This window comes from Cibotium barometz, chromosome 48, assembly GCF_041138505.1.
Source record: "Cibotium barometz isolate CiBa-2024 chromosome 48, ASM4113850v1, whole genome shotgun sequence".
NCBI classification, from domain to species: domain Eukaryota; kingdom Viridiplantae; phylum Streptophyta; class Polypodiopsida; order Cyatheales; family Cibotiaceae; genus Cibotium; species Cibotium barometz.
Window position 1 is genome coordinate 6,231,789 of NC_141093.1, and position 144,179 is coordinate 6,375,967.

General features: G+C 44.1%; 3 protein-coding genes across 4 annotated transcripts; 2 read left to right on the forward strand and 1 right to left on the reverse strand.

The window, feature by feature from the left end:
* The first annotated feature begins 2,839 nt into the window (after positions 1-2,839).
* LOC147610750 (starch synthase 3, chloroplastic/amyloplastic-like) lies at positions 2,840-121,039 on the forward strand. Its single transcript, XM_086785224.1, has 16 exons — positions 2,840-3,430; positions 4,174-4,222; positions 5,140-6,822; positions 21,764-21,978; positions 22,169-22,439; positions 22,572-22,753; positions 47,795-47,902; positions 47,994-48,103; positions 77,428-77,533; positions 77,720-77,890; positions 78,060-78,188; positions 78,310-78,492; positions 92,788-92,919; positions 93,058-93,169; positions 120,174-120,297; positions 120,591-121,039. The coding sequence occupies exons 1-16, from the start codon at positions 3,350-3,352 to the stop codon at positions 120,718-120,720; spliced, it is 3,786 nt and encodes a 1,261-aa protein (XP_086641350.1). The 5' UTR covers positions 2,840-3,349; the 3' UTR covers positions 120,721-121,039.
* LOC147610751 (uncharacterized) lies at positions 15,121-18,589 on the reverse strand. 2 transcript variants are annotated; one of them, XM_086785457.1, is made up of 4 exons: positions 16,898-18,589; positions 16,422-16,767; positions 16,105-16,266; positions 15,121-15,980 (listed from the first exon to the last, which is right to left on the reverse strand). In XM_086785457.1, exons 1-4 carry the CDS (start codon positions 18,370-18,372, stop codon positions 15,558-15,560), a joined length of 2,406 nt encoding a protein of 801 aa, XP_086641583.1. In that variant the 5' UTR covers positions 18,373-18,589; the 3' UTR covers positions 15,121-15,557. The 2 variants fall into 2 exon arrangements, with proteins under 2 accessions (XP_086641583.1, XP_086641585.1); XM_086785459.1 differs by having other exon boundaries at positions 15,822-15,976.
* A 12,827-nt stretch (positions 121,040-133,866) lies between the features above and the next one.
* LOC147610752 (uncharacterized) lies at positions 133,867-134,852 on the forward strand. Its single transcript, XM_086785109.1, has one exon. The coding sequence runs from the start codon at positions 133,890-133,892 to the stop codon at positions 134,448-134,450; it is 561 nt and encodes a 186-aa protein (XP_086641235.1). The 5' UTR covers positions 133,867-133,889; the 3' UTR covers positions 134,451-134,852.
* The last annotated feature ends 9,327 nt before the right edge of the window (positions 134,853-144,179 follow it).

The window sequence follows — 144,179 nt, forward strand, 5'->3', positions numbered from 1 at the left end:
CACAAGTCGGATGCTCCAACCCAAGGTGTCTTGGCCGTGCGTTTCTTCTCAATATTATCGTTGAAGATCTGCGCACTTTTAATGGCCTCTTCTAAAGTTTTAGGATATTGAGTTTTAACCTTAGTCTTATATTCATTATTTAGACCACACAGAAAACCTCATACTTTCTGAAAATCATCCAAACCTTCGAGCTTGAGAATGATATCGTGATACTTAGAAATATATTGGTTCAACGTAAGACCTTCCAAGAATACCTCAAAAGCAACCCATATCGTGTTGCCGAGACTCATCCACCACTTGTAGGCCTTGCCCTCAAGCATGAGACTTGCCTCAAGCGCGCGAACAACATCAGGAGAGTGCTTCAAAAGGTGCAAGTCCGTCCACTTTTGTAAAAAAGTGTTCACCGCATCTTTATTACGCTCCTTCTCTTCCTTGTGGAACATAAGAGGCGTCATGCTCTTGAGCATAGCTGCCACTTCCTGATTCTCGGGCGTTTCGGTGTCTTGAGTTGACCCCCCAGGAGGAGAATGGAGAGGTGGTAGAAGCGAGGTAGGCGCCTCCGATGTCGAGCAATAATGGCTCTTATTTGGCGATGGTGAGGAGGATGCCGTGATCGGATCGTGGTGGGTGTGGCCAACGAGCACGACATAAGATAATTGCTTTATCAGTGGTGAATCCCTAGGAGCATGGTCGGTGCCTTGATGGCCCAATGGAGGAGGTATCAGGAGGTGTGTGGGCTGGGTTGCTGGTGCTGGTGCTGACAAATCTGTCAGGGTCCTCTGTCTAGGTACATCATGGCTCGGTCTCCTATCTGCCAAGAGGGTCTCTCTGTGTCTCCTAAGCTCAAGTAGGAACAATCCCAGGCATCTCTGATCCTCAAACTCTCTGCCTCCTGGTAGCATAGCTGACAAATGCGGTCATCCAAGATCTGATGCACATATCGCCCTGTCTCAATCCACAGTTGGTGTGATGAGGTCCGGATCTTTCCAATGGCACAACACATCCCATGTGATAGGTGTAAATCCATGTACACTGGGTGGGTGATAAAATCATGTGGTAGGAGGTGTAGAAAATGGCTCTTGTAATGAGCCATATTCGTGCCTAAGAGCTCAAGGGGGCTAGTCCATGTTCTCTCTGTGTCCACTCTGATGATATCCATCCTGATCAAACGGTTTTGCTCTGAGCGGGTCAGATCCAAAAATGGACAATCCAGACTGTACTGAAAGGGTGGTAGTGCCTCTATCCGCAAACCGTGTAGGTCAAACCATGATCACATCTAAGCGTACGAGGGAGTATCTCCATCCTTTGCCAACTGTATGGATGAGGTAAATGTGCCAATAGGGAGTATCTCTGTTGAGGAAGCTCCCATAGCTGCTGTAAAAAGGTAACTGCCTGGAATAGGGCCTCGGTTACTACTGGTGTGCGGCACCTAGCTCAGCCCGAACAATCTCATGTGGTACTAATGATTTGCTCCGAATCATGCGGGCAATCATCATAATCAGTGGTCTCTCCATTTGCCTCCATCCCTCATCTGTCCCCCTTTGAGGTCTGTGATGTATGCTGGGTCCCCAAATTGGAGCTCCGTATAGGAGGGTCGGTGTGACAAGCGTATCAAATAGCCACAATTTGGTGCGCGACTCTTGAAACTGTGTGTGCACACTACCTCTCAAGTGCCCCCAAGGCTGCATGCCCTCGAGCTAATCTAGCTGCTGCTGCTTCCTTCAGGGAAGGAGATACGCGGTTCTATGAAAGTAACTCCCAAGTAGACATATGACCTGACGTACTCAACCGACTCCCCTTGGAAAGTGAACTGAGGCTCTGATCTCGTCACCCATGCCTGTGTGGTGTTAAACACCATAACCTTGGTTTTCCCAAGGTTCACTGTCAGATCTCTATCCGCACAGAAAGCCTATAATGTATCCAGGTGTTAATCCCTCTGGAGAGTCTGAGATTAGAGCAATATCATTAGCATATAACAAGATGGGTATCAACACCCCTCCAATCTGTCTACATAATCAGAGACCGCATTAATGTACAGTCCAAAGAGGGTGGGCGATATCATTAGCATATAACAAGATGGGTATCAACACCCCTCCAATCTGTCTACATAATCAGAGACCGCATTAATGTACAGTCCAAAGAGGGTGGGCGATAGCGGGCATCCTTGCTTCACCCCTAGCGTGCGTCACCATATCGGATAGTCCCGGACTTTGCCTACCCTCATGACAACAATTAGAGAGGCAACAAAGGCCCTAACCAAATTCCTTAATGAGCATGGCCAAGTGGACGACTGTTGGATTGGCACGATGTTGACAATCAAAATGTTGATTGCATAAGGAAACCACATAGTCAATCAAGCTAGCTCTATTTCCCATTGTCGTTCAATGTTTATACAACATTCCTTTGCCATTGCCCCTTTTCTGGAGGGCCAGGTCAACCAAGTAGTTTGCCTGATGATGAGACTTGAAATGGATCTAACCATGCTAAAATGGAAGATGAGACTTGAAATGGATCTAGCCATTGCCCCTTTTCTGGAGGGCCAGGTCAACCAAGTAGTTTGCCTGATGATGAGACTTGAAATGGATCTAACCATGCTAAAATGGAAGATGAGACTTGAAATGGATCTAACCATGCTAAAATGGAAGATGAGACAAACATGATTCTATCCATGCTAAAGTTGAGGATAAGGAACCCACTAGATATAACCAATTTTTTTTTTCCAATGTTGAAGAATCATGTGGCTCACACTTATGAGCATGTGCATTGTGGTTTGGACACCACACGTGTGGGCGTGACGGGGCACTAGACTCGAGAGCTGGGGGTTGGTCGGTTCACGTGCAGGCAAGCCCAGCCTCCCCTTTTTTGCAAATTGCCTTGCCCCTGGGCCCCCTCCTCTCGCTCATGCGCGCGCGCACACAGACAAGCGAGCTGCTGCTGCTGCTGCTGCTGCTGCTCCTCAACATCATTAATCTTCTTTTTACTATCTTGTGGCTCGCGTCTGTCTCGCTTCCTCTTTACCTGCTTCATCACCTTGCCGTTCTCCCCCTGCAACTTCCTCGTAGACTCCTCTTCCAGTCCCCTCGCAGAACGTCATCTACTCAGCTATTGTCCAGTTAGATCGTGCCATAATCACTCGCTCGTCCACTTGCTGATCGATCTTTAACCACATATTAATCTCTTCTTATACACTCACTTCCGGTGCCTGGCTTAGCGGAACGCGGCAAGTACTTCGAGAGAATCCGGCTTTTGATCGCACCTGGTTGGATTAAGCGCTGGATTAAGGCGAGTCACCATTGGATTAAGTGCTGGATTAAGAGCAGAGTTCGAGCAAATCTCTACAGGGTTTTCAATGGCCGCGTCTTCGTCGCTGTCGTTTTTCCCGCCGCATGCCGCCTCCGCCACTCCTCGCTACAACAGCGCCAATTACACGGTGAGTGATCCAAAACTCTTACAGTTCTTATGACAAATGCGCCTGCAAATCTGTGGAAGCGTGCTCACGGCTAGGAAACCATGACTTTGCTAATGGTTCCCATGAACGGGTTTAAACAATGCAAACTCTAAACTACACGGTCTTTTTCAACTTTTACGGTCTTAATTACCTTCAAGAGCTCCATTAACGCACCTGAGAATTCTGGTATCAAAAGCTATCATATGGTATAGAGGTCTGGCTCACTTGAATCAAGCCCTTTGTGCCCGTTACATGATAACCAATGCTTATTTTTTCCATTCAATTCTGGCTTCCGATCTGGATTCTTTCATCTTCACCTTGTCGTCACCTAACTGTACGCCCATACCCCTTATTCTTTTTCCGGCTGTATGTATGCCATACTCCTCATTCATTTCCTAGCAGTCGTGCATAAAAGTGCACGCAAGAGTGTGTGCGCATGTTTGTCACGCAACACACACTTTTTTTGTGAAACCACTGCTTCATTAAGGATTGTATGGTACATTCATAGCTGTCCAAGTTGGGACAGCTACTACTACCCATGTTTGTCCCACCACACACACACTGCCCCCCATGGACATGCATATGCTCAGTTTGGTTTTGAAGTTATAGGTTCTTAACATCGAAAACTAAAACAAAAAGAAAGTCAAATGCAGTGTGGAAAGCGTTTTTCATAAATGGATGCTCTCAGACAGACCATGACTAAGGTTAACGGGCTTTTCATGCAGCTATCTGGGAGAAAATGTGAGATGCCCTGCCACAACCCATGCAGACCAGGTGCCTTCCATGTCCAATTTTTTAATTGGCTTTTTGTAGGCATATTCACTATATGTTTTCAGAATCAACAGGATAATACATTTTGTGTCTTCCTTGTCATCAAAGGCAACCAAGCCAGCAAGGATGAATCTCTGAACTTTGGCATTTTGCATCAAGTATGCAAGTTTATTGTGTGGGTGTATCCCGATTTAATCCAATTTGGAAGCCTATATGAGTAATGAGTTATGAGTTAGAAGTCTTGAGGCTGATTGATGTGAAAGGGATGACCAAATTTTGTGTTCTAATAAAAATAGTTAAGTGGAAGTAAGGCTTGTAGACATTTTTGGGTTTTGCAGACATTTTTAGTATTAGGTCTTAATGAATGGATATGATTTAGACTGGTAGTGATGATTAGAAAGTGAGCAAGTGCAGAGAAATCGTGGTGTGGGCCATTATCAGGGCCAAGACTAGGGGGATGGCGATAGAGGTAATCAGGTGAGAAAGAAGCTAACAGCAGTAGGCTGAGGAAGGCTGGCCAAGCAGTGTGCCTTTTTTCGATTGCAATCAAATTTACCAAACCCTTTTAGTTGTATTATTTCACATGGGGACATGCTGCCATTATTCTCGATCATAGTCCTAACGTGTAATATCTGGATCGTAGTCCCAACATTCGTAGTCCCAACATTTAAAGGCACAGCTGGCATCCAGGATTGGCATAGGGTGGAGGAATTAACGAGGTAGGGCTAACCCTCAAATGGAATAGGGGACCAAGGTCTATTGCTCTATGGTGGAGAGATAGGATGAAGGGGTGAGATGATGAAAAATTATCTCTCTCCTTCACAAATGTGTATGACATTAGTGCACTGTGTTTAGGATATTAGGTTGTTTATTGCAATGATTCTGTACTAAAACAATATTTATATGTATATGTTTTGCAGTGGCGGATCTGCATGCAAGAGGGCGAAGGAAGCCTAGTGAAAAAAGGCAGAAGTTGGCTGGCTCAAAAAGCTCTGGAAAGTCGTGGCCAACAGAGGGTATAACTGCAGATACCCGTGAGCACAGCAAGGATCTGGTGCCTAAAGAAGCTGTCTCTACTAGTATAGTGGGCCAGGAACCTTCGGATCATCGTCTTGCTAGTGCCTTGCTCGAGAAAACATCTTCTGAAGATAATCATCATCCAAAGGATGAAAAGGGTGCAGCCAATTCAGACTGGAAGAAAACCTCCTCAGATGCACGACATTTTGGCCATGGAGTTAATGAGATTGCAAAAAATGAATATACAGAACTTCAAGCTTCACACAGTACAGTTGCCAACAAGGAGGAAGTCAAGGATGTCGATAAAGAACCTTTGGTATTTCAGGATTTGATTCCTCCTGAAGATAGCAGCATAGAATCTTCTCAAATCGTTGCAGATGTTCCTGCCACAACCTTTGATGATAAACCTCAGGGGGAGGTGATAAGTACGAGGCTTCATGGAGCACAGCCAGGAACTTCTGCTGCAAAGGTAAGTCCCCTTGTGCAGGCTGTTAGAGAATATACAGAACTTCAAGCTTCACACAGTACAGTTGCCAAGGAGGAAGTCAAGGATGTCGATAAAGAACCTTTGGTATTTCAGGATTTGATTCCTCCTGAAGATAGCAGCATAGAAGCTTCTCAAATCGTTGCAGATGTTCCTGCCACAACCTTTGATGATAAACCTCAGGGGGAGGTGATAAGTACGGGGATTCATGGAGCACAGCCAGGAACTTCTGCTGCAAAGGTAAGTCCCCTTGTGCAGACTGTTAGAGAAGATACAGGGGTTGACCTACTTCCAGGAAATGACAGTGATCCCCAGTTTGAGGCGGAGAAGCGTAGGTTGCAAATTAAGAACTCGGCTGAGAAAACAGGAATTCATGGTGGCAAGATTTTTTACTGCCCAGAAACTCCAAAGGCAGGAAGTGAGGTAGAAGTATTTTTGAACCGTTCAACAAGCACTTTGGCCCAACGTCCAAGTGTGAAAATGAAGGGAGCGTACAATGACTGGAGATGGAAGCCTTTCGAGGCAGAGTTAACCAAAACAACCTTAGCAGGGGACTGGTGGTCTTGCAAGCTACAAGTACCTAAGGAGGCTTTTAAAATAGATTTTGTGTTCCATGATGGCAGTGATGTTTATGAGAACAACTCGAACAAAGATTTTTCTGTGCCAGTGGAGGATGGCCTGCAAAAGGATGCCTTTGAAGACTTTTTGATGGATGAAGAGAGAAGAGAAATAGAAAGGATTGCTGCTGAAAAGGCCTTGGAGGAGAAGCGGATTGCAGAGGAACGCAGGTTGGTGGAAAAGAAAGCTGCAGAGGAGGCTGACAGGCATGAAGCAAGAGAACGTGTGAATGATCGGCGTGAGAGGACAAGTCGCATTTTGCAGAAAGCAGTCAAGCATGTAGATGGTTTGTGGTATTTCCTGCCTTCAGAGTTTCAAGGAGGAGACTCTGTGAAGCTGTTTTACAACCGTGCGAATCGCACCCTAGCCTCCAGTAAAGAAGTGTGGTTGCATGGGGGTTACAATAATTGGCAAGACATGGTATCAGTCGTGGGACAACTTACTTTCTACAGTGCTGAAGGTGGTGATTGGTGGACTATCGATGGTATGATCCTGCTCAAAACCTCTTTTTTTAATTGAGTAAACTCTGCTGACTGTAGGCTTTTAAACATTTGTATGGATTTGATGACCTGTTTTGTTCTCTTTTCCTTCTTAACTTGACTCGTATGGATTCCCTCAGTAGGTTCTCAGGTAGCTAGATTTACCTAATAGCAGTAGAATAGGGTTATCAGTGAAAACATTTGGAAGCGATGTATACATAGAAAGTATATTCAGTGAAAACATTTGGAAGCTCTGTATGCATAGGAAGTATATTCAGTCTGACATTTGGAATCTCTGTATACATAGGAAGTATATTCAGTGAAAACAATTGGAAGCTCTGTATACATAGAAAGTATACATAGAATAGGATTTACCTAATAGCAGTGAAAACATTTGGAAGCTCTGTATACATAGGAAGTATATTCTGCCTGACACTTTCCTCTACAAGGAGCCTACACAAAATAATACTTGCTAAGGATGGATTCATACCTATGCCACAGTGTAAGCCTCTACAGGGACCACTTGTTTACTTTTAGAAAGGATGGGCCGATACATGAGCCATAACACTTTGGCGTTCTTCATATCATGTGCCACATATATCTACTAGGAGTGGTGCTAGCAAGTGAACACTGCCACTTATATTGAGGACAAAACATGTGTGGCTCTTCACTTGCAAGAGATACATTGACTTTTGTAACACACTAGCAAACAGGAAGACACTATTGAGATGATTTCCTTTCTCAGATGTCAACTGGTGTAGCTTAAGTGAGAAAAATGGCGATTAACAACGGGAGATCAGAACGAGGCTCACACATGGGAGATCAGTTTGAGACATTTGGGGAGTTGCAGCATTCCGGAGATCAACGAATCACAAAGCAACATTTATCATCTTGAGGAGGTTATAGAGCTTCAAGGACACCCTTGGTCTAAGGCCACTTGCCATTCCCCAGTGCAGTGTGGGGCTCAAAAATCTGTTTGGCACATATGGAGGGCTCATTTTCTAGATCCTCGAGCCACAAAAATGGCCTTCTCTTCTTCAGCCTGAATGTGGCTTCTAGTCTTCATCAAGTTGGTTTTAATGTCTTAGCTTCTCTTTCAAGATTGTAAGCTTGCTTCAATCATTGGTGTTGGCCCTCTTGGATGCTAGAGTTGGGGTATGGATAGAAATGAAGCAAACACACACTCACAGGAAGCAACACGACTGGGAGTAAGAGTGGGAGAAGTACTTGCACGTATATTAAGTGATAAGAAAATGAAGTCCAAGTACAAGATATAAAGTGTAGTGTACTTTCACACTAGATGTTAGGGGGAAAAACCCAATTGGAAAAAGTGCCCTTGTGTAAGCCCATGCTCACACATAGCACTACTAATCTGTAAGATTTGTAAGATGCCTTCAAATCTCCCTCTTAGTGATGTGAACCTGTACAAAGTAGCAGATCACTCCCTGTAGAAGAGTAAGCCTAAAGCTTTGCAAACTTCTCTTGAGGCAATGCCTTGGACCTTGGTAAAGAGATTTGCAACATTGTCCTGTGTGGGGAGTAGGTCAAAGTGATCTCCCCTGCATGAAGCCTCTCCTTGACATAGTGATAATGTATCTCTATATGCTTGGTACGAGCATGGAAATCTCGAGTCCATGCCACGACCATAGCACTCTGACTGTCAGTGAGTATGGTGGTGGGTGTGTGCTAACACTCACGAAGATCTGCAAGTAACCTTCTTAGCCATACACAATCTACCGTAGTAGTGAAGGTTGCCTTGTACTTTGCTTCACAGGTAGATGTGGTAGCAGTGGGTTGCTTTTTACTTAACCATGATATGCATGAACTGCCCATAAAAATACAATTCCCACTGGTAGATTGTTGAGTGTCATAATCACCAGCCCAGTCTGAATCACTGTATGCATGTAGCTGCGAACTGCCCTCCCTGGGATAGAACAATCCAAGATCCAGGGTGCCCTCAAGTTAGCGAAAAATGCGTTTCACAGCTTGTCAATGCTTTGTCCCTGGGCTGTCATGAATTTGCTTGACTGGGACACACCAAACTGAATATTTGGGCGTGTATTGCACAAGTATATGAGGCAGCCCACTGCCTGGCTATACAGGCTTATGTCATAAGGCTCTCGTGCGAAATTGAGCATCATACATGCTCAATTTGAGCCTGGGTTCTACAGGTGTAGAAATAGGCTTACAATCCTGGAAGCCAACTTATGGAGGAGTTTCTGTATGTATTTGGATTGAAGCATAAAAATGCCCAAGTTCAAAATGCTTGATCTAAAATGCTGGTCATGTCGGCAATAGTTCCAATAACCTATTGCTTACTACACCCTATTACCTCATTTTCTAAATACTTTAAAGCATAAATCAATTCTCCCACCATTGTAATCACTTAGATAGGTGTGATCGCTTATAGGGTACCATTTATAAATAAATGAACACTCAAAACACGATGAAAATGAACCATAGAACACCAAACCTTATACTTATTACAATTCCATAGGATATGTTCTGGTATAGCATGCCTAACAAATACGAAGAACCGTTGAGTTATATGAATAAAATACATATTGTCTCCTACAACTTCAGGCTGCACAAATTGTATGCCCAAGTAATAGTGCAATAAACCCAATTATGACATTTCAAATGAGGTCTTTAATGTAGCTTTGAAAGTTGAAATTGCATCCTCATTATTTTTAGTCAAAAGCATGTCATCCACGTAGAGTATGAGCATAATCAAAATACCATGATCCTCTTTGACATAGAGGGTGCTCTTAGTTGGACTATTGTTGAATCCCTGGTTGGTCAAGTATGCATGAATTTTCTCATACCAAGCGCTTGGAGCTTGTTTGAGACCATAAAGTGCTTTGCGGAGCTTGCACACTTTGCCTTCTTGACCATGCATCACAAATCCAATAGGCTGACTTACATAAACTTCTTCCTGCAAGTCCCCATTAAGAAAAGCTGTTTATCCAATTGATGCACTTTTCATCCATGATGGGCAGCCAATGAAACAACACATCTAATAGTCGTAAGCCGAGAAGTAGGTGCAAAAGTCTCATTATAATCTATGCCTTTTTGTTGGGCATAAAATTTGGCCACAAGATGGGCCTTGTACCTGTTAATAGAACCATCAGATTTCTGTTTGACTTTGAACACCCATTTTGTGCCAATGGGTTTCTTGCCTGGAGGCAAGTCAACCAAATCCCAAGTGTTGTTCTTTTGGATAGCATCCATCTCTGATTGCATGGCTTCCATCCAATGCTCATTTTCTTGAGCCTCTTCAAATAAATATGGCTCATCTTCATCACAAATAGTACTCTTGCATAATACATTTGCCTGTTCTTGAGCACTTCTAGAGCAGTCTGTGTCCTAGGTAGAGGAGTTGAAATTTTACTCTCTTGCAAAGTAGGAACCAACCAACGAGGCGCTGTTCTAGCTTCTTGCATGGCTGTCCGCTCCTCGTGAACAGCTTCTTGTACAACATGAGGAGTAATAGGCTTATTTGGGGGCTGGTTTTCAGTACCCATAGGCTGTCCAATATGCATTTCGTGTGGTTGGTCTGAAGTTCCATCTATGCCCAATGGGATCAGCCCCTCAAACATATCCTGTGGACCATTTTCAAAGTGTTTGCTAAACTCTGCAAGTGGCTGTGCTGAATTTTCAGCAAATACAACATCTCTACTTTCAAAAATCTTTTGATTGCATGGATTGTAGAGACGGTATCCCTTGCTACCACTGCTGTAGCCCACAAATATGCATTTGACTGCCTTGCCATCTAACTTGCCTCTAAGTTGTGAAGGCTTATGAGCATATGCAAAGCAACCAAAAATTTTGAGAGAGTCAACCGTAGGTTTCCTATCATACCAGGCCTCAAAAGGAGTAATGGTCTTCAAAGCCTTCGTAGGGCACCTGTTCAAAACATGTGTAGCACACATAATTGCCTCCATCTAGAATTTGTGAGGCAGATTCTTGTCTTTAACCATACATCTTGCCATCTCCATCAATGACCTGTTCTTCCTTTGTGCTACACCATTTTGCTGTGATGTGTAAGGCAAAGTACATTGATGCTTTATGCCTCTTTCTACCAAATATGCCTTAAATGCATCTGGCACGTATTCCCTTCCTTGATTTGAGCGGAGGGTTTGTACTTTGCAACCTATCTTATTTTCAGCTTTAGCAACAAAATGCTAAAAACACATGAAGACTTCAAACTTTGTCCTCAAAGGGTAAACTGTGACATGGAGGGGATTGACCGTCTTAAACAACCTTAGGCGAGTACTTAACTTCACTTAAGGATTCTTAAGAGATAGACAATGGTGTCAATGCTATGCAATGCAACTATATTAAATGCAATGGTTACAATTGAGATCTATGAATAGATCTATGCTGAATATCCTTCTGAGAGTGAGAGAGATATGCTGAATGCTGATGGTGAATGACTGTTCCTTTCTCCACTGTTAAAGTCCACCCTTGGATGCCGGTTTTCCTGTATGTTGGAGGTAGGAAGATGAACTAAATGCTGAATATGCTGAGTATGTTGACTATACTGTTGATCTGTTGTCTCCCTTGTTCCCTAGATAGGAAACGCTGAGAAGAGATGAGACGATCAATGTTGAAATGATGTGCTGCTTATATATGCTGTTCTACTGCAGGTCGGCCAGATATGTTGCTATCGGCCAGATGTGTAGACCTTCACGATTGCCATAAATGCTCATTTAATGCTGTCGGCTGGTCCTGACAGGCCCCGACCTGATGCTATTAAATGCCCTGAATGTGAAATGAGGGGGATTGATCGTAGTAATCACAACCTTGAGCTTATACTAAACTTCACTTAATGATGCTTAAGGGATAGACAATGGTCTCAATGCAATGTGATGCAACTATATTGAATGCAATGGTTACATTTGAGATCTATGAATAGATCTATGCTGAATATCCTTTTCCGAATGAGAGAGATATGCTGAATGCTGATGTGAATGACTGATTCCTTCTCCAATGCTGAGGTCCACCCTTGGATGTTGGCTTTCCTCTATGTAGGAGGTAGGGAAGATGACTGAATGCTGTCTATGATGCAGTCTACATGTTGAATATACTGCTGATATACTGACTCCCAATGCTCCCAAGGAAGGAAAACGCTGAGAAGAGATGATTTTTCATGCTGATTATGATGCCCTGCTTGTCAGAATGCACAGCGGAAATGAAGACAACTGCTGTAGAGAGCAATACATAGATGCAAGAGAGAGAGAAGCTAGTGTAACTCTGCTATATACACCAAAGAAATCCTGGAGAATACAATGAACAGTGTGGGGGGCAAGGGGCCATTTTATATGGCCCCAGGTTGCTGGTCGGCCAGCACAAAACAGGCCGACAGTAGCCCACGACTTGCTCTAGCCAGTCGGCCAGCAAATGGGCTGTCGGCCATTGTATCTACAGTTGGCCAGGTCAGCACATCACGTCGGGTTAGAAGTGTCGAGTCAGCCAGCATCTGAAACAGCTGATAGGCACAAAACAGCCTCCCACACCAAGCAAAAATGGGAAAAATACATGGAAGTGAGGAAAAAATGGGGACACACCAAAACTGGGCGGGCACACCCACAATAGAGGCCTTGACATAGTGTACAGACATGAGATGACTGCTAACACCCCCTCTTAGCTCTTGGATGTGGAACCAACCCCAGTGAGCTGGAGCGCTGCCGGAGCATAGCCTGAGGTAGAGACTTCGTGAAGAGGTCCGCCACATTGTCCTCCATCGAACAATAAAGAAGCAAGATGTCACCAGCCAAGATCTTCTCACGAACAAAGTGATATTGTATCTCTATGTGCTTGGTCCGGGCGTGGAAGACTGGGTTCCGAGCAATAGCGATCCAGCTCTGGTTATCGCACTCGATGACCGTGGGCTCCTTCCGTGGAAACCCAATCTCGCCAAGCAACCTCCACAGCCACACAACCTCGCAAGCAGCCCGGTACCTCTGTTGAGGACAAGGCAATAGTCGACTGCCTCTTGCTGCTCCATGAAACCGCTCCTGAGCCGAGGGAAAAACTGTAGGTTGATGTGGATCTCCTCCCCAATCTGAGTCACTCCAACTTTGGAGTCGAACTCGTTTCTTCGTGTCACCTCTAGCGGGGTAGAAGAGACCAAGATCCTTCGTACCCTACAGATACCGCAAGATCCGCAATCCTGCGTCCCAATGAGACTTCAACGGCGTCTGCATGAATGAGGTCAACAGCCCACAGGAAAGCTCAAGTCCAATTTGGTGTTTAGCAACCAGATCAATGAACCAACCAGCTTTCGGTACAGAGAGGCATCGACTGGCTCACAAGGATCATTCACTGTAAGCTTCGTGTTCGGGTCCATCGGCAACGTGATAGGCTTGGAGTTCTCCATCCCAAAGGCCTCAAGCAACTCATGAACATACCGCTGCTGAGAGACCAAAAACCTCCTCTGGGTTTGCCAGATCTCCAATTCCAAGAAGAAGTGGAGTAAGCCTAAATTGGTCATCTCAAACAGCCTTCGTCATTGCAATGTGCTCCATATGACCGCCGGTGAGAATGAGGTCATCCACAGAAAGGATGATCGATGTGACCATGTTGCGTTCCCGAAAGCGATATAGGTTGGGATCTGCAACCGATCTCTGAAATCTAGTCCGTAGAAAGAAGGAATCAATCTTCTGATTCCAAGCCCTGGGAGCTTGCTTAAGACCATACAAGGCCTTCCGCAAGTGTAAACCATCCCCTTTGATCCTGAAACCTCAAAGCCTGGAGGTTGCTCAACATACACCTCCTCCTATAGGTCACCATTAAGGAACGCAGATTTAACATCCATCTGATATACGGGCCACCGCTCAGAAGAAGCAAGGGCAAGAACGGTCCGAATCGTGGTCATCCTCGCTGTCGGTGCAAAGGTATCCTCATAGTCGATGCTAGGCCGCTGAGCATAACTCTTAGCCACAAGTCTGGCTTTGTGTTTGTCCACCGATCCATTTGACGTATACTTGGTCTTAAAGACCCACTTGACACCAATGACCGTTTCGATGGCCTCGGTACCAACTCCCAAGTGTTATTCTTCTCAATGGCATCCAGTTCCACCTGCATGGCTTTCCTCCAAGTATCCTGTGCAAGGGCTTCCTTGATCGAAGCGGGCTCTTTGTCTGGCATGATACGAGACATCAAAGCATAGTTTACCTGTAAAAGCTCCGCTGAATGACTTTTATCATGGACTCTGTGCGATCTTCGAGGTCTGTCCTCTGTGGTCCATTCGGAGGGAAGCTCTGTGACACTTGACTCCCGAAGGGTGTCCACCAACCACCTGGGTACTTGAACAGAACGTGGAGCCTCCTGCTGTTGTGGGGCCTCATCTCCAGCTGCGGGCTCAACCTCCTCAACTGACTGAGGCTGTCCAGCTCCAACAATAGACTGGGAACCATCATCAGAATCTTCTGGGTCTCCAAGAAGTGGCGGCTCATCAACAGTGGAAACTGGAACATGCTCATTAAAGACCACATCTCTGCTGACAACAACCTCGTTCCTCTCTGGATTATACAACCTGTATTCCTTGGAAAGAGAGTTATAACCCACAAAGATAAGCTTTTGGGACATTTATGGATAAGATAAGCCGGTCGGCTGGCCGACCAGCAATTGGCCAGCACTCTAATGCTCCAAAAGGCCTATAAAGGGCGCATATGCTCATTGATTGGATCATTCAACTCCTTTTGAGTTGGGTCCTTAGAGGTAGGACAGTTTTTGGTGTATTCCACCTTTTATATGAGGCAGCCTAGGGCTGTAGACTGGGTACCTTTTTGTACCATATGAATATATTGAATTTCTAGCTCTCTCTCTCTCTCTCTCTCTCTCTCTCTCTCTCTCTCTCTCTCTCTACTCTCCCTTCTGTCTGCGTTTTTGCATCAGCATTTCTCAGTGGTGTTTAGGGCTGAAAGAAGACTCCTAGAGCTTCTGTGTGTTACACAAAATATGCCTCAAAGGGAGTCATGTTCGGTACTGAAGTCGTCGGAGAACGGTTGAGGATATGGACAGCCGTAGCTGTAGCCACAGCCTCTCCCCCAAGCGGACGAGGAAGATCACGATGCTCTAGCATCGTCCTCGCCATCTCCACTACAGTCCTGTTTTTACGTTCAACTACTCCATTCTCTGACGGCGAACTTGTATTGGCCAGCTCCCGCTTGATGCCATGTTCCGCACAAAATCTCACGAAAGCATTGGAAGAAAATTGAAAATTCTCCTCCTTTGTCAGCCCGAAGTCTTCATTTGCAAGCTAGACTCTTTCTCCACCATCACATGTCACTCCTTGCAAGGTTGATGTGTACGTACTGTACGTTGTGTATATGTACGTACTGTACGGTGTTCCGTACAGTAAAATTTTTTATGTACGTAAAAATACGTACCATTGGCAAACAATAGGACATTCAACACCTTTCTACATTTAAGGTACATAAAAGTTTGAAACATTCAAGAATCAAAATAAACCAATTTGCATGTAGTATGTACTAATTTCAAAACACACATCATATACTTGACACAATGGCTGTCAAGACAAAATAGACGTAGAAAGGCTCATACTAGAGCATACAAATAACAAATGTCTGATGTCAACCTAAAAGGCTCATACTAGAGCATACAAATAACAAATCATAAATGTCTGATGTCAAGAGTCAAGACTCAAAAGTAAAAAACACTAAGCAATAACAAAGAGTCTCGACTCGACTCTCGAGACTCTACTCTCTGAATCTCAAAACTCCTCATCGGATGAGGATGATGACACTCCTGAAGAGAGCAAGTCCCCGTCTGTCAGGACGTTGCCCTCTTCATCATACTCTGGCTCTGCCATCATACTCTGCTGTCCTGGATCATCATCCTCCGTAGGCTGAATGAGAGGAACAGCCTCATTTGCCCGTCTCCGAGGAGTACGGACAGGAAACTTTCCTCGCCGAATGGTCTCTCGTCGTGAAACTTCTGGACCTGCATCTCGCCCGACTAACGGGAGACTGAGAACTCGCGCACGTGACCTCGTCACACGTCGATCCACACTCTCCAGCTCTCTGTGCAGCATGCGAATAATCTCCTCCTGATCGTTTCTCACAAGCTGCTGCTGCTGCTGCTCAGTCTCCTCTGCACTCCCCTCCGAGACCAACTTCAATTTCGATGGATCTGTCTGTTAAAAAACAAAATGCAATTCAGTGTTCACATTATTAACAGCGTAGAAAGTAGTAATTAGTAATTACAAATATTCGCTTGTAATATGTATAAACGCTAGCCCAAAGTTTCAACTTTCTAACCTGCTTGGGTGTCCCCAAAGCGTGGTAATCTCGCACAAGCTTCATATTTGCTCGGCAGTAGACCAATCTCTCTAGCTGTGCAGTGCTGAGTCGATTACGGATCTTCGTGTGAATTAGCGAATAAGCGCTCCAATTGCGCTGGCATCCACCAGCAGAGCAATCCTACATGTCACATGTGCATTGTGACGTGTCAATGGTGACAAATTACAATGGACATTGGACATGGTCATAGACAATAGACATTGATGATTGGACAATGAACCATGGTCCCAGGTCCAAAACACATGTATGAAAAATGTAAAGATAGAAAACTTTACCTGTGAGAGGACACGTAAAGCGATACGAGTGAGCTTTGGAAGACCTTGTCTTCCATAACTCTGCCACCATGTAAGAGAGAACTTCGTTGCCTCCGGCCTCAACGCCACAGCTCTAGTAAAGGATGACCCTAAATTATTTTCATAGCTTGCGAGCTCTGCATCAATGTCCAACTGCTCATCCTCCTCGCAAATCAAGCCAATGTACGCATCCTTGCCCTGTAGTAGACTCCTGTCATTAAAAAGAGTTGGCTTCTTGTAGAAAGGATGAAGCAATGCAGCCATCGCATGAATGGGCCGACTCATAAATGTCCATCTCTTGTCTACAACAGCCAAGATCTCTTCCCGACTGTAAAAGCATTGACGCAACATTAGTTAACAGGCTGAATTTTGATTATAGTATTTACTATTATACATTATAGTATTATACTAAATAGTTAATAGACTCGAGAGTAATCATTGCAGAAGCAAGTACATACCGATCAAGCGCCAGTGATCTGCAGCCTCTGATGTGTGTCTTCATCTCTGAGAAGAGATGATAGACTAGGCCCATGGTGGAGCCCTCCATGTCTGTGACACGCAGCAACACATAAATTGGCTGCAATGCTACTATCATAGCCTGCACCTCCGACCAAAAGGACTCATCAAGCACCCGCCGCTGTATGTATCTAGTGGACTCCTCCTGTGCGTGATGCATCTCTCTCCACTTCGGGTCCACTACTGTCTGTAGAAGTGGATCCCTCACTGCATAGAGTCGCTGCAACACAAGATACATATATGCAAATCTGGTCTTCAAGGGCCGCACCATGTCAAGTGTACTGTGACTCCTAAAGATAGCCAATGCCTTGTGCTTTTTGCGGAAAAAAGTAGTCATTTTTGTGGCATCGGAAACAATAGGCAACACCCATGTTAACTTCCCAATGTCCTCCATCAACAAGTCAAGACAGTGAGCTGCACATGGAGTCCAGACAATGTTCTTAAACTCTGCCTCAATCATCTCACCCATAGCCTTGCAATTGGAGGCGTTGTCAGTAATAACCTGCACCACATTCTCTGGGCCAACCTCAAGTATAGCCTGCCGGATGTGCTCATAGATAAACTCACCTGTAATCCGCTCTCCAGCCTTTCCTGCATCAACAGCACGCAAGAAGTACGTGCCAAGGCAAGACGACACAAGAATATTAATGATGTGTCGCCTACGAATGTCACTCCAGCCATCTGAAATGATGGTGCACCCAAACTGCCCCCAACCTGCCTTCACTGGTACCAATGCCTTATCTATCAATGCTTTCTGCTCCTCAAGCGTAGTGGTCCGCATCTTATTGTATTCCAACCCCGACCAATCCTCTGTGTGTCCAACCTGGGCTATGGCTCTGACCATCCTCTGCCACTGCTCAGTCCTCAAGACATGAAAGGAGATGTTGCACTCAATGAGAGTGCGAGCAATCTCCATCTCAGCCACTTTCTGGCGCTCCTTCACCCAAGAAAGAGAGGCAACTCGAGAAGGCAAGGTAGTCTGCCTTGGTGCATGCATCTCTCCATCATCCTCCACATAGTCCTGCTGCTCATGCATGGTACGAGCCCTCTTCCTACTACCAGTGGGCTGCTCCTCCTGAACCTGTGAAGAACCACCCAAGTCTCCCAAGAGTGCATCATGGAGAGCATCCTGTGTCTGTTGACTACCTTTCACCTTTTTCCCTGCACCCATTGCTGGAAAATTCTTAGCAATCAACTTATCCCTAATGTCCTTTGGTACTGCCTTGCACCCTGCACAGTTATTGGTTGTGCCAATGCCTGTCAAGTGCATAACGACGCGAGAAATGGTACTGGTGAGCTGAAAGTTGCAATACTTGCATTGCCATCGTCGCGTGCCAGATCCAGCTTGCCCTGGCGTGTTGACAATGCGGATCACATTGGTGTGCTCTTGCCAATACGGGTTAGTTGGCTTAGGCATGATGGCTCTTGAGACTTTTGTCTGCACCTGCCAAGTGCGCAGCACATATGCAAGAGAAAGAGATAAGACTCAAGACTCAAGAGGGAGAGAAAGAGAGAGAGAGGAAGATGCTCAGTTTACCTACACGCACGCCTGGCGGCAAATTTCCAACGCTGTGGTCGCCTGGGCTTTTTCGAAATCTTCCTGCTCTCGCCTCTCTGTAACGCACGCTCTCTGGAGTCTAATAATTAAACTTGAAAGGCCTAGTATGTACCCAAAGGCAGCCGCCAGGCGGGCGCTCATTCATACACGCTCGGCGATTTTCAGCATTAAAAAACCCACACGTACGGATCGATCCGTACGTGTACGGATCCGTACAGTACGACCGTACGGTACGGATCAGATCCGTACGTACGTATATATCAACCATGACTCCTTGAATCGAGCAAAAGCTTGGTCCTTCTGTGAAAGGAAATAAACCCATGTGAATCTGGAACAATTATCAACAAGCAGCATAAAGTACAAAGAACCTCCCAAGGATGTAGTCTGCATAGGTCCACACACGTCAGTGTGTACCAACTCCAAAGATTTCGAAGCCCGCTTGGAAGCTTGCTTCGGAAAAGATTCCGTGTGCTGCTTACCACGAATACAAGAACTACAGCGTCCTTGGTTGCCAATATCTGGCAAGCCAGCCATCATCTGGTCCCGGAAAGCTCGCCGCAGCGCATCCACATTCAAGTGGCCAAACCGAAAGTGCCACAAATCACCAATCTGAGAACCTGTCAAAGAGGAGAGTGCAGAGAGTTTGTATATACCATTCTCCACGCCGCCTTCCCAAACAACCTGGCGAGTCTCGCGGCCCGTAGAGCAACAGAATGCTCCTCAAACACCACCCGGAAGCCAGTCTTGCACACCTCATGCACTGACAATAGATGAAAACCAAGTGTTGGGACGTAAAGAACACGAGAGGAATGCTCCCCCCCTTTGCCATCGGGAATGATCTCCATCCGGCCCTCACTGTGTATCGGTATGGTGGAATTGTCGCCAATAAAAATGCGACCTGACTGGCGTTTTAGATACAGAAAGAAGTCACGGGAAGGAGTCGTGTGCCTTGAAGCACCACTATCAAGAATCCATTCCCGAGTATCCTTTGCGGTGAAGCCAACTGCCTGTTAGAAGTCATCTCCTATCTATTTTTATACACCAGGGCCTTTGTTGTGGGTGTGCCCGCCCTTATGAGGTGTCTTCTCATTTTTCCCCACTCTCCCTATTTTTTTCCCATTTTTTCCTTATTTTTCTGTGGCATGGGAGGCAGTCTAGTAGTGGCAGGAGGACCATGAACCTGGCCGACTGCATCTCTGGAGATTCTGGAAGTGGCCGACTGCACTGCATGAGTCGTGGGACTTTTCTGATGCTGGCCGACCCACTTTGCTGTTAGCCGACTGTGATTATTCAGTCGTGGAGGTTTCTTGTGTCAAGTCGGCTGCCCTACAGCAGGCCGACTGCTGATGGGGGGGCATATAAATAGGCCCCCAGCCCCCATACCATTTTGTATCATACTCCGAGATCTTCTTGTGTATATAGAGCAGAGTTACACGCCTATATCTCTCTCTCTCTCTCTTGTGCTGTATTTTTTTGCATGCGTTTTGCTCTTGTGTTCCTAGATTTGGTCATCATCTCCGTTGCGTATTCTGACATGGTATCAGAGCCTAGGCTCTAGATAGTTCTTGGGATTTGTGTGAGCAAGAGGGGGACTGTTGTGTTGCTGATTGGTGGACCGTACAGGACTGTTCGGGAAGAGGAGAAGCAAGAGGACGGCGGGCTGATTTGCTGGACAGAAACTTGCAGGTGTTAGTTCTTCTTTGTTCCCACCCACCCACCCTTTTTAGAGTACATCCCCGCAATGGCAGATCTGTTTGAGATGGTCGAGAGGCATGTGAAGATCCCGACACTCCCCACGTTCCCGGTGGACCGTCAGTTGGACGGAAGCCACTACGGCATATGGAAGGTTATGATGGAATCTGTTCTGGAGTCTTACACAGATTTTGTCGTTGTTGGGGTTCCACGGCCGGAAGTAGAGGAAGGGGAGTTACCGTCGATCCGAAAGGACCGGGAGGCTCAGACACAGATGTGGGATCGTGTCAACGCCTGGGTCCGTTCGTTTATCTTTCTCAACTGCACACCGTAGGTAATCAATCATGTAAGGCATATGACGCTGGCCAGAGGTATATGGCAGCATTTGGCCTCTCTTTACAACAGGGTATCGCCCATGAAGAGGATTTCCTTGGAAGTACAGATGCGGGTTATGAACCCTGCAAAGTCGTCGACGATGCGGGAGCATATTAACAAGCTGTAGGCTCTTCAGTAGGAAGTTCTTCAGGCTGGGAAGGAGATATCGTCAGAGGACATGGCCATAACGTTGCTGTCACACTTGCCCTCTCAGTACTCAGCATTTTACTCGTCTTTGATTACCAGTGGCTGGCTCAGCACCATCACGTGGGAGGAGCTTGTGCCCATTGAGATTGTGGAAGTGGCCGACTGCACTGCATGAGTTGTGGGACTTTTCTGATGCTGGCCGACCCACTTTGCTGCTGGCCGACTGTGATTATTCAGTCGTGGAGGTTTCTTGTGTCCAGTCGGCTGCCCTACAGCAGGCCGACTGCTGATGGGGGGGCATATAAATAGGCCCCCAGCCCCCATACCATTTTGTATCATACTCGCAAAACGCATGCAGAAAAATACAGCACAAGAGAGAGAGAGAGATATAGGCGTGTAACTTTGCTCTATATACACAAGAAGATCCCGTCTTGTGTTCCCAGATCTGGTCATCATCTCCGCTGCGTATTCTGACACTGCCTCCTCGCTCGAAGAAGATGAAGCATCCGTGTCCAACATCTCCAAGTGCACAAATGTAAGAGAACGATTGACGCAGATAACTCTTCAAAGATGCCCAACCAAGTCCGAGTATCCAGAGCATTGAAGCTTGAAGAGTCCGACTAATGCAGTGAGTCGTGGATGAGGTGGGAAAGTATTGGGCAAACCGTAGGAAGCGCTTGATGTATGGGTGTAGCGAGCATTATGCCCACCCGCATGATACATGCATAAGAGCAGCACAAAACAAACACAACCACAACCACAAACCGCGCCCCCCTCCCCCTCCCCCCCCCCCCTCCCCCCTCCCCCCCCCGCTCACCATCACCCCTTTTCATTCCTTAATAAGACATATCTGAAGGGCCCATGGACCAACAAAGGAAATCTGCGTTGTCTTATATGTATCTTAGATCTGCTTGTTTTCGCGGTTGTTACTCTGCGTATTTCTTCTGGTATCAAAACATGTGGATGGATGATGTTTAAAAGTTTCCAGAAGCTTGCCATTGCATACTAATATAGTGTGTTATTGCTTGTGCCCTAGTTGACGTACCCAAGCAGGCATATGTTCTCAACTGGGTGCTGGCTGATGGACCACTAGAGCGTGCAGCATTATATGACAATAATGCATACCAGGACTTTCATGCTCTGGTGCCTAAAGGTGTTCCCAATGATTTATATTGGACAGAGTTGGAAGAGCAGATATATGCACTACTTCAAGAAGAAAGAGAAAGGAAGGAAGAAGCTGCCCGTAAGAAGGCAAGTTGACTAGTTGTTGAGATCTGTTTTTGTTTCGTGGTAAAGAGGAAACCTAGGTGAGCATGTACATGGCACATTCACAAAGCACATGCATGTGCACCTGTGCATGTGTGGCTGTGCACTTTGGCAAGTGTATGTGGATGATTTTGATTAATTTTCTTTTTTTGAAATTCCAAATGTTATCATGCAGGTTCAACACACTGCAGAGGTGAAGGCAGAATTTAAGGCTAAAACCAAGAGTATTTTACTTAAGTCCCGAGCGCACATATTTTACACAGATCCAGTCGACGTACAGGCTGGCCAAAAGGTGACAGTCTTTTACAATCCATCCAACACAGTATTGAACGGAAAAGCCGAATTGTGGTTACGGGCGTCTTTCAATCGTTGGAGGCACAGGCTGGGCTGTCTTTCTCCAGTTAAAATGCTGCCTTCAGAAAACAGTATTTTTCTCAAGGGCACCAGTAAGCTTTCATGCACACAAGCTTTTATTATGGGAGCTAGCTTCTTGCCTTCTTGGTCCATCAAGATGTACAAGTAAAGAGCTCAAGTAATTTTTGGGGAAACATGAGTAAATCAAATGGTGTTTTTTGCAGTCAAGGTTCCACTTGATGCTTATATGATGGATTTTGTGTTTTCGGAGAGAGGGGATGAGGATGGAGGTGCCTTTGACAACAATCATGGTATGGATTATCATGTTCCTGTGGCTGGTGGGACTGCAAAAGAGCCTCCCATGAAGGTAGTGCATATCTCTGTAGAGATGGCGCCAATTGCTAAGGTATTCTTTCATTTCCATCAGGTGCTTTGTTTGTCACATGCGTAGTTGTTTTTACATCATTTGTGCATTCTTGTGAAGCTTTTTTGGGCTTTGAAACTCGGAAAAGAATTATCTCAAAACCTTGAAGCAAGCAAGCAGAACCTTTAGACAGGAGGTCTTTTCTTTTGTTTTTCGTGCTTGCAACCTGGTTTTTGTTTCAACAACATCTAGTCTTCACCAAACAATGAATGAGCTCTCTCTTGCCACAGATAGGTTGTGAAACGAAGCACTTGTCACTTAAGTCTCAGACAATTAAGGCCGTGAGAGAGGTAAGAAGCATGGTTTCCAAGGTTTAGATGGACGGCAGTACACACATGGAGTATCCTTAGTTGTTAGCTTTCTTTTGAATCCACAACCCCACTAGACCACACATCACAAGGATCACCACTCACTGATACTCGCACACCTTGGCATGCCTGCTATAAACCCAGCTTTATGCTTATATGAAATAGGAATATAAGCATATGGAACCCCATTAAAAGGCGGCCTATGACCCCATGTGAACTCCCATTAGAGTGACCAATGTATCTATGTGAAACGAGGCCCTATGTGAACTCCCTCTAAGACCCTAGAGGCTTGTATATTCATTCAAACATGCTGTAAAATTCCTTAAAGGGCTCATGTGAATGCATTGTGAAGTGATGGGTTTGAACAATGTGGCATATCTCAGACCTCTATAAAAAATTGAGCATACACTCCTTATGCAAAAGACTGAGGCCTTGTGTGAATACTCCTAGGATTCCCCATGGAACGATACTTTCAATGATTATGCAAATACCTCTTAATGAAGTAAACCCTAATAGAATCCTAACATATTCATTACCCTCAAGATTTCACATGTGTTTGACAACCCATAGGAACAACCTTTCGTGCAAGCCCTTATTGCCCACGTGAATACCTCTTGAAACCTTTTGAGGGGTCCTATTTGAAAACCCCCTGCAGACCATGTGTAAACTTCTCTTAGACAATAGCTGCGTGCAAATGCTCTTGAAAGAATCAACATGCGGGCTTGAGAACCCTGTGTGGCTATTCCCTTTGCAAATCCTAAGTGAATATGCTAAAAACCCTACTCTAAGGGCCCTATGTGTGCAAATAGGGACTCTAGGTGGTATTGGTTCATGTGTGATTTCACCAGTAGGAGACACTATGGTGATGGATATAGAGTTTATATTGAATTTGATGTCTCTAATTTGGTGGGGCCGGATAGAGATTGCTTGGAATGGGCAATGAATACAATGCTTTGTAAGATGGGAGATCCGTGTTTGTGCATGTACAAAGAGATCTTGACTATGGTCAAGTCATGCTTGATAGTAGGTCATGTGTGAGAGCTTGAATCAGTTTCTATGCATGGGCATTGCATGGATTTAATTGCATGTGACATCAATTATAAGCTGAAACATAGGGACCAGCCATCTTGAGCGCCTGCACTCGTAAATAATAATGTGTGACAAGCTAATAAGCATCAATACTATGAGATAAATAAGAAAGATTTAATAATAAGCTTTTTTCTTTTCATGCTTTTTGTCCTTTCTTGCAGATATAAAAGAGAGAAACTCTTATAATAAATCACACACACTAGCTCCACAGGAAAAGCATCCGATCAGCTCCTCTTCACCATCGATGCACCCTTCTCCCATCTGTACGTCCAGTACAGTCAGCACAGCAGTATGGACAGGTCTTGTACGGCCCGTACAGACAGCCCCCTATCTGCACAACAGCAATTCTACAACCAGCCTTGTGCGGTCAGCAGTATGGAAATGAACATCTGTCTGGCAAGGGACAGCACATTTGTATAGCCACTTATACAGCCTGCTGACATTATCATAGTACAGCCAGGATAGCTTCGTACAAGCCTACAGCAGTTTTAGATCTGTACGGACTGTACGTGCGGCAAAGGTGCTATGAAAATGCAAACCATGAAAAATAAGAGTTGAAGACTTGTACAAGCAGAGTCATATACAAGTAATCTACTCTAACTTGTACAAGCACAGTCATATACAAGTAATCTACTCTAACTTGGATTAACTCTGAGATCCCAAGCTCAGTTATACAGCACAAGGATGTAGTGTAGAAGTTACAAAGAATCAACACTCAAATGCAAAGCCCAAATTTTTGGCCTTCGTAAACTATGGGCAAGACTGCATGTTTGTATTATCGCTTTCAAAATAGTGTCCTAGTTTGTCGACTGGTATTTTGTCATGTTCATTGGGGTTTTGGTCGTCAACTATGTGGAATGCGTGGGTGGGGTGCTGCTCGTTGAGGCACGGATTTCATGGGTGTTCCACCAATTGCGCAGGTTGTCCATGATGCGTGTAAACATCCTTCTATAGTTACTATAAAAATCTGGTTTTGGGAGGGTGGGGACTCGATGTGGCATTGAATCGGTTCCACGGCCTAGCTAATATGTCGAGTGGGTGAAGTGCTTGTTGAGGCACGGATTTCATGGGTGTTCCACCAATTGCGCAGGTTGTCCATGATGCGCATGGATATCATTTTATAGTTGTTACTATAAAAATCTGATTAGAGTTCTAGCTATGCTCACGACTTGTTTTTTTTTTGTTTTCGTGAGTCAGTTCACTTATATTTGTGAGCTTTATGGGGTTAGGGACTGATTTGATCCAGTTGGATGCTCGTGCACCAATTGCGCAGGTTGTCCATGATGCGCATGGATATCCTTTTATAGTTGTTACTATAAAAATCTGATTAGAGGTCTAGCTATGCTCACGACTTGTTTTTTTTTTGTTTTCGTGAGTCAGTTCACTTATATTTGTGAGCTTTATGGGGTTAGGGACTGATTTGATCCAGTTGGATGCTCGTGCACCCTTAGGTTGAGGCCGAAAAGTGTAAATTAGCCTCAAAGATTTTTTAAAGGGTGGAAAAAATATAGCGATGCTTTATGATTTTAAAGGATCCTTTGACTTAGGTTTCTTGTAGGTCAAGAATGTAGATTTTCCTTTCATGCCTTGCAAGGGTCCTGATTTATTTTTTTCTAAGGTCCAAAAAATCAAGTGCAAGGTTCCAAGGCTTGGGGGGGGGGGGGGGGTGTTTGTGTTTAATATCCAAGATGTGAGTGTGAGGGGTTTGCACAAGGGTTAAACCTTTGGTTGCATTTCATGGGTTCACATTCATGAGTGTGTCTCACACCCATGATTGTAGTGTGTGAGTGGGTTTCTTGATTTTTCAAAGGTCTGCAACACCTAAAGAAAATGAGGGAGGACCTTTGATTTTTTCAATCACGTGCAATGAAAGAGGAAAGAAGGCCTTTAAGGATTTGATTAAATTTAAATTTGCATGTTGGACAATTGAGGGAGGAGAAGGCGCTCTTGGGAGATGTGACTAGGAGTAGCCTTGGGATTTCTGCCCCAAAGGCTGTGAGTGAGGGTGATCCAAATGAAGCTAGCCTTCAAAAACTTGACGGGCGGTGAAACAAACACTCGCACACAAAACACTTCAACACCTTTGAGGACCTGGAAAAGGAAAACAAACAGGGGGAGCTAGAGTGCTCCTGTAAACAGTACATGGACATCGATTGGCCCCAAAACGCAGTGGCGCCCCTTGCGGTATTTCTTTACTTGATCAAATTTGAGTACAAAGTACAACTTGTAGAATCCTCCACCAATAGGATCCCTTGTAGTTTCACCCAGGACTTCCAAATGAGAACTATTGTTATTACAGCACAGCACTGTACAACACCTCCTTGCTTTCCAAAGGTCTTCTCCATCTCTACCATGGATCCTTCAAACCTTTTCCCAAACAGCAGGAGGGCTGTACCATATCACATGTCCTTCCCTATAGCCACAGCTTGCATGTAACCTCCAGAAAACTATAACCTGTACACATGAGTCCAAAGACACGTTTTCCACATGAAACCAAAGACCTGTATCCGATAAACCAAAGACCTGTATCCCATAAACCATAGGCGTGTTTCCTCGAAACCAAAGTCCTGTTTTCTCTCGAAAATCAATGTCCAGTTTCCATGAGAAACCCACAGATACACCATCCAATCACAGTGCCAGAACCCAGAGAGAGAAAGATAAGAGGACGTGTCAAGCAACCCCTGAATACACGAGTTCAGGACGAAGAGGAACAACACATCTCTTCCATGAACATCCTCCCGTGCATCTTAGCTTGATCTTCTGTAGCCAAATCTCTTCAACAGGGCTTGCAATCCATGATGAGAGAGAGAAAGAGAAAAGCCTATCTCTAGTCTCCTGCACCAGGAAGGTTTGGGGAATAAGGCCACCGCCACCGGCCCCCCGTGGTTTGAAACAGCAGCACTGTCGTACAACAGTAGCAGGAGCATCAACAGCAGCCTTGTGCGGCTGTACAGTCCACACAGAGCTGTCACAACAGCAGCCGAGAGCAGCACGGAGGCATGCACAACAGCAGCCCAACAGAGGCACCATACAGCAGCGCAAACGCCCACATACAAGCGACAGCGCGAGCAAGGGGGAGGAGAAGCATGTCCTTGATGTCTCCAAAGAGCATAACCCAAGAAGACCTTTGAAGTTCTCCGCAGTCACAGCCCACGAGTACTCTTCTGCCGTGCAACTCTGTTTCCCACCTGTGCGCTTCTTGTCCTGCAGATCTGCGCAAACCTGCTCAGCCCACGAGTGCAGGATGCGATTCCTACAGCCAGCCCGCCTACAGCGTTTCTTGCCACAGCCCTGGTAGTCGCCTATGCTCTCCGGCGACCAGACACCCAAGGAGAGAAGCGCCGCGCGCACACAATGAATTCCGCCACCCTTCCCTTTTTAACAAGGATGCGATTCAGTTCGCTTTTCTCCAAAAACTAAAAGCAATAGCAAAAGCACATTCTCTAAATAACAATTATTATTTTTTAAACAAAGGTTTTAAAACCTTATAAACTTTAATTCTTTTGTCCCCTTCACACTTGGGGCAGTCCACCATGGGTTTTCCTTCTTCAAATCCAAACGGATGCCATTCACACTGTCCATCCTGTGCCCGTGCACCACCTACATATTGTCCAGAGAAAAACACAGGGTCGTAACACAAAGGTGATTTATGTTTTTCTTATTTTCTTGATGCAAGGGGGAGGGCTGATGTGAGTGTGAGGTTTGACCGTGAGCTTCGAAGGTTGACAATGACCGTGAGTGTAAGGTTATATACTCATGCATGTGTGTGAAGATATAGGATTTTAAGTAAAAAGAGACTACGTGACAAGGTGGTCAGGCTCTTTAGGTACTGTGCATTTGGTACTTGTGTCAAATGAGCACGCAATGTATGCATCAAGATAAGTGCATAAATTTCATCTACTTTTTTTTCTCTCCAAAATATATGATTTTAAAAGAATTTTTTTTGTGGAGCAATTGGAAAAAAACTAACTCGAGTGGCTAACGAGAGAGTGGCTAACGAGAGAGGGAGTCTTGTCTTTTGTCTTTCTGTTTGTACCTCGTTTGAGGGATGTACATGTTGCTCTACATGAGAGCTGTTTTGTAGTTTGCTTTTGCAGATGTTTTCTTTTAATATTAATGAAGAATATTTTCTTAAAATCTCACCCGTAACTGCACTCAACTTGCCATTTGAATCTAATGGCATAGAAATTGGCTTACAACTAGCCATGCCATATTTGGACATCATGTCTAATGCATATTGCCTTTGTGAGACAACCATATGTCCTTGGCTGTCCTAATAACCTCAATGCCAAGAAAGTACCTTAGCTCACCCAAATCCTTCATGTTAAATTTCTGCTTAAACACGTAACTGACTAAATTACGTGAAATGGATAAATCGATCTGGTTAGGGCATTCTTTAGAACTTACTTCAGGAAGAATCATCCAGGGCTGCGGTTGCGGTTTCTTCTTTCTCGTATCCATAACCTTTTTCCTTCCGAAAGCTGGCAAATCGGAGTCTTTTTCGGGTGACCATGTCCTATTTAAGGTGTTGCCAGATAGACGCGGGTATGCTCATTGCCTGCTATAGGCACATCATGGTTAGGCCCGAGTGCCACTTCTCCCTCCTTTCGTTTATAGAGAGCGGATTACCTATCTATTGGGGACGGAAGACTGAACGACATCCTGGCAAAAAACGTGGGATCTTGAGAAGACATTTCACACTCAACTTCCTCTCTACTTTCACGCCCAATAATCAAGTCATCCACATAGATTGTAATGACCACAAGACCCTTATCACTCTTCCGCACATAGAGTGAATGATCAGCATATGCCATATGAAAGCGAATGGTGATAAGATATTGTGCTATCTTATCATGCCATACTCCCGGTACTTGTTTCAAGCTATATAAAGCTTTACGCAACTTGCATACAAAATCAGGGTGACCCACATCTTTATAACCTGGTGGTTGATCCATATACAATTTTTCTTGCAAATCACCATGCAAGAACACATTCTTAACATCCATTTGTTGTAAAACCCATCCTTTTGATGCAGCCTTCGCAATAACAGCTCTCATGGTTGCCATTGTGAGACTCCCGTCCCCTCCGCGATGTCCCCTCCGAGGGCGCTGGCGGCGGAAGCAGCGTCAGTCTCTCGCGCGGAGCAGCGATCCACACTCGGGGCCTCACCCATGCATATCCGGACAAGAGACTAACCCGGCGGTTCCTTCGAAACCGAACCCGGATAAACTTCCATCGCCCGGAAGGCACGGGTGATTCCACCAGGAAAATCATCTAATCGGAGAATTGATCTAACGAGTTAAAGTCTTAACTAACCAAACTGATCCGACCGGACCCGAAAGTCACATGGTCAGATCAAGGAAGAGACTTGCAGTTGGTCCATAGAATCATCGCTTTTTTCCCCTTTAGTGAGACACAGCCGCCGCTGATTCCCTCCCACAGAACAAGGGTCTTTCTAGGACTTAATCTAACTAACGTAACTTAATCGTAACTATTTGTATCGCAAGAATCTCCCGATCCAGCCTAACCCCAATCGACCCATGGGTTAGCCAACCGCCCAACCACTGTATTGGTGGGATTCCTTTATAAAAATTTGGTTATGTTGTGCACGGGTACCGAGGAAAAGAGTTCTCTAGTCCTCTAGCCAGCGCTTTAAGCAAAATTCAAGGTAGTCATACCACTTACACACCCAATATGAAATTGCCATTTTAACAGATTCGGTTGTCTTTAAAACAATCTTTCAATGAAATCATAGTATTACTGATTATAATCCTTTCAAATATTGAGTCCATTGTTTTACAAAATATATCATCCGGACTCTCCGTTGAAGATCAGCTGGTCAATCAACGAGATCCAATATCAAAATTCAGTTCACAAAAGTAATTCTTTTCAGTTCATCCGTATCTTCCTCGACGTACGCATGGGTGTCCTAGCAACCGCAAGTCCGCGCATCACCTGGTCAGAACTCTCTAGGATCCTACTTAGGTGTCCTAGCACTTTACTCTGGGACTGCTTCGTCGGTCCTCGTCCATCGTACCGGAAGTGCACCATTTTTAACCATACCGAGGCCGGTCAAGACCTCGGCAGACTTTGTCACGAGCGACGTCTCTCGACGACTTGCCACCAGCTATTGCAACGAGTCTCTCCTTAGTTAATCACATACCAAATGCTTCCTCCAGCATTCTGGCGTAAAACAGTCCTTTAAAAGAAAACAGAGGTTTTATGCAAGTAGAATTCCCGGTTCGAGATTGGTTCCACAAAACCTTTTTTACGTAATCCAGATTTTCTTAATGAGAATCATTGATCTCTCATCAGGGTAATCTACCCATCATTTTACTGAATTTTCAACTACGTTTTTGGTGATGTCGGTTAAGGGAAAACTACGCTAATTCAACGGTAGACTATTCTCTATGTCAAGAATTGGAATTGGTCTCGAGGTTTTTGCTTGATTCAGATTCGAGAGATGGGCAAGTAGTTTACTGGTCGTCCTTCTCACAGTCGTGGTCTAACTAAAAGTATTCGGTTTACTTCTAACTTTGATTCCTAAGGATTTTCTTTAGATAAAAATCTACTGAACTTTTAAACGTAAGGAAAATTTGAACTTTATGAATTTCATTCCTTCCTAACCACAATAGATTAAGAAATCGTTCTATACAAGTATCGGGATTTTATAAAAATACTCTTCTTTCATTAATCCAATTTTGGGTATATATCAATTTTGTAATTTATCCACATAAAAATATTTGAGAATATTCTTTCCATCAATTTAATTATCAACATTAAAATACCATAATTTTCTAGGTGAAATTATGATAAAAATTTCTCTTTTGTCTCATCAAAGTTAATTTAAACCTTTTGCTACTTAAAATACTATAAAAATTCATCTTTTTCAATACCAATATCTATTTTTTTGAATATGTCAAAAATTTTGCTTTTTGCATTTAAATGATTGAATTCTAAATGTCCTGGAAATTTCTCTTTTATCATTTAAAAATTATTATGCATAAAATAAATTTTTTAAAAATTCATCTTTTAATTTAAATAAAAATATCAATTATTTTGAATATTTTAAAAATTTCTCTTTTTGCATTTAAATGATGAAATTCCAAATGTCATGGAAATTTTTCTTTTATTATTTAGAAATTCTTACACATAAATTTATCGTAATTTTTAAATTAAATAATTATGCATAAATACACAAAAATATTCTTTCCTAAATATGATCAAAATCATTCTTTTTGCTTTACATTTCTAAACCTACAATATGATAGGAGGTCCTCTTTTAGTATTATACATAAAAATAAGATATGTATTTTTTTTCAAAAAAATTTGCCATAGCTTCGTTGCTATTATTGATAATTTTTAATTTTTTTAAAAGAATAAAAGCTTTAAATGAAAATATGATAAAAGTTATACTTTTAAGCTTAAATTAAAATTATGAATTTAAATAATAATTTTAATCATAATTATAAATATTATTATGATTATCTCACTAGATTAAGCTACTTCAATATTTCTCTTTTTCCAATTTGTTAGGATGATCCATTTTCATTTAAAATGAGTTTCAGTAGTTTTTTAACTACTCATAAACAATCTGAAAGAATTAATCATTATTCATATAGCACAAAACCATGAAAATATCATTCTCTTAATCTCTAGCTCATCAAGCCTAGAGTTTAGTTTTAAAATAAGAGATTATCTTTGAGAGACATTCATTTGATAAATAATTAACCATAAAGATGACTACTCTTTTTTGAGAGAGAGATTTGCTTAAAGAAAGCATTACAAATAAGCATAAAGATTAACTTTTTTTTAATTAAACATTAAGACTCTAAGGGAAAGCTTGATTTGAATTAAAACAATCATTTAGAAATCTTCTCAAGCTTGAGAGAGATTGAGAAGAAAAAAGTCATTTAAGAAATAAAAAAAATCATAAAATCCATTCTTACCTCTAGGATTGGCTTGATTCTTTCTCTAGTAGTAGTAAAGCTCCTAATCAATCAATTGGTTAGCAAGAGGAGAAGAGAACTCCAAGAATTGTTGAAGAGAGAGAGACGTTCCAAGCTCCCCAAAAGTAGAGGAAAATTAAGGGATTATAAAAAATATGATTATTTGAATGTAATACTAGCATGGTATGGCTTACAGATGAGAATACAAAGGAGTGAGGGTCTATTTATAGGTAAGGGAGGTCTCTAAGCAAGTCCAACTGGGTTCTAGAGCTTTTCAGCTTCAGTTTGACTCAATGTGGACGAGATTTGGACTAGTTTGGCTTCCTTTTTTATCCTGATTGATCTAGGAGAGAGGAGAGAGAAAATATCTCATTTTTTTGGATTAAAAAACTCAAGGAATCATGAGAAAAAAGGCGTCTCCTTGAGATGACATTCTTTCCTTACTGAGGTGTCAAAAATGCATCATTTCCTTTAAATATCTCACTTTTTTACTAATCTCTTAATTTTTAACTAATAAACCTTGCACTCAGTCATCTTATCCCAAGACTTGGATTAATCCTATTGGTCCATAAGAACCTTAATTAAACCATAATTCAATTTTTTTTTGAAAATTTGGACCTTTAGGCTAAGGTCTTTAATACACATTTTTAATTGATTCCTAATGCACATTAGAGAATTTATTTTGAATTTTTGTTTCAGGGAATTATATTTTAGACATTAGGAGGATTTTTATATTAAAAAATATCTCAATATTGAATTACCTCTCGCTAGAATTTTTCTTCTCTCTAGGCAAAAACAAGAAAATAAATATTTTCTTGCATTTTGAAATAGGGAATGATTACAAGGGATTGAGGTAAAAGATTATTCATTATTCAGGATAAGGAGGAATCTTACATCCTCTCCCACTTGAAAAAGGTGAGATGTTCTCATCTTACAAAGTGGGAGTAATCTTTTACCAACTCTTCTTTTTTCTCCGAGGTGGCGTCTTCTAGAGGGAAGAACTTCCACTTGACTCAAAACTCTCTGAGGACTGTGCTCTAAGAACCTTCTCTCGAATGTCAAGGATTTCTTCAGGTTGGAGTACCATCTGGCCTTGAGTTGGAGAAATCAATTGTTCATCATCAAGCACGTGACTTGGGCTGGGTACATATTTCTTAAGCAAACTGACATGAAATACATCATGTACCTTGAGATGGGGAGGCAAAAGAAGTTTATAAGGTAGATCGCCTACTTTCTTTATAATCGCATACGGTCCACAGTATCTGGGAGAGAGCTTGTTGTACTTCCCTAAAGATAAGGACCTTCTTTTAGGTCGTACTCGAATGAAGACTATATTTGATTCTTCAAACACTCTCTCTGACCTCTTTTTATCTGTATACTGTTTTTGCCTATCTAATATCTTTACGGATTGATTGCATTTATTGGTTCATGTCATCGAGTATCTGTCTGGACATTTCGACTCTGATCAATGGGTCGGACTAAGTCAATGGTGTAAGGCAATCTTGTCCAGTCAAAGCTTTGAAAGGGCTCATCCCAATGCTTCGATGATAAGAAGCATTGTAAGTAAATTCAACCAGGTACAAATGGCTTAACCACTTCTTGGTTTCCCGGCCACAGCATGACCAAAGGATATCTTATATTACCTGATTCACTCTTTCAGTCTGGCCATCTGTTTCGGGGTGACAGGCTGTACTGAGATCCAAAAAAGTTCCTAATGCTTTGAAGAATGCAGTCCAGAATTTCGATGTGAACTTGGAATTTTTGTCACTTACTATCCTCCTGGGTAAAGCTATGCAATTTGAAGATCTCTTTGAGGAAAACTCTGGCAACAGCCACTGCAGTGTAGCTTTCTTTTACTGGAATCAGATAGGCAACTTTGGTTAGTCTGTCAACTACCACAAAAATGGAGTCGTAACCTGATTGTACTGAAGGTAGTCCAGTGACAAAATCCATACTGATACATTTTCACTTCATCTGTGGAATGTCTAGGGGCTGCAGTTTTCCAGGCATCCTGACTCTCTCTGCCTTGACTCTCTGACACATTAAGCATTGTTGCACATGATCACGTACATCCTTTTTGAGTCTTGGCCAGAAGAAGCTTTTTTTCACAGACATATACATTTTTATAAACCTTGGATATCCAGCTATCAGGCTATCATGGGCTTCTCTCAGAATCTTATTCTTTATTCCCACATCATTGGGAATGCATAACCGATTATTATAATACATGCATCCTTCATCCAATTTCTATCCAAGAACTCGACTCATTTCCTGAGGAGTCTTGCTTTCCTGCATCAGAAGGGTAGCAATAGGGGCAAAGAATTTATCCTGCATGATTCTCTCCCTTGCTTCACTGATCAATGGATTTGTCACCACTGTAATTGCAAGCAAGGAGGCTTTTCTGTTGAGTGCATCTGCCACCACATTTTCTTTCCTTGGCCGATACTTGATTTCAAAATCGAATTCCTGCAGGGTCTGTATCATTCTTCTTTGACGCATGTTGAGATCCCTTTGGGTAAAAATCCACTTCAAACTTTGATGATCTTTCATCAAGGTGAATCTTTGTCCCAAAAGATAATGTCTCCACAACTTTAGAGATTAAACTACTGAGAGTAACTCCAAGTCATGGACGGCATAATTTCTCTCATGTGTTCTGAGCTTTCTGGATTCATAGGCCACTACCATGACCTTCCTGCATAAGAGCACTGCCTAAGGCGAAACTACTGGCATCAGTAACTACCTCAAAAGGTTTGGTAAAATCTGATAATTTAAGGACATGGTTGGTTACTAAGGCTACCTTCAGCTTATCAAAGGCACTTTGACACATAGCAGTCCACTGAAATAGGGTACTCTTCTTGAGAAGGTTAGTTAAAGGGGATACTATCTGAGCATACCTGGGTATAAAGATTCTATACCATCCGGTTAATCCTAGGAATCCGTTGACTTCTATTACCGTCTTGGGTTCCGGCCACTCTACGACTGCTTGGATCTTTGCGAGGTCAGGAGAAATCCCATCTGTAGATACTATGAACCCCAAGTATTCCACCTGGTCAACAGAGAAAGGACACTTGCTCTTTTTTGAAAAGAGTTGGTGCTTCCTTAGGATTTCTAGAACCTTACGTACATGATCTTCATGATCTGCAGTATTCTTTGTGTATACCAAGATGTCATCAAAGAAGACAAGAACAAAATCATCCAAGTATTCTCTGAGAATATCCTGCATAAGAAGATTAAACATCGCCGGGGCATTAGTCAATTCAAACGGCATGACTCATAATGCCCATAACGAGTATTGAATGCCGTCTTCGGGATGTCGTGTTCCTTGATTCTGATCTGGTAGTACCCGGATTTGAGATCTATCTTTGTGAACATTTGGGTTCCACTTAACCGATCCAGAAGTTCATCGATCCTAGGGATAGGATACTTATTTTTAATTGTTAATTGATTCAATCCTCTGTAGTCAATATAGAGTCTTAACGTTCCATCTTTCTTCTTCTGAAAGAGAACGGGCGCACTCCAAGGTGAGACACTGGGTCTAACGAATCCCTGTTCTAACAGTTGTCTTAACTGCTTAAGTTCTATGGCTTTAGGGACTAGCATTTTGTATGCACGCTGGGCTACTGGCTGAGCTCTGGGGGTTAACTCGATCTCATGATCTACTTCGCGAGTTGGAGGCATCTCAGTCAGCTCTTTAGGGAACACATCTGTATACTCAACCACTTTGGTTCTTTAGCCTTGCATTTTATGTCTACCGGATTCATCTTAACGACATAAACAACTTGCCTCTTTCTGAGCCCTTTTAACAATTTAGAAGCCTTGACTAACTATAGCACTGGGAATCCGGAAATTCCAGTTCCTTGAACTTTATTCCCGTAGAGATGGTTCCATTGTGACAATGAATGTCAGCTTGATTCTTATAGAGCCAATGCATTCTAAGGATCCCATCATAGATTCCCAAGGGAAGGACTTTGAACTGGCAATCTGTTACGTTTCCATTTAGACTAAACTGAATAAGGTCTGTCTCTAAGGTGTATGAAAAGAATCTTTCCACTAGCCAATTCCACTTGCATAGGTTTTCTTGATTTTTGATTTAGGACTAACTTACGCAGACATCTTGGGGAAATAAAAGAATGAGTACTGCTTGAATCAATCAAAAGCTTGAATTGCTTACCCTGGTACTCTGTTGGAGTCTGGAGGACTGAAAATTGACGATTCTATCCCTGATGCTCAATTGCGGCATAGATCTGTCCTTTTTCTTCCTTCACTTCCTCAGCTATAGTGACGGCTCTAGCTGCTGCAGTCTGAGGTGGAACTCTCTCTCTTTGGTTTTCCCAGTTCTGGGAGGGAGTTTGGAGACTACTTTGCATGGAGGCTGCAGGCTGAGGCGACACTCTTTTGGGATTGCCTTGATTTTGGCGCGGGGGACCTTGATTGGACTAATACGAAGGAGTCTGTCTCTGAACTCTGGGACCCTGGCTTCCTTGGTCCACAGAAGGAGATGGACAATCCTTGAGTTGGTGCCTAAACCCCTGACAACCAAAACACGTGTTCTCACTTCAAAGCTCTTCCCTCTGCATTCTTGAAAGAGCCATAGTTCCTGAGAAAGAGCTTCGAGGAAAAGGTTTTCCTTCATTGTTGAAACTTCCTGTCTCTAGATTCTGGTTGGGACCTTGGTGTCTTTTTGGAGACGGAAGGTTAGAAGAACTTTCCGGTGTTTGGAATCTCTTGAAGGATGATGGAGCTGGCTTTGGCGGGACTTTAACGATGAAGGCTTTGGCGAAGTCCTTTGCTATCCTTACAGCTTCAACCATTGGAAACTGGCTTGGCATTCTTGACTAGAGTGTCTAAAGATTTGTTCATTCCCCGAATGAACCTGGCCATGAGTTGCTCTTCGTCTAGCGGTGGTGAGTACTTGAGGAGAAGAGCAAATGCCTGGTGATATTCTTCAATAGTTTTTCTCCCTTGGTTTAGCTCTAAGAATTCATTCATCTTGGTTTCTAAAAATCCGGGGGAATAAAATCCCTTCTGTAGATAAGCTTTGAGATCATTCTAGGACTGGGTGTTCCTACCCAGCTAGTTGGTGTCGCAATGGTTTCTCCATTCCATCCTAGCTGTTTCTACAATCTTCAGCCTTGCGAGAGCCATTTTGCTCCTCTCGTTGTATCCGATGACATTAAAATATTTTTCGATGGTCTCGACCCACTTCTCCACAGCCTTGCCCAAGTTCTCCCCTTCATCCTTGAAGGGACCTGGTTGAGTTCTGTGAAGAGCCTTGCGAACATCGGGATCAAGGTCTTCCTCATTTGTGAGAAGATCTGGCTGTCGGCCACACGGTTCGCTCGTCTCATGATTCTGTCAAAAATGATAGATTATTAAATTTTTATTTTGATTTCGTCAACGAGATGCTAAGACTTAAGAGGTTCGGAAAAATAATTGCTTAAACAAGATAAACGATCTTATTGGAGATCTATGACATATGTCTGAGTAACAGATCACTTATATAACAGGGGATTTTCCACAAAACATTTCTTTATTTATATAAAGGTTGCAATATGTACATAGAGCATCTCGGCTCTAGAAAGTCAAAACCTCCACGGGAAATGCATAAGACGGCGATACTGGGCTACAGACATGCCCCGATACAAATGTTCCCTCACTGCCAAAGGAGCTACTATCTTACTACTTGGGATAAAACATCTAAGAAGTCTATAGATATTGCAGGAAAGTCTGAAATCTCGAGGCGTGGGGTGACACAGAATAACACCATGAATCACTTTTAACCTCAACAAGACCATGGCCAACGAGATATTCTTCCTCAGCATCATGCGCTGATTGCAGGAGGCGTGGACATATTACCCTGCGTGCCACTTGTGCTTGCGAGTCTGGCTTGGTCCGTTCAAGTCGTAGCGGAAGATACGATATGCTCGAAAGCGAAGGCAGTAAAATCCTGTGACTGGGTGAGATCGGGAATACCGGATAAGCGTGGTACTTCCATCTATAAAACCAAATTCTTTGATTAAAAATCTTCATTAATGAAGCTTAAGGAATGAAAATACAATATGCATATGCTCTTTCTGAGTTTTTATTATAAATTTTCTGATAAGAATTCGTTTTTTCCTTATTGGCTTTACACAAAGCTCTGATACTAGCTGCGAGACTCCCGTCCCCTTTGCAATGCTCCCTCCGAGGGCGCTGGCGGCGGAAGCAGCGTCAGCCTTCGCGCAGGGCGGGGATCCACACTCAGGGCCTCGCCCACGGATATCCGGACAAGAGACCAATCCGGCGATTCCTCCGAAGCCGAACTTGGAAAAACTTCCCTCGTCCGGAGGGCACGGACGTTTCCACCAGGAAAATCATCTAATAGGAGAATTGATCTAACGAGTCAAAGTCTTAACTAACCAAACTGATCCGACTGAACCCGAAAGTCACATGGTTAGATCAAGGAAGAGACTTGCACTTGGTCCATAGAATCACTGCTTTTTTTTCCCTTTGGGGAGACACAGCTGCTGATTGCCTTCCATAGAACAAGGGTCTTTCTAAGACTTAATCTAACTAACGTAACTTAATTGTAACTATTTGTATCGTAGGAATCCCCCGATCTAGCCTAACCCTAACCGATCCATGGGATAGCCAACCGCCCAACTACTGTATTGGTGGAATTCCTTTATAAAAATTTGATTATGTTTTGCCCGGATACCGAGGAAAAGAGTTCCCAGGCTTCCTAGTCGGCGCTTTAAGCAAAATTTAATTAAGGTAGTCATACCACTTACACATCCAATATGAAATTGCCAGTTTAACAGATTCAGCTGTCTTTAAAACAATCTTTCAATGAAATCATAGTACTACCGATCATAATTCTCCAAAATATTGAGTCTATTGTTTTATAAAATATATCATCCGGACTCTCCGTTGAAGACCAGCTGGTCAACCAACGAGATCCAATATCAAAATTCAATTCACAAAAGTAATTCTTTTCAATTCATCCGTATCTTCCTCGACGTACGCATGGGTGTCCTAGCAACCGCAAGTCCGTGCATCACCTGGTTAGAACTCTCTAGGATCCTACTTCGGTGTCCTAGCACTTTACTCTGGAACCGCTTTGTCGGTCCTCGTCGATCGTACCGGAAGTGCACCATTTTTAACCATATCGAGGCCGGTCAAGACCTCGGCAGACTTTGTCGCGAGCGATGTCTCTCGACGACTTGCCACCAGCTGTTGCAACGAGTCTCTCCTTAGTTAATCACATACCAAATGCTTCCTCCAGTATTCTGGCGTAAAACAGTCCTTTAAAAGAAAACAGAGGTTTTATGTAAGTAGAATTCCTGGTTCGAGATTGGTTCCACAAAACCTTTTTTTCGTAATCCAGATTTTCTTAATGAGAATCATTGATCTCTCATCAGGGTAATCTACCGATCATTTGACTAAATTTTCAACTAGATTCTTGGTGATGTCGGTTAAGGGAAAACTACGCTAATTCAACGGTAGACTATTCTCTATGTCAAGAATTGGAATTGGTCTCGAGGTTTTTGCTTGATTCAAATTCGAGAGATGGGCAAGTGGTTTACTGGCCGTCCTCCTCACAGTCGTGGTCTAACTAAAATTATTCGGTTTACTTCTAACTTTGATTCTAAAGGATTTTCTTGAGATAAAAATCTACTGAACTTCTAAACGTAAGGAAAGTTTCAACTTTATGAATTTCATTTCTTCCTAACTACAATAGATTAAGAAATAGTTTTATACGAGAATATCGAGATTTTATAAAAATACTTTTCTTTCATTAATCCAATTTTGGGTATATATCAATTTGGTAATTTATCCACATAAAAATATCAAAGAATATTCTTTTCACCAATTTAATTATTAACATTAAAATACTATAATTTTCTAGGTGGAATTATGGTGAAAATTCCTCTTTTGTCATCAAAGTTAATTTAAACCTTTTTGTACTTAAAATACTATAAAAATTCATCTTTTTAAATTACCAATATCTATTTTTTGAATATGTCAAAATTATTTCTCTTTGCATTTAAATGATTGAAGTCCAAATTTCATGGGAGTTTTTCTTTTATCATTTAAAAATTCTTATGCGTAAAATAAATTTATCAAAAATTTATCTTTTAAATTAAATAAAAATATCCATTATTTTGAATATGTCAAAAATCTCTCTTTTTGCATTTAAATGATTGAATTCCGAATGTCATGGAAATTTCTCTTTTATCATTTGAAAATTCTTATGCATATATTTATCACTAATTTTTCTTTTTCTTAATTAAATAATTATGCATAAATACAAAAAAGTATTCTTTCCTAAATATGGTCAAAATCATTCTTTTTGCTTTACATTTCTAACCTACAATATGATAGGAGTTGCTCTTTTAGTATTATACATAAAAATAAGATATGTATTTTTTTTCAGAAAAATTTATCATAGCTTCACTGTTATTATTGATAATTTTTAAATTTTTCTAAAAGAATAAAAGCTTGTAATGAAAATATGATAGAAGTTCTACTTTTAAGCTTAAATTTAAACTATGAATTTAAATCATAATTATAAACATTATTATAATTATCTCACTAGATTAAGTTAATTTCAATATTCCTCTTTTCTCAATTTCTTAAGATGATCCATTTCTCATTTAGAATGGGTTTTAGTAGTTTTTGAACTACTCATAAACAATCTAAAAGAATTAATCATTATTTTAATATCATAAAACCATGAAAATATCATTCTCTTAATCTCTAGCTCATCAAGCCTAGAGTTTAGTTTTAAAATAAGAGATTATCTTTAAGAAACATTCATTTGATAAGGAGTTAGCCATAGAGATGACTATTCTTTTTTGAGAGAGAGATTTGCTTAAAGAAAGCATTACAAATAAGTATAAAGATTTTCTTTCTTTTAATTAAACATTAAGATTCTTAGAGAAAGCTTGATTTGAATTAAACTAATCATTTAGAAATCTTCTCAAGCTTGAGAGGGGTTGAGAAGAAAGTCATTTAAGAAATTAAAAAAAATCATAAAATCCATTCTTACCTCTAGGATTGGCTTGATTCTTTCTCTAGTAGTGAAGCTTCCAACCAATCAATTGGTTAGCAAGAGGAGAAGAGAACTCCAACAATTGTTAAAGAGAGAGAGAAGCTCTAAGCTCTCCAAAAGTAGAGGAAAATTAAGAGATAATAAAAAATATGATTATTTCAATGTAATAGTGGCATGGTATAGCTCATAGATGAGAATACAAAGGAATGAGGGCATTCTTTTCTTACTGAGGTGTCAAAAATGCACCATTTTCTCTAAATATCTCATTTTTTAACTAATATCTCTTAGTTTTTAACTAGTAAACCTTGTACTCAGTCAACTCTTCATCTTATGTAAGCATTTACTCATTTTTGGGTATTTTTTTAATTCTTTGGATTCATCTCATCCCTACACTTAGATTAATCATATTGGTCCATAGAAACCTTAATTGGATCTTAATCTAAATTTTTTTAAAAATTTGGACCTTAAGGTTAAGGTCTTTAATACACATTTTTAATTGTTTCTTAATGCACATTAGAGAATTTATTTTGAATTTTTGTTTTAAGGAATTATATTTTAGACATTAGGAAAATTGTTATATCAAAAAATATCTCAATATTGAATTATCTCTCTCTAGATTTTTTTTCTCTCTAGGCAAAAACTAGAAAAAAAAATATTTTCTTGCATTCTGAAATAGGAAATGATTACAGGAGATTGAAGTAAAAGCTTATTCATTATTCAAGCTGAGGAGGAATCTTAGAGCCATCTTGGCAACGGGGTTGAACCTCTCCTCATAATCAATGGCATAAATTTGAGCATAACCGTTGGCAATCAATCTTGCTTTATATCTTGCTAATACTTCTCTTTGAGTTGTGCTTTATTTTGTACACCTACTTGCATCCGATAGCCTTCTTGTTCTCGGGCAATGACACCAATTCCCAAGTCTCATTTGCATCTAATGCAGCTATTTCTTCATCCATGGCTTTCTCCCAATCTAAATTCCCAATAGCTATGTCTCATTCTTTGCACAAGTAAAACTTGAGAACAATAAGGTGAAGAACTTGGCCTTATCAACCCCTTCTCAAGCAAATCATTCACTTGAGTCATGATTTCCTCCAGTTGGGCGGCACTCACCCTGTAAGGAGGTTGGTTAGGAGGAGAGCTTCCAGGGATTATGTCAATACAATGATCCTCTGGCCTCTCTGGGGGGTAACTGTCCTGGTAGGGAGTCAGCAAAACAATCAGCATAATCACTTAAGAAATCAATCTTATCTTGATCTAAGGGATTTACAACATCATGCTCAACATTATCACATGCAAAGACCAAGTAAGAACAAGCTGATTTCTTTATTGCCTTGGAAATAGAAATGTGGCTTACAACGGGTATGGTACTCCCAGTAGTACCCGCATCAATACAAACTTTCCTTCCTCTATGAGTAAACATAACTTTCTTTTCTTTGTGCAAAATCTTGGGATCCAAACGATAATGCCCAGGCATCCTAAGTATCACATCACATCCCATAAGTGGTGCCACGAGGAACCCTTCATGATCCAAATATCCATGTATTTGTATGCGAAGCTTTCCAATGATGGGAGTGAGCTTGACTTCCTTGCTCTCAAAGGCAGCAACTGCATGAAAGTCCATGCCCAATTCCTCGGGCTTTAACCCAAGAGCAGCAGCCATGTGAATGAATATAAAGTTATTTGTTGAGGCATTATCAAAAAGGAATAAAGCTGTTTGGTCCTTTGACTTCTCCCAAGCTTTGCATAAAATTATGCTCTTTGGTTCATGTGTAGTGTTACCCTGAACATCGGGTATAACATTCACACTTGGTTTTGCTTCCTGCACATTATTATTTTTGGGATTTTGGGGGCATTGAGATTTTATGTGATCCTTGCTTCCACATGTGAAGCACTTCCCCTCTTTCATGCAATAAAAAATATGCTGTCTGGACAGCTTAGGGTCATCCTTTTTATCCCTCAGCTTCTTTTCGGAGTCCCCTTTGCATCCTTGGACTCGCTGGGCAAAAACTTAGGTGGTTGTCCACCCTTTTTATTGCTCATTTTCAGCTCTGAATTTTCCCTTGTATGAGCTGAATTCTTGTCTTCGTGGGTGAGCTGTGATACCTCTTGGGTATAGAGGTGAAAAGATTTTTCTTTCCAAGTAAAACAGGTCATACAAACACTCGCTAAAGTGCCAAAAGATACAAGTGCGACCAACAGCACTCAAAGACAAGTTTTATTTCAAAAAACAAAACCTATATAAAATCTCAGGGAGGGAGATAAGAGATGCGGGACATAAACCACTGTGGAGAAATGTACTTCCACCGTGGAGTACCGCGCTGCAAGTGGAAGAAAATGTGGTGATGACTCCAAGTCTCCAAGAAATGTTCTTTGGGCAACTCACTAGACTGAGAGGAGAGAGTCATCAAATAGGCCCATTCACCACCAAGTGTGTGAATGGTGTTCGACCAAATATATGCCAAAATCTGATGAGTGGAAGGAAATTCCCCTCCAAGAGTGTGGCGACATCGAGTCCTCCAAATGCACCAACAAGTAATAGCACCTGTGATACTAAAGGTCTCTAAGCTATTTGATGATTCTTGAGAATGTAGAACATGACGAGAGATATTAAAAAAACGCATATGAGAACATGGAAAACTAAATCATCCGGAGCAGCCTTGTATCCAAGATGCCAGCCTACCAAATTTGGCTACAGCCAGCAAATTGCACCCCAAGTAACATAACTGAGTTCCAAAGAAATCCGTCAGAGAAGCTGAGAAACACCTCTCCACACCATCTAAGAGAAGTGGCAGGACCAAAGACTAATGAGAAGTCTCCAAAATCCCATCTGAGCAAATTGCGCATGTGCTAGGAATGCCCATATCAACTAGCCAATTGCCCACCGATAGACTAGCATGTGATACCATCCACATAAAGGAAGTCGTCCTGTGTTGTGGTCTCCACAAATCTCAAAGCTACCTCCAAAATCTCTCCAAGAAAGCCGGAGAAATCCCCTGTGCATGCTAATGAGGGGCTCTAGAAGGGGGTGTGTGGATTGTCTAAGCAATGTGTGACGCCCAATCGTGGCAGTGTACTGAAAGAAGGGAACCGGCTCTTGTCCTTGCCGTAATGGAGGCCAAAACCACTCACCTCGATCCCAATCTAAGTTTGCCAAAGGTCGGTTCTCCCACATTCATAGTTTGTACTCACAGAAACTGGAATCAATCAACACAAGGTCAATAAACCTCCCCTTGCCATGAGAGGCAACCACCCTAATGTGTTGCCATCTAAGAGTATCAATCTCTAGGAATGAAGGAGGATCAATCCTGTGTAACTGGCCTGTGTCACCCACTCGGAAGTAAGAGGTGCCATAACCAGCAATTCCTCTGGTAACCATGAGAGGAACTCTTGTCGCGGTGAGAACTGGCTTGCCAAAAGGGCTCAGAATCTCCCTCAAAGTGATGATCCAATCTGAACAGCCTCTGTAAATGAATAGCCTCACCATTCTCGCTTCGTCGAGCATGCATGGAAGTGAGACCTCCTCCAATGCGCTGGGCAATAGTAGGGTCGGATATGTCACTGAATGCAGACCTCCAAGTCCGCATAGAGTGAGCAAGACCTGCATTCTAGCTAGCCCAAGAGATGTAAGATCGCTCACCAATCATGTGTCCAGAAGTGTCTTTGATGTGGGGATTCCAATTTCCTAAGGATAGGTTGTCACCCAATCTCCTCTGTAAGACTAGGCTCTGGGCGAATGAGGCATCGTTGGAGAGGATGTCAAACACGCAGTAAACTACGAAGAAGGGCCGAACGAGGCGGTTGATAGCTGACATCAGTGAAAATCCATCTGATAGAAGGCCTCTAATTTCCACCAAGGCAAGGGTGACAATGACACACACCATCCCGAAGTAAGATCTTCCAAGTGTGATCGCCTGGAGTGAGTCCTCGAACCATGAGTAAAGCCTTGCTTTGTGTCTCAGGGTCTATGATGTCCAAATTCCCATCGTGTGTCGGTAGAATAACTGTATCCCAAGCCACTCTAGCTGTCGTATCCGATGTGCGTGAAAGGCACCTAGAGGTGATAAGATTACATGATGGGATTTGGCAATTATAGAGGAAGTATGCTTTGGACATGCCGTCCAAAGCATGGAATGATAGGTTGTAAGCCATCTCAGTGTCACTTGAACATAACATAAAATTGACTTTAGATACATGTGATCTTTTTGAGGACCCTACTTTGTATAGGTGCATTGTAGGCATATTTATTTACATGACTATCACCAGGCCAGATTTGAGTTGTGGTACTGGGTTGGCTATTCAGTTTATGGAGGTCCTGAGGAAGCACACTTGGATGCAGCTAGGAGGATAGTCAAGTATATAAAGTCCACAGTACACTATGGACGGTTTTTATGGGGCCGAAGTACAGGTACATGTACATGTTTATACAGATGCATATTGGGTTGGTAGTGTCTCTGATTGGAGATCTACAAGTGACTTTATGTTTTCTTTAGGGAGTGTTGTGATTAACTGGAGCAGCAAGAAGAAACCAATAGCTGCTTTGTCAAGTACAGAGATTGAGTACATGGGCGTTGCTGTGGCAGTATGTAGAAAAAACTACTGGTAGATATGGGTGAGCACATGGATAGGACTGTTGTCATTTATTGTGACAACATGAGCAGCGTATAGTTGGCTAGTAACCCAGTGTATCATGCTAGGACGAAGCACATAGAGGTGTATTATCACTTATTGAGAGAGAAGGTTCTAGTAGGTGATGTTGATTTGGTGTATGTTAGCACAGAGGATCATGCAGTTGACATCTTCATAAAGGCATTCGGTACAAAGAAGCTCTGTAGGTTCAAGAGCTTACTTGGAGTGTAGGGTATGGATTTGAGCTAGAGGGGGAGCGTTGAGATATCGAGCTCAACTAGTGTGCATATGGGTGACATGCCAAGATGACAGCTCCTCACTTACACCACTAGCATGGTTAGTGAGATTATGGGTGATATGCCATTTATTAGAGTTATGGCATAGTTATAGCGCCAGCTCATGTAGTCATGGACCGACCTTTGTATGTTATAGTAGGAGAGTACTTTCCTTTATAGTATGTAGTCTTATCTTTATGTAATGGTGGTAAAGAAGACAAGAGAATAGAAGAAAAATTCACCAACCACCTCTCTTGTGTGCTTGTCTACTTTTGTGTGTTTACTTGCAAGGAGCTCAAGCTCATCCTCTTCCCCGCATTGTTGTCACGTTATGAAGAAGAATGCTAAGAGATGAGCCTAAAGCATTAGACCAAGCATTGTTAAGTGAAGCATCCAAAGGGATGGGATGATTAAGGTAGAGCATGGCCATATAGAATCCATTGAGCAAGGCAAGATTCAGCATAGTCATGTGTAGAAGCCTTCATAGAGGAATCATGGAAAAAGATTTGGGGGTTTGAGGAAGAGATCACATACATGCTAAGTGAGGTCAACATTGGGAGGTGAGTGAAGGAAAAGCCCTTTCTTCGGTTTGTGAACTGTGCAAGTGAATTTGAAGAATATGATGAAGCACATCTCAACATGCATGAGCATCAACACATGCGCATACTTGCTCAAGCATATGCCTCTTCAGCACGTTTCTCGTGTTTATGTGATGGAAACATGTAGGATCAAGATAGAACAATTCAAATGTAATGTCCATTTTGGTCTTAGACCATCTAAAACAACCATCATGAGATGGTATGAGGAAAAGAGTGCCTGTATCTTATCGATTTAGCTCATGTTTTGAAACATGTTCCATTTTTTGAGCTTCTTGAGTAGCACAAGAAATTGTAGGGTCAAGAAAATTAACAAGAGTTACTTCCTTAAGCTCATTTTCCTTGACTAGGTCATAGTCAGCTTTGTCTGATCCTACGTATCTTCCATGTTGAGGGTCAAGAAAATTAACAAGAGTTACCTCCTTAAGCTCATTATCCTTGATTAGGTCGAGTCAACTTTGTCTGATCCTACGTATCTTCCATGTTGAGACGCATTTCCACATCCACTTCTTCTTGTTTTCTTTCCTCTCCCTCTGGCATTCTCTCTGTCCTCAGGCTTCCCCTATTTTCTCAGCTTCCCTACCCACTGTTAATTGTTACAGTGCCCCCAAAGGCTTTAAATTCAGGAATTGTGATGCCAGGGATTCTCCTACCACACGAAGGCATCTGTTTGAAGATCAAATATGGGAGTTTCGTTAGCATCTGTTTGAAGCTGAAGTATTGGAGTTTGATTTGACACTGTCTTTTTTTTTTTTTGTAAAGAGCTACGTTCTATTACTTCACTGTAGAAAGATAGAAACCCTCAAAAGTGAGGCAAACTTCTGAAGATCAGAAACATTAAGCAAACGTGTCTAACTGCAGCTGATCCATCTCTTGTAGTCTATGGCAATCATATAAAGATTGCCGCAAAGACTGGCGGAAGTATGAGAACTGGTCAATTGATTGGACAATGTCAGTGACATAGATCAGGTCATAAGGAACATGCCATGCATATAATATTGAAGCAAACACTGTAATGGGTCCTCCTTAGTGTGCTATTAGCAGCTGGAGCTTAGTAGCTTTATAATATCATCTTTCTAAACATTACAACTTGACTTCTATTGCATGTATCTAACTAGCCAACTTCGAGAACTTGTAATGCAGGTTGGAGGCCTTGGAGATGTGGTGACAAGTCTGTCACGGGCTATACAAGATATAGGGCATAGTGTAGAGGTGGTGTTACCAAAGTATGACTGTCTCAAATACAATTATGTAAGTTGGTAAAAAGGGTCTTCCTGTCTTTGAAAGAGATTAAAGTTGAACACTTGACATACACAGCTTGCTAAGTAACTGCCTGTATCAGATTAAAGATCTACAAGAGAAATCAGATTTCTTCTGGGGAGGCACTAGGATCAAAGTCTGGGATGGAACTGTTGAAGGTTTACCAGTTCATTTTCTTGAACCAGAGAACGGGTAAACAAACCTTATTAAATATTTTTAAGTATGCTGTTTGTGGCTACTTCTGCTGAATGCTATACAAAATGATGTTTCGGAAAAGTGATAATCTGAATGTGTATGTGTGGGTGCACGTGTATGTTGCATGTATGTGTGCTCACAACTGAGTTGTGTGTGTGTGTGTGTGTGTGTGTGGGAGTAGTGGTGTGTGTGTGAGAGTGGTGTGTGACCTGCTCGCCTGGCTCGCCTGGCTACTTCGACCTGCTCGCATCCTGGTCTGCTCGACCTGCTCGCCCCTTGTGTGTGAGCACGTCTGGTAAGGCGCACCTGCTTCCTGGTCTGTGTCGGGCCTGCAGCCCTCTTCGCCACAATCTGAGGGTCCCTTCTGAGCACATAGAAACAGTGTATTCTCATCGTCTATCTGCCCTATCTTCCTCTCTTCTGCGACCTGTCTGCGTGTGTAGGAGTGTGTGTGTGTGTGTGCGTGTGTGTCTGTGCCTCCACTATTCTTTATGTGCAATTTTATTTGCCATTGATACATTGGTCCTCTCGGGATATTTCAGCCTTTATGTCACAAGCCATGGAAATACTCTGGAGAACAAAAGCAGCAGTGAAAGCATTAAGACTGATGAAGATGGAATTGTTGTGCTCCCCAAGGATGCATGGTGGTCTAAATATTCTAAATGTGCGGTATCATGTCCTTGCAAGGAAAATCACTATGCTGCATACTTTTTTCCGCCAACAACAGCCATGGACATGTATGCTTGCATCTATGTGTGTTAATATGAGGACTTCTGCTTATGGCCAATGGACTACTGATCCCTGGGAGGTTGTCATTGGGAGATTTGCAGGAAAGATACCAGGCTGCCCTTTCTCTACTGCTTTGATTTTGGACTGGAAACAGCTACTTTCAAAAGTTAAATGGGCTCCTAATAATTGCTCGGGGACAAATTCCATGAGACAGGAAAGTATTCATTGGAGTGCCATCTTTGACACTCCACTTGCCTTACAGGAACCGATCCGAGCATACAACCTCTCTAAATTGGGAATTCGGTATATACAAGATGTGGTGGATGATCAGGGATATGTTTTATCTTTTCCCCAGGCTATGGCTTCCTATCCTTTGGGAATGCATCACAGGACCATATGGAAGAAAATTGCTGATTTATTGTTTCCTTTTCTACCAGTTCCTCCTATGGCTCCTATGGATCGGCTTATGGATTGGCAGCTGCTTTCCTCCACTACAGGCGCTCATCCTGTTCCTCTCCCCGCTCTAACCTCCATTAAAGCCTATCATTTACTTCAGCCTGCTCCATGGATCCAGCAATATGGCAATTCTTTATGGCATATAAGGAAACCCCTTTCATGGTGGAGGAAGAATATTCGAATGATATGGAAAAGTAAAATGCCTTTGAAACAAAGACTTTTCCTCTGGAGATGTTTGACAGGTACATTGTCAGTGGGGTTTACACTTGCAAGACGCCATATTGCATCATCCACCTGTCTAAGATGTATGGCTCTTTCAGAGACAATTCCTCATTTGCTTTGGCATTGTCCTTGTTCTAGGATCCTCCTCAGGCGTATTTCTGATTATCTTTGCCTTCGCTTCCCAACTCATAGATTTGGGAAACATTTCTGGCTCTTTGGCAGACATCTCAGAACTTTGTCCCAATACTCACTTTTTCTATTTTGGGTGAGATATTGGGCCCTATGGACCATCTGGAGTGAACACAATTTTGCATATTTGGGAAGGCACAATCTCCAATCATATGAATCTTTCCGAGCCTCATTGCGACAGTCTGTATATGCTGCTTGCCTTGAGGGTGACATGGATGCATCTTGTATTCAGCTTTTCTTCGAGTGCTTTTGATCTTTGGATATTCTCCACTCTGGAGAATATGATTATGTAAACTTTCTTGTGTGCTTCCATTAGGCTCTCCTTTGGAGTCTAATGTCTTGTATATTGACTTTATGAAAATATAACAATTACTGGTTTTACTTAAAAAAAAAAAAAAGTGTCTGTGCCTCGCTTCAGGTCTGTTTTTTCCCTTCTGTATAAGTCGCTTCAGGTCTCTGTTTTTCCCCTCCTTGTAAGATTGCATTCCAATAGTGCTGTCCCCCCTTTTTTTTCCTAATCTGTGTCTTCCTGCTGAATCGAATAGTCTCGATGGCAGAATCAAGCAAGTATTATGTCAAGAGAGCTCTTTCTCCTGAACCTAAAAGACAATCAAGGGAATCTCTGCCCCCCATAGCTCCTTCATCTGAAGATGCTTCCTATGTGTTTGACATGTTGAATGAGGATTTTCAACAAAGTAGAAGAGAATGGATACTACCTGCTCCGGAACTCACTTACAAGATGAAGTTGCCCTCTCTTGTGCATCCTCTGAAGAAGCTCCCTCAAACTGCAGTCATCATCTTTTTTCCAGGTAAAATACCCTCGGCTAATGATGTGGGACAATGGGTGAATTCTCTCCTAGGTGGATGTTATGTAGAAGGAGTCTATTTTGCCTCCAGAGGATTTTATGAAGTTCATCTCTTGGATGCATTGACAAAACAAAAGATGCTGGAAATGTCCCCTTTATTTTTTGGTCGTCAAATGGTGCACATCATGCCCTGGTCTCCTAATAAGGATTATCAGAATCTCATCAAACATCACTGAAGTCGTTGATTTCCCAGATTACATGAGAACAGAGCTTCCAGGCTTAGCGATGACATTGGGACAAGTGATCTGTCCCCCTCGTCCCACAGGTAACAAAAATCGTTTTTGCATCTTATGGGATACTGATAGACCAACCCCCTCTTCTATTGCAGTTGAGATTGAGGGTGTTAATTTGGAAAAGAAATATTTCACTTTGAAATGGGGCATTTTTGCTGGAGCTTGTTTCTCTTGTCACAAGTTCGGGCATCTAGCTTCGGAGTGTCCCTCAATCCTTCATCCGCCTCCTCCAGCTGCCATTCCTCCGCCATCTAATAAAGGAGGTCAAAAGACTTATGTGGAAAAGATTGAAGCTAAAGGAGCAAAGCCTTCAGTTCCTACAGGGAACCAAGCCAATTTAGCCCAAAACAAGGATAAAGGAAAAAGCAAGCTAGTGGAAAATAATTCATCTTCTCACGAGGGTTGGCAGAATACAAAGAAGACGGTGCCTCTCAAACAAAGACCTCTCCAATCTCGCAATTGGGATGCTTCTGCTCCATCTCCTGGTCAACCTTCTACCTCTTCTGACAGCCCCATCTCAAAAGCATGGGTCAATGCAGTTAAGAAGGGTATTCCACTTTGTGAAGAAGATGATTTAGTCAGGGAATTGGATTTTGAGGGTCAGCAAGACCCTGTGGCAATGGCAGAGGCTTGATGCCTCCCTTTCTCTTTGAGGACTGCTCATCTCTTGTACATATTTTCATGCGTACTTCTCTTAAATGTTTTTCTTATAATATACAGGGCCTCTGCAATCAGCATAAATGGAGGCTCCTATGGCATTATATAAACAATACTCATCCTGATGTTGTGTGTCTGCAAGAGCATAATCAGCATTCTTTTGCTGGCCAGCATGGGTTCTTTTCAGGCTACGATATATTTTATGCAGGACCTGGACAATTCTCTGGGCTGTGCATTTTAGCCAGACATGATCTGCAGCCCTGTGTAGCATTTAATGATCCTTGTGGTCGATGGATGATTATCCAATGCATGATCAATAGAGAGATTTTTGAAATAGGCTCCTTGTATGCCTCTCAAATTTCAGCTTCCAGAGCTCGAATGTGGGATTCCATTAACCAATATCCTTGGTCTTCAAATGCTCTACTTTGTGGTGATTTTAATAACTCACTGGAAAGACAATACCACACATAAATCCCATATGATTCCCTCTGAAATCCAGCGATGGGAACATATGATTTCTTCTCTTCATACTGCAGATTTATGGACAGCAACTCACCCTTCGGTTTTGGGATTCACTTATCATCATAATGCTTTTACAGAATATTGGACCAGGCTTGATAGATGGTATCTTATTCATGCTCAGCAATATGATGATTATACATGTCAAATGTGGACTGATTATTCTCAACAACTATCTGATCATACTCCACTTTGGCTCAACCTTTCTTTTGGTATGCCTTTGGACGATATTCAGCTCTCTTTAGTCAGACACTTGCAGGTTAATCAATTATATCTTTCTCATGAAAAATTCCAGCAAATGATCAGATTGGCTTGTAAGCCATTGTTACCTCATGCTCAGGAGGATCTGGATTTTGCTTGGAACTCCTTTGTACATCGTATTCAAAATGTCATTAAGGAATATGGAAGATGGTACATGGCAGAAACCAGACAGCATATCCTGTGGGCAAAATCATACAAGCAGTCCTTGGTACAGATTAGCCATCAAAGGTCTCTTTCTGCTTCTGAACAGAATTCATTGTCTTGTGCTTCTTCCATAATTGATGCTAATGATAAACGCAAGCTTTCCAAATGGCAGACAAGGGCTAGAGTTAAACCTATGCTAGATAAGGGCTTCTCCTCGAAATCTTTCTTTCGAAACTTACACACGTACAGACAAAGTCAATCTATCATGAGAGTCAGGAAATCGGATGGTCTTTGGACCCAGACTTTATCTCAGCTAGAAAAACAATGTCTGGATCATTTTCGGCTTCTTTTTTCTCTACCATCTTCTTCTACATCTTAGGCTGCATTGGCTCGGAGCAGATTTATTGAGCTTGTTTCTCCTATTGTTTCTTTGCAAAAAGCTTCAATGCTGGAAATGTCCTTTTCAGATACAGAATTGGATGAAGCCCTCAAGCATTTGGGTAAACATAAATCCCCAAGTTGGGATGGTTTGACAGTTGAATTTTTTGTAGCCTTCTGGGCTGAATTGAAGGGTCCAATCTTGAAGCTCGTTAATGTAGCCTGGCAGCATCAACATCTTCCCTCAGCTTGGAAGCATGGTCTGGTTAAGCTTCTGCCCAAAAAACCTCTGTCTGAAACAATGGATGACTGGAGGCCTATCACTTTGATGCCTGTTATATATAAACTTATTGCTAAAATGTTGGTACACCGGATAAAGGATATCCTTCATGATGGACTTCATCCCAGACAATATGGTTTTGTTCCAAGAAGGCATATACATGATAATATCTCCAATACTCTTATTGCAATGGAATATGCAAAATACGCTGCTCAAGATGTCTTGGTCATGCAGGTGGATGTGGCAAAGGCATTTGATACGGTGCAGTGGGATTATGTTTCTCAAATCATGTCTAAACTTGGTTTTGGGCCAAAGCTAGTTAATGTCATATATTGGCTTTACTCAGATTCCACTGCTCAATGCTTTATAGGGAAACATTTGTCTGAGTCTTGGACTCTAGAACGATCAGTTCGGGCTTATGTCCAATTCTACCTTCCTCTCTTACATTGGTCATCTCGAGATCTTTCTTCTTTTATGTCTCAAGCCATGGAGATTTTTTGGAAAACTAAGCTTCATAAAAAAGCTTTAAGGTTGCTCAAAATGGACCTGCTTTGCTCGCCAAAAATGCATGGTGGTTTGAATATTATAAACATAAAATTTCATGTGCTGGCAAGAAAGATCACTATGCTCAAAACCTTTTTTCAACAAGAGCAGCCTTGGTCTATCATGTTGGCAATTCTGTGTGGTCGGATGCGCACAAATGCTTATGGTCGCTGGTTGGTTGATCCATCGAAAGTAGTGCTTGGCAAATTTCAAGGTAAAATCCCTGGTTGTCCATTTTCTACTTCCTTGATTCAGGATTGGAAGAAAGTGCTCTCTCGCATCAAATGGTCTCCCCATCCTGCTTCTATAGCTTCCTCGCTTCGAATGGAAAGCATACATTGGAGTGCTGTTTTTTACTCTCCCCTTGCTGTACAACAACCAATCAGAGCTTACAATCTTATGAAATTGGGCATCCGGTTCATTGACGACGTAGTGGATACTACGGGGCAAATTCTTTCTTTTCCGGCAGCATGCCAACAATACAATCTTGGGATGCATCATAGATCTATATGGAAAGCTATTGCAGATCTCTTACATCCTTTCATTCCGATTCCAACATTGGATGTAAGAGACAGGCTTCAAGATTGGCATCTTCAGTCTTCAGGTTCAAGATTATCCTCTCAATCTTTGCATGTATTGACTTCTATACAGGCTTATCGATTGATATTACCTCCTCCATGGATTGCTCAACATGCTAATTCTCTTTGGCATCTGGATAAGTCTTTAGCTTGGTGGAAAGCAAAATTGACATTGATATGGAAGTTGAAAATGCCATTGAAACAGAGACTCTTTCTCTGGAGATGCATTGTCGATATTTTTCCAGTGGGAGTGAAATTGGCTCAAAGAAGGATTGCCTCTCCTATTTGTCCAAGATGTCATCATATTACTGAGAGTGTTCCGCATTTATTGTGGTCTTGTTCATATTCCAGAAACCTTCTGGACAAGATCTCCTATTTTTTATCTCTCAGATTTCCTGCACACAGGTTCTACAAGTCTTTCTGGATGTTTCGCACCTTATCAGCTTCTTTGTCACAGTATTCTCTTTTCTTCCATTGGATCAGATACTGGGCCTTATGGACCCTCTGGCTCTGGCTACAGCGAAATCATACATATCTGAATTCACCCCTTCAGCACCCTTATGAGTTCTTCCGAGCCTCGTTGCGGCAGTCCTTACATGATGCCATGCATGAGGGAGATTTGGATGTTTCTTGTGTTCAGCTTTTCTTTTACTGTTTCTGATGGATAGGGCATAGGCTCTTTTCTTGAGCACAGCCCTGATCTTGCATAGAGCTTTTTTATTGCTTTTTTTAAGTTCTAGGGTTTGGACATCCTCCTGATGTCAAACCCTTTTGTACATTTATGATATAATGCAATTTCAACTAGTTTTACAAAAAAAAAAGTGTGTGTGTGTGTGTGTGTAGCTGCTGCTTTGGTTGCCGTCACGTGTAAGTGCTGTCATTTGTTTCTGCCGTCGTCAATTGTTCCTGCTCGACTCTTTGCTGTTGCCTTTTCCTGCTCGTCTCTCAACAGTCGCCTGTTCCTGCTCATCTGCTGGCTGTGTTCTGTTTCACCTCTTTCTGCTGGCCATCTTGTTCCTAAGGCCTTCACTTGCTGCCCGTCTCCTCCTGCTGGTCTTCCCCTTCCCACCTGCTGGCTGTCTTATTGCCAATCTTTGTTCATAGCCAAGCCTTTGTGTGTGATAGAGTCTGTGCGTGTTTATCATGGAGTCTTCTGATCATGTATATTCAAGAAAAACTGAAAAAGCACGTGATGCTTCAGATCCGAAGAGAGTGAAAGAGATGGAACAATTTGGTACTCAGCATGTTGATCTAGATGCACAACTTTTGTATGATGTATTGTGTAAGGACTTTCATGTAAATCAGGTTGCGTGGGATAAGCCTAAACCCACTTTAAAATGCAAAATTCATGTGCAACTAATATTGCGCAAGGTAATAAATTTTCAGAGGGAGCGGTGATACTTTTCTTTCTTGGCAGAAAGCCCTCTGCAAATGATGTGGCTAAGTGTTGAAAAATCTGTTCGGAGGTTACTTTGTTGAGGGTGTGTATTATGCTGCCAGGGGTTTTTTGAGGTTGTGTTATCTGACATGATGCATGAACAATAGTTGTTGGAAAAATCCCCTCTGTCTATGCAAGCAGATGGTACGTGTTTACTTGGACTCCCACCAAGGATTATCAGGCATTGGTTAAGCATCATTGCCTTGTATGGGTAGAAGTGGTGGACTTTCCAGTAGTTTTTAGTGATGCTTTGCTAGTCTTGGCCAAAGAATTGGGTGCAGTGATATGCCTCCCACATATAATGGGAAACTGTAATAGATTTGCATATTATGGGACATCGATAAACCCACTCTGGATTCTAGAAGCGTTAAAATAGAAAATGTACATATGGGTGAGAAATGTTTTGAGCTGAAATGGGGTGTGTTTGCAGGAGCATGCTTCACGTATCACAAGTTTGGACATGTGGCCATGGAATGTCCAAGCTTGAAATTGCAACCACTTGTTGACTCTATCCCTCCACCTCCAATCGTCTTTGCAAATATAGTTACCCAAAAGCCTCCTCCCATTAAGATGCTTAATCTTGTGTCAGGATCTATGGTGAGTACATCGTACAAACTTGAGCCAAAGCTATACAACAATTGAACACTCGACCTAAGTCAACTCAGAAATTCCCTCTCTATAAGGATAAAAATGTGCCAGATGCAGATGGATGACAAACTACAAATGCATGTAAAGTAGTCACTGTTAGACCTCGACCATTACAATCTCGTACATGGATAGAATCAACACCACCTCACAGTAGAGCTTCCACTTCTACAAATGCCGAGCGGGGAGGTTTTTGGGCTCAATTGGTCAAAGGAGGATTGCTGAAATTCAGGATTTCCAAGATGATATTGATATGGCCTGCACTTTTGATAGGCTCATATTGGTATGAATTACATTTGGTCTTGCTCCCTTCATCATGATAATGAATGTCACTCATATAACGTACAGGGTTTGAGTAATCCAAGAACTTGGAGACTAGTTTGGGATTATGTATATGAAATGAAACCGGATATAGCAACATAAGCATGCTCTAGCTGGGCAAATTGATTTTTTTCATAAACATGATATATATTATGCAGGCATCAGTGTGCTTGTGAGACATGAATGATAGCCAATGGTAGCTTGTAATGATCTAGATGTTGTCTTATCATTGTGCAGTGCATGTTGAATGGAATAGTTTATGAATTTGGATCGGTTTATGCTCCATCAATTTCAGTATGAAGAGCTAGACTCTAGCAAAAACGCTTACAGTATCCATGGTTGGCAAATGCACTTCTATGTGGAGATTTTAATAACTTGCCATCGCCACATGACAACACCAGAGGTGTTTTGCATATGATTGCAGCTGAAAAGGTATCATGGAAAAATGCAATGGATATGTGGAAAGAAACATGTATAGACAGGAAAGGTTTTACGTTCCATCATAATACTTTTACTGAATATCATGTTAGATTGGATCGCTAGTACCCTTTGAACGCTGATCACTCTTGATCCTAATATGTGTCGTGTGTGGGTTGATTATTCCTTGGGACTCTCAGATCATGCTCCTCTATGGATGGCTCTCTATTTTGGTACTCCTATTGTTGATGAGGAGTTGTTAGCAAAGAGGCTATGTTTGATAAACAATAGCTATCTCACTCACTTTCTGTTTCAGGATATGGTGGGAAATATTTTTGCTGCTTTGAACGCAGAGATTTATGAGGATACTGATGTTGCTTGGTATCATTTTACTGTCGCATGTAATGAGTTATAACTGATTATAGAAAATGGTACTTAGGAGAAGAAAGAGAAAGAATCTTTGGGGTAAGACAATTGCAAGCTCTTGAAAAACTCACCTATATTTGTATGCTAATTCCTTGAGAAAAGAAAGAATGCATTATGCTAAACATGAGCTAGAAAGAAATGAAAGGTGGAAAAGTGGCGGATCTGATCGTGACAAAAAGCGGATAAGGGATGCTCCTCAAAAGCTTTGTTGCATGCATCAAGGCAAAAGCAATGCATTTCACGATTTTTGGGTCTCAGTGCATTAGTACTATATGGGGTGATATCATCCACACTCTTATGGCTACTTGGGCTCGCATTCAGGGGCCCTCTCGTTTTGCGCAGGCGAAGCGTGTGATATTTATGGGGGAATGGGACCATGGCATCTTCTTTTCCTCTAGTACCATAGGTCTTACATGGCATCATGATGCTCCTCAGTGGTTGAAATCACCTTACATATTGGGGTGATTCTATTCTTTTTCGGCTTATAGCTGTGCTTGTTGTATGTTTTTCTCATACTTAATAAAAGTCTCGCTGAAAAAAAAAAAAAGGCAATGCATTTCACGATGTAAGGACAAATGGTGAATGGACACACAATATCATGCAGGTAGAACAAGAATATGTGATTCATTTCCAACATGCTTTTGTAACAACTTCTCCATTAACAGCTTCTGCTGCTAAAAAACTTTGTAGCAATTGGCGGCTCTCTCTGAAGCTCCCCTCCGTACACTTCCTGCGCCCCCCCTCCCCCCGCCCCTTGTGCCCGTGCCCCCTTGCTAGCCCCTTGCCCACCTCCTACGTCTGTCCCCTACCCCCTGCGCCCGCCATCTCTTCCCCCCTTCCCCGCTTTCCTACGCCTTCTCCTACCCAGCCTCGCTGCGCCCCTTGCTACCTGCCCCTTCCTCTGAACCTGCCCTCCCTCTTTGCTTGTTGCTGCTCCACATTCCCCTCTTCTCTCATCGCCGCCCCCCTTACCCCTTTTCCGCCTCCCCCCCCTTGCTTTCTCTCTTCTTTCCCGATTGCAGCCCCCCCCCCCCCCCTCCCCTCCCCTCTCCCCATGCTTGCTTTCTCCTCCCTCTTTCCGCAAGAAGTCTCTTCAGTTTCTTCGGGGTGTTTTTTCTTTTGTCTGGTCTTATCCCTCAAGAGGACTCCATGGCAGCCGCTCCGCCAACCTTGATTGAGGCTGCCGTTGCTTGTATATCTTTTTCCGAAGAGGACCTTCAGATCCTCGCCCATGACTATTGTAGCATTAGAGGCCTCCACCTTGGTTTGCAAAATTGTTGGTAGCCGTCCTACGGGCAAACAACTTAGGGATCTTTTACACGCGAGCCTCATTGGTGCTCCTGCAAAGATCACAGACATTCACCCTTTGGGACGTGGCTACTACGAGGTGGAGTTCGACTCGTTAGAGGCGTCAGACTGAGTCATGCAGCTGAGCCCCCTTGCATTGCGGACGACGCAGGCGTTCTTTGCGTGGTGGCAGCATAGCTTCGACCCTGCACCTGACCCACTTGCCCCAGTGAACGCTGCCACCATCTCTACGCCCTGTCTGTGGGCTATGCCGCCTGCGCCTCCATCTATTGCTTGTCGCTCCTGTGTGCCTTGATGAGCCTGGCTGCACCGCCACTGTGCCTCTTGTAGCTACCTTTGCTCCTGCCTCCAGCCAGAGCTAGAGCGAGCCAGTAGCGCTAGTACAAGCGCCACTTGCCACATCTGCATAGAGCTTTCAGTGCCGCCTGCACTGCTATCAAGAAAAGCCGCCGCCTGCACTTCCAACAGTGCCGATTGTCCCACCTCCGAGCGCCACCGCCCTCAAAGCTCCGTTGACGTTTCACCATCTCCTCGGTGTGTGTCACTTGGGATTACCTTTGTCCGGATTGGGTGTAGAGAACCTTGTGGATATTTGGGATCATCATATTTGATTCAGACATTGGATTTTGGTACTAGCCTGTTGTAAGACTTTTGTGGGTTATCCTTGTGGCGAGCTCGGCATTAGATATCTTGTGCCTCGACCCATGGACTTCAGCCCGACCTCGACATCGGCACTCTTGTTTGATATTGTATTCATTTGTTGTATTGGTCCTGGCTTGGAAAAGCCCATGGATTGTTCCTGAAATAAATTTCTGAAAAGGGGACATGGCTTGTTCCCCGCTCTGCGTGGTGTATTGTGTGAAACCCCTATACCCATGCTTCCCTCTCTCTCTCTCTCTCTCTCTCTCTCTCTCTCTCTCTCTCTCTCTCGTACTTCTCTCTCTCTCTCCCCCCCCTCCCGCCCTGCCTGCGCCCCCCCTTCCTGCGGCTCCCTTCACTCTTTGCTCTTCGCTCCCCCCTCTTCGCTGCCCGCCTGCGCCCACCCCTCCCGCCCTGCCCCCCCCTTCGTCCCTGCGCCGCCCTGCCCCCCTTCGCTTCGTTTTTGCCGCCTGTCCCCCTTCGCCCCTGCGCCGCCCTGTACCCTCTTCACCCTCCGCCTCCCTTTTCCCACCCACCCTTCCTTAGGCCCACCCTTCGCCTCCCTTTTCCCACCCACCCTCCGCCTCCCTTTTCCCACCCACCCTTCGCTCTTTGCTCTTCGCTCCCCCCTCTTCGCTGCCCGCCTACGCCCACCCCTTCGCCCCTGCGCCGCCGTGCCCCCCCTTCGCTTCGTTTTTGCCGCCCTGCCCCCCTTCACCCCTGCGCCACCCTGTGCCCCCTTTTCCCACCCACCCTTCCTCAGGCCCCCAAGGCAGCAACATAACTCTCTTCCCTACATGACTTGAACCCCCCCTGTTGCTGTTGTTTTGCTCCTGTGTCATGGATTAATTTTCAGTCCATTGGCTGTGGGAATCTGCAAAAAGTCATGGCCAAGACCGGGTTTAAAGAGGAGCTCGTGAAGGTGGAGGACAAGCTCGGCACAATTATCAAAGAAAACAAGAAGATGGTCGACTCTTCCGTCACCGCAATCATAAACCGCCTCTCCAAACTCGAGAAGGGATTTGACAAAATCCAAGAGCTCGAAGAGAGATCTTCCAAGCAAGAGGATGAGATTTCAGCTTTAAAGGAGGAACTAGTGGAGGCCAAATTGCATGCTAAGAGTCAAGCGGCTGAAATCTCAGCCCTCAAAAAGGAGTTGGCAGCCACTTCAAAAAGCAATCTTGAGGATGGAAAATTTCAGCCCTCCTTTCTTGAAGAGCTGAATACCATCAAAGAACAAATGAGGATCATTCAAGAGGAGGAGGAGCAACATAAAGAGAAGACATCTTCATGGGTGGAGGTGATGACAAAGACACAAGAAAAGATGGACGAGGCGGAGAAATGGATCGAGGTCGCCAAGAAAGGGCAAGGTAAAGAATCGCCACCCATCCCCACTCCCACCATCATCAACATGACCCTTGAAGAGGAGCAAAAGAGGAAGACCTGGCATGTACGAGTGTCCGGTCTAAAAGACCGTGATGATGCGGAAGGGGAAACCAAGGAGCTCTTCTCTATGATGGGCATTGAAGCCACGCACACAAAGGCATGGAGAGTGGGAAAGAAGAGAGAAGGTAGTGGTGGCGAATCTTCTAAGGAGAGAGCACTTATCATTCGTTTCCCCTCCATGGAAGCGAAGAAGGACTTCTTGAAGAGATGTCCTACACTCAAGAAGACGGGAATATTTCTTGGAGATGACCTCACACTCTCGCAACTTGCCCACATGAAAGAAGTTATGCCAGAGATAAGGGCAGCCCGAGAGAAAGGGAAAGTGGCCTTCTATAGAGATGGTAAGAGTGGTGATTATGGAGAGGCGCTCTTCATGACGGCGCGAGACCTATGGGACTACACTCAAAGTTGCTACTTGGAATTGTAATGGATCTCTACGTCTTGATGTAGGGGCTTTTGAGGATAGTTTCACTCTGTCATGTGCACAGTGGGTATCTACCGTGTGCTATACGCATGCAAGACTAGTTTCGAGGCTTGGGGAAGCTTGGAACTAGGCAGGCTGATTGACGAGCTGAGTTAGGGATATACTAACGGGCGGGCACCCAAGTATGGACGGGCGGGCGGCCAAGTGTGGACGTCGATGACCGGCCAAGAGCCTATAAAAGGGTGGCCAAGGTTAGTTATTGTATTATAGAGAGTCTCGCGAGTTTGTGAGAGCTCTATGGTCTTGGAGCCTGGATCTAGTGCAGACGTGCACCTGCTTTATGCAGCCGAGGCTGACAGCAATCTCGAGGCCCGCGAGGGCAGCTTCGTGGCGGTATGGGACGTCACGAGGAGGAGATTGGTCGGTACGTCAACCTAGTTAGCTCAGCTCGTGGCTCGGTGGGGACAGCCAAGACTGTGGGCTCGCCCACGGCTGTCAAGGTTGGGAGGTGAGTCAGGCCTGCACCCCCTTGCTTGTTGTTTGTTCGTTTGTTTGCAGGATTCGAGTTTTGAACCAAGATCGATCACGAGGGGATCAGTGGGTTTTTGAGAGTGGTATCAGAGCATACCTCGTGAACGAGCAAGTCGGTAGGTAGAGAAGAAGAGGTCGAAGTACGGTATGTGTTAAAAAAGCTTGCTGTTTTTTCTTTGCTTACTGCAGTTTTCAGTTTGGTATGTGCTTTTTCTTCATCAAAGAAACCCATGTTGATGATGGGAGATGGTAGTTTTAATAGGGTTGATTGCTTTGCAAAGAAGAGGCCTTGTGTGCAGTCGCATACCTTGCAGGGAGAGAAAACAGAAAAAAAAAAGGAAAAAAGCAAGCTTTTCGTAGCTTTTTGGCGCATGAGAGAGAGAGCGAGCGGAGAACTGGTTGACGTGTTGCTGGCGGGTGTGTGTATGGGCCGCAAAAAGCCCTGTAGGCAGGCGCCTAAGGCCATGTAGGCCTGCGTAGCCAGGCAGCCAGGCGCCTAGGCTTGCGTAGCCAGGCCTACGCAGCCTAGCGCAGGTAGCCCAGGCCAGGCCGGCGCCCAGGCCAGCGCTCATGCCAGGCAGCCGGCGCCCAGGCCACGTACAGCCGGTTGGCGCCCAGCAGTCTGGGGAAGCGCACGCTGGCGGACAGCGCTCGAGCGAAGGTGCAGGTGACGTCAGCAGTCCACGTCGGGCTAATTCAAGAGGGAAGCGAAAAAAAAAAACGCTACGAAAGCATACGTTTGTTTTTACTGCTTTCGTTTTTGTTTTTTTTAGGGGAGTTTAAAAAAGAAAAAGGGTTTAAAAGTCCTCCCCTCTCCAAGGTTTCCAAAGGTGTTTAATTTTTTTAAGACAAGAGAATATATATATCCATATATATATATATATATATATATATATATATATATATATATATATATATATATATTCACGAAAAAAAAAAACACAAAAGCTAAAGCAAAAGCTAAGCCTAACTTTTCGAGTTTTTTTTTTGGCTTTTGGGAAACCTTTATAAACCCCCTCACGTGGACTTCTTGCCACACATCTCTCGAGTTCTCAAGTTCTCAAGTTTTCAAGCTCTCAAGCTCTCGAGTTCGTTCGCACTTTCATTGTGCAAAGATCGAATTTTCTCTCCGTGTACTCTCTTCACGATGTCGACCCAAGAATCAGAGTTGGAGCCCCTCGTGGAACGCGAAGGCTTGCCGGCTACTACGGAAGGAACCGATGCCGATCTTTTTGACGAGTTTGTGTTAAAATCAGATTTCCAAGAGTTCAAAGTAGCTCTCGAAGCTTCTTCGTTGGAACGTCAGGCACAAATCGCAGCCCAGATGCAGGCTTTGCAGAACTCCATCGCTCTCTTGACCACTACCCTCTCTACTTTCTCGGGAATGGATACCTTGGCTTCTGCTTTAGGCCCCAATATTACTCCGGAACCGTTTGGGGGCGAGCAAAAGCAGAGAACCAAGGAGATCGTGGACACTTGGCTACACAAGTGGCAAGTTCACTTTCAGTTTCATCCATATGATGATGGAAAGAAGATACAGTTAGCAGTAGGTTTCCTGTCCGGCAAAGCTTTGCTTTGGTGGAAGGAACTGAACCCAAAGCCAACGACTTGGGCACAATTCGAAGACATTTTCAAGAAAGAATTCCTCAAGAAAGAGGATGACTACGATGCTGTTGCCCGGTTTTCAGCTTTGACCATGACCTCGCAGCACCTCACTTATGAGGTCTACCTCCAGAAGTTCCGTGACTTGCAGATGAAAGCTACAAAGATGGATCCCACTACTCTTTTGGGGTTTTTCGTAGCTGGTTTACCAGACTCGTACCGATTACAGGTTAAAAATAACAAATGCAAAACATTGGACGAGGCCATTCATTCAGCTCGTATCTATGATGATACGATGGTCTCTTCCAAGTCAAAACCCGTTACCGAGCAGGGGAACAAGCATAAAAGAAAGTTCTCCGCACCTATGGCTAACACGACTGAAGGCAAGTCTTCGGACCAACCTTCGAAGAATACAAGTTCGACACCAGCGAAGAAGAAACGACTCCTTAGGGCTTTAAAGCTCAAGAAAGAAGGACGTTGTTTTATCTGCGAAGAAAAAGGACACATGCGTAATGAGTGCCCGAAGAAAAAGGGTACCAAGTCAAACGCAAGACCCAAGCCTAAGGCAGCTAACCAGTTGTCTTTGACAGGTACGTCAATTACTGTACTTTCTCGTCCTAGTACTTGTTCTGATTGTCTGTTCAATTCTAAAGTATTTGGCATGCATGATCTTCTCCGAGTTTATGGAGAAGTGAATGGCCATAAAATTCACATTCTGTTAAGACCCTGGCAGTTCGCATAACTTTGTTAATTACAAACTTGTGCAGAAATTGAGTCTTGATACGACACTTAGCGACCATACCTATGAGGTACGTCTACCTGCGGGAAGACAAGTTTGGGATCGCAAGGTCGAGATGCTTCCAATCCAGATTCAGGACTACAACGATACTTTGGAATGCTATGTTATGCATCTGGAAAATGTAGACTTGTTATTAGGGATTGAGTGGTTTAAGACTCTTGATGTCCAGATAGATTGGTCTAGTCATATTTTTTCTTTTCAGCATAGGGACACCAAGTATAGTATTTTAGGTGATTGTATTCATCCCTCTCAGGGACCTCTTGTAAATACAATTGATTTTGGAAATATAATGAATTCTTCTTTGTACACCGCTTTTCATTGTGTCTTGATTCCACTTTCTTCTTTTCTCATCCCTTCCATGGATGTGAATGAATTAAGTGTGTTTGAAAGCAAAGAATTACAGAAGATACTTGATTCGTTTCAAGATGTATTTCCTAAGGAATTGCCATCAGGTTTACCACCTGAACGGACAGTAGATCATCGTATTGACTTGATCCCTGGTGCTCATCCTGTGAATATTCCACCTTATAGGATGAGCCAAGCTGAGGAAGATGAGTTGGCTAAACAACTCGAAGATTATTTGAGGATGGGCCAGATCCGTCCAAGTAAATCACCTTGGGGTGCACCTGTGTTGCTTAGGAGAAAGAAGGACAATACTTGGAGAATGTGTATAGATTACAAAAGATTGAACAAGCTGACAATTAAGAACCGTTATCCTCTCCCTAGATCAGATGACCTAATTGACCGGTTAGCAGGAGCGAAATATTTCACGAAGATAGATTTACGTACTGGCTATCACCAGATACGTATTCATGAAAGGCATGTCGAAAGAACCGCCTTTCGGACTAGGTATGGCCATTACGAGTTTCTCGTATTACCTTTTGGGTTAACCAATGCTCCAGTCACTTTCCAGCAAATGATGAACGATCTTTTTCGTGAACATTTGGGAAAATTTGTGGTGGTGTTCCTGGATGATATTTTGATATATAGTCGTACTCTTGAGGATCATGTCAGACACCTCACGATTGTCTTATCTATTTTAAGACAGAATCGACTATATGCTAAATTCAGTAAATGTGAGTTCTTTATGACCGACATCATTTACTTGGGACACAAGATCACTAGAGATGGATTGAGCATTGACTATGACCGAGTTCAGAAGGTTTTGGACTGGCCTATACCGCGAACAGTGAAACAACTTCGTTCTTTTCTCGGTTTTGTTGTTTTTCTTAGGAAATCTGTACGGGAGTACTCTCAGCTCACACTACCGATGACCGACTTATTGAAAGGTCGTGGACGTAAGTCCAATCAGCCTATCACTTGGAATAACGATTTGGATATGGCCTTCAGACTTTTGAAAGATAAAGTCAAGGAAGAACCTATCTTAGCATTACTTGATCCTAGTCGGCCTTATGTTCTTGAAACTGATGCCAGTGACTATGCTATCGGGGCTGCTTTATTTCGAGATGGTAGACCGGTTGCTTTTGAAAGTAAAAAGCTAGACGACACTCAATCTCGTTGGCCAACCCTTGAGAAGGAGCTTTATGCTGTGATTCATGCTCTCAAGGTTTGGAGACATTATTTATATGGCTCCAAGTTTGTGGTATTGATTGATCATCAGTCAATCAAGTATGTGTGTGATGCGGATGATTTGAGAGGCAGGAAAGCTCGTTGGGCAGAGTTAATGCAAGATTTTGATTTTGAGATCCGTTATCGAAAAGGGTCCATGAATAATATTGCAGATGCGCTTAGTCGGATTAGAGAGGTGAATACTTTGTTGTTCACCGAGATTTCTACTGACTTATTTCAGTCATTGAGAGAGCTTTGCAGGACTGATAGTTATTTTGGTCCATTTTGGTAGAAGATCCAGGACGGAAGCTCATTGATTGACCAAGACTCGGTGACTGCGCAGTTTACCATTCAGGCTGCAGGAGGTCAGTGGATGATTCGGAATGGTTTACTATTCCGTAATGACAAAATTTGTGTACCACAGATCCTGGACATTAGATCCAAGATTCTGAGGGAGTGTCATGACGCCCCTTCTGCTGGACACCCTGGGGTACACAGGACGCTATCATCAGTGAAACACACTTTTTATTAGCCGAAGATGAAAGGGTATGTAGAAGATTATGTTTTGAAGTGTCAGATTTGTCAGGCAAATAAAGCTGAACGCTTTAGACAGGCTGGGTTGTTGCATCCTTTGCAAATCCCAGGTAATAAATGGGAAAGTATTTCCATGGATTTTATTACCGGATTGCCAAGAACACATCAAGGCCACGATTCTATTTGGGTTGTGGTAGATCGCTTGACAAAGATGGCTAGATTTTTACCGACCCGGAAGAATATTACAGCTACGCAATTAGCTCGGCAGTTTATCGAGCAATTGTTTAGACTGTACGGGTTACCGCAGGACATAGTCAGTGATAGGGACTCTAAGTTTACGAGTGATTTTTGGAAACTTGTTTTTGAGGAGTTGGAAACAACTTTGAATTTGAGTTCCTCTGATCATCCTCAATCTGATGGCCAGACTGAAAGAGTGAATCAGATTTTGGAGGATATGCTTCGAGCATATGTATCCAAAAGACAAAGTTCATGGGAGGATTATCTTCCTATGTTAGAATTTGCATATAACAGTACTAAGCATACGAGTACAGGGTTTAGTCCTTTCATGCTTATGTACGGTTTTCAACCAAGATCACCTGTTACAGTAGGATTCTCAGGACTTCAGCATGATGCAGCACGTAATTTTTTGCAAGATATGCAGGAAATGTTACAAGTTGCAAAGGAATCTATTAGAAGTGCTCAAGACCGAGACAGGTTTTATTCTAATAGACATCGTTCACCTAGAGAGTTCTCTGAAGGAACGATGGTGTATTTGCGAGTTCCGAAAGATTCCGAGACTTAACGGACAGGTAGATCTCCGAAATTATCCCCTAGATACTGTGGACCATTTCGTGTTACACGACGGATTGGTTCAGTTGCATATGAATTGGATTTGCCTTCTCATGTGAAAGTTCATCCTGTATTTCATGTCAGTAGACTTAAAGAAGTACTGGGTGGAGCAGATCAGTTAGTTACTCCTCAAGAAATTATAGATGTCCAGGACATGACATTTGTTCCGCACGAACCTGAAAATATTCTTGGCTTTCGTGAACGAAGATTGCGTCATACGCTTAACTCGGAATACAAGATCAAGTGGAAGGATCGTGTTGAGGAGGACGCTACATGGGAGACATTGACTTCTCTTCAGAGAGATTACCCTGGCTTTTTAGTGAGCTCAGGAGTGAGCTCGTAGAGGAAGGGGAGTATGTCATGTGCACAGTGGGTATCTACCGTGTGCTATACGCATGCAAGACTAGTTTCGAGGCTTGGGGAAGCTTGGAACTAGGCAGGCTGATTGACGAGCTGAGTTAGGGATATACTAACGGGCGGGCACCCAAGTATGGACGGGCGGGCGGCCAAGTGTGGACGCCCGATGACCGGCCAAGAGCCTATAAAAGGGTGGCCAAGGTTAGTTATTGTATTATAGAGAGTCTCGCGAGTTTGTGAGAGCTCTATGGTCTTGGAGCCTGGATCTAGTACAGACGTGCACCTGCTTTATGCAGCCGAGGCCGACAGCAATCTCGAGGCCCGCGAGGGCAGCTTCGTGGCGGTATGGGACGTCACGAGGAGGAGATTGGTCGGTACGTCAACCTAGTTAGCTCAGCTCGTGGCTCGGTGGGGACAGCCAAGACTGTGGGCTCGACCACGGCTGTCAAGGTTGGGAGGTGAGTCAGGCCTGTACCCCCTTGCTTGTTGTTTGTTCGTTTGTTTGCAGGATTCGAGTTTTGAACCAAGATCGATCACGAGGGGATCCGTGGGTTTTTGACACACTCGGAGGGATATCATCTTCTACTGTGAGACGCATCAGGCTCCTGGACAGTCCCTGCCACATGCTAGTGGATACCGATGGGAGACAGCTTGTAGACAGGAGACTCATTTTTAGAGCATAGAGGACGGGGCTCAGGAGGAGTGGCAGTATTGTTTAGAGAGGAGCTACAGCCACTGATACATATAGTCCGCAGAGATGAACATGCTAGGTACATGTGGGTTAGACTGAGGGCAGAGACGGGCAGATATCTCTACATTGCTATATGCTATTTTGCTCCTAGTACATCAGTGTATGCATCACCTAGCGGGCAGTCTGCCTTTTCTATTTTGGATGATGACATTTGGGAGTTCTCCAGGGATGGTGACATCATTCTCCTGGGGGACTTCAATGCTAGGACCGCCCATAACCAGACAGTATTTTATGATACCTCAGAGGAGATGTTGAGGGAGCTTGATGTTAGGGATATGGGCCTATCTAGACTCTCACAGGATGAGGAACATACAGTGTATGGGCGGTATTTGATAGACATGGGGAGTGCACATGGATTGGCCATCCTGAATGGCCTACAGAGATTCCCGACATCGGGCCGTTTCACTTGCTTTCCACATAGGCATGGTGCTAGTACAGTGGACTATGTTATGGCTCAGCCCAGTCTCATTCCCTCTTTTCAGGATTTTATGGTAGGCACTAGGCCGGTTGGAATAGCAGTGGATCATGCTATCTTGTCCTTCACTCTCACATTTCAGTTCAGCACCGCTCCATTGGGACAGGTCTCCACACACACTCGTTATACCTTTACGAGGGAGACTGACACCGTGTACACGGATGAGATATACAGACGCTTACGTGCCGAGGAGCCGGGACGGCCATTAGATGAGCTCACTCAGATATTGATAGATACGCTTCATGCTGCAGCATCAGAGGCATATCCCCAAAGTCAGCCTACACGGAGACGATCTGGGAACATGCCCCAGAAGAGTTGGTATGATGAGGAGTGCAGAGAGATGAGGATCAGATTACAAAGAGAGGTGCTCATGGGTGTTACCACTCACAGACAGTCACGGATTACCTTCCGGCACCTAGTGCGACGGAAGAAAAGGGCTTATCTTGCTCAGTTAGAGAGGGATTTGTATCAGTTATTTATGAGTCAGGACTCAGGCGAGGCATGGAGACTATTCCATGAGCATTCACCATCACCAGCCATTACGTCCACAGAGATTTGGGGTGAGTATGCAGCATCCTTGTACACAGCAGTAGGACAGCCGCCCCTGCTAGACCCATCGGAGCCATGCCCAGAGACATGTGCTTTCTTTACTGCTGAGATGGTAAGGAAAGCTATTGACAGGATGAGGACTGGGAGAGCATATGATCATGATGGTTTGGTAGCAGAGCACTTTATTCATGCCAGAGATATGCTTGCAGAGCTTATTGCTATGATGTTTAACCGAGCCATGTGTGAGGGTTTTCCTGAGACTTGGAATATGTCCACGATTGTGCCTATCTTCAAGTCAGGGGATCCCATGCTTCCTGGGAATTATCGTACCATCATGATTGGTCACACATTGGCTAGACTATATGCATCTATTCTTGAGCAGGAGTTGAGTAGATGGGCAGAGAGAGAGAGGGCATACGTGCATCAGGGCAGGTAGGGTTCAGGAGAGGTTTCTCCACTCTTGACCATATCTTGACACTCAGAGCTATTATTAAGGAGGGCAGATTATATGGCAGGAGGATTTATTGTTGCTTTGTGGATTTCCGCAAAGCTTTTGACACAGTACCGAGAGCCAGACTGATGCGCAGACTACAGAAGATGGGAGTGCCCACAGAGCTGATTTGGGGAATCACGGCTTTATACAGGACAATTGTGGGGCAGGTACGTACTACTAAAGGTATATCTAAGATGGTTCACTCCACTATTGGGGTGAAATAGGGCTGCCCCCTTTCTCCCACCTTATTTGGGATGTATGTGGATGAGGTTTCGGACTATGTAGAGCGGGAGGGTGACAGAGGAGCACAGCTAGCAGGGACATGGATTCCGCTGTTATTGTATGCTGTTGATATTGTGCTGATCTCAGATTCTCCAAAGGGGATGCAACGTCATTTGGATGCATTGCACACGTTTGCACAGGACAGTGGATTGTCTGTTAACCTTGGTAAAACCAAGGTGATGGTGTTTAACACCACAACACAGTGGGTTAGGAGGTCAGTATCCACCTTTACATATGGTCAGGAGACAGTGGAGTATACAGATGCATATACTTACCTTGGTGTGGTTTTTAGTGGCCCACTATTTTCCTTGAGGAGAGCAGCGGAGATTGATTGACCAGAGCTTATGCAGCATTGGGGAGACTAGAGAGGATGTGTTCGCAGGTTCAGTTTCAGGAACCTCGAACAACAAAGCTCTGGCTCTTTGACACTTTGGTCACTTCAGCCATGCTGTATGGAGTGGAGATATGGGGACCCTCAGTGGATCACCAGAGCCGAGCTGGTAGCACTGATGGATGGAGACGTATGGAGAGGCCCTTGGTTTCTATGATTTCCCGGATGATTAGGGCCAAGGCCTCCGTACCACATGATATTATCCGTGCAGAGATGGCTGCCCCCCCATTGGTAGTAGAGGCACTCACTCGATCAGTCTCCTTTATACATAGCACTTGGGCTCTCCCTAGAGACAGATATGCTCGCAGGGAGACGGATCATGTTGGTATGCACAGATGACAGCTTGGTTCCAGTTGCATGGCTTTAGTATGGAAAGGCTACCTCCATTTCAGTACTCCCTGGATGCACCCTCCCTCTCTCTCTCACACGGGCAGAGATTACCAGACTTATCAGGCAGGACTTGATTCAGCTGGACACTAGGAGGACATGGATACAGCCGACACACGAGCTTGGTACGAAGATGGCTTTCTATAGAGATCATCTTCTCCAGCTCACGCAGGATGGGTTTGTGATTAGACCCAGCTACATGGATACTCATCTTTCTCATGGGATACGGTGTGCTATTGGTCAGATGCGCACATCCTCACACCAGCTAGAGATTGAGACTGGTAGATTCAGAGGAGTACCAGCTGAGGCCAGGATTTGTCAGCTGTGCCAGATGGAGCCAGAGACAGAGTTACATTACATATGTCACTGTCCAGTATATTATGAGATACGAGGCCGTTTTCACTGCCTGTTTAGAGAGGGTTTCGGACCACTTTCTAGAGTCATGAGATACCAGGATTAGAGATGCCTCGGATTATACTTGCTGGAGCTTCGTAGACATAGAGAGGGTCTCTTGAGAGGGAGGGATCAGAGAGGGGAGACACCTACAGAGGCAGATTACAGACTTCTTTCGACCAGAGATTGAGCAGTCTGGCCAGCAGGCATTGCAGCTAGCCCCAGAGTATAGCCGCACTAGAGGTACACTTATTGATCGGGCTATAGAGCTGGGGCGGTCCAGGCGCCCCAAGATGAGAGGCCCATCTCGACACCGGCGGAGACTACAACAGAGGATTAGGACCATACTAGCACGGCATGGGAGACGTCCAGTCAGAGTACTCACCATGGAGGACATTGAGGATATCCGCCATCGACCGATGAGAGACATCTTTGGATAGTGATGTGTATGATGCTTACCTTTGTTGCTGGAGTTTTCCTCCCAGATGTTATCCATTAGGAGCTCCTAGTACCGTACTTTTCCTCATAGTTATTTCAGTTTCAGTTAGTTGTTTTTAGCTTTTCTTACACAGACATTGTATCAGATCCACCAATTGTTGTAACCTTTTTGGTCTCATAGGTCATTTTGGCCTTTTGAAGACGTTAATATATCATTTCATTTCATTTCATTTTCTCCCCCTTCTCTCTCTCCCTCTCTCTCTCTCTCTCTATATATATATATATATATATATATATATATATATCTTGTACATGTCGTCGAACCTATCACTATACGCTCCTTTGGGCTTACCTTGATATGAGAGCAAGGATTTCTCCGGAAGAAATCTTTTCTGGGGCGACAGAACCATGTCAAGAGTTGAGGGAGACCAGGCCTCAAGAAGGGAACAACTTCGAAGCCAACCCAGAACATCAAGGAGGGATCCAAGGCCGTCTATTTCTCTCTCATGAGACCACGACATCAGTAGAATACCGAGATTTTCAAAGGTTCAGATAGTATCTTCAAGATGAAGAGTTCCTAGCTTGGGAGCCAAGAAGGAACAAGACTACAAAAGAGCTCAAATGCTCAAAAACTTTATCAAAGACCAGACCACTGAAGTTGAAGGTGTGGAAGCCGCCAAAGCATACTTATGAGCTGAAGGGGTTACCATTGGAGAGGAACCCAAAGCTATCCGATCCATCACTCATGGAGGACAGAAATAAGTTACTCTTAGACCCTCTCTATCTGATGTAGCTTCCTCAGGCTTAGCAAAAGAGAGGAAGGCAAGGGAGCCTTCAACCAGCAAAGTGGGCTTCAAGCCGGGAGAGAAAAGTGTAAAGTTTGATACCTTCTATGGAAAGCGGGACACCCAAAAAGCTCTATCTTTTATCAAACAATTTGACGCCACCTTTGGAGGCGAAGACTTCTCTGAAAAGTCCAAACGTGATGTGTCGGTCTTCCCAGTGACAGTTTGCTGGTGCAGAGGCGACAGCAAGAGGCGGAGCAGATAGCAGGCAGCGGAATCTGAGGCGGCTACAGTGGCTGAAGCAGAGATGGAAGATCTGGGCAACGCTTAAGAGGCAAAGAGGGAGGATGATGACGATGCTCAAGGTTACTCTTGCTCTCCACTAAGTTAAGCTCCAAAAGTTTCTATGCTCCTCCATGAGGGTACAAGCTTCTTATATACTTGAGAGGGGGGGGGGGGGGTCCATGCTTTTGCCTTCCTTGCTTTTGCTTTGCCTTTTAGCTTTTGTTTTATTTTCTTGCTTTTTCTTTGCCTCTTTGCTTTTGTTTTACTAAGTATTAATAATAGCCAAAGTTCTTGGTTTGTGCTTTTACAACTTCAGGGCCTTGCTTTTTGGCCGTGGAGCTGCCTTTTTGAAAAAGGGCTTTTAGCTTTTTATTCCAATTGATTTCCTCTTTCCAATGGTGCCCTCAGCTTTTGGTCAACATAGATTGACTTTTGGCTTTTTGACCAAGAATGGTGTTTTTTTTGGTGCCAACCTGAGGATTCTTGTTCCCATGTGTCCATCAACGAGTCCAAGTGTCCAGGCATGAGTTCCTTCATGTGAAAAGAGCTTGGAGGACCAAATAGTTACAATCTCGATATGGGGTTCCATGTCCCCTACATCTATATTCAATGTGGATGCCATTTTCATAGAAATGAAATTATCTGTGGCACAATCATCAAACATGAAGAGTGCAGGCTGATCCTTGAGCTGTCCCCAAGCTTTGCAAACCATCCTCTATTTGTCATTTTTTCATGTATTCCCTTGTACATTGGGAATGGCATGCACATTTGCCTTTTGCTGCTTCTCATTATCCGTATTCTTGCATTTAGGACACTCACGAAACATGTGATCTTGGCTGAGCATTTCCCCTCTTTAGCATATTGCTCCCTTTGCTCAGGCGTCAGGCTGAATTTGTGCTTTTTCTAAGAGGCATCCTCGGGGTGCGTATTTTCAGCCTTCCCTCCACTCTCTGCATCGTTCACAAAGGGTTTAGTATGCTGTCCGCCCTTTTCAATATTATGACCAGCCCTCTCTTTGCCCTTGAAAGCATGGTCTCCTTTGCAATTTATGCTGCGATTGCTCAGTGGCAAGAGCAACTGCCCCTTAATATGTGCAACCGTAGACTCGGCCTTTGTGGCCTCCATAAGCTTTTGAACCTGCGGGTTCTCATGAAACAACTTCAACTCTTCCTCCACCAGTCTCATACACTTGGAGGAGGGGAGTGAACATGAAACTGTCGTTGTGAGACCACGCCCAAACAAGCACTCTCATACTACAGTGTGGCTCACACCCTCGCTCAAAGACCATGGCTCAAGCCTCCCTGGTGCAAAGTACACAAACAGGTACATGCACATGAACAGGTACAAGTACACAAACATGCACTAGTACGCGGTTTACATAGCAGGTACTGAAACAGGAACATGCGGAGTCGCAGGTGGTACTGTAAGTACAACAGGTACAGTAGGGTTCCCAGCACAAGTACTGCAGGTACAGAAGGGTTTCCAGTAGGTTCTACTGGTACAGTAGGGTTTTCAGCTGTACTGCAGGTACAGTAGGGTTTCGGGCAGGTGTACATGCAGGTACATTGAGGTTTCAGTAGGTACTGCAGGTACGGTAGGTTTTCCAGCCAGTGTACTCGCAGGCACACTAGGGTTCAGCAGGTACTGCAGGTACAATAGGGTTTCCTGCAGGTGTACTTGCAGGTACAGGTACAGTAGGGTTTCAGCAGGTACTGTGGGTACAGTAGGGTTGCAGCAGGTACTGTAGGTATAGTAGGGTTTCTAGCTGGTATTGCAGGTACAGTAGGGTTTCTAGCAGGTGTACTTGCAGGTACAGTAGGGTTTCAACAGGTACTGTAGGTATAGTAGGGTTTCCAATAGGAGGGGGAAAAGAAAGGATGCGCCAACCTCAGATAGGGAAAAGTAGTCGTGGGAGAGGAAGGTGGAAGGGGTCCAACCCCCCTTTGACATGTGGCAGTGCCCACCTTTAATGAAGTTAGGCACCTTTATAAAATCCCCCCCCCCACACACACAAAAAAAAAGAGTAAAAAATAAAATAAAAATAAAGAGGGTCATATGGGGCTTAAATGGCCTAGGGAGGTGCCCACAGTTTGGGCTGGCCACACCTTGGCCCCTGGGTTTCGGGCACTAACTAGTGGGTGGTGCCCAGCTCTATTGAAGTGTGAACATGAAAGCTTAAAAAACCTTTACAAGAACAAACAAAGGTTTAACTGAATACTTATCACCTGTTCACATGCCACAAACCATGTCAAATTACAAGGCACTCGCACGGTTCATGGGTGGGTGTCCCTTGCTTGTGAACTGGACACGTCATAGCAGGTTGTCAAATTACAAGGCACAAAAGTTTAGCTGAATGCTTATCACCTGTTCACATGCCACAAACCATGTCAAATTATAGGTCACTCGCACGGTTCACGGGTGGGCGTCCCTTGCTCGTGCACTGGACACGCCATAGCAGGTAGTCACACAAAAAGAAGTCACACGAAATCAGTTTCAAGCAAGTAGAGATGCACGCACGTTGATTATGCAATGGATATATCTGCCATTCGTGGAACTTGTAAATAGCATGTCTTTGCGAGCATGAAACTGGCATATTGGGAAGCCTAAACTTGGATCCCTAACAATCGGTTCCACGTCCTGACCACACTATGGGTGTGACGCGGGGCTTGGCCTCATGTAGGTAACACGAGTCCTCGCCTTAGTGTGGGTGACACGAAGCTCCCTAGCCTCCTGTACTTTGGTACGAAATAGGGAAAGATCACTTGGGCAGCCAAATGGTGACATTGTTGATATGGTCAAAAAAGAAAATATGTCACAGACAATGAAAGTATTATGGAGATCAAAAAAGCACTAGGGCTGTTGAGGTATCAGAAGGTCTGCTCACCTAAAATGGTGACATTGTTGATATGGTCAAAAAAGAAAATTATGTCACAGACAATGAAAGTATTATGGAGATCAAAAAAGCACTAGGGCTGTTGAGGTATCAGAAGGTCTGCTCACCTAAAATGCATGCCGTCCTGACCACACTATGGGTGTGACGTGGGGCCTGGCCTCATGTAGGTAACACGAGTCCTCGCCTTAGTGTGGGTGACACGAAGCTCCCTAGCCTCCTGTACTTTGGTACGAAATAGGGAAAGATCACTTGGCAGCCAAATGGTGACATTGTTGATATGGTCAAGAAAGAAAATTATGTCACAGACAATGAAAGTATTATGGAGATCAAAAAAGCACTAGGGCTGTTGAGGTATCAGAAGGTCTGCTCACCTAAAATGCATGCCGGACTGAATGTCTTGAATATTCATTATCATGGGTTGGCAAGAAAAGCAACAATGTTACATACTTTCTTGCCTTAGGAACAACCTTGGACACTCATGGTAGCGGAAATGTGTAAAAAACTTAAAACATCTTCCTTTGGTAAATGGCAGCTACAATACTGGGACATAGTCTTTGGGCATGTGCAAGGCAAGATTCCAGGCTGCCTATACACAACCAAATTGATTGCTGATTGGAAAGAAGTGTTGCAATACTGACATTGGTTTGGGAGACCTCCACAAATAGGAAATTCTCTAAGACAAGAAAATATACATTGGAGTAAAGTCTTTCCTGCTCCATTGGCGATTACAACTCCTAGAAGAGCTTATTTTCTATCTACTAAAAGTATAAACATTGTGCACGATGTGATATCTCATGATGGAAGGGTCTTGTCATTTCCACAAGTAGAAATAAGATAGGGATTTGATATGCATTTTAGGACTACATGGCAGCAAATAAACAATCAAGTGCAACCCTTTCAGTATGTATTGCATGACCCTCAAGAGAATAGATTGCAAGATTGGACATTACATAGGGAAAGGCATCATGCTTCTACTATAATTCATTTTGCTCAAATTACAACATCAAAGATTTATCATCCCTCGGCCATGGTTTTCAGAGCATGCAAATGGGATATGGCAATTGAGCAAAACATAAAAATGGTGGAAGAAAAATTTGCAAGTGATATGGAATAGTGAATTCCCCCTCAAACAGAGACTATTCCTATGGAAATGTATTGCAAGAGTACTCCCTGTTGGCACGTATTTGGCAAAAAGTTAAATTGCTTTTGCTAAATGCGTACATTGCTCTTGCTTGAATGAGACTATTCCACACTTGTTATGGAATTGCATAGATACCAAGGAGTTCTTACATCGCTTATTAGTGTGTTTAACTGCCGGATTTTAGAGCGTATGTTTTTCTAGAAACGTTTGGAACTTTGGGAGATTGGCAAGGAAATTGATAGACAAAGCTCCTTTCTTTGCATGGACGAGATTTTGGGCACTTTGGACAATGTGAATTGGTCGTGATTGGCTGGTTGTCCAGCCGCCTCAGATTGACAAGTATTACTACTTCTGTCAATGATTGCGTTAATCTTTATATGACTGTGTTCAGCTACAGCAGCTAGATCAGTTGCATCTGGACTTGTTTTTCCACTGCGTTTAGTTGTACATTGTGTGAGAAGTGCCCTCATCTTGGGGGCTCTTCTCTTTATACAGTAAAGAAAGAGAAAGTGTTGGTTTACAAAAAAAAGGTGTGTTGCATGTATGTATGTGTGTGTTGAAATTTACATGTACACTGTACTATATTTAGAGGCCTTTGTCTTCGTATGGGGAAATGTTTTCAGCTAATTTGATGCTTTTTTCAAGGCTACGAGAGAATGAGGGTCACTGTAGTTATGCCATATCAATGCTGGCTGCAGAATGTTCTGGGCGGGTTGTGTTTATGGTCGTCGTGATGATGGACAGCGGTTTGACTTTTTCTGCCATGCAGCACTTGAATACCTAATGCGAAGCGGGCGCCATCCTGTAAGTGCAGATACGATTGTCTACAATGCATCACAAATCAACAAAGGGCTGTGCTTGTAATGCTTTAAAAACTGCTCTGTACAATCAGATAGAAGATATTTACACGAGGTATTCATGCTTTTTGCTAGCTGTCATACATGGTTTTGATTGAGTCAAAGTGCACCTGATACTTGCCTTCATTTGCAGGATATTATTCATTGTCATGATTGGTCTAGTGCACCTGTAGCTTGGTTATTTCGGGAACATTACAAGGAATCCAGTCTATCAAATGCTCGTATTGTCTTTACAATTCACAATCTAGAGTTTGGAACAGCTTTGATTGGCAAAGCCATGGCTTTTGCTGACAAAGCGACAACAGTAAGAATTCGTTATTTAAAGGAAATTTCCCTTGTTAATTGGACATGTAGGTGTGGGAAAACCTTTAATTCTCATGTTAAAAGTTTCACCCGTTTTATTGCATTAACCTTAAGAAGATATATTTGTTTCAAGCAATGTAGAATACTAGTAAGCTGTGTTATTTTGGCAGGTCTCCGAAACATATGCATCAGAAGTATCTGGGAATTCAGCTATTGCTCCTCACTTGTACAAGTTTCATGGTATCAGGAATGGGATAGATCTTGACATTTGGGACCCTTACAATGATCCTTTTATCCCTGTAATTATCTCTTTCTCTTTTTTGGATGGTTTTATGAAAAACACAGTGAAAAGAAGGTAGTAGAAAAAGAAGAGTCTTGAAGTGTTCTTTTACTTGACTTACGTGGGCATCCGTGTCACAGCTTTCTTACACATCAAAAGATGTATTAGAAGGCAAGAAAGCTGCAAAACAAGAGTTGCAGTCAAGACTAGGCTTAGCACAAATGGATCGACCATTAGTGGGGATAATCACTCGATTGACTGCACAAAAAGGAATTCATCTTATCAAACATGCAATTGGGAAAACACTCGAGCGTGGTGGACAGGTACATACTGCTGATTTCAACTGGACTGCATTCCACTGCTTTGTTTCGTGCTATCTTCTCATGTTTTCTTTTTCCAGAAAGCCTGTATATGCTCAACACAATTCAAATATTGAGTATTCCAGGCATTGCACAGAAAGAAGTCCTTAAGTTTGTCATGTCTGTAATTTTGATGATTTTGGATGCAAATGTGCGAACATGGATGTTGAGAACATTACTTTGAGCGTAGGCTGGTTACACATAGCTTAGATGCAAAAGCATGCCTTCCCATCGCATAGACATGAATTTGCAGCTAGGCAGGTGGACTTGTGGTTCTGAGCTTAGTCACTCCTTTCTTTTACATATAAGAGAGAAGTTAAAATGGGCAATAATTGCCTTTTTTTCCTTTCCCAGAATCTGAAGGGGAAAGGTTTCCATCGAGGCGGCCTTTTTTTCAGTAAGAAAAGGCCTGTCTTCCAAGGTCTGAGTTCCACAAAGAAACAATAATGAGCCACAACCCAAGCTATATACTCCATAGGGCTCCTCTAGGGCAGGGACCGTGTCACCTTCAGCTGCCAGCTCTTATCTCAGGCAACAGACTCAGACACTATCGTCTCCAGTAGAGTGGAGTGGGTAACCTTTGGTTAAGGGAGCATCGAGCTGGCCTTCTCAACATTGGTGTTCAATGGGGTTCGGGAATGCATGGAGTTCTGGACCTAGGTGTAGGGTTGGCGATTTCAATATGATTGAAATCGAGCTGGCCTTCTCAACATTGGTTTTCAATGGGGTTCGGGAATGCATGGAGTTCTGGACCTAGGTGTAGGGTTGGCGATTTCAATATGATTGAGTCCCCAGAGGATAGGCGAGGTGGGAGCGTGGCTCCATTGTAGCAGTACTGGAGTGCGCTGCTTTGGGAGGAGTTGATCTTCTTGAGTAGGGGCCAGGGTTCCTGGCAGCTTCATGTGTTGATTGCACCCAACACAACCTCTTCTTCTCTGGATTGGATACTTGGAACCAAGGTTCCAATTATGCCTGGATGGACCACTGCAGTGATGGGACCAGGCCCGTAAAGGCTGCATATTTATGAATATGGTCATGTCCAAGCTGCTTGTGAGGATGGCAAGTTGGTGAAATGGAGGTCAAAGTTGAATAAATATTTCGATGAAAGGATTTAGAGGGCTCTTTCACTGAGCGGAGAGGTGGTATGGGAGAACATCATTACTCCAAATCATAGCTGCCAGGCATTTCAGAAAACACGTTTCATAAACGTTACAGAAATGTTTCATACAAATGCCAGAAGTTTCATAAATGTTTATACAAGAAGGGGAAGGGGGGTAGGTAACCAGTTGAAAATACCCTAGATATCTTATCTGTTTGATGCCATAGTGCTCTATAAAGCGTGGAAGCTATGAAAGAAACATATTCAAGATAGAAAACATTTGAGTTGCACATGTTCCATGACTGCCACACCCTGGAAGAGGCTAGCATACTGTGTAACCATTTCAGAGTTTCCACATTGTTTTTGTGCCAACTTCATGCAAAGTGTTTTGGATTCACGTGACAGAATACGAGATTCTCGCTACGGAATCCTTCCAAGATCTTCTAAACAAAAGACAAGTACATGGTTGGTTCCCAATTAGGGTTTGACATGCTAGCTCGCCACCTAACCATAGATCTAAGAATGTCGGATCACCGCTGAGCATAGGGGCTAAGGCTCCGTTCATATAGACCTCACCGAACCAGCCCTGGTGTTCCATACAGCTGCAACCTGCCCTAACGGGGCCGTATGCATCACAATGGACTAATCGGAGTGGGTTAGCACTCATGGTCCAAGTACAGACCCCATGTGCACAATAATACAATACACCAATACCCCACTCCCATACTTATATAGCTTTTGCCAATAGCCAATAATAGCTACACTTATGGGATTATTTACTTATCATTCAAAAATATATTAGAGAGAAGAGAAACTTCTTAACAAAAAACCATACTTTTGAAATGAAAAAGACTTGGATCAAGTGGATAAGGCCCTTGGGAAAGTGCCATGTGACATTGGTCTCCAATTTGAAGAAGTCAGCTCGGATAAGTGGGTTTATGTCTTGGCGGGTGAGAGGTAATAGTGGTGCATCTTTGCTCAATAGAGAGTCGAGTCGTCAGCTGCGAGCTCCCCCTGCACTTGCCGTCGCCTTCACCCCTTTCCCCTGCTCGTGCCCAGCCCTCGCCCCCCTGCCCGTTGTGCCTTCTCCTCCCCTCCCTGCTCGTCCCCTTCCACTTGCTCCCCCCCCCCCCCCCCCCCCCCCCCGGTTTCCACCTTCGCCACCCTGCTTGCTAGCATTGTTTGCACCCGCTGCTCATTTTCTCCCCCTCCCCCCTCTTTGTTTGGCTCCCCCCCCCCCCCCCTTTTCGGCTGTGCCTCCTAGCTCGCCAGCCCCGCCCCCTCTCTCCCCCTTTTCCTTTTTTCTTGCTGCTCCCGTCCGTGATTCCCCCTCCCCCCCCCCCCCCCCCCCCCCCCCCCCCCCCCCCTTCGCTCCTGCCTCTTGCCCTATCGCCTCTCCCTCTTTATCGGTTGTCGTCGGTAGAGCCCTCAGCTCGTGGGCAGTTTTTTACTGTCGGCAAGTTTCGGCCTCTTTTGGTCTTTGCCCCTAGGAGGACTCCATGGCAGCCACTCGGTCTCCCCTGATTGAGGGCGCCGTTACTTGGCTTTCGTTTTTAGTGGTGGACTTGCAGCTTCTCGCTACGACTGTCACATCCCTAGAGGCCTCCACTCTAGTATGCAAGATTGTCAGTAGCCGCCTCGCGCGTGGCCAACTCAGAGATCTTCTTTAGGCTAGCCTCCTAGGTGCGCCTGCAAAGATCGCAGATATTCATCCTTCGGGGCGCGGCTACTACCAAGTTGAGGTCGACTCACCAACGGTGCTTGATCTTGTCATGCAGCTGAGCCTCGTTGCACTGCATACAACCTAGGCCTTCTTTGCATGGTGGTAGCGCGGCCTCGACCCGGCATCTGACCCATTAGCTGGAGTTCAGGCTTTCCCGTGACAGTCTGCTTTCTAGGCCTCGCTCTTCTCCCGATGATTGGTGGTGTCGTCGGGAGAGTGATGGAATCTCTCCCCACCGCTGCCTCGGCCCTCGCACGAGCAGTCGAGATTCATTCTCTCCGCATCTGTGTTGCCTGGCCGGATTCATCTACATTCATTCTTGCACATATCCACATCCATACATCCACATCCATATCCACAGCCATACATCCACATCCATGATATCTATTTCCAGGCTTCGGGGTGACCCCATTATGCAGCAAGTGGAGTATTCCGGCCTCCCATGCCAATGGGTCATCTCCCTAGAGCTTGCCTTCGGCGCCAGACTAGGAGACCGCCCCTGGTGGTTTCCCCTCCTACTTCACGCTCCGATCCTCACCAGGGGGCCGAGGGAGGAGTAGGTTCCTAGGTTGCGGAGCACTAAGTTCCGACCATGGATGACCCATCAGCCAGAGAGTGGCAGATGGTTGGCCCCCGCTCTGGTCGCCGGCTGAGCACCAGAGTTGAGTGTCGCTGCCGTGCGCGCCGTTTTGGCAGCATGCAGGAGGATTCGGTTCTGTTAGAGAACTGTTTCAAGCACTTATCACAGCAGACGGCCGACCCCCTCCACTCACGGAAAGCTACCCCCCCCCCCCCCGCCGCGGATGTGGTGGCCGATTCTTCGTCGAGCCTTCCCCAGTAGCCTTCCTCTCCGATGGATACCTCTCAGCAGCATCCCTCTCCAGCCTCTTCGCCTCCCTGCGCCCCCTCGCCTCCTCTCCCCCCTCCCCCACCCTTGCCTCCAACTCTACCCGTAGTCGCTCCATTTGCCCCTTCCTCTTCCTCTGTGCCTACCATCCACCCCCTCCGCCTCTCCCAGAGTATTCCCGTCGGCCCCCTGCAGCCCCTTATCCGGAGAGGAGATAGCGGGCGAGTACCGTTCGTCGCCTGATTCATTGCTTCTCAGAGCCAGTGAAGATGACCATTGCGGCCTCACCAGTGAGGGCTCTCCCATGTGAGTCTCCAGTCCCCCCCCCCCCCCCCCCCCCCCCCCAACACACACACAGGCATCTCGTGGCAGCTTGAGGGATATAGTTTCTTCCGGTGTCTTCCGACGGAAGGGACAGACTGGTTTGAGGAGACCGTAGCCCCTATTTGGGTATGTGTGGTCTTCCACCACTCCAAACCCTCTACGCCAGAGAATGGCGCGATGATCTTCTCTTTCCCCTTGAGCGTAGCCCCCCTGAGACAGAGTGGGATCCATAGTCGGTGGCCGCTAGCATTCAGGATGAGGCAATTGAGCTATCGCATCATCTGCAGGATCTCCGCATCACCGACGTTCTTACTCCTCTATGGCCTTTGGCCAGGATGGAGCTTGGTGGATCAGCCCACAAAGACCAGAGAGGGGAGATGGTGACCTCCAGTCGGGAGGTGCTGCTTTTTGTGTTCATGCATACCTCTCTCGCAGTTCCTTTCCCCCCTTCTTACAGAGATCTCCATTGTGATCGATGGAGCATGGAGTATGGATACTCTCGCACTCGGGCAGAGTGGCAGTACATGGAGGGTTGGATCCACGTCCATATGGCGCGACTTGGCACCAGGACAGATTGTGACTATTCCCCGTCTAAGCCCGGGCCCAAGACTCTTCGAGTGGAGGGCAGTTTCGGTAGTTTCGCCTCACACAGAGATCGATACGAGGATTGTCTCACGGAACATTCATGGCTTAGGGGGGGCTCAGTGCTTTCAGGTACGAGGCATCCTTATAGGAGAACTGCAGCGTCCTGTGGTGGGGGGATCTATCGATATTCTTTTCCTCTAGGAGCACCATCTTACTGAGGGGCATACCCGCAGCTGCGGGAAGATGCTACTAGGTAGGAGTCATACTTTTTGGTCTCCATCCTTCGGCCCTTAAGGGGCGCAGGGAGGAGTGTGTCTCTCTGTTAGTGAGCAGCTTCTACCGTCCTGACAGGATCAGGAGTCGTAGTTCCAGGACGTGCTTAGTGGGTTACCATTCTGATTGGAGAGGATAGCGTTGGCTTTCTCAACATTTATGCCCCGAATGTGACTGCAGGTAGAGCTATCTTTTGGATCACTGTCCGACAAGCCCTGCCCCAGGCCAATTATTGGTGCATGGGCGGTGACTTCAACATGATAGAGGCAGCAGAGGACAGACTTGGAGGTGGCACGGCCACAATCTCAGGAGCGGAGTACTCTGCATGGGAGGAGATGATACTAATTCTTAGGGGACAGGAACCCTTGGCATCTTCCAGAGTTTGGGTGTAGCCCTGGGAGTCGTAGCTTCGCTCGATCAGATAGGTGGAGCACTGACCCCAATGTCTCTTGGTTGGATAGGTTTTATGTCGACGAGTGGGCTTGCAGCCGTGGAGGCATGGTTGGTATTCTTGGCAGGCACTACATTTTCAGATCATGCCCCAATTATTTTGTCCCTAGAGGACCCATGGAGGCATGACATACATGTGAGCTCCAGGATTCTAGATAGCCTCGTTCAGGACACCGAGATCTGTAGCCGGATCGAGCATATATGGGCACGAGTGGACTTATTCTCTGCCTCTACAGCGTGCACTTTGGATGATGGCCTTGGGGAGATCAGTATTTTCTTATAGGAGGCAGCCCATAGTAGATTGGAGGGATTTCGAGAGCAGGAGGGGAGTCTGAGGAGGGGCCTAGCCTCTTTACAATATCTTCAGGAGAGTTTCCTAGACAACCCGTGGATTGAGAGTCGGATCGTTGCCACCCGCACGGAGATTCGGTCCGTTGAGGTGAGGAGGGTGGAGTATAGATACCATGGCAGGGCTTCATTTTGTACTCAGGCCGGTGACATAGTTACTAGAGACTTCTTTGAGATAGCCGGCCCACAAAGGAGGAGAGACGGTATTCGCAGGCTGCGTGGTCAGGATGGAGCTATTATTTTTGATCCCCTGCATGTGCCGTCGCCACGGATTTCTTCCAATCTCTTCTCAGTGGTGTCCCATTATTCCCCCAGGTGATGGATGCGCGTGAGAGAGTCGGAGACATATGAGAGAGGTGGTTTCCCCCTCTCTTCGTTCTTTCTTATTGACACCCTTTCACTTTAGAGGAGCTGGCGGAGGCGGTGAAGGCATTACCCAAGGGCAAATGCTCGGGGGCGGATAGGCTTCCTGTTTCCTTCTTTCTTCACCATTGGGACCTCATGGAAGGTGACCTTCGCACTTCCTTCAATGAGATTATGCTCACAGGTGCCATCGCAGAGAGGCTTACAGAGGGCTTGATACATTTGATTCCCAAGGAGGATGGTGATTGTTGGAAACATGGATCCTCCCACTTCCTGGGAGGTCACCCATCCCAGTTGTGTTCTTGCGCAAGCGCAAGCGTGCTTAACTGAGGTGTTCTACAAATTGGTCTAGCCATCCAGACCCCAAAACCTTAAGGTGTTAGGTGATCTCTGGTAATCCAATTTGTAGAAACCTGAACTCGCCAAGATTCAAACCGAGTCTCACCGCGTGAGCTGGTTCTCTCTAGAAGTGTGGATTGCATCTCCAACACCCCCCCTCAAGCCACACTTTGGTTGCGGTCTTAGCTTCCAACATCATAACCTGGGCTCTGATACCCTGTTGGAAACATGGATCCTCCCACTTCCCGGGAGGTCACCCAGCCCAGTTGTGTTCCTGTGCAAGTGCGCTTAACTGAGGTGTTCCACAAGTTGGTCTAGCCATCCAGACCCCAAAACCTTAAGGTGCTAGGTGACCTCCGGTAATCCAATTTGTAGAAACCTCAACTTGCCAAGATTCAAACCCAGTCTCACCATGTGAGCTGGTTCTCTCTAGAAGTGTGGATTGCATCTCCAACAGTGATCGATTGGAGATCCGGCAGTGGAGATCCATCACCCTTCTAGGGACGGCCTATAAGATTTTGGCCAAGGCCATCAACAGGCGACTTAGCCTTCTCTCCCAGACTTGATCCATGACACTCAGAATGGTTTTGTTCAAGATTGGAGCATTCTGGACAACATCTTTACCTTTTGGGAGGTGACAACTTCGGCTAGGATGCGACATCAGGACTTCATTGTGCTACTCCTAGACTTTCAGAAAGCTTATTATAGGGTGGATTGTAGCATTCTGGAGGACACTATGAGCCGGAAGAGATTCCCCATGGAGTGGATTTGTGGAGTCTCAGGACTTTATTCAGCATCTTACAGCCACGTTCTCATTTAGGAGCCCAAGGCGATAGATTCCGCCTTTCCTGTTCGGTTCGAGAGGGCTATCCTCTAGCACCGTACCTCTTTCTATTTCTCGTCGAGGCCATGAGTAGTTTTCTCTCTGCCCAAGAGACCGGACTTCAGGGGTTGCGCCTTCCCCTCCGCACGCAGGAGGAGCTGCTTCACTTAGAGTTTGCAGACGGCATAGCAGTCTTCCTTGCTAGAGATGTTGGGAATCACTAGAGATTCGTGGAGGCGATAGAGATTTTCTGCCTTGCATCAGGAGGACAGATCAACTGGCATAAGTCGTGTGGTTTTTGGGTAGGCTCAGCACCCACCCCGACTTGGCAGTCAGTTGAGGCTTTCTAGTGGATCCTGTGGGGCACTCCAATTCGATACCTCAGTTGCAAGGTTGGCATTGATATCTCTCTTGAGCAGCAGCTCGCTCTGCATCTTCTGAGTATTCGGAAGAAGCTTTTATAGTGGAGCTCGGCAAGGCTATCCCTAGCAAGCAGAGTGGTGGTGGCGAACTAGGTACTGCTTGCCATCATGTGGTACATCACCTCGTGTTGGGACTTTTCTTGGGCTTGTATTGGCCAGGTACAACGTTTGATCCGGAACTTCTTGTGGGCCGGAAGTGATGGGAGGCTAGCCAGGGCCAAGGTGGCATGGAGGCTGATCACTCAACGAGGTAGTAGAGGGGGCCTTGGCCTCATCGATCGAGCTATACAGAGTCGTGCCCTAGTGGGCAAGTTGATTGTCAAAGGACTCCTACCCGGTGGTGAGCCTTGGAAGGATTTCCTCTTGGCCCGGATTTCAGCCCCCACTCCGAGCCTTGGAGGCCCTTGGCCGTGGAGCACTAGATGGATTTTCACAAAGATGCGAGCTGTGCGGCGTGGTTTTAGTCCTGCCTTTGGGGATAGATTCGCAGCTAGTCTACTTCGTACTTGGGATAATCTCAGGCCAGCCTTGAGACAGATTTTTCCAGTGGCCTCAGAGGAGTAGCTTTGGTAGCCTTTGATCTGGAACCCCTTGATCCGTTTACCTAGTGGCCACATGCCAGGGGCCTGACCGCACGTGTCCTGGGGTGCCTTGAGCATGGGAGCAGCCAGGTCTCTTGGAGAGGATTGCACACAGGCAGTTACCTCAGAAGGAGCAGGAGAGAGTTCTTACAGCTATCCGGGGTAGAAACAGGCTTAGCATCGACATCGGCTCAGCTATTCCTTAGGAGTGACTGACTCCTTTTCCAGACCCGACCCCCCTCGTGTGGCTAGGTACGTTAACTAGACACGATATCCTGGTGGCGGTCCATTGAGCAGATGAGGACAATGGTCTGCTCACTTTTTCTATTGGATTACATGGCAAATTAGAGAGATCAGAGCACCCCATGGACGATTTGAGAGGCTGCACCTTGCAGAGGGTGAGGGTGATTGGTTTTTGGGCACGGACGTGGCACATAGATGCAGCACCGTCCAAGGTGACTAGGGAGGGACTTTGGCGGTTATGGATTTGGGAGGGTACCTTTCACGCGGTTGCAGTGGGACCCTGGAGAGTGGACTTGCCATGATCCCACAGATCGGGTGGAGACTCTGGATGCCCCTTTCTTTGCATATACAGTGCGGCTTGGCCGCCGCAGGATCCAGATGCCAGAGATAGATGCCACACCGGCAGCAGCAGCGCACTGGCAGTAGCAGCGCACTGGCAGTCTAAGGGCCTATCACAGCGCTTCCTTTCAGATTTCTGGAAGAGGCTTTGGGACAGCTTTCGGCCGAGGAAGATCACTCTCTTCCTTTGCCTGACGGCACACAGGAGTTTGGCGGTTGGTATTTGGCTGGCATTCGGTGGTCGGTCAGCAGCTTGCCCGAGGTGCAACCACCCTAGGAGTAACGACGTTGCCTTTGGGATTGCCCGAAGGCTCAACATTTTTTTTTCCAGAAAGAGACTTCTTTTAAGTATGAGAAAAACATACAACAATCATAGCTATAAGCTGATTTGGCAGCGGATTCGCCGCATCTTCGCTATGGACAGGACATCCACCCAGATCATCACTTGGGATGCTGTTGCTTGGGCCACTGAGGCTAGAGTGGTCATGACTTACGAGGAAGATGGGAGAGGACTTGCCCTTTAGGTCTCTGACCATCGTATTGTAGTAGTACCAGTCACAACCCCACCGGCAGGTGTCTGGCGACCAGGCTCATGCCAGCGATGGGTGATTTGGAGTAGCATAGCAGCCTGGCACATCTGGCGTGCTAGATGTGGCGAGGCCATCAAGGGTACCCACACTCCGTCGGCTGAGACCATCAAGGAGCATATGGCTCGATATCATTCACTCTGTCCACGGTAAGTGGGGGAAGCTGTAGGGAGGTTCTGACCGCATGCGGAAGCGGCGGGAAGCCTTCTTGAGACTTTGGAGGCATGGCCCTTTCCTCACAGATAGAGGCGAGGACCCCATTTGGCATTACAGACCACCTAGACCACTTGTATGGTTGTCCCCGCCCCCGCCCCCGCGCACCCCCCCCCCCCTTCTCTGAGATAGCCTTCTCCTCACAGAGCGGCTAGCCGGAGGAGAAGCATCTCTTTCCCTTTGATCATTTGTCTGCCGCCCTATATGAGGTGAGGCTGTATTTAGCCCGTCGTGGTTGTACTTAGCCCTTTGCGGATTTTTTTCTTTAACTAATTGAAAGATATTTTTGTCAGAAAAAAAAATAGTGGTGCATTCAAACTGTAGTGGAACGGGGCAGGTGATCCATATGAAGCCCATGTCGTAGGAACCATTGTGTAACCATGTAATAGCAAACCCTGACCTGTCCCATTTCTGCTAGTTGCCCAGACGAATCCAATGCTATCAGAGGGATCTTGTCTCTTTCCAAGGTGCAGATATGGAAGACGGTTATCACTGTCTGGAAAAGAGCATCAAACCACCAAGGGGGCTGCTCCAAACTCTGCAAGAATAATGGAGTTGGGCAGTGAGGGCATAATCTGAATCATCCATGAAAATCTCATTACTTCCAATCTCTCTATCCTCTTCGGGTCATCCTCTTCAAGGTCTGGCCCCCAAAAGCAGACCCCATACATCACTGTGGGTGTCACAAGGGTATCGAAAAGCCAGCCCTTATTGCTAAGCTGCTTAAAGTGAACTTGGAAGCATTGTCGCACCAACCGAGCCAAAGCCGCATACCCTCTCATCAGCCAAGCTTGGACGGTTGGGCGCATAGTGAAATCGGGTCCAAAAAAGATGACTCCCAACAAGTATACATAAGATGAGACAATGTCCAGTTGATCCCTGCATATGTGAAGCCCAGCTTGGAAGCCACCAATGAGTGTGAGGTGTTGAAGATCATAACCTTGGTCTTTGTTGCTCACAAAAGGCCTGCAATGCCATTGAGTGTCTCTGTAACCCCTGTGTTGAATTTGAGATCAGCACTATGTTTGTCACGTGCACACACATGGACATGGCTAATCTTATGGCTATTCCTTGATTTGGCAGCAATTTTAGGGTAGTTCTAGGGCACTAGCAGGCTCTAACAAGCAAAGAAGCCAATATGGTTGAAAGACTGGTCGGGCAGTCATAAGCCACCCTTAACGGGAAGTCGCAGCATTAAATACAGTTGGTACTTGTCCTCTGCTGGCCGACAGCAGTTGGATATGTGTAGGGCTGTCTGTGAGCTATAAATAGCTAGGCAAGTCTTAGCCATTGATCAATTGATCCCAGTTGGGGTAGGTAAACCGTCAAACCGTAAGGCCACCAAACTGAATATCTAGGCTCATGTTGCACAAATATATGAGACAGCTAGCTGCTTGGCTGTACATGCTCATGTCACAAGGCTTTCTTGCATCATATATGCTCAATTTAAGCCCTGGTTTTATTGGGCTAGAAATAGGCCTTACAATCCTGAAAGCCAAACTTATGCAGGAGCTTGTGTATGTACTTGGATTAAAGCATTATAATGCCATCATGTGCTTGCACAAACTATATGCCCAAATAGTAGTGCAAGAGTCCCAGATCTGACATCTCAAATGAGGTCTTTAATTCAGCTTTGAAAGGTGAAATTGCATCCTCACTGCTCCCAGCCAGCATCATGTCATCCACATAAAATATGAGCACAAGAAAAACCCCATGATACCCTTTAACATAGAGGGTGCTCTCAAGGGACTATTTCTGAAACCCTAGCTGGCCAAATAAGAGTGTATCTTCTCATACCAAGGTTTGGGAGAATGTTTGAGACCATAAAAAGCCTACCAAAGCTTACATACTTTGCCTTCTTGGCGAGGCACCAATGGGTTGACTCACATAAAATTCTTCTTGCAAGTCCCCACTGAGAAAGGTCTTAATGTCCAACTGATGCATCCTCCATCCATGATGGGTAGCCAAAGCAACATGTGTGATAGTGGACAGCCATGAAGTAGGTGCAAAAGTCTCATCATAATCTATGCCCTTTTCCTGGGCATAGCCTTTGGCAACAAGTTTGGCCTTGTAACTGTCAATGGTATCATCAGACTTCTCTTCACTTTATAAACCCACTTTGTACTGATTGGCTTCTTGCCATGAGGCAAGTCCAATCCCATGTGCTATTTTTTTGGATAGCATTGATTTCGTGTTGCATGGCTTCTTGCCAGTGCTCATCCTCTTGAGCCTCCTCATAAGAGTATGGCTCATCTTTGTCATAAAGATTACTCATGCAGGCCACATCGGCATGTTCTCTATCATTTCTGGAAGTAGCCTATGTCTTGCTATGAAGAGGAGCTTCTGCAGAGTATGGACCAATCAACGAGGGACTATTTTAGCCTCTTCCAAAGCTGTCTGCTCTTCATGAACTGCTTCCTCTTTTGTTGGCTGTTGTTGGCACCCAGTTTAGAGCATAACCCAGCCTTCTGCTGCCCTCACGGAACCTACACACAGCTGCCTCCATGCTCATGACCTGAAGACTGCGGGTTCGAAGCCTACCCCCGCACGTAATGCTGTCAGCAGGTAAAAAGCAAACAAAGATTATCATATAATAATCCATGCTTAAGAATGGGAAACACATGCCTGGCTGCAAGCCTTACAGCCCATGCAAAGCGACCACATACTCCGTTCAAAACAGTCCTAAACTGTAGTGCTACCAAGAGAGAAGAAAAGTTTAGGGTTATAGTTGAAAAACACGGGTTTTCCCCGGAACAATTCCACCTACACGCATGCATACAAATCTCCCCGTTCTCCCCTTTCTCTCAGAATCCACATGAACCTTACCCTACCAGCAAAACCTAAAAAAGCACCTACTTCTTGCAGATTCAAACTGCAGATATGGTGATTGAGAGATACGTGGCTCAGGCAACCTTGATAAAGGCAGGACGACATGGAAACCTTGCTGTTCCGCACCTCCGCGATTAGGCTTGCTCTGACACCAACTTTGAGGGACTCCTCCCAAGGATCACCTAAAACACAGGCACAAACAAGATTAGAGAAATCAAATAAAAGGGGTGTAGGCAAGCTCACTACCCAACCATACGTTCGCATCCGCAAACCTCCGCAGATCCGCATCCGCAAACCTGCGCAGATCTAGGTGTGCTATTAGGGAAGTAACCCTAAAAATACAAAAATCCTTAAACATAGCAAAAAACCCAAAACATGCCAGAAAACCTAAACTGCAAAAACCCTAAGAATGGGGCAAAAACCTAAAACGATCTGATTCCCTAATTTTTGATTTTTTTGGCTATAAACCCTAAAATGCCATTAGTGATTGCATAAGCCTACTGGAAGCTGGGGGAATGTGCTGTGATACCAAATGTTGGATTATGTTCATGTGAGAGAATGTGCAGGTGAAGAATGGAAGAAGCACAAGTGAAGGTCAACCACACATATCTCTTGATAAGATAAAAGTACAACTTACATAAAAGAAAGGGGCCATATGTGTATAGCGCTAACTAGCACCCAGATTAAAAGATATCATGACACGTGGTATGTCATAGTCCTGTTATAAACTGCAAACCATAGTCTATACGTGACACTTATTGCAATCCTAGGGAAAATGTCACCTAACTAATATCAATGCCTAACACACACTTCAAGTAAGGTATCTGTCACAGTCATGACCATAGGTGGATCTGGTCTTGTTTTAGATCCAATCGTTGAACATGGACCAGAGTGAAGCTTGGATGATGCAATTATCAATGGAGTGGTGAAGTTAAGATTTTGACCACCTATTTCAAAATAAGCAGGAGGAAATGCCACATTCATCAAGCCTCAGATGCATGTGGCATGCCTAGTTAGGTGCTCTCCAAGGCATGTAAGGTGGGTTACATGCCATTGTGAGGCCTATTGTAAAAATGGATGGGGGGATTGAGTGCACAATCAGACATAAATGCACTAGGGTAATGTAGGTACATGCCTCTGATGAGATTGCAGTACCTCAAGGCATGGGCCTGTGAGAATGACAAGACAATTGGGAACAACAAGAGCAGATAACACAGATGGAGCAGGTTCTACATCATTTTTGGGGAAGGGGGCTCATAATTATGGTTTTTTTTCTGTTCAGCTGGACGACAAGCTGACCAGGTGTTCGGAGGGAGAGGGGGTGTAGGTATCAATGTAAGAGTGCCTCATTTGCCATTCATCTCCACTCCATCTCTTAATCAGCAGCTACCTGGTTCCCAGAACCTGTCCAAGCTAGCAGCAAAGTGTGAAGTTCTTTAGAGCCTCAATACAGAAAAGAGTACCTGCAAAATTGAAGGAAAAGATACGGTTTCTGCTCAGTTTTTGGCCTGATGTGCGTAGAGACACAGTGAAGTATCTGCTTTAGTTATCAACCAAGCTCTGCTTCATTGTCATAGAAAATTCTCAGCAAAGGGGGAGAGGGGGTGCGGAGACATTGGGACCTAGTGCCTGTGGTGTGTGCATGAATCTTCACATGTTCAGATATCCAAAATTTACAAGTCACAATAACTAGATCCAAAAAGCTCTTTTTAATTTCTGAATTGGAGGTAAATATGGATAGTTACCACTTGTTTGTAAGGTTTTACCTTCAAATTTCCAGCATGTTTGGTAGGCAGGTTAGTGTAGCACTGAGAGCTAATTAAAAAAAACTGGACATGTGTTCTTTCTTGACGTTTTCTAGTAGATTTCAGGTGGTTTTACTTGGTTCTGCTCCTGACCCACGGATACAAAATGACTTCATCAACTTGGCTAATCAGCTACATAATTCTCGAGGTGAAATGGCAAGACTGTGCTTACACTACGACGAACCTTTATCTCACTTGGTAAGCTTCTCATAAGGATTTATAACACTGAAGATAGTAGAGAAGTCAGTGCAGCTTAAACCTAAACTAGTTGAAAGTTTCATTACCATTAATGGCCATGCTAACCCATTATATTTTTATCAATGGCTATGGGGACAGATATATGCAGGGGCTGATTTCATACTGATACCATCAATGTTTGAACCATGTGGACTAACACAGTTGATTGCAATGCGTTATGGAGCCATTCCTATTGTGCGAAGGACGGGAGGTAGTTTTTTTTTTTTTTTGGTTGTTGGTTGCAAAAAGGAGACTTCTATTAAGTATAAATAAACCTTACAAAATCGTGGCTGGAAGCCGAAACAAAACAAAACCTCATCCCAAAATGTAGGGTAATCTCAACCAATATGGGACACAAAGGTGCTAAGAGAGTCTTGTGGGGGTCGTTGGAGAAAAAGATCCCTTGATCCCACTCCCTCATGAAAACAGTGCGCTTTGCATGCGTAAATCTGGAAGGTCCCTTTATACGAGCCCATGTGGCCAAAAGAGGTGAATAATATCTCCCCATATAGTACAAATACAGACAGTGTCGTATATCTGAGTGCCCTCAGTAGCTTTTGTGCATCTGGCCCTCCAAATGTGCCAAGCTGTGATACTGGTAATGCGCTCCCAAGTAGTATCAATCCTCTGCAGAGGTGGTCTATACTGGGTATGACGAATATCTTGTAGCGTGCAGCTTTGGGCAAAACCTCTGCATATCATCATGGAAGATCCCACTGGATAGATACCCCCGGCTCGCCCTAGAATCCTTGAAACAGCTGGCACTAGATGGAGACATGCAGTGTTGCACAAGTGAGTAGTTGGTTCGGTATACTTGGCATGCAGATGGGGGCACTCCCCCGTTTCAGTACAACAAAGAGGTCCCCTCCTTTGCTCTCAATCGCACAGTGCTGAACAGGGTCATCAGGAATGACATTGTGAGACTGGATACTCAAAGGACCTCGCGTTCACCCGCAGTTCAGCCCCTGGGGATGAAGATGGCCTTCTACAAAGATCATCTTCTTCGCTTGTTGACAGAGGACACTTTCATCATACGCCTGCACTACATGGAAACACATCTATCATTTGGGGTGCGATGTGCGATTGGACAGATCGGCACCTCATCCCATCAGTTGAGAGTGGAGATAGCCAGATATGGGCCGGGGGCAGTTGCACCAGAGGATAGGATATGCTAGCTTTGTCATATAGAGGCTGAGACAGAGCCCACTATATATGCCATTGCCCGGTATACTATGAGACTAGGGGGAGATTCCACTACCTCTTCTGAGAGGAATGGACCAATTTGCAGGATCATGGATTTCCCAGACCAAAGATGCCTAGGGCTTTTCCTTCTTGAGCTCCGCAGACATAGGAAGTCCTTATTGCGGCCCAGACCAGCTGCACCCGCTTGAGGACCAGCACACAGAGCTCTCAGTGACTTCCTCTAGACTCTAGAGCCCCGAGAGGAGATCCACCCACTACACTCAACCTCCAAGTTGATGCAGGAGCTCAGCGGAGAGAAGTGACACTAGACAGAGCCATCGAGCTATGTAGAGCTCGATGCCCCCGACCCCGTGGCCCCGCCGGTTGAGCTTTACTACATTGGGTACCATGATGCAATGCCCTATGCGGGATATTTTAGGGTGATGTGAGAGCTTGACGCTCTTTGTATTGGGATTATTGGCATATATGCTATGAGTAGTGCCACATGTGAACATGGGCTAACCAAGGGCACTTTTCTCCCTTTGGGTTTTTCCCCTTGGATATTAGGTGTGAAAGGACACATTTGATATTGTAGAGTCAACCCCCAAGCTCCACACATTGTATGCTATCTTCTTTGTGTGAGCATCAATTACCATCTCTCTTTTGAGTGTGTTTGTTGTTGTACTTCTCTGTCTAACCTAACAGTGGTATCAAAGCAGGGTTCCCCCTTCTGCACGCCTGTTTGCGGAGTTCCATCGCCGGCTGCACTTCCCTCGACTTTGCAGCTTCCGTTGACTGCCTGGCTGTCCGTCCATTGCCTGTAGATTTCCGTCTCCACTCCCTGCCGCCTGTGCTCTGCCCGCCTGTCGTTTCACCACCCGATTCAGCCACTAGCTCAAGCAGCATTGGTGCCGAGGGCTCCACCGCCGCCCAGCCCAGCCTATTCGTTAGCAGTTCTTGCGTGCGCCGCCTCATTGACGCTTCCTGCAGCTGCCCCCTCATTAACGTCTCTAAGAGGCCATGATGGCCTATGAGACCAAAACTGAGAGTACATCTAAAGTTTATGTCTCATCAAAGAGAACAACCAAATGAAACTGAAAATTACAATAAACTAACTATCTTTTTTTATAAGAACTATAAGTAAGACTCCTAGATGACACTGAGTAGAAAATACTGGAAAATGTATATCAAGTAGATCCATGTGTGTTGATCAGTCGAAGTGTTGCCCTCTCCTCAATTCAAATATCACCGCCATGGGGCTGTCTAGAATGGAGAGGTCGTAGAAGTGAGGTAGGCGCCTCCGATGTCAAGCAATAATGGCTTTGATTTGGCGATGGTGAGGATGGCGTGGTTGGGATGCTGGTGGGCATGGCCGACAAGCACAACATAAGACGACTGCTCTATCAATGGTGACTCCTTGGGAGCATGGCTGGTTTCCTGATGTCTTGGTGTCCCGATGCTGGTGCTGGTGCTGAAGAAATTTGTCAGGATTCTCTGTCTAGGTACATCATGGCTCGGTCTCCTGTCCGCCAAGAGGGTCTCTCTGCTCCCAGTGAAGGGGGGGTGGGGGCTGTCCTGGTGCATCATATAGCTCTCTAGCATAAGCATGCCATGCCTCAGGTGCAGTAATTGGAGTACCAGGCTGGTTCTCCTGAAACATTTTCCATGCCCTCTTGCTGACCTTCCCCGGGAAGAGTTGGTAGATCACTTAGTCAGGTAGGCTCGTTTCTTCGTCCGCACAAGGTGCCGAAAGATCATCCTGGCTTGTCTATGTGTGTGAGTCCCAATGGCAATCTCATGTTGTAGCTGTGCCCATGTCTCACGACACTCATCATCATACCAACTCTTCTGTGGGGCGGGGGGGTGGAAGGGATCATAGTGCAGGGAAACACATATGAGGCGGATGCATGTAGTACGCTTGCCAATCCTCTTGTAATCTCATCCAGAGGGTTGTGTGGGTCTAAAGCAAACAAGCCATTAGATACTGCAGCTCGGTAGTAAACTGATATCTCGGGTACCTAGGTAGATGAATGGCTGGCCCAACTCTCTGGGATCTACCTACTAGTGTGAAGCTCAGGTATGCATGATCGGCTGCTATGCCAATGGGCCAAGTGGAAATCGTGAAATCCCGCACATTTGGTATCAATGAAGGAGATCCCGTCAAGTAGTCCACTGTGCTTGCTCCCCCTTTAGAGTTCCAGCATGTGAGAGCATCTGATCCCTGCCATCTCGATAGGCCATTGTATATGACCAACCCATGTGCACTCCCGAGTGTGAGAGAATGCGTGCCATAATCTGTAATCTCCCCCTCATCATGTGCTGATCTCTGCAACGCTACATCCTCTGCCGTGATCTCCCGGTACATAGCCTCATGAGTATCATACAACTTTGTCTGCTCTCTGCCTGTACGTGCATTAAAGTCTCCCAATAGAAGTATGTCTCCCATGTTGGCAAACCTCATGATATCATGATATAGTGGCATATATGGCGACTCTCCTGATGGTGCAAACATGGAGTTGGGTGGGAGAAAGTAGCATACCGCCACATATAGCGCGCGGAGCCCCTCTGTGCATACTTGGACCCGCGTGTACCTCACATCTGCATCTCTATGTAGCACATGTATTTTGTCACGAAGCTCCTCCTTGAAAAGTACTTCCACTCCTATAGATCCTCTGGTACCTCCGACCCTTCATGGCTAAGGGTGGAACACTGATTCCCATCTATAGTCCTGCACGTTAGGAGGCCTCTTGTTTGTGCACTGATGGGTCTCCATATACATAGCCTGCATCTGTTCTAAGGGCTCCATTGCAATTCCACACCGTGAATTGCAAGGTCTCATATGCCGCGCACTGTCAGGTGGGCCTCCTATCCGTAATGATGACTCGGCCATCTCTGTATACCACCCATTTCCCCTCTTTCCTTGCCTAAAGCACATGCGGCCAGTGTCCCTATGGGTCTATTATACCAATTTTATACAATGCTATCCATGGTATGTCTCTCATGGAAAAGGAAAACAAATCAAGTACAACGAATATAACTCTTGGAAAGTAGAGGCTGACACAATGATCACCATGTGGGAGTACATGGTTTATATAAGCACTACTACAAAAGAATCTCATCATGGAGTGCCTAAGAAGATGAAGCATCAGGGGCACATTATCCTTCAGTAGAGGGTACACATCTCCCAAGTATTTCGAGCATGGGGCTATTGAGTATGGCTGAGAGATCCTCTTCTGTCACGGTACTTGAGAAGGTGGTGTGGTGGTGGTGGAGCATGTCTTGGATCTCAAGGTGATGGGAGGATCGTGGTTGGCATCCCGTGGGCTAGGGACGTCGGGTACGTCAAAGTGCGCAAGTTTGGTCGGTAGTGACTCATCGAGGATGGGGGAGAGCTGAGGTATCTTGTGGTGGATCCATGGGGTCCACTATACCGGTATCCTCTTCGTGGGCCCAAAAGAAACTGGTGATGGTCGGCTGGCGAGGAAGGAGGGGTGGTGAATGTGGCCAACACTCTCTTAGGAGCGTACCTCTGTCTTTGCAGAGCTCCAGTAGGAAGAGTCTCCGAAAGCATTGGTGTGGGAAGTCCATGATTCTGGATAATGGGCCAAAACCCTCACAGAAGAGACAGTGGTACCTCCCACAGATCTCATAGTACACTGGGCACTGATAGGTATAGTGCTCATATTTCTCGACCCTTGCGTGGCATAATCTGCAAATCCTCTCCTCTTGAGGTCTTTGTATGAGCTCTCCATCTCTGAATACGTACTTTGCCTATCCTGTCTCCACCTGTAGGTGGTGAGAGGATATGCGTAGCCAATGTCACAGGAAACGGCCGTTTCAATCCCTAGAAACGCGATTTTCCGTTTAAGGACCTCATCCGTTTCCATGGCCGTTTTTCATTTCCCAAGTGATACTGTCATAGGAAATGACCGTTTCCACCCCTAAAAACTAATTTCCCCATTTCCTTTCCCGTTTCTCGTTTTTGGTGACTATGCCCATAGCTGGCCAATCGCGATCCGCATGGCATGTGACATGTGAATACCCAGGTAGCCTGGCTGTTGGATGAAGCCATCTACTGTGAGCTTGAGGAAATTGTAGAAGTGCATCTTCGGTGGGAGCTCCGAAGGTGCAATCCATGTGCTGTGTATTTGGAGGCTAAGGAGGTCGAACCGGATAATCCTGTTGACGTCCCCATGGGAGATCCGGAGGAAAGTTGAGTCCAAACTGTACTGAAGAGGAGGAAGGTGGTCCATTTGGAGCACGTGTCTTGAAAACCACGTGGAAACTCGGGCATACCATGCTCCAGTGTCACCCTCCGGTCGTGAGGACTCCAGGGCAAGCCTAAGGTATCTGTGGGGACTCATCGTGCTCATGCAGTGGAGGTAGGTGTCTGTTTGAAAAGTGTGCCCACCACCAACAACAGGGCTGCTGCAAACTCTACGTGAATGATCGCATGTGGGACCGGTGGTTTGCAGTGAATCATGCGAGAGAACATCATGACCTGGGGCCTCTCCACATGCTGCCAATCTTGCTCTGATAGATCTGGTCCCTAGAAAGGTGCTCTATATATCAAGGCTGGTGTGACAAGGGTGTCGAAGAGCCAACCCTTTGTCGTGGTGTCACCATTTTGGGCATCTCTAGAATTCATGTGTGTGGAAGGCCTTTGGATGCCCAAAAGATCAAGAATGTACAAGCTTTGGGAATGGGGGATTATCGAGTACAAAGGACCAAGTGTTCGTAGCACGGTCCAAGCACTCCAAACGGTTTCATCATTTGGGATATTTTTAGAGCTGAAAATTGTGGAATTTGTGGCCTTGGATTTGGGACATGTGGTAGATTTGAGGATAAAAGTGAGACAAGTGTCCTCACACTTGTCAATTCAGCTCTACACATGGCATTGTATCATTTTCTTGCATATTTGAATATGAGAGAGTTATCTCTTGGGTGAGTTTGAGCTTCAAGCAGGTTTTTGGAGGCTGAAAACTCTGATTTTTCACCATTTCTCTTCATTTGTAAGCCCACCATAGCCATATCCAGCTTGGACTATACACCATCTTGCATGCCCCAAATGGCTGAATTTCAGCAAAACAGTCCTAAAGCTTACTGAAATTTCTGGTTTTATGCAATATACAGGCTGTTTTTCAGGTTTTGGCGCTCATGGATGCGAAACACAGGTTGTTATACTGCTCATGGATGAGCCACATGTGTTGGTTTACAGGTTTATGAGCTCATGAATGAGCCACATGGGCTGGTTTACAGGTTTATGTGCTCGTGGAAGAACCATATGGGCTGTCATACAAGTTTATGCGCGTATGGAAGAGCCATGTGGGCTGTTATACATGTTTGTGCGCCTATGGAAGGACATGTTGGATAGCCATATTGGATGAAGGACAGGTTTATGATTGTATTTGGATAATCCGGCATCTCCCATGGGGAGAGTAAGGCTCTCAAAGCTTGTACATGTTATATTTTTCCTTGGATAATGAAATACTCCAAGGGGAGGGGTCAGCCCATTCTGGCCTCTATGTGGTGTCGGTTGTGCAACTTTTATTTTCAGCTTTGTGGATTGTTTAAGGGCTGTGATTAAATGCTGAAATGTTTAATTGTGCTCATGGCCAAAGCGATGCACACCCACTCCTGCGCTTCCCGGGCGAGTTACACTTGGGTTCTTGGAAATGGGCCTGGATGCAGTGTCGCTAAAGGAGAGGGCCAAAGCTGCATATCCCCGTGTCACTCTAGTGTGTGCTATTGTGGACATGATAAGGCGGGGGCCACTAAAAGTAGCTCCGAGGTACACATGGTGGGACAATCTGCACAGGGCTCTCCTTTATGTGAAGCTCAATCTGGATGTGTAGAGGTGGGAGGTGGAAAACCATACATGACCTTCGTTTTACCAAGGTTACTAGAGAGATCTCGTTGTGTAGAGAAAACTTGCAGAGCATATAGGTTTCACTGAAGCCCCTCAGTTGAATCTGATACGAGCATAGTGTCATCTGTGTAGAGGTGAGGGTAGAGTAGATTCTCCAAAAGGCTACCTGTCCTTGGACCTTACATCCTTGTCTCTTTGCAAAGGAATTGAGCTCTGTCTCTAGCACCGATCCATAGAGCTTGGCCACCGTGTGGCCAATCATGATGGTCTTGTAGTTATGGGGGTCAAGTGGATCTCCGACTTTGAGGATGGGGGTGATGGTGTTAGTGGACCAAGAAGGTGGGAATCCCTCACAGATGGCTCTATTGAACATGTAGACTAGTAAGAGCGCAAGTGTGTCATTGGCATGGCAGATGTACTCGGCAGTGAACCCGTCATGGTCCAGTGCTCGCCCATTACGGAGTCCATGAATGGCCGTGAGTAGCATGCCAAGTGTGAAGACAGTGGAGGTGGTGGGGTGGGGGCTGGTTGGGGATGTCGTAGAGAGAGTGTGTGCATATGAGTACCATGTGTCTGGGCGTGGGGGGTGCTCATAGAGTTGTCTCCAAGCATCCTTGCAGTTAGGCCCTAGGAAGAGTCGATATAATTTATCCTCTTTCGGGGCATAGGACTCTTGTTTCTTGTGTTTGGTACATCTGGAAATCCATTGTGCCAAGTGTCTCAAGATTTTCCCACGCATACCTCATGCTCCTCATGCTTGAGATGGGAGCAAGTGGCCTAGCATTCGTCATCATACCAATCATTTTGGGGCATGGTGCCGCAATGTAACTTGGCAGAGGAGCAGGGTGTGCATATGAAGGAGGTGGTGGCAGATGTGTGAAGGATGGTGGTGACCTACGATGTGAGGGTGGGAAGAGGGTCACATCCTGGAGGTGGCGCTAAATGTGGTCCAAGTAAACACCATCAAGCTCGTGAGCAAAATGGACCTAGGTGTATTGGGGGGTGGGGGGTTCTAGTGGGTGGGTGGGTAGTGTGCACACGAGGGTGAAGGGGAGGTAGGTGTGGTTGGCATCGATTGGGGGTGGCGGGGTGGAGATGTCAAGGATGAGGTGTGCCAAAGCCGGAGATCCCAATAGGTAATCCAGAGTGCTAGAGCTGACTTGGTATGGAAAGCAGGTGAAGGTGCCTTAGGAGGGCCAACGGGGCATATTGTTATAGATAACGAGATTGTGAACAGCTTCTAGCTCTAGGAGGTATCTACCAGATGTTGTCACCTCCCTGTCATGTGATGATCTCATGAGGCCCGTGTCATTGATGTCCAACTCCGCCGGTCTGATGGGGTGATCCAAATCAAGTAGGGGAGCCTGGCGGCTCCGGGCCTGGCATTGAAGTCACCCAATAAGAGGACTTCACCCAGGCAAGAGAACTCTTTGATATCACTGTAGAGTGGTAGCAAAGGTGACTGGCCATGCTGCCCAACATAAGTGGAGTGGCTTGGTGGGAAATAGCATAGTGCAATATAGATAGCTCTCTCTCCAAACAGCTGTAGCCACACCCATAGGTACCGTGCCTCGTTGTCCTTCTGGACGATGTTAAGAATTGGGCTGAGGTGTGATCTATAGAGGACTGCAACGCCTCCCGAAGCCTCATACCTGTCTCTCGGCGAGTGGACTAGTTTCATGCTTCTTCCTCAGGAGGCTCAAGAAAGGTGCCTCTCTGAGATCCAAGGCAGAGAGCACCCCCCCCCCCCCCGCCCCCCCTTCCCCAGCTGGCGCCGAGGTCATAGGTAGCCCTTGTACAAATCTTGGAGACTTTGGCTTTGGCAGGGCCGACCTTTGACATGGATTCAATGGGACCTTGGCGAGTGGGAGTGGACTCACCCCTTAAGCCCAAAGAGCCCTACCACACTTTTTTTTCAGTACTCGGCGAGGCTAGCCCGCCGCTACATCCAGATGCATGAGATCGAGTGTACTCTCGCTTTAGTAGACCACTGGTCCTTCGTGGACATCTCACGTAGCTTCCTCAGAGAAAACTGGAAGGACACTCTTTTCCTGTGGTAGGTAGCTTACAGGAGTTTGACACTTGGCACATGGATGACCATTAGTGGTGGTTGTGCATAGTGTGTGAGGTGTAGCCACCTGCAAGAGTTGCAGCGTCGTTGCCTTTGGGATTGCCCCAAAGCACAACAGGTGTGGTTGAGGATTCTTTGGCTATTTACCTCTCCTGCATCATCACTTAGGGGGCAGATCCTTGGCTGATAAGAGTCAAGATCCAACTTCCACTATGAGGAGACTGCTGATGGTCAGGCTCTGAGGCTCACCCTCTGTAGGATAGTGCCTATCCCCATCATCAACAGCATTGTGGCATGGCACATTTGGTGGGCACGATGCAACGAATCCATTTAGGGCACCCTCACAACCCCCACATTTGGTGGACACGATGTGGGGCCGTGAAGGTGACGGGCGAACGGTGCTAGTGGGAGTTGGTGCAAAGCCAAAAGGTATGATACGGTACGGTACGATAAAATACGGTACTAATTGGTACCTTAAAATTTTTTGAGTTACGGTACGATATTAGTACGTTTTTTTTTATAAAAATACTTCCTAAACTTAAAAATTGTAGACAAGAAGTTACAAAATAGTAGAACCATGGACATAATGTCATCATGCCATTAGAGTACAAAATTGCTACAAAAGGATAGGCCAAAAACTCATGGCATGGGCGACCGCCAACATGCGTACATACATGATACTACATACTACAATACATCATCGATGGGCTAGAAGGAGATAGATGCCCAATGCCTAGAGAGCTATAACATGTCAAAAGTCTACATCATCACCAACATCTGCATGATCATCAACATGATCACTACTAGAGTGTCCATCAAGAGAGTTCTCTGAAGAGGACTCTTCGAAGGTGGACGAGACACTCTGGGGATCATTCTCGCTAAGTAGGTTGCCATCATCATCAAACAAGGGGTCTCTAGGTAGTGGGGTATCATCATGAGGGGGCAATGGAATATCATCATGAAGGTGGGGATTGGAGCTCGAGAATCCCCGCCTCACATATGTGCGAAGGCCACCCTTTGCTGATGTCGAAGGCGGAGAGGCCTATGAACTCCAACTGCTCGGTCCCGTCCATGCTGACTCCTGGTGCTGCGAGTATCTGCTGCCACAAGCTCACTATAGAGCTCCGTGAAGATTGCCTCCTCCTCCTCATCAGGTTGTTGATTGACACTTGCAAAGTTTTCACTCGTCAACGTGAAAGTGTCAACATTGACATACACATTAAGGCACAAAAGTTAGAGTCTGTACAGTGTACACAAAACTTAAAAGTTATGAGTCATGACAAGTTAGAGTCTAGACTTGTCACTTACCTGCTTGGGACTACCCATACTAAGAATGCCCTGCATCATGCGCAAGTTAGTGCGGCAGTGGACCAACCACTCCAATTGTCGTGTGCTCAGTCGATTGCGTATCCTCGTGTGTATGAGAGAATAGGAACTCCAGTTCCTCACATGCACTCGTAGAACAATCCTGGGCTAGGACCCTTAAGGCTATGGGTTGGAGATGCTCTAGTCCATACCCAAAATTGTCCCACCAAAAAAGGGGCTTCACAAGTGACTCCCTCCTCCAGTAAGTGGGAGACGAAAAGGAGGTTTGACCTCTCTGATCAACATAGCAGCCCAACTCCTCTAGAAAGGCATTGTGCTCATCAACTGGCACAGCTCGAAGCATATATGCATCCCGATCTTGTCGAAGCTCCCTATCGGTGCAAACTACTGGAGACTTGTAGGCTGGATGTACCAATGCTGCAAACCCGTGGATTGGTTTGTGCATCCACCTCCATCTCTTCTGTGCAATCTCCATGATTTGTGCTCGCTCGTCAAATGTAATGTCTGTGCAAGCCTCCAACTCCACAAGGGCAGCTCTAAAGAAGTGGACAAGAAGGCCCATGGTGGACCCCTTTCTCCCGAGGCATGATGGACAAGAGAAGGGCTAAAGCGTGGAGTAGAGGAGAGAGCGTAGAGAAGATGAAGTATGAGAAGAGCTTGGAGGAAGAGAACTTGGAGTAGAGGCTCAAGTGGGATGGAAGGAGCTTGGAGGAGGGTGGAGGAGGGTGAAGTAGAGGCGTGGTCCTTGAGGCTTGGAGTAGATGGAGGGTGGTGGAGGAGAGGCGTGGAGTAGATGGAGGAGAGGCTTGGTCCTTGAGGCTTTTATAAAAGGACTCAAGAGAGATGAAAGGAAAACAACCCAAAAAACGGGCAGAAAACGGCCAGAAAAAACGGCCAGAAAACGGCTACTTCCAACGGACAGAAACAGGGAAAATTCGTACCTGATCGTACGGATACGTACGGTACGAATCGTACGTACGGCCAGATCCGTACGACGTACGGAACTAAGCATGGAGCCAGGTTTCCTCAGGGCTTCCATCCACTCCATTAGCATGCTTCATTAAGCTCCTAATCCTTTTCATTAGGTATTCCTAATTGTTTCCACCTCTCCTCCTGAAACTTGGATCTGGGACAACAAGTCGATGGAGGAGCTAGACCATTCATGGGCCGGAGCTCGCTGCCTGGGAGGAACTAGTGCTGCAGGTGAGAGGCCAGGATCCGTGGACTCTCTCGGAGTTTGGCAGGTTGCAGGGGAGTTTATCTTTCTCGCGCTCGGATAGACGGGCCACAGGAGTTAACCTTTCCCGCATCGACAGGTTTTACATTGATGAGTGGGCTTGCGATAGAGGTGGCACTGTGGGTATACTTGCAGGCTCCTCGTTTTCAGACCACTTTCCAGTGCTTCTCCAGATCGAGGACCCTACGAGAGGAGAGCGAGGCGAGAGCGTCCGGATTCCAGATTGTCTCATAGAGGAGCCCGAGATTGCGACCAGAGTTGAGCAGGTCTGGCAGGAGCTTCAGTTCAGGAGAGGATCGGCAGCCAGCGATCTTGACAGGGGTTTGCAGGAGATCAGTAGGATGCTCAGACAGGCTGCCCTGGACCGTCTGGAGGCTTTCAAAGAGCAGGAGAGGAGCCTGCGGAGGAGTCTAGCTTCCCTTCAGAGACTTCAGGAGAGGGATCCTACGAGCCCTTGGATTTCAGAGCAGATCCATCGAGGAGAGGAGGGTGGAGTTCCGATTCCATGCTCGGGCTTCTTTTTGGACACAGGCTGGAGACAGAGTGACTCGAGATTTCTTTGAGGCGACAGGGCCTCGCTTCAGACGAGAGGGTCTCAGGCATCTTCGGCAGGCTGATGGCCAGGTAGTGGTGGATCCCCCCAGGGTTCGGGCGATCGCCACAGATTTTTACAGGGATCTGCTCTCTGCTGAGCCAGCAGATGACAGGGTGAGAGAGGCTCGGGAGGCAGTCTGGAGCTTCACGAGACCGGTTGTGCCGGCCCGTTTGCAGCATTCCCTTCTCTCCCCCTTCTCGGATACGGAACTGGAGGCGGCTCTTCAGGCACTTCCTCGGGGCAAATGCCCAGGAGAGGACGGTCTCTCAGTGGCTTTCTTCCAGAGGTACTGGGGTCTCTTGCATAGGGGTTTCAGATTGGCATTCGAGGAGATCATGCATGGAGTCGGGAGACATGCCGGACAGCATGGCAGAGGGGTTGATTCACTTGATCCCCAACGAGGGAGGAGACAGACTGGAGATTAGACAGTGGAGACCGATCACCTTGCTAGGCACGGCCTACAAGGTCCTAGCTAAGGCGATCAGCAGGCGGCTTCAGCCTCACCTTCCGGACATCATCCACTCCACGCAGACAGGCTTCATCTAGGATAGGAGCATCCTGGATAACATCTTCTCTTTCTGGGAGGCTACGGCTTTGGCTAGATTTCGGCAGGAGGATCTGGCAGTGCTCCTTCTCGACTTCGAGAAGGCATATGATCGGGTGGACTGGGCCTTCTTGGAAGGCACTATGGAGAGGATGGGCTTCCCCCCTCAGTGGATCCGTGGGGTCTCTGCACTCTACACATCGGCTCATAGCTAGGTGCTGATACAGGGCGTGCGCGGAGAGAGGTTCCAGCTCTCGCGGTCGGTGCGGCAGGGGTGCCCCTTGGCGCCCTTTCTTTTTCTTTTTGTGGCGGAGGCCATGAGCACTTTCTTGACGGCACAGGATACAGGTTTGCGGGGCCTCTAGCTCCCCATCCGCACCTCGGAGGAGCTCCTAGACTCGGAGTTTGCGGATGACACTGCCGTCTATCTTCAGGGAGGGGAGGAGAACCTCTGCCGCTTCGCCTCAGCCATGGACAGGTTATGCAGAGCTTCGGGCGCTTTGATCAACTGGCACAAGTCGTGTGGGTTGTGGGTCAGTTCTGTGCCCCCCCCGACTTGGAGGCCAGTTGATGGGTTTCAGTGGCTGCCCCCCGGCACTTCAGTGCGCTATTTGGGATGCTATGTGGGCATTGACATATCTCCGGAGCAGCAGATAGCCCCCCTTCTTCTGAGCATTCGGAAGAAGCTTCTGTATTGGAGTACCGCTCGTTTATCTCTGGCTGGCCGAGTGGTTGTGGCCAACCAGGTTCTGCTTGCTACCATGTGGTACATCACTTCTTGCTGGGCCTTCTCTCGGGCGTGCATTGGCCAGGTGCAGAGGCTCATCAGGAACTTTCTTTGGTCCGGTGGCGACGGGCGGCCCGCCAGGGCCAAGGTGGCATGGGCTGTGATCACTCAGCCGAGGGAGAGAGGCGGCCTGGGCATAGTTGATCCTATTTGTCAGAGCCGAGCTTTGCTTGGCAAGTTGGTGGTTCGTGGCCTCCTACCAGGCGCTCAGCCGTGGAAGGAGTTTCTTGTTTCCAGGATTCTCAGCCGCACTCCTTCTCTTAGCGGCCCCTGGACCCCCAGCATCAGGTGGATCTTTACAGAGCAGCGATCCAGAGGAGTGGGCCTTGGCTTCGAGGAGCGTTTTGCAGCTAGCCTTCTGAGGGCCTGAGAGCATATGAGGCCGTCACTCTTCCAGACTCCCCCGGGCACCGATGAGGAGCGCCTGAGGCAGCCATTGATCTGGAACCCCTTGATCCGACTTCCCAGTGGTCATATGGTTGGATCGCGATCTCACGTGTCGTGGGGCCCGTTGAGCTCCGGCCCAGCCCAGTCCCTAGACGACTGGATATGTTTTCAGCAGCTGCCTCTAGAGGTTCAGGAGAGGAGACTCAGCGGGATGAGGGGCAGAGAGTTGATGAGGCAGGACATTGAGGCGGCCATCCCCCGGGAGTGGCGGACTCCAGTACAGGACCCTCCACCTCCACAGTGGATGGGTGTCTTTACTCGGCATGAGATCCTTCTAGCGGTTTGCGGCTCAGCAGAGAGTCGCCCCACTCACCTTCTAGGTGGGAGAGGGAGGCCAGCTTCAGAGGACCCGACTATATTTGGATGAGTTCCAGGGTTGTATCTTTCAGAGGGTGCGGGTGGTCGGCTTTCATCAGAGACAGTGGCATGTAGACCCCTCACCGGCCTCGATAGGGGAGGACTATTCTTGGAGATTATGGGCTTGGGACAGCAGGCCTCTTATTCGCCTTCAGTGGGATCTAGGCGAGTCGCTTTGGCGAGATCCCTACTCGGCCCCTACCAACCCAGGCACCCCCTTTTTAGAGTACACAGCAAGGCTGGGGCGGCGGATCCAGAGGCACAGGATAGCGGGCACCCCGGCGGCGGCCGAGCATTGGCGGAGACTGGGGCTCTCCCCTGCCTTCCTTAGGGACTTCTGGCAGCGCCTTTGGGCCAGCTTCCGGCCCCGGAAGGTGACGCTTTTTCTCTGGCTTACAACGCATAGAGGACTGGCTGTGGGGGCTTGGCTAGCTTTTGGCAGACACCCAGCGTCCTGCCCTCGGTGCGACCATGCACAGGAGTCGCAGCGGCACTGCTTATGGGATTGCCCACAGGCACAGCAGCTCTGGCAGCGCGCTCTCAGGATGGTTTTTGCAGGCTCGCCAGGTGAGATGATGGTGACGTGGGGTGCGGTGGCTTGGGCCACGGACAGCGGCCCGGCCCTTGGATACGAGGACGTCCCTGGTAGTGTGACCATCCAGGTCTCTGACAAGGCGATGGCGGTGGTTCCGACGCCGGACTTCTCTTCGGCAGTCTCCCAAGAGGGGGACGGGCACAGATGGGAGATGATCAGCAGCATGACGGCTTGGCACATATGGAGAGCCCGATGCAGGGAGGCCATAGACCGCCAGGCGACTCCACCGGCGGAGGTCATACAGGCCCTCTGGGTGGACATCATTCACACCTTGAGAGGACACTGGGGGAAACTCAGGGTGACTCGGATCGCATGAGAGATCGCCGCAAGGCGTTCCTCCGCACTTGGCAGCCTGGCTCTTTCCTCATCGCGAGGGGCGAGGATGTCACTTGGCACTACAGGCCTCCAGTTTGGCTCTTCTCACCTCCCGCATGTACTACTAGGTAGCCCCCCCCCCCCCCCCCCCCCCCCCCCCCCCCCCCCCCCCTCGAGAGCGGCCAGCCCACGGGGGTGGAGCTCCGGTGTTCACTGTGTTTATTATCCCTCCTTGTGAGGTGAGCTTTGTAGCCTTATGGCGTTTTCTCATTAACTAATAGAAGGATCGTTTTTCCAAAAAAGAAAAAAAGTCAATGGAGGAGCTCAAGCACAAGCTATAGTGTACCATTTGACGAGATTTCAAGCTTGGGATCTCTAGCATATTCGGGCGCACAGGCGTGGCCCTTCAATTGCTCAGGAAAGTCTGCACAACCAGCTCATTGCAACTTCCCCCAAATCGGTGGCGTTTTTTGCATCGGGATGGTCGTACATCCCGCCTGAGCTCCACATTTGGAATTGGGGCAAACCCCGTGAACTGGAGCTTCCTTAGGACGCCTCCTAGATGCCCCTAAGAGGGTTTGTCGGATGGTTTTGGGAGCTGGCCACACAGACGAAAAAACTAGAGCCCTATCTTGCAGGTTGTCATAGCCAAAACTCCAAATTTTGAACCAAAAGTGGTTTAAGCACTAATCCATTTTTTTTGGCTTTAATCTTGATTGTTGGACTCTTACAGATCTTCAAGCATATTGAGGCCACTCATCAAGGCTCTTACACACAAGTCCAAAGCTCAAAGCTTCCTCATTGTGCCTCACAATGAACATTGAATTACCTTGGCAAATTGCTTAAATAAATCACCTAATCAAGGTGTTAATAATTAGGCATTGGTGGATCTAATCCAACATTGGGAAGGTGCTACACAAGTTTGTGTTCAAATTGAATTTTCCATCACAATTACTATCCCAATTAATCTCTCCAAATGAGTGTATTCTCTACACACATAAACTGTGAACTAGTACACCTAGTTTGTTGAGCATCATTAGTGGTCAAAACTTGTTATATTCATCATATTGGAGTTTTAAAAGGGTAGACACTGCCCCTGCCCTAGTTTGTTGAGTATCATTAGTGGTCAAAACTTGTTATATTCATCAGATTGGAGTTTTAAAAGGGTAGACACTGCCCCTGCCCTTGAATCTTGAATTGGGTTAAGAGGTAAGACCCTCTTCATATCATCATGAGCATTGCACAAGAAATAACTAAATTTAACGGGGAGCAATTCCATACATGGCAAACAAAGACCATGTATTTGCTCATGAGGAAGAATCTGTGGGGGCTAGTTGAGGGAAGAGATGAATGTGAAGAGGAGCATGGGAAGGATGAGTGGAAGAGCAGAAATGAGAACGCATTAGGGCTCATTGCACTTAGCTTAAATGATTCACCACATTGCAGGAATACAACGAGCTAAAGATGCATGGGATGAACTTAACAAATTATTTGGCACTCAAGCAAAAAATTCAATGATAAATCTGCTAATGCAATTCTACAAACTTGACATGAAGGAAAGTGAACCTCTAACCACACACTTGAACAAATACAAAAGCATTAAGCAACAACTGGCAACCATTGGGAAGAAGGTAGAGGATGATGAGGCACTAGCAGTGCTTCTGAAGAGTGCGGACAAGGGAGAATATGAGAACGTTGTGGCAACCTTAAAGAATGTAGTAGATTTGAAGCTGCATGAGATAGAAGGAGCTCTACTAGAGCAAGAGAACGAGGTCAAAGAGAAGAAAGGGTTGGACCCAACAACTGGAGAGGAGAGAGCATTCTACATCCGAGGAGGACTCTCACGAGGATGAGGACGAGGACAAGGACGAGGCAGGGAAGGAGGAAGGAGCTTTGCTTGCCACAGTTGTGGGAAGCCAGAACATATGGCCAAAGACTGCTACATATGTCCCCAGATGTAGGGGAGGTGGCACAAATCAAGGAGAAATCAGTGGGATTACATGCTTGGCATCTTGTGGATGTACAACCTATAAATTGAGGCATTGGTCTAATGAGAATTTGTTGGTTTTTGAGTATCCATGCCTACATTATCCTATTAGATTAATTGTTCACTAATCTTGCCAATCACATGCTTAATCATGTCTTGTCCCATATTTGATCCACCATAGTCCACTCTTGCTTGCATTTTTAACTCTGGTGTGGTAGGTGTTGCGATTAGAGCGGTGTGGAAGGTGGGGCCGGTTTGGAGAGAGAGTAGGCTGGTGCAGTGCGAGTTTTAGAATAGTGCCATCTGGATGGGCGGGATGCACTAGAGTTATAGCGATGGGTTTGAAGGCTTGGGCCAAGCAGTGTGATGCGTGGGTGGACTCTTGGCATGGAGAAGGATGCATGAAGTGCATGGCAATGGGAAGTGGGGCGAATCAGGTTTAGCGGGGTTAGGGAGTGGATTGAGAGATCTAGGTCGAGGTGGGGCTAGGAGTGACGGCAGGGTGGGTATAAAAATTAAAAAGAAAAAGAGGGGAGGGAGGGTGATTTAGGACCAGGGAATTTTAAAGGGGTTAGAGGGGGTTAGTAAGAGGGCCTTCTGAGGGGAGTATGATAGGTGTGGAAGGCAAGCGATGAGGATGACAGAATGGGGGAGATGGTGTCTATGATAAGAGAGAGAGAGAGAGAGAGAGAGAGAGAGAGAGAGAGAGAGAGAGAAGAAAGAAAGAAAGTTATATTAACGTAAATGGAAGACCCCAAGGGCCTATGAGACCAAAAGTAATACAATGGTACCATGGATATACTGAGCCATGGAAAACTGAAAGAAAAAGTAAATTGAAAACATCTGAAAGTGCATGAGATCAACAGATGATCCTGTGTAGAGTGAGATATGTTGTGATCAGCTAATGACGATACCCACCTCGGCCAGAACCGACCTGATGGAGTGAGTGTCAAGCCTCTATGATGGAAGCATGTCATGTCGGCGGAGAACCTCACAAGTCTGTCTTTGTGTGGTGGAGGGTCTTGATGCTGTGGGTCGGGGACGTGTGGCTCACAGAATGGATCGAGCTCTCTCGCTAAGAACTCCTCTGGGGCGTGGGGCTGGAGCATAGGTACGGGTGGTCGGCTCTGATGTCATAGTAGAGAAATTGTTGTGGGTAGTGGATTCCAATGTGGATGTATGTTCCACAAAGAAATCTGTGAGGTGTCCTGTTGGGGCCGGTGCTGTCTCTTAGCATGCTGCCTCAACACTACATCCCTGTGTCGTCTGAGCTCCATCAAGTACATGCGAAATGAAATAAAATGAAATCTGTATTAACGTCTTCGAAAGGGCAAAATGACCTATGAGACCAAAAGTTATAGTAATCTGGTCAGATGAAGTACAAATGTCAGTGGTGTGTAACACAAAAAAGTGAGAAAAGATCTGAAGCTTTATAGATCTAGAGATCAAGAGTAACATGGGAAAATGGGAAACACAGGAAACGTGGGAAGGTACTAAGAGGGGATGAAAGTGTCCACACAATGACATCTCTGGGTGTGTGAGGCTCATGAAGGTGTGAGGGTATAGACGGGCCCTGAGTGGATGAAATCGCTCATAGGTCGTCGCTGAAGCATGAAGACAAGTTCCTCCAGGGTGAATTGCCTAGAGGGTATCTGCTAGTGATTTGCGATGATCTCTCTAATCCTCCCATGCCATCTGGATCTGCTACGGATACCCCGAGGTCTAGGGCGTTTGTCCCAACATAGCTGAGAGGAAGAGGGAGAGAGAGTTACATTAACGTCTACGGAAGACCCCAAGGGCCTATGAGACCAAAAGTAATACAATGGTACTATGGATATACTGAGCCATGAATAACTGAAAGAAAAAGTAAAATGAAAACATCTGACAGTACAATGAAAACATCAGTAAATGAAAACTGAGCCATGTGATCAACAGATGATCCTGTGTAGAGTGAGATATGTTGTGATTAGCTAATGACAATACCTGCCTCGACCAGAACTGATCTGATGGTGGAGTGAATGTCAGGCCTCTGTGATGGGAGCGTGTCATGTCGGCGGAGAACCTCACGAATTTGTCTTTGTGTGGTGGAGGGGCTTGATGCTCTGGGTTGGGGACTTGTGGCTAGCAGAATGGATTGAGCTCTTGCGAAGAACTCCTCTGGGGCGTGGAGCTGAGTGTGGGTACGGGTGGTGGGCTATGATGTCGTAGTAGAGGAATTGTTGCGGGTAGTGGATTCTGATGTGGATGTGTGTACCACAAAGAAATCTATGATTGCTCTCTGTGAGGTGTCCTGTCAGAGGAGCCGGGGCTTTCTTAGCATGCTGCCTCAGCACTAAATCCCTGTGTCGTTTGAGCTCCATCAAGTACATGCCCAAGCACCTCTGATCCTTTAATTGTATCACCCGTGTGAGTGGTCTGAATCCCTCTTGGAAGAGGCAGTGGAATCTCCCCAGGATCTCGTAGTAAGCCGGGCAACTGAACATATAATGGGCCTCATCCTCTACTGCTCCTGTGGTGCATACTGTGCATGTCCTCCCCTCATGTGGGATATCCTTAGCTCTGCCAATCTCTACTCTGAGGGGGTGGGAGGATACCTTGAGCTGGCCGATTGTGATACGCATTGTATGTATCCCGGGATCTCAAAGAATCCATCCTTGGAGAGTCTCAAGAAGTGATCTCTATAAACCTCACACTCATGTCTGGTGTATGTGTAGCTCGAGTAGATATAATCGGATGATGCGGTTGATCTCCTGTTGTGAGAGATCAAGGTAGGGGGAATCTAGGCTATACTGAAACGAGGGGAGACAGTCCATCTGTATGCCATGTGCATGAAATGGCAGTTGTGGTCATGCAGAACAGGTCTCTCCATACTGGCTAGAGAGGGAGGGAGGGAGTCTTTGCTTTGTATTATATTTTCGGAATATAATGAATCAACCATTACAAAAGAGAGAGAGAGAGAGAGAGAGAGAGAGAGAGAGAGAGAGAGAGAGAGAGATTCTCGTCGAGATGAGAACTCCTTGCTTGGAGAAGTGTTACCCACCTCTCATGTGATTACTTGGCCAGAGAAGAATGATTGTAGACGACAATTCAATCGTATGGCGAGGTTGGGTGTTGTGAGGATTTCTGATACTTTGTTGCCTGGGCGGCTGTGAATGTTATCATTCCGCCGTGCTCGTCATAGATTTCATGTGCCCTGAAGTGACAAGTGTATTTGGTTGCAGTTGTAGCAACAAGTGCAGTCTTTGGGACGCCTTCCTAGGATGGATACTTCTCATGCATGGGATGATATCACGATTGGGCGTTGGGTCGCAAGACCAGGCTGTTGAAGGCTTCTGCTAATGTTGTATATCATCTTTTGGTCCAAGAGAAGAGATGGCTTGTAGCAAAAGCAAATAAAGTATGGAATGTTAAGAAAACGGCCTCCTGGTGGAAGCACATCCTATTCTGTGGTTGGCATTCCAAGCTTTCTTTTCAGGGCAAAGTGTTTATTTGGCGAGTCATCGATGGGCCACTGCCCTTTGGCGTCGGAGACTTTCGAATGGCAACTGTTTCTTCTCCCAGACTTGTCTAGAATCTAGTCGGCATAGGTTTATTTCTTGCCTGGTGGCTCGCCAGGTATGGGAGTTCATCTCTTCAATGTGGCAAATGGTGACTGGACACACTTTGTCACCCAGGCAGTGGGTATTTGGACATGATCAGCCCGGGGGGGACAATTAGCAACATGAGGTTTTCTTTGTTTTCTTTCGATGGTTGGGTCTTCGGCATAATTGGCTCATGCGAAATGCTTTCATCTTTGATTCACAATCAAGGGTGAAAGGTTATGTCCAGCATGTTCGTGGTCTATTGCTTTGGCAAGTTTCTTTTTTGACCATGCACATGTGGCCTTTTAGTGTGTGCGGTCTGACGGCCTCTATTTGCCTTTGGATGAGATTTTTGGTCGCCATGGTTTAGGTATGGAGCTGTGTCTATTCTGATGATCCAAGGTTTTCTTTGAGAGAGAAATGAAATGAAATGATATATTAACGTCTCTAAGAGGCCATGATGGCCTATAAGACCAAAACTGAGAGTACATCTGGAGTTGGTGTCTCATCAAAGAGAACAACTAAATGAAACTGAAAAGTACAATAAACTGACTATCTTACAGTTATAAGAACTGTAAGTAAGACTCCTAGATGATACTGAGTAGAAAATATTGGAAAATGTATATCAAGTAGATCCATGTATGCTGATCATATAAGAACTCTTAAGTAAGACTCCTAGATGATACTGAGTAGAAAATACTGGAAAATGTATATTAAGTAGATCCATGTATGTTGATGAGTTGAAGTGCTGCTCTCTCCTCAGATCAAATATCTTCGCCATGGGGCTGTCTAGAATGGAGAGGTTGTAGAAGCGAGGTAGGTGCCTCCGATGTCGAGCAATAATGGCTCTGATCTGGCGATGGTGAGGATGCCGTTGTCGGGATCCTGGTGGGCGTTGCCGACAAGCACGACATAAGACGATTCCTCTATCAATGGTGACTCCTTGGGAGCATGGCTGGTGTCTTGATGGCCCGATAGATGAGGTATCAGGAGGTGTGTGGCTGGGCTGCTGGTGCTAAAGAGATCTGTCAGGATCCTCTGTCTAGGTACATCATGGCTTGGTCTCTTGTTTGCCAAGAGGGTCTCTTTATGTCTCCTGAGCTCAAGTTGGAACAATCCTAGGCATCTCTGATCCTCAAACTCCATGACCCTGCGTAACGGCCCAAATATCTCCGTCGAATCTCATAATAGACTGGACATCGGCAAATGTAGTGCTCCTTTGACTCTGCCTCTCCTGGTAGCATAGCTGACAAATGCGGTCATCCGAGATCTGATGCACATATCGCCCTGTCTCAATCCGCAGTTGGTGTGATGAGGTCTGGATCTGTCCAATGGCACATTGTATCCCATGTGGTAGGTGTACATCCATGTACGCCGGGCAGGTGATAAAACTATATGGTGAGTGGTGTAGAAAATGGCTCTTGTAATGAGCCATTTTCGTGCCTAAGGGCTCAAGGGGACTAGTCCATGTCCTCTCTGTGCCCACTCTGATGATATCCATCCTAATCATGCGTTTCTGCTCTGAGTGGGTGAGATCCAAAAGTGGACAATCCAAGCTATACTGAAAGGGTGGAAGTGCCTCTATCTGCAAACCATGTAGGTCAAACCATGATCTCATCTGAACATACTAGCAATGAGTATCTGCATCTTTTGCCAACTGTATGGATGAGGTCAATGCCAATCGGGAGTAGCTCTGTTGAGGGAGCTCCCATAGCCGCTGTAAAAAGTAATTGCCTGGAATAGGGCCTCGGTCACTACTGGTGCGGCACCCAACTCAGCCCGAACAATCTCATGTGGTACTGATGATTTGCTCCGAGAGAGAGAGAGAGAGAGAGAGAGAGAGAGAGAGAGAGAGAGAGAGAAGGAAAGTTGTATTAACGTCTTGAAAAGGCCAAATGACCTATGAGACCAAAAGGTTACTCCATATCCATGAGGTACATTATCCTGGGTACAAAATGGTAATAAAGAAAGATAACAAAAATCTAGAACTATAAAATCTGATCTAGGTACATGAGTAGAGAGCTATCATATCACCCCAATACATCACTCATGAACCGTTGTGACACGGTGCTCAAGGTGGTAAAACTAAGCCAGCGCGAGAAGGTCCTGCGATGATGGGAGATGATGGCCCGGATCCTCCTGTGGTGGCGTGGCTGTGGGCGAGGGCCATGGGGTCTGGGGTGGAGAGAGAGAGAGGCGGTTTGAATGGTGGATACATCTTGGAGCAAACTTGTCTAGGTGTCGTCGATCTTGTTCTTCTCTTAGGAGACTGAGGCAGCATTATCCAAGACGGTTGTCCGCTTGCCAGCAACCTTGATGGCGATTTGCAGAAACTTTCCACAAGGCGGAAATGTTCATGATCTTCTCCACAGGCTTCATGAGAATAGACAAGCAAAGTAGAAGCTAAGAGCTTTAAAAAAAAAAATCATTTCTAAGTATATATTGTTTGTACACTTGATGAGGGGATTACGTTACATATGTACAAGTGAAGCATGAGAATCATAAGTTGTGTGGTGGGGTTACTGAGCAATAGTAGAAAGCCGCTTTGCTTATCCACAATGAATGGGCCTTGGTTTTCCAGCGAACGAGTTGGTGTCGCGGTGTTGTGGGACCTTGGTGATCCCTTTGAGCCTTGAGGTTACTTCGTTGTGCCAAGGGAGTTGGTGTGCGACTTACTTGGGGGGTTGGCATGCTAGGTGCCTCTCCTTCTATGGGAGTAGAATTTAGTAGGGCCACCATAAACGAACTTGGTATTGCCTCTTGATGTGTTGTTCTCGGGGGATCTATTAACGTCTTTGGGGTGGTGTTGGCTCTTGAGTAGAGGTGATAGCCACTTCTCCCATTCCTGCTTAAGCTTTGGGAGTGGCGTCGGGAGGCATAGCTCCATGCCTCCACTCTATCTTTGGTTTGGTGCTTGGTGGAGCCTTGAGCTTAGAACACAAATGTGGGGGTTCCCTTCGTAGAAGCCTTGAGCTTCTAGTAGCTTTGTTAGGATCCTGTGGGGATGTCAGCTATTTGGATGAAACTGAGGTCCGGAGTTGTCGCTTGACTTTCTTTGGCTTAGGAGATTTAGCTTGGTTTTAGGGGCCCAAACGGAAGGATTCCCTTTGTAGTAGCCTTGAGCTACTAAGCAGCTTGGTGGGGATCCAATGGGGCTTGGATTGTGTATAAAACTTCGTTGCTTGGGCCTCTTGCTTGGCATGCTTCTTCTCGTGGACATGCTTCTAGTCACATGGTAGCTGTTTTTTCTTGGGCATCATAGACTTATTCACTAGACATGGTGCTCTTGGGAATCCACTTTTGCTTGGGGGCCTCTCCTTGAGGGGTTGTTGAGGTTGATTCTTGGGAGGTGGTCTGTCTTTGTCCATGAGGTTTTGGATCACAATATTTGTTAGGGGGGTAGTCGACTCGGCAAGGGAAGAGGAGTCTTGAGTTTGAGGGGTAATTTGAGATGACGTCATATATTTCGAAAGACGAGGCTTGGGACATTGAAAGGATCGGGGTTTCCCCGTCCACCAAAGATATGTTAACGGTGCCTTCAGAGAGATCAAGTGTTGGGGATCTCGTTCGTCAATTGATTGTGTTGTCAATGGCCGTAATCCATCCCCTTTCGAGGATGATGCTCTCTTTCATTGTGTCAGTTGGTGTCACATAAAACTTGCAATACATATGCTTAGTTCCAATGAAAAACCTAACTTGCAATACATACGCTTAGTTCCAATGAAAAACTCAACTTCAAAACAACTGACAGTTATGCATTGATAGTTATTTATTGGGGTGATGTTAGCTCTTGAAGGATTTAGGAGTTGGTGACATAATGAGATCCACGTCTCTGAAGGCAAGAGGTTGTGACTAGCTCTGGTGTCAAACAAGGCTGGCAAAACAACTACATGGTCTTTCAAGGGGAACTCTAGCTCGAGACAAGCGGCTTTCACCGTTGTTTTTGTTTTCGCCGCACCATGGCTCTTTGGTTCTTTTTTTTCAAGTGATTACCTGGAGGCATGCCTTGTGTTCTACATTGTTTTTCTTTTGTTTCTCCTCCTTTTTCTTATGGATTTGGTAAAGCATGTCTTGGGTGAGAGGTCCATAGTAGCGTTTCAATTTGCTACCATTGAGGTATCCTTTCATCTCATGTTCATCCAAGGTCTTTATCTTTATTGTGCCTTGTGGAGCAATTTTGTGACTCGGTAGTGACCTAAAAGCCTCTGTTCTTGAGTTTCAGTTTGTTGTTCTTGACACTGTACATGAGTACCATGAATTCCTTGAGAAAGAAAGAACACCACTTCGTTTATAAAATGCGCATCAAGATGGCTCATATTTCTAGTGGGCAACCGAGGTGAGAAAGCACATTTTTGTAAAGCTTGGTGGTGGATCTTGTGTTTGCTTTCTGTGTAGCTCTGGCTTGAGCCCATTGGTGAAGTAGTTGGTGGCGAATATGACATAACGCGCTTGGATTCCTTTAGTGGCTGGGCTAATAGGATCCAGAAAGCCCATGTCCCATTATTCCAATGGTTGTTCTGAGATTATGGGGGTTAGGGGCATGCAATACTTGCCTTGGACAGTGGCAAACCTTTGGCATTCATTGCAACGTTTGACGAACTTTGAAATGAAGAATGGCAAGCTAATGGGCTCGCCCATTGATATGGCTGATTGTGGATGATTTAGGAGCTTGGTAGATGATTAACGAGTCTTTGATCTACTCATGTTTGAGGACTTGTGGTCTCAGTGACTTTTTTGCAGGCATGAAAATCAAGAGATTTTTACGGGCATGAAAAGCAGTAGATTTTCACGGTGATATTATGTGTTCAAATATTATCTTTTTACCTTGGGCATGACTTACAGATGTTTCTTCATGATGTTAGTACGTACGTCCCTTGGTTAATATGGTGATTTTTTGGAAGATCCTTTGTGGCGTGAAAACCTTGTTGAGTTTTTCACGTCGTGAGAAACTAGAGTTTTTCATGTGGTCTAAGCTAAGCTTATTTGGGCTTCTTTGAAGACATTATGAAGTTAGATAGTCTCCTTGATGTAGCATGGTGATTTTTTGGGTCACCCTTTGTGGTGTGAAAAACCAGTTGAGTTTTTCATGGTTGTGAAAAACTCTAAACCAGAGTTTTTCATGGTGTCTAAGTTAAGCTTAGTTGGGCTTCTTTGAATACATTATGAAGGTAGATAGCCTCCTTGATGCAACATGGTGATTTTTTGGGTGACCCTTCGTGATTTGAAAAACCACTCTAGTTTTTCACGGTTGTGAAAAACTAGAGTTTTTCACGGTGTCTTACTTAAGCTTTTTTTTTTTGGGGTTTTTGGCACCCATGATGAACTCAGATAGCCACGTAGATGCACTTTTGATGATTAATGAGTACCACCTTGTGACGTGAAACACCAGAGTTTAGTTTGTATGATCCCATGTGTGTACAACACATCAGTGATGATATATCAATGTTTGGATGCCAAACATCAAGCTTCAAAATGGCATGAAAAATTAGGGTAGTTTTCACAGCGTGAGGAACCAGGGTAGTTTATCATGGTGCTTAGACTTCTTTCTCTTTTGATTGTTGACTGATCCTGACATCAAGTAAGTCATATAGAAGTGGTAGATCAACGTTTTTGATGTTTCTTCTATGATTGATGTTGATGTGAAAAACCAGGGTAGTTTTTCATGGCGTGAAAAATGAGAGTTTTTTATGATGCAAAGTTCTTGGGAAATGGTTAATTGGGATGTAGAATTGTCCCCATAGCACATCGTTCTTGATGGTGTGAAAAACCAGTTAGGTTTTTCATGGCCGTGAAAAACCAAGTGATTTTCATGGCGTGAAAAACTCATGAAGGTCATTTGGGGTGGCTTTGAGTTGATGATGAGGTCGGGGAGAAGTATGATTTGTAGATGTCTGCCAGATTTCTCCCCCTTTTTATGATGATTTTCACGGGTGTGAAAAATCAGTTTCACGCCGTGAAAAATTATATTTTCATGATGGTGAAAATGTTGACCTTTTCAAGAGTTGCATCTACCTTTGATAAATATGCCCAAGATAACTGAAATGTCCTTGAATTGAATGGAAGCTATTGGTGTGGATTCTTCAATTCAATTAACTTTTCAAGTTCTCATCCATCCACTCTATCGAAGTACCATTACTTTTTGATAGGTTCTGTGCACACCTGAGCTGTGTTCTTATGTCTACTCTATTTCTTGAGAGAGTGGTGTCTGTTGTCGTCATTAGCTGCAGCATGCCTGTGTTTGATATCGACATGCTTTTATCAAGGTGTGTCGGGACATGGATTTCTTGCACCAAAGAATGAAGAAATGGTTGTGATTGTGCAGGGCTCAATGACACAGTCTTTGATGTAGACCATGACCGGGACCGTGCAGTATACCAGGGCCTTGAGCCAAATGGATTTAGTTTTGATGGTACAGATGCACCAGGAGTGGACTATGCATTAAACAGGTATGTCATGCCATGAAAAGATCTTTTATGTTTTCTATTATTGCATGTTGACGATTGCTTAGCATGCATTGACAAAGGATTTTAAGTGTGTTTTGCATCTTTTTGATTTACCATAAAAAAAAATGCTGGTGCAAGAAAATGCATGTATGTGCACACATGTGCATGTGTGTAAAAGTCAGCATGCTCACAGACGTGCAGGTGCATGTGCATGTGTCAATAGTTCTCCCCAAGCACTCGTCGGTCAATTTAGCTGTGCGCGTGCTCATAAGTCTTGTATGTTCTTTGCTGCACAGGGCGCTGTCCGCATGGTATGATGGCCGAGATTGGTTCAATGGCCTGTGCAAACAAGTTATGGAGCAAGACTGGTCCTGGAACCGGCCTGCATTGGATTATATGGAGCTCTACTATAGTGCAACAAAGTAGGTGTATTCTGTACATGGGCCTTCTAAGAGGTGTGCTTGTATGCTCAGAAACGAAGAATGTACAGAATATTCTTTGTGAAATATTACTGACATGAGGAGGTGACAACTTCCATAGCTTATGAGAATGCAAAGTAATGTATAGCAAGCCAATTTTACAGTGAGGCTTTGAGTCCTCAAGCAGCAAGAATAGACAGAAAGTTGCACTATGCAAGTTCAGTAGCATGCAATTGACAATTTCCCTATTGTTTATATACGTTGCATGATAATTCATTCGGAAGGCTGGCTATTTCTAGTGCTGGCCTTCCTCATGGTTGAGTTAATGTGCTTTATTTGTCCACACAACGGCAGGCGGTGCCTTTGTGCAGGAACCTCTGCAGTTTCTGTTCAGTTTGGCAAATAATATAATGGTGTGTGTATCTAGAAAGTCTTAAATTTAAGTAACTTCATTAGGCGGGTTAAATTATTTTCTTGGGAAGACAAAACATGCAATGGCATGCCTAGCAATCAAGTAACACAAGATGCCAGGGTATTATATAATATTATATGAGGAAGCTCAATACAAAATTTTCGAGAGTATATTTTACAAAGATGCCAGGGTTTGAACCTTGTATTGTCATAGTCATGGGTCTTGGGAAAGTAAATCTGAGTCATTGCAAAGGGAAGCTTTATTATCAAAGATTTAACACAAGATGTTCACACATCGACGTATAGGAATAAAAGAAAATGAATAGAGAAGGAATCAATCTAAAGAATGTTAAAAATTTGAAAAGCGAATTAAATCCCGACACATCAGCATAAAGACAATGAAAGTTGGGAAAAGACAAGAGGTGTCCTTTACTCCTTTAAAAAACTGCTTGGTCAACCAAATTTCAAAGAACTCATTTATCAAATGTCCAAGCAAAAGATTAGGGACACACAACATACAATAGATGTATTGAATATACTAAAAGTACATTTATGATATATACTAGTCTCCTACCGTCCTTCGGACAGGGAGGAATGCATGCCATGAAGGCAAGCCTTAATTTGTAGCCCATTGAACACTTGTGCTGTTGTTGCAAGCATCATTCATTTAATATGCATGTATGTCTACCAAGGCATTGCTCAAGAATCCTTGACAGACAATTATCAGGAATTTGTTTTTCTTTGTCACTTGCTCCTCTACCATCCACATGCCTAGTCTCCCAACCTGTCCGGATGGGAGTGGAATGGTAACCATAGAGTGAGCCTTTAATAATTTGAAGCCCATATTGGTAATGGGCATGCTTGTATATCAAGGCACCACATTTTGCATATGTATATGCACGAAGAGAGCTCCTTGAAAACTTCGTGTGCTTTGAATAGAGCACCAAACTTGGCATGCAAATGCATGTGGAGAGATGTCTTCTTTTATATATACTAAGAAGTGGCGTGGCCAATCTCCAACGGGAAGTAGCCATCTAGTGAAATAGAAAACATAAATAGTTGCTAATGTCGCTAATAACACAAAGGTACAAAATTATTGAAATCCATGATTTAATGAAAAAAGATTACAAACAATACTTTCTCCCATTTGGCTTGTAAAGCGTAAATCAAAATATTATGTGTTGTCCACAGCCTCGGGGCATGATTTGACTTTAATTGGGTAGGACTTGTAAATCAAGGCACCACGCTTGGCAAATATATGCATGAAAGGAGCTCCCTACGCACCTTGTTTGCTTTGAACAGAGCACCAAATTGGGCGTACATATACACGTGGAGAGAGAGAGAGAGAGAGAGAGAGAGAGAGAGATTTCTTTGTTGTCATATCCATGCTTAAGCCATTGAAGATAGATCGATACAAGAGTTTACGTGTGTATTGCCCATGCATGTATGCCTCTTTGATGGAGTTATTTTTTAAAATTACGTGCCTAACTTCTACTTGTCTCGTAGATGGGTCACACCACATCTCTCTCTCTCTCTCTCTCTCTCTCTCTCTCTCTCTCTCTCTCTCTCTATATATATATATATATATATATATATATATATATATATATATAGGTGAGAGAATTATAATTGCTAATTTTGATTTTTAGACGTGCATTGTGTGAGTGAGAGACTTAAAAGCAAGATAAATCAAAATTAGCAATTATAATTCTCTCACCTATATATATATATATATATATATATATATATAGAGAGAGAGAGAGAGAGAGAGAGAGAGAGAGAGAGATGTGGTGTGACCCATCTATGAGACAAGTAGAAGTTAGGCGCGTAATTTTAAAAAATAACTCCATCAAAGAGGCATACATGCATGGGCAATACACATGTAAACTCTTGTATTGATCTATCTTCAATGGCTTCAAGATGGATATGACAAAGAAGTCTCTTTCTCTCTCTCTCTCTCTCTCTCTCTCTCTCTCTCTCTCTCTCACACACACACACACACACACACACACACACATGCATGCATGCATTTAGAGATACTTTGCGCAATGCTTCAAAGACCCAACTTGTAGGGTAATTTTGTTGGATGAACGTTTATCAAAAATCTGCAATTTGTCCAGCTCCATTCCACCCACATTGGGAAACCTCTCCTCACTTTAGATGCTCGTGTTGGGCTCCAATCAGCTGAGAGGGCCAATACGCACCTCCTTTCAAAAGCTTGCATTGTTGCATATACCCATGAGAGCCTTCTCTCTCTCTCTCTCTCTCTCTCTCTCTCTCTCTCTCTCTCTCTCTCTCTCTCTCTCTCAATTTTCTATTTTTATTATTAAACAAACTTTAAGAAATATAAAAAAGTCTTTCTCTCTCTCTCTCTCTCTCTCTCTCTCATAATATTTTTGTTTTTTATTATCAAACAAATTAAAAATAAAAAAAAGTATGTCACTCTCTCTCCCCTAACTAACTCTTCTATTTTTAATTATTAAACAAACCTTAAAAAAATAAAAAAACCTCTCTCTCTCTCTCTCCACCCACTAACATTTTTGTTTGTGTTATTATTAAACAAACTAAAAAATTAAAAAATATAATATAGAGAGAGAAGGCGTAGAGTAGACCAACTATAGCGTAAGGTGTTCGTATATTACCCAAGCTTCATGGTTAGGATCGACAAGAAGCATCTCTGAGGTCCTCTTCTTGAGGGCAGGCGAGCCCTCGAGGTGGGCGTTTGCGGCAGTGCAGGAAGCTTGGGCAGAGGGACCAACGGTGGGTCTGTCCATTTGTGTGCTTTGGCAAGAAGCTTTGATGGCAATCTAAGTAGATTATGTATGGAAGATGCCTTGCACAACAAGGGTGCACAATGAAGATAACTCAAATCATTGTGATTTGAGTATGACTAAGGAGGTTGTTGTTGGACTTGCCTACATATGATATCAAATGTTGGTTGTATAGTAGGTCGGCTCATACCGATCACCTTACGGTTAGTCTAGATGGATTGAACGAGTCACATCTCTTAGTTCGGACCATATTAGACCCATCCGAGGTTGTTTGGGGATGCATTCGAGCTTCACAACCCGAGGATTGGGTGTCTTGGGAAGATCTACTTTTACCTAAGAGTGCAGCCAATTGGTTTGCACTTTCATACATCCTACTTGGCATGGTGTCAAGTCTACATAAGGTGCCTCCTAACCATCCACTACCACATTTGGCCATCGCATCATGACCCACATCCAGTGTCTAAATTGGGAATTGTCAGGTGATGCCTGCTCGGGTGCTCAACATAACGTCTACTTTTTATAAAAGGGGTCTTGCAAAATAGAGCAATCCATTGTGACCAGCATAGTGATAATGACAAACATGGAGCATTGATTTTGAACAGAGAGTGGATACATAACGAAAGTGTGTGTGTGTGTGTGTGTGTGCCATTTTGGGACAATAACTTACTATTTAGGAGTGAACATGGGCACATGGTGGAATGATAAATTTATGAAGAATCAAATTTTATATTTTTAATGTTGAGTTGCATCATTAAATGCTCCTCCTGGTCTCTCCAGTCATGAGATGCAGCATCGTAGTCATACTGTACGGTAAATAAGGCCAATTCTCACATTAGCATTTCCTCGAACCCCTTCTCACTTTGCATGTGCAACACCCTCTCTCGATTCACCCCCCTCGCGTGCTCAGCATGTCATCAAGTAATCTCTTCGGCACCATCTCCAAAAATCAGCAACTCTGTCATGATCTCAGCTTCTCCGGAAGCCTTGATCCGACATAGCTCTCTTGGAGTTTCTACCCCTGTCTGGATCCTCGCTGAGGCCATGGCGGCCTGGAAGGGCCTTTCTCAACCATCATGGTCATAGGGAGTGGAACATTCTCCAAAGATGTTGGCAGCCAGGCCAATGGAATTATCCCCCATCAGCAGGCTGGAAATCATTCTGCACAGATGTTGATAGCCAGGCAAATCATGTTATTCCACATGGGCAAGCTGCAGAATTTAAATAGATATTGATGGCTAAGTGTAGGAGATTTGGATTCCCTCAAATAAAGTGTCCTGATTTAGTGGAGGGTGTGAGGGAGGGTAGATTTGGAGGGCTCACATGTAGTTAAAGGATCTAAAGGTCAAACGTTACTATTTAAGGTTTTAACCTTTGTATCAAATAATGCTATCACCTTGCCAATACTCCATGGGTATTGTGAACTATATCAAAACTAATTTAGAAAAGTTCTGGAATCGTTTAAGACTAAGTTGGTTTTTTCTAGAGTAAGTTCTTTTTATCATCCAAATAGCATGGCAACTCCCCCTTTCTTTTCTTCTTCTATACTATACTGCTACTGCTTTTTTTTTGGTTTTTTTAGAGCCGGGGTCAGAGATGAGCGAACTCGTTCTGAGACTTGAACATAGAAATGCTTTTGTCATTAGCTTCATTGTCCCTAGTCTCAGAGACGTTTTCGCTATTTCCTTGAGGCATTACCCCCCGGAAGACCCATAAGATGGGCACGACATCGACCAAGTACTCCCGGAAGAGCCCAGGTACTATGGGACTTGCCACTTGGCGCACCCACTTAAAACTCTATATACCCAGTGGATTTCCGGGATAGGAATTTCCCTACCCAAGTTGGGTATCGGCTCAAAACTACTACTCTTCTTTTATACCATACTACGACTCTTCTATATTAGAGAGAGAGAGAGAGAGAGAGAGAGAGAGAGAGAGAGAGAGAGAGAGAGAGAGAGAGAGAGAGAAGAATCCAATTGACCAAATTTTGATTTCTGGAGTGATGGGGAGTAAGAAGAAAAAGGAAAAGAGATATGAGTTGTGTCTTAAGAATGATCATGAAACAAAGAAGTATTAGTTCTATTTATGCAACCATTGCTCATCGTAAATGTTAGCTCTTAAGGAGAAGTTTGATGATATCTCTCATGCATCTCGAACCCTCCCAAACACTAGATAGCATGCAAAAGCATGGATAACTCAAAAATCCTATTTACCTCGTAATATAAATAGTCCAAAATGTGCACTACGAGCATGGATCTAAATGTGCTAAAAAGGAATTCAAAACTTTAATTCTACAGCCAAATATCTCATTTTTTTAATTTCAAATTCAAAACTTCAAATACACTCAATTTGATGGATTTTGAGGTTGAAAATTCATGTTAGTAGTTAAGAGTGTCACATCTTTCAAGCTACACCGTTTTAACTCAATAAAAAGGTAGTTTTTGAGATTTTTTGAATTTTAAGCAGACGTATTTTCTCACATAAAAGAAATACACTTTAGTGTTTGCAAGGATATATTTATAGGCAACATTAATGTGCCTTGTAGAGTCACCACCTTATTTGATCCTTCACATGGCTCCTTGTGCTATTCACATGGGCTAGTAGTAATCTCTCAAAAACGTATTCTTCCTAGTATTTTGGGCTCTTTAAGGCTTATCTAGGACATAGGCTAATTTTGGGCTCTTTAAGGCTTATCTAGAACATGGGCTAATTTCTCTAAGATTTTCAATGCCCATTTACAAGCTCCAAATCTAAGGGTCAAAGGTAAGCTTTAACCTTAATATATCTAGGGGATACTATCCAAAACCTGCTCCCATAAAATTTTACACTTTTTAGGGTCTTTTATTCTTGATAACTATATACAAAGCATAGCTTGGGATGGCACCTTAGTTATTTAGTGTGGTCATCTAAAATGCCTGTAGGTAGTTGAGATATGCATTTTGTGTCAGAGTTTGTTATTTGTAGGATTAAATGGCAGGCAGTGATGTATTTGAGATGCTGAGGATAATCTTGATGGGACTCATGGTCCTATATGATATGTCATGTATTAGTTTCTAAAGAGCTTTGGAATGTTGTTGCTAGCATTGAGGTACGTCCTATCTTACTAGCACAGGGTAGTATAGGTACTTTAGATGGTGATACTAGTTTTAATGTAACTGTTGCATTTGTCTCCACACATCAGGTAAATTTTGGACTCAAAAAAGGGTCCTCTAAGACATACCATGTCATCACCAATTTAGGAACTTCTTGAATATGAAAAATTTCCCATCATGATATATATCATTGGAAAGATCTCAAAGAGTAGATTCCTAATTTACAATCTCCGAAAATATTTGATTTTATTTGCAAAAAATTAGCCATCAATCCATTTTTTTAGAAAAAGGTGGCATGGCATTTTTCTTACGTCATTCACCAATTTGGGAACTTCTTGAATATGAAAAATTACCCATCATACTATATATCATTGGAAAGATCTCAAGGAGTAGATTCCTAATCTAAAATCTCTGAAATTATTTGATTTAATTTGTAAAAACTTAGCTATCAGCCCATTTTTCTAGAAAACGCTAACATGGCATTTCTTAGAGGGCCCTTTTTTGAGTCCAAATTTCGCCTAATGCCTCCCATAGTGGAACAAGCGAGATGGGATGGCATGGATGTATAAGCACATGCATTGGTGGCACTTTTTGTGTGAAAAGCAGCATTATTTCTCATAGTCACTTATGTAAAATTGCTAAGTAGGATTGGGATGCACTTACAGTGCTTTATTAAGTGCTACGTAATGAGACTTTAGTGGCCTCTTTGTATAAGAAGTTAAAGTTTGAGCGTATAATTGAGGGAGATTTAATGAATAAGTTCCTCACAAGGATTAAAGATCTCAGGGAGAGTAGCTTACATGTATTGAGGACGAGGCCTATTCGGATAGTTCATTGGTGTCTACCATTCTCACAGCTTTACCGGATTCATACTAGGGTTTTGCTTCAATAATTTCGCTCATAATGAAGGACAACCCCAAATGCTCCTAGTTTGATGAGTTGGTTGTAGCGCTATTGGCAAAACCAAACTTGTACGTGTATGAGAGATCAAGCATCGCTGCTAGTCAAAAGGTAAAGGTAAAGCCTTTTCTCAGAACGACTATAATGTAAAGGCAAAGTCTTTTCTCAAAAACGTAAAAGCAAAGCGTTTTCTCAGAACGGCTATAATCCAAAGGTAGGATCATCCCAATCTTCTTGCAAGGATGCCGAGCAGGGGGTGATAAGCCTAAGAAGAAAGGTAAATGCAATTTTCTTGCAAAGGATGCCGAGAAGGGGATAATAAGCCTAAGAAGAAAGGTAAATGCAACTATTGTCAGAAGTCAGGTCATTACATTAATGAATATAGAAAAAGTATGAAGAAGGAGAAGAAGAAAGAGTCAGCATAGATGTGGTTGATGCATCAACACCAACTGATGAAAAGTGAACTATGCACAAGATTATTATAATGACCCTTTTTTCCATGATGTATACATGTCAGTGATAGATTAGCAAGTCTGGTATATTGATAATGGTGCTAGTAAGCAAATTGTTATAATGACCCTTTTTTCCATGATGTATACATGTCAGTGATAGATTAGCAAGTCTGGTATATTGATAATGGTGCTAGTAAGCAAATTACTTCTCAATGTGATTTATTTTCCTCCCTTGAGTACATTACTTCTCAATGTGATTTATTTTCCTCCATTGAGTCTATTCCATTACTTCTCAATGTGATTTATTTTCCTCCCTTGAGTCGATTCCTCCAACAAGAGGTATATTCACATGTGTAAACAACTCCTCATATCCAATGAAAGGAGCTGGTAAGGTTATTCTCAATGCTATAAATGGTGGGATAATCAATCGTCTCTTAAAAGTCTTGTTTATGCCAGGCATTAAAAAGAACTTCTAGTCGATCTTTGCCATTGCTAGGGCAGACTTAGTGGGCAGATTTGTTGATGACACTTATGCAGTTCATGACTTGAGTGATGGAGACATCACTATAGTGATGGAGACATCACTATAGTATCCGGTACTCAAATCCATGGGCTTTATAGGTTAGACAAATATGAGATACTGGCACATAATGCTTGTTCAGTTATTGCTACACGTGCTATGAGTGATGTAAAGCTATGGCATGCCCACTTTGGGTCACTTGAATTTTAGCAGTTTTTTCTACCTTGAAAGGCAAGAGATGGTGTGAGAGTTACCAAAGTTAGAGGCTCCTATCAAACATGTATGTGAGGGATGCATTTTTGGACAAGATACAACAAGCATCATTTTCGAAAGATGAATCAGTAAGGCTTTTCCATAAATTATACCTTATATATAGTATTGTATGCGGTCCTATGATAACACCATCAATTGGGGGATATCTCTACTTTGTGACTTTTATTGATGGACTACTCCTTTGTGCACACTTGATTTTATCTATTCAAAGCAAAGTTAAAGGTTTTTACATGCTTTAGACACTTTGTTTCTATGGCTGAAAATATGTCTACATGTAAAGTTGGCACTCTTCGTACAAATCAAGGGGATAAGTATATGTGAAAGGAATTTCATGCATATGTAAGAGGCATAAAACATTAATGCATGATGCCTTACACACCTCAACAAAAAGGGGTGGCTGAGCGGAAGAACAGATCTCTGCATGGTTCGCTCACAACGATGAGCCCTAGAATTAAATTTTAATTTTTTTGGAGCAAAATTGTCAAAAAAAATTATAATTTTTGAGTAATTGGATAAAAATAAAAAAAATATGGAAGTAGTTAATTTTGGGGCTATAAATGTGAGTTGTAGTTTATTTATCCTTGTTTCTCATTCCTCCGCTTTAAGAGAATGGCTTGATACCAAGCAAACTGCCAAGAGAGTTGACCCCCTTGAAGATCAAACCACAACCACAACCACTTTCAATGCAGCACAAACAATGTTGCGGTGGTGAGACCTAACATTGTTGCTCTCTGTTAAATGAGATAGATTTGAGGAGAATGGGAGTGTATAACTAAGAAAGATGAGAGCTATGCTAGATGAAAGATGGAAGAAGACATGCTTAGAGCATAATGTTGACACTAATAAAGAAGACATGCTTAGAGCACAATGTTGAAACTAATGAAGACCATTTATAGCTCTCATAAAGCTCTCATCCAAATGCTCCATGCACCCTTGTGCCATCCATGTGTTAATAAATTCCCACATGCTTTGTGCACCCTCGCACTTTCCATGTGCCTACTTTTTGACCATTGACTCCCTTTTACATGCATCCATTCACATGCCCAAATAACCGTAGCCTTCATCCATTTCTATTTCATATCATCATAGGCTTTATCTACCTTTCTCCAACATACATGTGCCCAATGCATGACATGACGGGGGCACCATATTTCAATACCTCCCCTTGGTGCCCAAATGGGTCTCATCCCAAGAAGGTAATGTGACACACATACACATGAGATTTCCCCCCCCCCCCTTAATGGAGAGAGACATATACATCACTTAGCCTACATTATTGGAGGGCTAGAGGTGATTACATCAACATGACATGACATTATGGACATGAACATAGACATCATCACATCCGCATACATATGGGCACATCTTCACCAAGGGTTGCCTAATCCCAAGGTTGACATCAACATAAGACATGACATAAAACATCATTACACCTAGAAAAGGTATTCTTGTGGCGCATCCTCATCAAGTTTCTTTGTTGCTTCTCCTTTGACCAACAATTCTTCTCAAGGTGGTCTACCTTGCCACATAAGTGACCAATACGCCCTAAAGCAAAGATATTCCTAATGTTTGCTCTAGTAGGTGTACCCATCATTGATACTCTGTTTCTTTCTTTCACCACCATGCATCCACAAGTTGTGCAAATATGAGTTTTTCTATTAGTGATGATTTGTTTATGATCACAGAGATCAAGCCTCATGGTTCCCAACTTTTGGGAAATCTCTTTAAGCTACAAGTTAGGTTTTGTTCTCTTGAATTTAGTTTAATATTTGTAGAAACACAAAGAGACTTGCTTTTAGAAACTTTCACAAGGGCATCCTCCCTGCTTTGTAATTTGATTGGTACTAGATGCTCTTTAGGTAGTTGTTCCGTATCAAAACACCACTCTTTGGGGACCTTTAGATCTGACCACTTTTTGTGACCATGTGCATTATGCTCCTAGATCTTTCATCTAGCTTCATAAACACAGTTATCTTCTTGTAGAGGTTTAGTGTAGAGTTTGTCAAGAAGGTGAGTTCGTCATGTACCCAATCTTTTTTTTTCTTTCTCTGCCACATAGGTATGCCATTCTTGACATATCTATTGCATATTCTCCATTGTACGTACACGGTTTTTGAAAAATTCATAAAGTCTTATGTGTCAAGGGTGACCATTATTACAAGAACCTTGAGAAAGTAGGAATCTCAGGGTGACCATTATTACAAATGCCTTGAGATAGTAGAAATCTCTGCTAATAGAGAGGAGATAGTCAGAATAGAATGTTGAAAATGAAGATCCTTTAAAGAGAGAGGGGTATCCCAAGCTACTATAATATCCATGAGAGAAATAAGATCTTTGACCCTAGTATCTATCTATGAGAGAAATAAGAAGTCTAACAGGCATACCCTTTGAACTATATATATAAAGGAATGATAACTATGCAAGAGTACATAGTTGTATTCTAAATCTAGAGCGTTCTTGAGATGACCTTCTCTATTCAAGGGATAGACGTAACAAGTTTTATAGGAGTTAAAACCTATGCCGGTTGTGTGGATGCATAAATAGAGAACTTGGTTCAAGTTTCGACTTTGAAATTTTTATCTAAATCATAAAGGGCTTTTGGATGGATCTCAAGGAAATTTTATTAGGGTATGCTACATTTCCTAAATTAGAGAGAGATGACAAACTCACCTTCTTGACAGACTCTACACTAAACCTCTTGGAATGATGATGAGTGATGCCATCTGCAGCTAAACTGCACTATGGACTGTGAGAGATAGATACTCTTATTTCAGATAGTAAGGTAAATTTGAGTTATTCAAGACTATTCAACATTGCTTAGGACTAATGGGAATTGTACAACTCAGTTTTCCAATGAAAAAAGTAATAGAGTACATTAGTAAGAACAAAGGGAAAGTGCACAATTGGGTAATAGAGTACATCTCTATCTCTATATTATCTTGAGAAGAGTTTCACAAAGCTTCCATGTCGCATGGATTTGGACGTTTGGGAAAAGGAGGAGGAGGTGGGGGTCGAATTTGAATTTGGAGGTTGGAGACGTGTGGAGCACGGGTCAACTGACTAGTTAAGAATAAAGTAATAGAGTACATTAGTAGGAACAAAGTAAAAGTGTACAATTGGGTAATAGAGTATGCTAGGAATAAAGCACAATTGGGTGTTCTCCACAATTAGGAATAAAAGGGAAGTGTATAATTGGGTTCTCCACAATTAGGAATAAAAGGGAAGTGTATAATTGGGTTCTCCACAATTAGGAATAAAAGGGAACTGTTCTCCACAATTAGGAATAAAAGGGAAGTGTATAATTGGGTTCTCCACAATTAGGAATAAAAGGGAAGTGTATAATTGGGTTCTCCACAATGAAACAAGTAATAGAATATAAAGAAATTTAGTTGAATGGTTGTTAAGGTAGTGGAAAACACTAATGATTGAAAATATTGGCACTCAGATCTCAACTTAGAGACTATTATGTGTGTCCCACATACTTTTGAGGTGTGGATGGATCCTTGCTTGCCACTTCTTCAAAATACTTTTATAGGCCACTATGCAAAAAAGATATGAGATTTTGGAATTAAAGTTCACACTGTGTTACATCCTAGATATATCATCTTTATTTGGATTCCAATAAAGCCAATTATATGTCATAAACAAGTTTGTGCTACCTAGTTTGCCTTTATTAGTCCTTTTTTTTGGCATTGTTTTTTGGAGACTTGGAAACATCATGATGAACTCCTCTCGCAAAGGGTAGACAAAGTTGAAAATGGTTTACTTGAGTACATCATGACCTTATATACTATATTTTCTTTAAATAGGTTGAATCTAGGGTAGCACTACACATTATTAAAAAGTTTAGTATGACATCTTCTTTTTCCTCTCATTATGGAGAGAGTTGTGTGTGTGTATGTGTGTGCCCCACACACTTTTGAGGTGTGGATAGCCACTTTGAAATGGTTTCACACAAAATTAAATGAAACACGATAATCTCTTATGAACAATTGTGTTTTACTAGTTGCTTTTATAAGATTTTTTTTTTGCATCTTTTTTTAAAATGTATTTTTGGAAATATCATGATGAATTGCTTTCACAAAAGATTAAAGGTGGTTGTAGATTATGCTCTTTGGGATGCACAAACAAGACTTATGCAATTAGTCTTATGAAGTTCTTCATGTAGTAAGCGACTCAGTAGTGAGTCAAAAAGAAATGAAACCATCAAAATTTAATGTGCACTCTCGCATATATATGTAATTATGGACAACTAAATGAATAGAAAAAAATTAGATTATAGCTAACGCTGCAAGGGTTATTACCACTAGTGGCCATGTGATTAGGCTTACCTTTGTGTACATTTGCAAGATTGAAATGCCTTGTTATTGCAAACCATGTGATTAGGATTTCCCTTTATGTGAATTGCATGATGGAATAAACACACACACACACACACACACACACACAAACACACATGCATGTTGTACACATGAGAGAGAGAGAGAGGCACTAAGAAGAAGAGATGGGGGGGAACTAAAAATGATGTCAAATGTTTCTACACTCTTTCTCAAGTAAGAATAGCTTGTGGCATCACCCACCTTTCTTTAGAGATGGCATCTCTATGGGCTAATTGGGTTGTCTTGGTCTTGACCCACCTTTCTTATCTCTATGGGCTCATTGGTTTGTCTTGGTCGTGACCCACCTTTCTTTAGAGATGGCATCTCTATGGGCTCATTGGGTTGTCTTGGTCTTGACCGACCTTTCTGTCACAAGGGGCCATGAATTGGAAGTGTGGGGCAGCTCATCTCTATGGGCTGTCACTCTTGACGCACTTTGGGCCACTGCAACAACAACTAAAACATGGGTGGGTTGATCTAGCCTACCTGCTGTGTGAGCAGTGGCTAGCTTTCTGTCAAATATTCTCTGCGCTAGCGCAGTGGCTTTTATGTCGCCCGGGTAGATATAGAGCTCTCGTGTGTCTGTGTGCTTCGTTGGAGCTGTGGAAGTACATAATGGCTGGTGAAGATCCGAACCTGAGAGTTTTGAGGATGAAGATGGAGGCCATGACGTGGGCAGCCAAGGCGAAGGATGCGGAGGTGGCGGCTATGCAGGCTGAGCTAAGGGAGAGGCGGGAGAGGGAGCGGCGTCTGGAGGCTGAGCTGGCGGAGGTGAGGTTCCGACTGGAGCGCGCGGAGATGGCCGAGGAGAGGCTGGCCGCTGACATGGCGGAGCTGGAGGCTGAGGCTCTCGAGAGAGCCCTAGCGCAAACGCGCCAGGTCGACTCGCTCGCCGCCGACATCCGGGAGAAGGACAAGTTGCTCGCGGCCGCCGTAAGGTAATATGCATTCATTTATCTTCACGATAGTCTACAATAGTACCAAGTAAAGAGACCCCAATCAATAATAATCACCTTCAAGCTTTCATGGTGGCCTTGTCATCCACAAAATACAAGGTCTTAGCAACACTATGGGAACACTGCAGTAACACATGCAAAATCGAGGAAGGTGCTTTGTTTCAATCCAACTAGCCCATCCCACCCCTCTTTCGTCTCTCTAATTACATCATACTTTACTTGAACTTTACATCTGCCATTTCCTTTTCTCTATTTAGGCTTCAGTGCTTTGTTCTTGCTTGATCCAAAGTAACTCTATCTTTGATGTGCGCGTAAAAGAACTTGAAGTGTTTAAGACTCTTACATCTACCATTTCCTTTTCTCTTTTAAGGCTTCAGTGCTTTGCTCTTGCTTGATCCAAAGTAACTCTATCTTTGATGTGCACATGAAAGAACTCGAAGTGTTTAAGGCTTTTGTGAAGTTACAAAATTTGAAAGATAGTTGGTTGTAAAGTCTTCTTAAGCTGCTTATTTGAGCCAACAAACTCTACTTTTACATTGGAGTATTAACTTAAACCACCACAGTCACTCATCTTTTCACTAATCATAGAAGAAAGCAATACTAGCTAGGTAGCTCTTACACTAATAAAAGCATTGGGTTGTGTATTCTCATGAGGTGTCGTAAATAATACCAATGTAACATGCAACCAGTATGATTGTGCAATGCACAACAAGACTTTATGCCTTTTTTTGGTGAGCATGAAGCAATCCACTTTAATCTTTATTCACAGGGAGATAGAACTGAAGAGAGAGAGAATGTAGAGATGACTCGAGATTGGGTCCCAATCTACCCACTTAAGGGCCCCCTTTCGTAAGTAGGAGTATTTGTTTTATCACTTTTGAGAACTTCCTTACAATTCAAAACACTTATTGAAGACGGTTGACTAAGGAATGCCAAACGTAAGGCAACGTTGTGGCGCTGAACCATCAAATGGGTTGAAGACAATTGTGAATGTTACATGCGTTGAGGTCGACCATGGTAACATGCAATAAAGCCTTCTTTAAACCTTTACTTTGGTGAGATCTTTAGCATCCATTCATTAAGTGGAGAGAGAGAGAGAGAGAGAGAGAGAGAGAGAGAAGAGAATGTAGACGACATAGTATTGGGTCCCAAATACCCATTAAAGGGTTCCCTGCTGCAAGCAAGAGTATTTGCTTATATTACTTCTTTGGAGAACTTTTGTACAATGCTTGAGAACAAGAGTTATGACTGCCCAACATAAGGATGAGGAAGACCATACGTCGGCTGAGAATCTACCAATCCAAGGTAGAAGACTCTTCTAGGTTACTTATGCAAGTTTGGGATTGATATCTTCCAAATAACTTTGTCCAAAATCTTTCAATATATGTAAGAAATGTGTAGCTTTCCTATAAACACAAAAAGACATAACTACAACTTGAATAGGAATAAAGTGAAAGATTTCACAATCCTAGAGAGCCTTACTAAAAAAAGATGCAACATGTTCAAGTTTTCTCTATCGTTCTCTAAACCAAACCCACTATGACTCTCTCTCTTGGCTGTACATCCCAAAGGGAAGAAAACCCAAAAACTCATGTCTAAAAATATCAACACTGTCTTCACACTCTCAATGTTTCTCACATATTATTATAATAGTGTCTTCCTCTTTAATGTATGCCATGAACATGTTCGAGTTTTCTATGTAAATCTCTAAACCAAACCCCACTATGACTCTCTTAGCCGTACATCCCAAAGGAAATAAGAACCTAAAAAATCATGTCTAAAAATAGTCCTACTATCATGCTCCATCCTTTGATTTAAACTCTCCTTAACCCCCCACCCCCCCTCCAAAAAAATATTTGAGTTGCCTAAAAATCTAGGCTAGTTTTGCATGCCAAAATGACTTGATCCAATCAAGGGGAAAACACTTGGGCTTACACATTCGCATTTTCCTCAGGATATCCATGTATTTCTTATCCCTTTCAATGATCAAAATATGAATATATCAAGATATTCACAACAGTAAAAAACCAAACTGGTATTTCATGCCAAGCAAAATTCTTAGGGAGCAATTTTTTTTCATCTTTCACCTCTCCTAACCTCAGTTCACCCATCTAACATTATTTTGTATCATAAATCTAACTTTTAGTTGACGTAATTATCTCCAAGAAGTCACACATGAAAAATCACCTTGGTTTTTTATGCCACAAAAATCTCAAAAATATCATGATTTACTAACTTCATATCATCATCTGTAATACTAACATGCATTAAACTTATCAAAGCAAAGCAATTTTCTAACATGAATATCTCAAGATATTCAGGCCGAAAACCAAACTAATTTTTCACGTTCGAAAAATTATTTAAGAATTACTTTTTACACACTAATTGCATCTTTTTATGATTTATTAAACCATTATAACATCTTTTTATTTTCAATTACTAACATTTGTTTTGACATGAATATTCTAGGATTCATGCTGTAAAAAAATAGTTTGGTTTTTCACGTTAATGGAAGTTGCCAGGAATGGTACTATCACCTTAATTTCATCCTCTTACACTACTGACCCATTCTAAAAGATGGAAGTTCTCAGGAAGGGTACTATTAGCCTTCATTTCATCTTCTTACACTAGTGAGCCATTCTAACAGGTTTTTTTTTAATGATGACATTTTTTAACGTGAATATCTTAAAATATTCACGGCCGTAAAAAACTAGATTAGTTTTTCACACTTGAAAAAACTCATCCAGATCATCACCAAGTATATAGATAACTTCAGTACAACAAATTATAACATGAACATACTAACTCTCCAAAAATAATAATAATGAACAAGGCCTCATACCTCACCGAAAAAGGTACAAATTGACTCTCTTTCCTTTTGGAACTGATCCAGTTGTAATAGTAAAGCATTTTGGCAACTCCACTACCCAAACCTCTCCTTCATTTCTTCAGTCAACTTTTCCCAATCATTCTTGGTCTCCTCTGGTAAAGCCTCGTGCCAAGTTAAGGCCACACCCTCTAAGAAATATGGAAGTATTTCAGCATGCTCCTTTATAGAATAACCCGTCAAGTGGCATGCTTGGTTGAACTCTAGGAGACAACTCCTCACATCTTCTCCTTTCGATCCATGGAACACTATAATGCTAAACATCTTGCACCAAGAGATGAGTAGAAACAATAGAAATTTATCTTCCAAGAATGACCTTCCTATATTTAATGACATGGGACCTTAAGGTTATGACATAATTATTCTAAGTAAAACCTACCTAGTGTCTCCACCAACAAAAGATGTGATGCAAAGTTGGGGGATTTCACTTTGGCCCACTTCTTGGAAGCCAAAACACACTTGCATGAAACCTCATAGCCTCCTCACCTCTCTTTCTCTCTCGAAGTTAAGATAAAGATAAAAGCATCATAGTCCATGGAAGGAAAGATGAAAAGATCAGGAGATGCAAGGAATTCAACTAATCTTGTCGCTCCAAATAAGAGGGTGATCCTTTGTTGGAAGAAAATATCTTGACTTAAGATTATATGAATAAAAACATATGGGGAGTGTTGGTACGGTTCATTTGTATATGAATTGGGCAATTAGGACATAACATTTAGAGTTAAAACAAGGTAGTAAGGACCCACATATGGATGGGCGTTTGCAATTTTACAAAGAGATCAAGAGAAAATATTCATTATTAAAGAAAACAATGCTAAAAATATTAAAAAAACATAAACTGAGTGAAAAGTTGTGAGCATTTAATTTTAAGGGGTATAAACTAGCCAAAATTATAAAAAAATACAGATAAATAGTGCATAATGTTCTTTATACATATGGTTGCCTTTAAAAATGAACTACATAAGTGCATAAAGCTTGAAGAGATTCATGCCTATAAAAACTTTTCAAAATAGACAACCGAGTGAAAAGTTATAAGTATTTTACTATAGGAGTATAAAACTGTCCAAAAACACCTACGAGCTAGCATTTTTGAAAGAATGTATGGTCATTATGAGACTTAGGATTGAAGGCTTAATAACATGAATGGGAAGATAATAAAAAGAGCTTTTTAGCTATATAAACGGCTATATACAATTTAAGAAAAGAATACCTGAACAAAGAGTAAATTCCAATTTAAAGTAAGGGCTGAATTTCCAAAATTTCACTCCTCTCTCTTTGCATGAGACTTCAATTTTAACAATGCCTCTTGCCCTTCATCTCGTTGAACTAAATCATCAGAAGGCTGAAGAAATAAGTGAGTATCTTTTTAGTGGTTGAAGGAGCTGTAGGACCTAATTTTTAACTTTGGGCTCCCAAGAGTATAAAACCCTAGAAGCCACACATAGAAGGCAAAATGTATTCTCACCACTCATTCTTTTATGCATAATGTAATAGAGTACTCTTCTTCTCTACTCTCCTATGCTATTACTTACTTGCTTGCCTCTATTTGAGCTCTTATGTGTACTTTCTTACATGTGTGTAAGAAAGTGAGTGTGTGAGGAGGGTCAAGCTTCCATAGGAGTGTGGCGAGTAGTGGTGGTGGCAATGGAGTGAAGATTTTGGGTGTGACTGCATGGCAACATCACTATGTACAAGAATCTCAGGCAATTGTCTTTCACGAGGTAAGTGACACACCCCCACTGTGCATTTCTATACTAGGCCATGATAAACTTGTTTTTCAGTTAAGCTGTTTGTGCTCTGAGTGTGGTTGGGAAAAGCTTACGACATTGGGTTGTTCCATGCATTCTTTCTATGGCACCTTAGGGCTTTCTAATCATTGTTATGGCTGCAAAGGGATGATTTTTACACTAGATGGAGGTAAAGAATGCATTTTTGCATGGTGCACTCAACCTAATTTCTAGGATGGCAACCATGAGAGAAGTTATTACTATGGATACAGAGGGATGGTCATTACATTAGATAGAGGTAAAGAATGTAATTTCACATGGTATAGCCACCAAGATATGAGGATCACACATACTCAAAATTTATTTATAGGTAGCATAAACCCTTGTATGGGGAGCATGCACCTATATCATGGTTAACAAGATAGGGGAGTATCTTGTCACTATTAGATTTCAGATATCCAATGCTAATTTTTCACTTTATGCGAGAAACTAGAGTGACAAAGGGATTGTGCTAGTGGTCATCTACATTGATGACTTGATTATCATAGATGATAGTGATGGTGACATTCATGAGGTGAATATACTTCTTAAGAAGAAGTTTCAAATTAAACTTGGCTAAACTTATGTGTGTGTATGAAGAAGTTTGCTTTTTGCAAGGAGCTCAAGCTTGCCTCCCCCCCATATTCTTTTTAGGTTACATGAAATTATGATCCTAGCATGATCTTAGCAAAGATAACACAAAAAACCTTGTTAGTTCTCTTAGCTCCTGGCTATTCTCTTAACGATAATAGGGCGAGTACTTGCGGTGTATGAAGACATAAATTTCCATGGTAGAAAACTCACCACTTCATTATAAATTATGTGCCTCTATCGTTCACTGGTGAATTTGGTTATGGATATTTCCATTAGCCTTCCTAGTTGCCCAAGCTTTAGCCACTTAGTACAATAGTTTGTGGTTTCTATGATGTAGTAAGCCTATGTGCTTTGATCACCAAATAACATAGGCCATCACAAGCTTATGATCATCTTTGTGGTGGTGTTCATAGAAAAGTTTTTATTTAGCACAAAAGAGTGGACAAGATTTTTATCTATCCACAATGGAGTGGGCTTGTTCCAATATTTCTACATATTCAAACACTTAAGGGCAATATCACATCGCCTGGTTTATACAACTACCCTAGCTACAATTGAGTGGTTATCTTTTTGTTGGATAAGGTATCTCACTCGGTCTGTTATCCATTTAGGATGTATGACAACAAGTGGTCGGCACATGTTGTGATCCTTTTTGTGGCACAAGTCAAACTCTACTAGAATCAAAAGCTAAAAATTGATTCTTCTCACTGTAGCATAAGCATTGTTGACAAGATATAGAAGGGCTTGATGTATGAACTCATTTGTCCCCAAAAGATAATGATGATACATAAACAATAGAAAGTCATTTCCTCTCAATTGTGTGGTGTTATTTTTTTTCTCTACCTCATCATTCAATTGGGGGTGGCTAGAAAAGCCAACATAAAAGTTCATGTTATGTTCTCTAGGTTAGTCTAGCATGTGGCTAATTGCAACCGTAGAAGTGCCAATGTGTACATAAAAAAAGATGATGTTCCAATTAGGATCTTGTAAAATTGGTGCACTTGGCCAAGGTGCTTTCTTGAGTGTCTCATAAAGCTCTTTAGAACTTCTTAATCCACTAAAAAACAATGAGTGAACAATAAAGGGGGATTAGCAATGTTGGCATCTATAATAGGCCCACATGTCTCATGAAGCATTGGAAATGCTTAAAGGTTGGTGGTGAGAACTCAACATGGGGGGAATTATTTAGCTAGGTTTTGCCCATGAGCTTCTAAGAACGTCTACGAGATTTTACATCAAAGATGTTTTTTCCCTCCCAAGTGAATGAACAATGATGTCCCAATTAGGAGTTTGTAAAATTGGTACACTTTCCAAGGTGATTTATTAAGTGTATTACAAGCTCTTTAGCACTCCTTAATCCCACTAAAAAACAATGAGTGGATAATAAATGGGATAATGACGGCATCTATAATTACCCCAACATGTCCCATGAAGCATTGCACACCCTTAAAGGTTGGTGGTGGTAACTCAAATATGGGCGAAATAATTTAGCTAGATTTTCCCCCCACATAAGCTACAATCCTAGAGTGGACTTAGTCTCTAATAATGCATATAGAGGTCTAATTAGGTTAGCATAGTTTCGACTAAAGCACCTATAATATAAGCTAGTCTCCCTATAATCCCTCGTAATTCTATTTATCTAAAGAGTTTGGTGAGCTTCCAAGTATAAACACTAGGGAGGGAAAAAACATCTTTGATGTAAAAGATCGCAAAATGTTCTTAGCAACACCAGCAAAATGTTAAGCTCCTTAGTTAGGAGATCAAATCTTGTTGAAAGAAGTTAGTGAAGTGTAGATGGATGAGTAGTGGAAGTACTAGTGATGACGTTAGAGATAAAGAGAGAGAAGAGAGAAGGAAGTGACAACAAGGAAACGTACTCAACTATTAGTTGAGAAATTGGAAAGGATAAACAAGATATTCAAGGACTTGGAGGTCAAATAAACACTAATACAAATTTAAATCAAGGACATATCATACAAAGTAATACCTTGAGTATAAGCAAGAATGATTCTTCTTTTTATAATTTAGTTGTTTCAAGGTCTTGCTAGTGATGATGTTGGGGATATAAACCTAACGTAAGTCCAATAAAAGAAGAAGGAGAGAGTAGTGTAAAGAAAAGTGAAGAGGTCAAAAGTAGTACTCATACACCTATTCCAAGTGTTCAAAATAACTTGAAGGATTTCTAGAATTGCCTAGAATTTAGCCTTAGGAAATTATTCAATATACCCAAAAGAAGAGCTCTCAACTTAGAATATTTTGGATTAACTTTTTTATTTTCAAAAATGGTTTTACCCGCACTTAGAGCAGTAGTTTGGTTAATGAAATTTACTCAATATGGTGGATTATGGGATGAAGATCCTAATGCCCACATACAAAAATTTAGTTGCATGTGTGGCTGATGAGATTGTCGACAATGATGATATAAAACTATACATCTTTCTAGCTAAATTAAAAGATGAGGCTGCTACTTCGTATGGGAATCTTGATGTAGCCTCTAAAGAAGCATAATGTTTTATCACAAGCTTTCCTTGTAAAGTTTAGTAGATTGAGATAATGGAGACTATCGTAAGAAAAATGGGAGCCAGTGCCCCAAATGAGGAGACATAAAAATGAAGATTCATCGATGGGCTTCATAAAATATAGAAGCTTAATGACATGTGAGTCTAAGACATCCAATGACATAAGCAAATGTAAAGCAAGAAGCTAGTATTAGGAAGAAGTCCAATTAAGCTAACAAAGGCAATGTGAGTTATTATAAGGTCCTAGAGTTCTACAACCTACTTATGCTACATAAGTGAAGCCTATGACCAACCACAATATTATGGGATGCCTCCTATGGTGTGATCAAGCCCTATTGGAGGTTCACCATTATAGTTATTTTGGACAAGTGATCTACGTGCATGTGGCTGGAACCTCTTATTATAGTAATCATGAAAAAAAGTTCCATGAGGATGAGGAGAAAACTCGTGATATGCACTATAGTGCAAGGCTTATTCACCAAGTAGAGAAGTGCCTGGTGGTCCACAAAAAAAACACAAATTTGTTTACTAACAAATCATGTCAAAACTTCTTCATAGCATATACCATAGCAAGGATTTCTCTCTCTTTGGTTGTGTAGTTCTATTCTGCTTAATTAAGTTATGAACTAGCAAAACTAATTGGGAAATCCATATTATGTTAACTTGGTTGAGCCTGCACACATCCAATAGCAAACAAGATGCATCTATATGGACATGGAAGATCATAGTCCAAATAGGGGACCTGAGAATGATAGATGACGCTAAGGATTTCTCCAAGAATTCTTGTAAGTAATCCTAAGGCAGTACATATCAGTCTATTGAAAAGTTGCAAGAGCATTGGCTACTCCAAAAGACATAACCATGTAAGAATAAGTACACTATTGCATAATAAATGGTGTCTTATGTTGGTTAGCTTGATTGATCTAGACTTGATTGTACCTAGAAAATCCTCCTAAGAAGTTATAAGCTTCTTTGCCTCTACCACCCTTTCTAAGACATGTTCTATAAATAGCAAGGGGTAATGATCCTTTATAGTTGCTATGTTTACCTTTTTGATATCAATGCACACTCTAAGCTTTCCATTCCTCTTGGGTACAACAACAATGGGAGAAATTTTTTGTAACATGAGAGATTTTTTGAGAAGTTTCCAAAGAGTCTCTCCAAAGAGTCTCTCCAAATCCGATATAGAGGAGGATGAGGCTACGTCTCTTATAGAAGATCTAGTAAGCAAGTCAAAGAGCTTGGAGATTGAGATAGTGGAGGTGGAGCAGAGCCTCTACTATTAGACTAGAACAAAAGTTATCACATGGATCATGTATGTGAGTGCCACGTGGACATGTTTCCTACTTGCGGCCTCCTTCTAGTACGTGGCAAAATAAGACATGTTTGGGACAATTTTGGCATTCCAATAGGTGCTTAGGCCACCAATAGTTGGGATACAAGTTGGGCACAATGTGAATACAATAAAATGACCTATAGTACAACTTTTTGGGCACAATGTGAATACAATAAAATGACCTATTGTACAACTTTTTGGGCATAATGTGAATACAATAAAACAACCTATTATACAACTTTTTGGGGTCAAAAAGGTTTGCCGGCCTATATCTGACTAGCATCATGGTAGCTTAGAGTTCAAATTGTGCCCAACCAATAGTTGGGATACAAGTTGGGCACAATGTGAATAAAATAAAATGACCTATTGGACAACTTTTGGGGTCGTAAAAAGGTTGGCAACCCTGAATGTGACTAGCATCATGATATCTTAGAGTTCATTTTAAGAAAATTACACCTTAGTGGATATAACTATTATAAGTAATCCTTAATTTTTAACACAATCAAGTGGAGATCATCAACATCACAGAAGCTGTGAATCAACAAACTATCTATCACCATCATAGAAGTTGTGAATCAACAAGTTATCTATGCATTAGGGTGGAGAGGTATGC

Coding starts and splice junctions, on each gene's coding strand:
- LOC147610750 (XM_086785224.1), top strand. CDS start 3,350: ATGGCCGCGTCTTCGTCGCTGTCGTTTTTCCCGCCGCATGCCGCCTCC. Junction 6,823..21,763: donor TGATTGGTGGACTATCGATG/GTATGATCCTGC, acceptor CTTGTGCCCTAG/TTGACGTACCCAAGCAGGCA. Junction 77,534..77,719: donor TGCGAAGCGGGCGCCATCCT/GTAAGTGCAGAT, acceptor CTTCATTTGCAG/GATATTATTCATTGTCATGA.
- LOC147610751 (XM_086785457.1), bottom strand. CDS start 18,372: ATGCCTAAGCCAACTAACCCGTATTGGCAAGAGCACACCAATGTGATC. Junction 16,768..16,897: donor AGATCACTGGCGCTTGATCG/GTATGTACTTGC, acceptor ATGCTTTTACAG/TCGGGAAGAGATCTTGGCTG. Junction 15,981..16,104: donor CTTTGGGGACACCCAAGCAG/GTTAGAAAGTTG, acceptor GTTTTTTAACAG/ACAGATCCATCGAAATTGAA.
- LOC147610752 (XM_086785109.1), top strand. CDS start 133,890: ATGAATTGGAAGTGTGGGGCAGCTCATCTCTATGGGCTGTCACTCTTG.